Source organism: Schistocerca americana, chromosome 1, assembly GCF_021461395.2.
Source record: "Schistocerca americana isolate TAMUIC-IGC-003095 chromosome 1, iqSchAmer2.1, whole genome shotgun sequence".
Classification (NCBI taxonomy): Eukaryota; Metazoa; Arthropoda; class Insecta; order Orthoptera; family Acrididae; genus Schistocerca; species Schistocerca americana.
Genome location: NC_060119.1, coordinates 330509975 through 330654153, shown reverse-complemented (window position 1 = coordinate 330654153; position 144179 = coordinate 330509975). Strand labels below are relative to the sequence as shown.

General features: G+C 43.7%; 1 protein-coding gene and 1 non-coding gene across 4 annotated transcripts; both read right to left on the bottom strand.

The window, feature by feature from the left end:
- Window positions 1-93129: 93129 nt before the first annotated feature.
- On the bottom strand, window positions 93130-141526 carry LOC124598993. 3 transcript variants are annotated; one of them, XM_047136039.1, is made up of 4 exons: window positions 141395-141526; window positions 114431-114761; window positions 106073-106417; window positions 93130-93526 (listed from the first exon to the last, which is right to left on the bottom strand). In XM_047136039.1, exons 2-3 carry the CDS (start codon window positions 114716-114718, stop codon window positions 106076-106078), a joined length of 630 nt encoding a protein of 209 aa, XP_046991995.1. In that variant the 5' UTR covers window positions 114719-114761; window positions 141395-141526; the 3' UTR covers window positions 93130-93526; window positions 106073-106075. The 3 variants fall into 3 exon arrangements, with proteins under 3 accessions (XP_046991995.1, XP_046991997.1, XP_046991998.1); XM_047136041.1 differs by having other exon boundaries at window positions 141400-141503; XM_047136042.1 differs by having other exon boundaries at window positions 114431-114756; window positions 141395-141441.
- Trnas-gga lies at window positions 133842-133925 on the bottom strand. Its single transcript is given in 2 exon segments — window positions 133842-133876; window positions 133886-133925. It is a non-coding gene; the product is annotated as a tRNA-Ser (tRNA).
- Window positions 141527-144179: the final 2653 nt, after the last annotated feature.

The following is a 144179-nucleotide window of genomic DNA, read 5'->3' as shown; positions in this document are numbered from 1 at the left end:
TACAAGCACCTTCACAGGAGCGTCGTACCGGTATAAAACGAGCACAGGCCCAAATAATTTCAATAACGCGCCGCCGTCTGGAGTGTGTCGCAATCCGCGCAAGGGCCTTTGAACGGGTCCGTGGAGAATCACCGTCGATGTATCACATTATCAGAGAGAAACAACGTAGCCGCAGAACCTTAATACAGACGGTCGTACTGCCAGATGGTCGCCGTATGACAACGCAAGAAGACATTGCCAACGCTTTTGTGGAACACTACGGTCATCTCTAGGACGAAGCGGAACACGATCAGGCAGCCTTTCATGAGGTCCGACGAACGCTCTCCGCGTGTCTCGACGAGACGGCCAACCTGGAGTTAACAGGAGCAGTCACAGTTGACGACGTAATGGAAGCGTTTGATAAGGGAGCGTCGCACAAATCGCCGGGGCCCGACAGGTTTCCGTTGGAGTTTTATCGTACATTTAAAGATCTCATGACTCCACGATGGACTGCCATGTACTGCGAATTGATGTCTCCAAACGTGCCTCTTCCACCCTCCTTCGTGGAAGGAATGATCATCCCCATCAACAAACCATCCGGCGGCACAGGGATACAGGCCTACCGGCCACTGACCCTTCTTAATTGCGACTACAAGATCTACACCAGGATACTTGCAGCACGCTTTATCGCGTAATACGCCAAGTGATATCACTCGACCAAACCCAGCTAGGAGGAGATGGCAATATACAAACGGCACTCAGTGACTAGCGCGATGTTATCGCACTGGCAGCAACATGTCGTCTTCGGGGTGCATTGGTATCGATAGACTTCGATCGCGCATTTGACAGGCTGAGCCATGCTTATCTCACGGACGTGATGACGCAAATGAAGTTTCCGGAAAGTTTTGTCACCGTCGTCATGAGACTACTCCACGGCGCCGCATCCAAAGTGCTCATCAATGGACGCTTGGTGGGGCCCATCACCATCTCACGATCGGTCAGACAAGGGTGCCCGCTGTCAACGATATTATATGCCATCGCTGTCGAGCCGCTGCTCTGAGGGCTCCGGAATCGACTCCAAGGAATGACCATAAGGCACAACAAGTTTATATGCAGAACATACGCGGATGACCTAGTGTTTTTAGCACGGTCAGGCGACGAGGCAAGAGTGGCCTTGTATTGGATTAATTTGTATTGTATGGCTACGGGAAGTCGCTTGAACATGGGAAAGTCGGGAGCGATGAACATCGGGAGAGGACTCCCGCCAGGAAGTGTAGCACAATTACAACCGATTAACAAGATGAAATGCCTAGGAATTATCTTCACTACAGACGTTCGACGCACGGCGGCACTCAGTTACAGACATCTTCTGCAAACAACTCGTGCGAGTGTCCGAAGTCACAGGTTAGGGGCACTGGATATGATACAACGGGTCACCTTCGCCAACACTTATCTAGCTTCTCGCATCCCCCACCTGGCACAAGTTCTTCCTATGCCGGTGGTGTTGGCCTGCCGAATCCTGGCGGCACTAGGATATTTTGTGAGCACAGGTCTGCTTTTTAAGGTCGGATACGAAACCCTCACGCTTCCTCGTAGTCGTGGAGGTGTTGGACTAGTCCACGTACGCGACCGAGCAGTGGCTATTTATGTAACCACAATGATAAAGATGTGGACACGACACCAGACAAGTCTGACGGACACCTTGATAGACGAACTCGCTCCACCTTCACGTTCGGCTCCTGTAGCGGTGTCTCACATCTCACCATCGCTTGCCCATATGCGAACCTTTTTTTTGTGGAACACAGTTATGTACATACGGAACTACCGACAACCAGGATGGCAACGGCACATGATATATATCACATCTTGACTCGACGACGGCCGAATAATGCCGTAGAGCGCCGCCAACCAACAGTTACGTGGTCAGTGGTATGGCGTACAGTGCAACACCCACACCTTGATACGGGAACGCGCGCACGGTGGTATCAGGTGGTAAATGGGAAATACGTGATTCGTTCCAGGTTGCATACAGTTCATATGGCGGACGAGCCACTGTGTCCGCAGTGCAATGTTATAGACACAGAAGAGCATCGCCTGATATGCGGACCTTCGGCGGACGTACGGTGTTTGGTTAAAAAAATGATCGCCTTCCTCCTTCGGGTGGGGCCGCAAGCAATAGAACCACGGATACTACTTCTCCCAGATAGGACATATTAACCCCGAACAAAGACAAACGCAGTGACCTGGATTCGAGGTTTAACTGTGCGTTATCTTTTCCGGGACGGCAGTGAGAATGTGCTCGACTTTTGGGCCTTATTACAAGAACATCACTCACAGCTTATGAGACATCCGAGATATCGAACATATTACGAAAATTTTTTAGGGAGTGCCTTGCTTAATCCCCCACCCAGTTGGGGTGTCCCGGGTAGGAGAATGTAACTATTGATTATAAGTATCAGAACAAGAAAGGACCAGGACAGTGGAGAGGATCCACAAACACACGTGAAGACGTACCCGACACCAACGAGAGGTATAATGGGATTAGCGAGGTACGCGCCCAAAAGAGGAATGTAGACCGTTATTGTTTCGTACTGACAGAAGCAGGTTATGTTTTTTTTACTATTATGTAAAAAAAAGTCCACTTATTTACGTTTCCCAGAAATATCTTATTTTATAAAAATCATCTTCTTATATATTTAAAAAAATGCTAGAAGCTGTTTATGTTTGTTATTGTTACACTAGACTGCAAAAAAAACTCCACTTATTTACGTTTCCCAGAAATATTTTATTTTCTAAAGGTCATCGTCTTATAAAAAAAAATGCTAGCAGCGGTTTTTGTTTGCTGCTGTTACCCCACTAAAAAAATAAAATAAAAAAAAAGAAAGTCGGTAGAGCACTTGCCCGCGAAAGGTAAAGGTCCCGAGTTCGAGTCTCGGTTGGGCACACAGTTTTAATCTGCCAGGAAGTTTCATATCAGCGCACACTCCGCTGTAGAGTGAAAATTTCATTCTACTTTTGACTTTTATTTATGGGGACATTTGAAAGCTCTTGTCTACGCAACCCCGGTACCAAATGTAGAGACTCTTCGTGCTCGTATTGTGGACGGCTGTGATACAATACGCCATTCTCCAGGACTGCATCAGCGCATCAGGGATTCCATGCGACGGAGGGTGGATGCATGTATCCTCGCTAAGGGAGGACATTTTGAACATTTCCTGTAACAAAGTGTTTGACGTCACGCTGGGACGTTCTGTTGCTGTGTATTTCCTTTCCATGATTAATGTCATTTGAAGAGAAGTAATAAAACGAGCTCTAACATGGAAAGTAAGCGTTTCCGGACACATGTCCACATAAAATATTTTCTTTCTTTGTGTGTGAGGAATGTTTCCTGAAAGTCTGGCCGTACCTTTTTGTAACACCCTGATACATATAGGCTTGAAATGAATGCGAATATGGCGCTTCACAACTCTGTACCGAAAGGAGCCCGTGGTCCAGGGGCAGTCTGGCATTAGCTGCCGTAGCGGTCGCACGCTCCTCAAGTTTGCTCCGTGAACGTTCAGTGTTTACGTCAGTGTTTTCGTGTTTTGTGCTCGTTTATTGACGTTTTGCACGTGAATTAAGCGTTATCAATTGAGCATTTGGTCTTCTTTCGTGTCATCTTTCTACGAAGTGCCGTTGGGATTTCGGCGTTGTCCGAGATTTCTTCGCTGCAGAACACCATGGCAAACTCCGTGAGAAAAAACACCGTGATTTTCACCTTCGACAAGTACACCCGTCGAGTACAGCCCTCTGCACTTGAAATACACGACTGGATTACCGAGGTAATTGGCCTTCATTCTGAATCTGTTCATACCATGCAGCTGGACTCTGATGAATACTGCATTTTTGTAAAGTTTAACGATTCCGCGAGTGTAGACCGCTTTCTGGCAAAATTTGGTTATGAAACGGAATTTATACACCGTGATGGTACTAAAAGTACTGTCAAACTCCGGAATTCCGAGTCTGTAATTAGGAATGTTAGGGTTTTGAATATTCCCATAGAAGTAGACAATTCGAAAATTAAAGATGTCCTTTCAAAGTATGGGGTTGTCAGGCAAATAGTCAACGAAAGGTGGGCTTCGCATTTCAAGCTGCAGTGCTTTAACGGCATTCGCTCCGTGGAGATGGAAGTGAAAGCAAACATTCCCTCCCACATCTTTGTTGACGGGCACAAGGCGCATGTTATGTACTCAGGACAAACCCCTACATGTCATGTATGTAACGAGTCTGGTCACCTCCGTCAGGACTGCCCTCGCCGTGTATTTGTGCTTACAAATAACCTTACGCAACGCCGGAAATTGACACTCAACGATTTGTTGCCAGCCAGTAATACAACAGAGCCAGCGGCGGTCGTGGATCCTGTTACTACCTCTGAAAATGTTGCACTTAATGTTAATGACTTTCCGTCTTTAAAACCTGCATTAACTGCTGAAATTCCGTCCCGTGACAGCGAGATTCCCACAAAAAAGCGTCCTCTAGAGGACACTGAAAGAAATGTTGATGAGGACTCTTCCTGTGAAACACCCGTTGCCAGGAGGCCGAAGCCCAGTCCTGAAGATCTGTTGGAAGTGGAAAAAGGAGATGGAATGAAGGTCGATGTGGCTCCCACTTCCGCACAAGGACTTACACCGCCACGAACAGATAGTGACGCAGCGGGTAGTGATTTTTCACGGAAATGTGACCCTGAGCCTGAGGTCACGGCTGAAATAACCGCATCAAGTGCACAACCCATACAGTGCGAACCGTACGAGGAAGTACCAGGTAAAGAACCTGCTGACTCCGAAGCGCAACGCCGCGCCGAAGGAGGAAATACACAAGCATCACCGCCTCGCCAGCAAAACAACACAACAGACACCACGCCGGAACCAAACATTGACGACTCGCAAGCCACGGCCGTTGCCCCATTTAGCCACCGCCGGCGGCTGCGACAGACACCGGGCCTTGCTGTCACGCGTCATCAAGCGAAAGTCACACCAGAGAAGAAAGACATCAAGAAAAAGAATATCAAATATGAAGTCATCAGGTCCAACACTGACGAGGAGAAAGAGAATGGCCACAGTGACTTATAGCAATGCATTGTCAGGATTTCAGGATACTTTTCTTCTCAAGCTATTTGTTTAAAAGCAGTGCAAATTTTCTAGGCAGTTAGTACATGTAATGGGCACACAGCTTGTAAAGATCGTGCCTTGTAGGGAAGCACGTTTTGCTGCTATAATCATACCGAACCTCATCCCAAATAGCTTCTTCCGGTATGTCTGTGCTGCAAGCTTATAGCATTACTACTATTAACATTAATAAAATACAGTCACCCTTGAAATTGGCAGCACTAAAGGAATTCTTGTACCAGTCCGGAACAGATATCGCGTTGCTACAAGAAGTTGCGATAACGGAATTTCGGATCCCAGGCTTTTTTGAAATTGTTAATGTTTCTACGGAAGCCAATATCGGTACAGCCATTCTTATAAGGGAAGGCATTCCGGTGACTGAAATCGAACGACTAGAATCAGGAAGAGCCATAGGCATAAAACTTTTCGATGTGACAGTGATTAACCTTTACGCCCCATCAGGAACTTCCCACAAATTGGATCGTGCGAAGTTTTTTCAAGATGAACTGATTTATTTATTGAGGAAAAATCCGTGTTCTCTTATATTAGGTGGAGATTTTAACTGTGTTTTAAACCAGAAAGATCAACAACCCAACTTCAACTACTCGCCACAGTTAAAAAAATTAGTAAGTGATCTACACCTTAAGGATGTGTGGGAACTTCAGCACCCGACGTCAGTCGGGTTCACGTATATAACCAGCCACTCCCGCAGCAGACTAGATAGAATTTACGTGTCACCAAATTTGCAAAATTATTTATTAAACGTTGAGACTATTCCAGTGTATTTTAGCGATCACAGTACACTTTTAACTTGCTTTAATCTAAGTGTACAACCAACCCGTCGATTCAGAGGCCAATGGAACTTAAATATCTCTGTTTTAACTGACGAAGAACTGGAACAGGAAATAAGGTTTGCGTGGACTATGTGCCTCCGCACAGTAGACAAGCACCCAACAGTCATAGACTGGTGGACAAGGAGGGCTAAACCAAGGCTGCGGAAAGTTGTCATGCAGTATAGTGCAGCCAGGCACAGGGAGTTGAGGAATACAATGGAGTTTTATTATAAAGTTTTAAGAGATTTATATCAACAGGCCCATGATGACGTAATTCGTCTAAATGATATCAAAAAAATAAAAGCCAAGTTATTAAGCATTAAACGGCAACAGATGGAGGGACTCAAAATTAAATCGAAAGCCACATCAGTCGTAGCAGATGAAACAGCTTCTCTGTATCACTTGGTGCGGCATGCTAAAAACAGACGTCAAACTTTAATTGATGAAGTCCAGACGCATACTGGTACGAGGCTCACATGCCAGAAACAAATACTGGACGAAGTCCATAGGTACTATGAAACCTTATATGCCCCTACCACAGTGGAAGATGCAGCTCTCGAGGACTTTCTCACTATTTTAGGTCCACAATTGTCGGGAACAGACAACGCTGACATCCTGTCACCTATTACTAAAGATGAAGCGCATGAGGCAGTGCGTAACTCACCTCTCAACAAATCTCCGGGACTTGATGGCCTCCCTGTGGAGTTTTATGCCCGCTACTGGTCTATAATTCGGGACAAGATCACTTCCATGGCAAATGAGGTCCTGAACGGAAAACCGGTCCCTGCAGAGTTTAAGGAAAGTAAAATAGTACTGATTCCTAAGAGTAAAGGCAAAACCAACTTAAACAATTTTCGGCCTCTTTCGCTACTAAATTCTGATTACAAAATAATTTCGCGTATTATCAACAAAAGACTCTCTGCCTTTTCCAACAAAATATTGAGTCATCACCAATCTTGCTCTCCGACCAGAACGATATTCGAAAGTCTATCTGCATACAGAGACGTCATTGCAATTACCTCAGTGACAAGTATAAAATGTGCTTTAATCTTCATAGATTTCAACAAAGCTTTTGACCGCGTTAGTCATAGATACCTCTTTGCGACGCTGTCAAGAATGGCTTTCCACCCCCAGATTGTGAACATGCTAAGGAATATTGCAACAGGTGTAAATGCGAAAATAGCAATCAATGGCCAAACATCTAAACCCATACAGATAAGGCGAGGGGTTCCACAGGGCAGTCCCTTATCAATGTTTTTATTTTCAGTATCTTTAGAGCCCTTCCTCCGCACTGTCCACGAAAGATTAACAGGCATAACATTGAGTGGTGAGAAAACTGTCATACGAGCTTATGCTGATGACGTGGGCGTTGTAATAAGGAATAAGGAGGAGACAGTTACACTGGAAAGAGAAATCCAAAGATATTGTCTAGCGTCGGGAGCGACAGTAAATGAAAACAAAAGTCAAATATTGAATCTACGGGGCCTAGATCACCTTCGACTGGCATGGGCAAAACAAGACAACAAACATAAAACTTTGGGAATCACCTTAATGGCATGTCCGTTGCGGATGGCTGCTTTTAACTGGACGGAAACTAGGAGGAAAGTTCATGGTGCTGTAATGGAGAACATCCATCGAACTATGGACCTGGTGCAAAAAGTCAGATTCATCAACTCCTGCGTTTTGTCTAAAGCGTATTTCACTGCGCAGGTATTTCCAATCCCTAAACTAGTAGCGAAAGGGATCATGTCCACTGTTACCAATTATTTATGGAGAGGAGACATATTCAGGGTTGGTGCGACTACGGTTATACTGGATGTCAGAAACGGGGGCCTCGGTTTGGTGCATATTGGCAATAAAGCGTCTGCTCTGTTCCTCAAACGGACTTTCCATATACTCAGAGAACTTCCACAATGTATAACCGCAAAGCTCTTTGAGGCTGTGACACCCCATAGCCTGCAAGCACCGATTGATGTGCGAAGGATTAATGCCCGTCTGCAGTATGTGAGGAACTTTTTCCTCGAAGCAAGTTATCTTAGTGACGAAATCAGAAGCAACACACGTATCACAGCGCGCGACATCATACTTGAAAGGAAGATAAATGAGGGTAGAAACAAAATTGAAACGAAATTCCCAAATTGTGACTGGAAAGCTGTATGGCGGAACATCAACTATGCCGGGCTATCTACAGACGCTATTTCCGCATGGTACAAAACAGTTAATAATGTCATCAGCACCAACGAGAGACTATATGGGATCGGTTTAAACCAGACACACCTTTGTGGAAAATGCAATCTGGTGGATACACTCAGCCACAGATTCACCTGTGGTGGCAATGTGCATAACTGGAATTGGATCAGGCAACAAATCGCCTTTCTCACCAGATCCTCTACGCAATATATAACGCCGTCGCTCCTCCTGAGACCGGACATGACATACTTTCCGAAATTAAAAACCAACGCCATTAGCTGGTTACTGGGAAAATATGTTAGTTATGTCATCCACACACTTGGGTCGGACAACGAGATAGAATTCCGCGTTTACATGAAGTGTGAATATGCAAAAATCAGCACGTATCGCAACCACAAGAAGCACTATGGCAACATGCTGAAGATCATTTTTGAAAGAATGGGTGTTGGTTAAATATGTGAAACCACTACAACACCTTGAACGAGAACGAACAGAAGAAAAATAAAAGTCACTTGGTTCCTTATTATTATTTACTTTAACCTTGCTTCCGGAACTTTTTTTTTTTTTTTTTTTTTGTATGTGTTTAATTGGATTGTATTTAAACTGGTTCATAGTCAAGAAAACTGGTATTAAATATGCTATTATTTTTTATTCAATGGACAGTTTACAAATTAAACAGTGAATTCAACTTTGTAGACAAACCCACTGATTGGGTGACAATAATTTGCACCTAGAATAATCTCAGTTATCTTGAGCAAAGTTTATACTGTAACCACTTTTAAAGTTTGTTTTACCATTATTACTGTATTAGACATATTTAGCATATAAATAGTTTAAAACTGGTTCTTTTTTTAATGTTGCAAATGGTTTAATCATTAATTGTACTGTTGAATACTTGAAATGTATGTTTTAGTAAAATACAAAAAAAAAAAAAAAAAAAAAAAAAAAAAAAAAAAAAAAAGGGGTAGAGTCTTTGATTCATAATCAAAACGTATTAGGTCCCGGGTTCGATCCCCGCCATTGCCTAATTTTTGATAAATAATCAGCATTGGCGGCCGAAGACTTCCGGAATAAGAAGTCAGCCTCATTCTGCCAACGGCCTAGTCAAAGGGGGCGGAGGAGCGGATAGAGGTTCAGGGCACTCTCTTGTCCTAGGGGTGGGAAATTGCCCCTAAAGGCGGAAGAATCAGCAATGATCAACGACATGAGGATGCAGAAGGCAATGGAAACCACTGCATTAAAGACACGTAACGTGTATCCACAGGACATGTGACCTGTAATTGAAGAAGTGTCATGATGATCTCTCCATTGGCAAAAGATTCCGGAATAGTCCCCCATTCGATTCTCCGGGAGGGGACTGCTAAGGGGGAGGATACCATGAGAAAAAGATTGAATAATCTACGAAAGGATAACGTTCTACGAGTCGGGGCGTGGAATGTCAGAAGCTTGAACGTGGTAGGGAAACTAGAAAATCTGAAAAGGGAAATGCAAAGGCTCAATCTAAATATAGTTGGGGTCAGTGAAGTGAAGTGGAAGGAAGACAAGGATTTCTGGTCAGATGAGTATCGGGTAATATCAACAGCAGCAGAAAATGGTATAACAGGTGTAGTATTCGTTATGAATAGGAAGATAGGGCAGAGGGTGTGTTACTGTGAACAGTTCAGTGACCGGGTTGTTCTAATCAGAATCGACAGCAGACCAACACCGACAACGATAGTTCAGGTATACATGCCGACGTCGCAAGCTGAAGATGAACAGATAGAGAAAGTGTATGAGGATATTGAAAGGGTAATGCAGTATGTAAAGGGGGACGAAAATCTAATAGTCATGGGCGACTGGAATGCAGTTGTAGGGGAAGGAGTAGAAGAAAAGGTTACAGGAGAATATGGGCTTGGGACGAGGAATGAAAGAGGAGAAAGACTGATTGAGTTCTGTAACAAGTATCAGCTAGTAATAGCGAATACCCTGTTCAAGAATCACAAGAGGAGGAGGTATACTTAGAAAAGGCCGGGAGATACGGGAAGATTTCAATTAGATTACATCATGGTCAGACAGAGGTTCCGAAATCAGATACTGGATTGTAAGGCGCACCCAGGAGCAGATATAGACTCAGATCACAATATAGTAGTGATGAAGAGTAGGCAGAAGTTCAAGACATTAGTCAGGAAGAATCAATACGCAAAGAAGTGGGATGCGGAAGTACTAAGGAATGACGAGATACGTTTGAAGTTCTCTAACGCTATAGATACAGCAATAAGGAATAGCGCAGTAGGCAGTACAGTTGAAGAGGAATGGACAGCTCTAAAAAGGGCCATCACAGAAGTTGGGAAGGAAAACATAGGTACAAAGAAGGTAGCTGCGAAGAAACCATGGGTAACAGAAGAAATACTTCAGTTGGCCGATGAAAGGAGGAAGCACAAACATGTTCCGGGAAAATCAGGAATACAGAAATACAAGACGCTGAGGAATGAAATAAATAGGAAGTGCAGGGAAGCTAAGACGAAATGGCTGCAGGAAAAATGTGAAGACATCGAAAAAGATATGATAGTCGGAAGGACAGACTCAGCATACAGGAAAGTCAAAACAAACTTTGGTGACGTTAAAAGCAACAGTGGTAACATTAAGAGGGCAACGGGAATTCCACTGTTAAATGCAGAGGAGAGAGCAGATAGGTGGAAAGAATACATTGAAAGCCTCTTTGTGGGTGAAGATTTGTCTGATGTGATAGAAGAAGAAACCGGAGTCGATTTAGAAGGGATAGGGGATCCAGTATTAGAATCGGAATTTAAAAGAGCTTTGGAGGACTTACGGTCAAATAAGGCAGAAGGGATAGATAACATTCCATCAGAATTTCTAAAATCATTGGGGTAAGTGGCTACAAAACGACTATTCACGTTGGTGTGTAGAATATATGAGTCTGGCGATATACCTTCTGACTTTCGGAAAAGCATTATCCACACAATTCCGAAGACGGCAAGAGCTGACAAGTGAGAGAATTATCGCACAATCAGCTTAACAGCTCATGCATCGAAGCTGCTTACAAGAATAATATACAGAAGAATGGAAAAAAATTGAGAATGCGCTAGATGACGATCAGTTTGGCTTTAGGAAAAGTAAAGGGACGAGAGAGGCAATTCTGACGTTACGGCTAATAATGGAAGCAAGGCTAAAGAAAAATCAAGACACTTTCATAGGACCTGGGAAAAGCGTTCGACAATATAAAATGGTGCAAGCTGTTGGAGATTCTGAAAAAAGTAGGGGTAAGCTATAGGGAGAGACGGATCATATACAATATGTACAACAACAAAGAGGGAATAATAAGAGTGGACGATCAAGAACGAAGTGCTCGTAGTAAGAAGGGTGTAAGACAAGGCTGTCGCCTTTCGCCCCTAGTCTTCAATCTGTACATCGAGGAAGCAATGATGGAAATAAAAGAAATGTTCAGGAGTGGAATTAAAATACAAGGTGAAAGGATATCAATGATACGATTCGCTGATGACATTGCTATCCTGAGTGAAAGTGAAGAAGAATTAAATGATCTGATGAACGGAATGAACAGTCTAATGAGTACACTGTATGGCTTCAGAGTAAATCGGAGAAAGGCGAAGGTAATGAGAAGTAGTAGAAATGAGAACAGCGAGAAACTTAACATCAGGATTGATGGTCACGAAGTCAATGAAGTTAAGGAATTCTGCTACCTAGGCAGTAAAATAACCAACAACGGACGGAGTAAGGAGGACATCAAAAGCACACTCGCTATGGCAAAAAAGGCATTTCTGGCCAAGAGAAGTCTACTAATATCAAATACCGGCCTTAATTTGAGGAAGAAATTTCTGAGGATGTGCGTCTGTAGTACAGCATTGTATGGTAGTGAAACATGGACTGTGGGTAAACCGGAACAGAAGAGAATCGAAGCATTTGAGATGTGGTGCTATAGACGAATGTTGAAAATTAGGTGGACTGATAAGGTAAGGAATGAGGAGGTTCAACGCAGAATCGGAGAGGAAAGGAATATGTGGAAAACACTGATAAGGAGAAGGGACGGGATGATAGGACATCTGCTAAGACATGAGGGAATGACTTCCATGGTACTAGAGGGAGCTGTAGAGGGCAAAAACTGTAGAGGAAGACTGAGATTGGAATACGTCAAGCAAATAATTGAGGACGTAGGTTGCAAGTGCTACTCTGAGATAAAGAGGTTAGCACATTAAAGGAATTCGTGGCGGGCCGCATCAAACCAGTCAGTAGACTGATGACCAAAAAAAAAAAAAAAAAAAAAATAGACTCATGCTCAGAATATCTGACATGCCAGATATTGCTCTGCGCGTTCGGAAAGACTCCCGAGCGTGCAGTTCCATGCTGTAACGTCAGAAACTCGACACGCTCAACGCTCAACGTTCGGATGCACGGTTCGTGTGCCGACGGCTTTAGGTTAGTTAGTTTTAAGTATTTCTGAGTTCTAGGGGATTGTTGACCTCAGATGTTAAGTCCCATAGTGCTCAGAGCCATTTGAGACATTTTTTTTGATAAATATACACTAACGGAAGTAAGGTCGTAACACCAAAAATAATTAATGTTGAGTAATCAAATTTTGCGAATAGATTCGTCTAGGTAACTTATTTAAGCGACTAACGTCGCAAGATCACAGGTTAATGTATGTGCGACATAAGCCACTTAAAATGTGAAGTTCTGGTACAGTAATAAAAGCATGAAAACGTGAATGTGTTGTCATACAAATGCTGCACGTCAGCTTGCGGGTTGGAGTCCCATGCCTGTTGCTCTTAGTTGGTCAATACAGGGACAATTACTGTTGTTCGTTGATGACGTTGAAGCTGTCGAGCGATGATGTTGTTTGAGTGCATGTGTGATTGAACAAGCCAAGGAAACATGTCGACACTGTAGCCGGCAGGAGTGGCTGAGTGGTTCTAGGCGCTGCAGTCTGGAACCACGAGACCGTTACGATCGCACGTTCGAATCCTGCCTCGGGCATGGATGTGTGTGATGTCCTTAGGTTAGTTAGGTTTAAGTAGTTCTAAGTTCTAGGGAACTGATGACCTCAGAAGTTAAGTCCCATAGTGCTCAGAGCCATTTGAACCATGTCGACACTGTAGACCATGTTGGCTAACAACAGCGGCATGTGTTCGAGCGTTATCCTATTGGAAAACATCCCCTGGGGAAGCTGTTCGCGAATGGCAGCACAACAGGTCGAATCACCAGAATGACGCACAATTTTTGCAATCGAGGTGCGTGGGATAATCACGAGAGTGCTCCTGCTGTTGTACGAAATCGCATTGCAGATCATAACTCCAGGTGTATGTCCAGAGTGTCTAGCATGCTGACAGGTTGTTTGCTGGCCTTCAGCTGGCCACTTTCTAACCAACACACAGCCATCACTGGCACTGAAACAGAACAAAGTTTCATCAGAAAAACAGACCCCCACCCTACCAGCCAATGAGTTCTTGCTCGACACCACGGAAGTCGCAAATGGCGGTCGTTTGGAATCAGTGGAATACACCCTACAGGGCGTCTGGCTCGGAACTGTCCTTGAAGTACCCGATTTGTAACGGTTGTAAGGTGGCTATAATTTCGCACTTTACAAGCACTCATCCACATACTTTGCCGTGATCTACAAACACAATTAGGTATCATGTGATAGGTTGTACATCGTATATATGAATATATAAAGGAGACTGACATTGTCACATACGTCTTGTAAATAATCGTTAACGCTTATTGCATGAAAAGTGACAGAGTGTTTTTATTATAAAAACGGCGTAATGAATGATTGCCTATACTACTAGAGGTTGAACGCCAGTGGAAATGAAACGGCTGGCGGATCTGAATTCTTGGGTGGAAGGCCCACACAGATGTGTTGGTCCTGCTTAAACACAGGAAGTAGCAAGACAAACGTCGTAGCACCTAAGTGCTGGAGCACAATAGAGTCGCGACCGGCCGGTTTGTAGCCAAACTGGAAGGATTATACTTCGGAAATGCTTAAAATCTCGGACGCAGGTGAGAGGAACGAAGAAGCGGCACCTTGGAAATCACGCAGGCTGGGTTATTTCCAAGGATTTTTACTCAGAAGCGTACCATTGTTCGAGTATAGGTTTTTCCTCGCAAACTTCCCGCGCTGGACGACAAAAGACTAAAATATGGTTCGTCGGCGTTCAGAAGAATCTATAGAGAGGGAGAATATTCCATGGTTTCGGGAATATGATTCGTTTTCGGAATTATGATGGTGGGGAGCCAAGCTTTGCTGGGAAGCCAGTGATGGAGAGAATCGGTCTTCCGTTTTAAGCTCCCGTGTGTGACGGTCGCTCAGTATCAGCTTCTTGTTGGTACGGACGGACTTGCTTTCTTTGATTTCATGAGATTTTATAGTTAGAACGGTTAGGCACTGTACTGTTGTCAACGTACACGATTCTGGACTTCGCCCCAGGGTTGGAAGTCGTCGTTGAGAACGCAGCGTGAGAGATGGCAGAAGCCCCCTCTCATACTTCTATCTTACTCTGAGAAATTCGATTTTCCTCTCTAATTGCATGCGGTGACTAGTTGCTATTCCTTCACACGCGGACTTCCCACGCAGCGTCTCTCGTCACCCGGGTGGTCCGGTGACAGGCGGGCACTGCTGATCTTGAAAGGGTTAAGCCGACGGGTGTGAGGGAGTCGAGTGAATGCTTTCCAGACGCCGACATTGTCATAATAGCGACGGAGACACGCCTGCACGGGCCTGAAGAAGCGGCTGGGCTAGAGATTCCGTTACTTCGCAGAAACTTAGCGAAAACACTTTCTGGCGGGCTACCAGCGAGGCGTGAGAATGACTTGTGTTGCCAGGCAGTCTTGGTGAGAAAATTCCCAGGTTTTCTGCAAAATTGTAACTGTGATTGGCTTGCTCAGGGCATAGCTCCGTGACGTAGCAAAATCAGCGCAGAAATTGGCGCCAAGGATCTCCATTGGTGGAATGGTAGTGCTTCGGCGAGAACCATCACTCTGACACTATAAGGCTAACCAGCTGTGATCACATAGGATTTATTTCCACTAACGTTGCACTCCATTGTAGATCATCTTTACAAGTATTGTCTTCTTCTGTTTAGGTACATAGATGATGTCAGTCATTTCGTGTTATTCATATTAGATCACACAGTCATAAGGATAGAGCAGGGTTGTTCAATAGATCAGTAATTTTAGATAGGAAATATAAACATTTGTAATAAAGATTGCTTTTAATATACAATAAATGTATAAGCACCAACAACGTTTATCATTTAGTAGTATTAGTTGCCTTCATCATTCATTTAAGTTTAAATTGTAATTTGTGAAATTAAGAGATCCTAAGATCTGCTTCAGGGGGTACTCAGACAGGGTCAAATCCTCATTTTAGCGTTTATTATTTTCCATTGCGCACATTCATTTTACACCCGCCTGGAGTAGCATCTTGGACGGTTCGTTGTGTCACCGTGTGGCCAATTGCTACTCAAGTTGCTGGTGCAGACACAGTACAAAAAGCCAAAGCCATACGCCGAACACTGTGGTTTTCCTCATCTGAATGTGAAGTGACCGTCCAGAACCCGGTCTTCTAGCGACTGTACATTCTCCTGATCACCGCTGCCAGCAACTACGAACAGTTTCTACTTTTCTGCCATGTCTTTCTGCAGTATGGCAAAGGGAGCAACCAGCTTCTCGTAGCCCTGTTACACGACGAATTTCACTCTCGGTGAGTTATTAATAATGGTGTGTTTGTCGCCTTAAAGGCGTTCTTGACTAGCATCAATTCATCACGTCTAATCTCAAAGGTAACTAACGACCACTATAGCGTATATTTAAAGGAAACCTGATACACATTCTCGAAGTATCGTTGCTAGCGTCTCTCTTATGTGACTGGTGCGAAATTTGAATATACATCATCTTTCAGATTGGGAGTTAGTAGGTTCGGTGGAGCATTTTATTACTCTGAGATTTATTTCAGCCGATTACCATTATGGCTGAACCGAATACTGGAATGTGATATAATATGAGTTTCATACTGTTATTAATGTATCGGGGCCACTGGTTAGTCACTTGAGAGCCTTGGTGCCACATAGATTGTATTAAATCAGACATGCAGCGGGCCAACGTGTACCTAATGTGCTGTTACGTGTCATAAGAACCACAAACCACGACCTTTATATTTCTCGAAGGTGTTTGGCTCTCAGAGGTAATCCTGCTCTCCTGCTCTCGATACTACTCACTGCAAGCAGTTTTGGGAAGCAACAAATCAATCAAGTAATATTGTAATAAAAAATGTTGTTGCAGCAAATAAGAACACGGACCTAGCGTGATAAATGAAATATAATTCAGAGGCGCAATGTCCTCCCATAAAGCACATGTCGCAACTGCAAGGGATTGCTATTACAGTAATGTTTGGCGCCTATAGTTAATCCGAGAGCACACAAATGACAGAGTATACGGCTAACGTCTCCCTTTACGCGCTTTATGATGACACATCTCTCATTTATGTTCGTAAATTATCTTCACAATGAATCAGGCTCTTTCCTACAGAACAATGTTCAAATGTGTGTGAAATCTTATGGCACTTAACTGCTATGGTCATCAGTCCCTAAGTTTACACACTACTTAACCTAAATTATCCTAAGGGCAAACACACACACCCATGCCCGAGGAAGGACTCGAAGCTCCGCCGGGACCAGCGGCACATTCCATAACTGGAGCGCCTTAGACCGCTCGGCTAATCCCGCGCGGCTACAGAACAATGCAATACACATTAGCCTCTTCTAGAAAAATCTGTCTTCTCTTTACGTAAATAGAATTTAGACATCGGTTTCAATCCATCAATTAATTCTGCACTACCACGCGGGACTTCTAATGATGCAACTACAACAAACACCCGCTCGCCTGAATATTACCACATTACGCAATGAATTTAGATTCGTTTTACTGCATTCGACTCTACGGCCCTCTTGCGTGCAATAAAACCTTTAAGACTTACCGGAAATTCACACCAGCGCCGAGCCATGCAAGAAGTCACTTACCCATGACGATGAGATTACATCTTGATTGCGATACGCGGTTCTAAAGTTGTTCCAAAGTTCCCCACAGTTCCAATGAGGCTTTGTATCACATAATCAAAATCACTGCCTCGCGTACGCTTTTACTGGCGTATTAAATTGCGGAATAACCTGTCACTACTCAATTGCTGTTCCCAAGACCGCCTGCTGAGCTGGGTGGTAGTCCGCCCCCGGTAACTGAGTGGTCAGCGCGACAGAATGTCAAACCTCTGGACCCGGGTTCTATTCCCGGCTGGGTAGGAGATTTTCTCCGCTCAGGGGCTGAGTGTTGTGTTGTCCTAATCATCCCCATCGACGCGCAAGTCGCCGAAGTAGCGTCAAATCGAAAGACTTGCACCCGGCGGACAGTCTACCCGACGGGAGGCCCTAGTCACACGAAAAGCCGGCACGGTAGCTCCGCGTGTTCGGTCAGACAGCTGGCTGGTCTCTGTAACAAAAAACTGAGTGAAAGGATCAACAACGAACTACAACGGATGTCATGTGACGTCCTCTACCACCAAATACAACGGAAAATACCGAAAAAAGTGCCAAAAGAAAAAAAAAAGAAAAAAATGTGGTAACGTTGTTGCGTCCCATGCAAGCGGTCCCGGGTTCGAATCCTGGCCATGCTGGAGATTTTCTCCGCTCGTGGACTGGATGTTGTGTTGTCCTCAGCATCATTTCATCCTCATCAACGGCGCGCAAGTCGCCCAATGTGGCGTCGAATGAAATAAGACTTGCACTTGGCGGCCGAACTTCCCCGAATGGGTCTCCCGGCCAACGATGCAATACACTCATTTCTATTTTTTTGATGTTCCCAAGACTCAAAGCAGTGCCTGGAAAGCCATTTGTACTGTGGAAGTACTTACTAAGCGAATAAAGTTAGCATTTCACCTGAGCAGTGAGATATGGGTCTGTCCATCGTGAAGGGTTGAGAGCGGCTCTCCAGAGCAAGAGCGCCAGCGCCAAAACTAGCGCACCCCCCCCCCCCCCCACTTTATTCGTGCCTCTGCGCCAATGAGTAATCACATCGTCACTCATTTTATAAACTAATGAAAGAAAATAGCATGTAAGAGAGGAGATCGTTTTCTTAAGTCCGCTCCTCAATTGTGTGTGTTAGATTACATTTAAAATATATTTTTCTTCGCTTGAGGGGTTGAGAACATGGGACTATTTTCTGTCGACGCCGATATCACGCCATATAGCCATCGAAGTTCTACAGGGGAGGAGGGGGGTGGGGGTTCCTCTCAGCATTTACAATCCTGCGCGCTTTATGATACCGGAACGATATTACTACGCTGAAATCATTCTATAAGGTAGGCCTACTAGAAACCTATCATTTTCCCACACAACTAGCACTCTTATCTACATCCAGCCACATCAACCAGTGTACCTTCCCTTTCGAGGTGACTCAGAGCCTTCTATACCGAACGTTCGACATATGACTGCCCACTGCCTTCCACATTCTCTCATTTACATTTACTTTGATTAGTAACGAACATATGTTAATTCACGTCGTCTTATGGGTGGTACCTCCCCACTGCCTTCCACATTCTCTCATTTACATTTACTTTGATTAATAACGAACCTATGTTAGTTCACGTCGTCTTACGGGTAGCGTGGATTACTTTGGTTTAAAGTTGGGTGAAGCCATTATGTTATTATTATTAGTAAAATTATTATTGAAGCCTTTAAATAAAATTGCAAAATAGAGTGGATATATTTATAGAGAACTACATAACGTAGTTGCAACGTACAAGCTGCAGAAACACCCCTACAAACTTTCGTTTATGTCGAACAAGTCGTTCTTGGTGTTGCGATTCTATTTTCCGTCAGTGTACGTAGATGTAGTAGTAATACTATGGATGGGGACGGTGGTAGTGACTTGCTAAAATTAGCAATAATAATAGTTACTAGAGGTGGGCAAACTGAAACACGTAACTGTTTCGAAACAAATGAAACAGTACAATGTAATGTTTCGATACGCTGTTTCGAAACAGTGAAACAGTTTGTGTTTTGTAATCTAATAAACCTACCCTTTTTATCATCTTGAATGTCTACTGTATAAGTATGTCCATATAAACACAAATGTCGCAGAAAGTATGAAACTATCACTTAGGCGTCTTGGCAGTTTCGTATTTCCTGCAGCAAATGCGCTGCTTTCGTGTCGTGTGACTTTCATACTTTTCAATTGGCTGAGGACAGACATAGATGAAGACAGAAGAACCCCCACGAACGGAACTGGAGGTGGGAGCAAACTGCAGAAACAACGGATATGCTACTGGGATTCCAACATTCCGTTAGTATGGGTAATATACCCATCCTGCTAATTTCCATGCACACAAAGGGAATCATTGTGGATAATAGGCACAGTGACTATAGACTCACAAATAACGCCAAACAATGCGAATAAATAACAAAATATAACAGAAAAAAATTTTGTCTTTCAAGTTGTTTCGAACCGTTACAATAAATTCACCATGCTTCCCAGCCCTTCCTGTTCACCATTTTACTATCAGTGATATGTCAAACAGATTGCTTGCAATTATACCTACATCAAATTTATGTATATGTCACTCTACGCCTTTTTTTATTCAAAATGTTGTAGGCTTACTAGCGTTTCTTAATATGATTACTGTACATGAACAGAGAAGCGTATGTTATAAAAAAGTGTAATTTAACTGAATGATTTTCACATATTTATTATTTTGAATGTGAATAGTATGCGTTGTTTTATTGTTTGCTTAGTGTTTATAAAGCAGATGTTACGCCATTTCGGAATAGGACAGTAACCTAGAAACGAAGCTTTATTTTCGGATATCTTAAGCTTCATGCTATTGCTTGTCAAAAAGACTTCGACACCCTTGAAAGTGTTTCATCAAGTGGTATGTTGTGTTTCAGTACCTGTGCCGAGCCCGAATCTCGTCCGTCACAGAGCGGAATGAAACATCACTATTTCGAAACAATTAGTCCGTTCCAAGCACAGGTGGACTGAAACAGCCTTATTTTGAAACAACGATACAGTTTCTGTGTCTGGCTCGAGATCGAATCTGGTCCGGTTATCCGAGACAGGGGCGGAATGAAACACCACTGTTTCGAAACAGGGAACCACAGCCGTTCCGAAACACTGAAACAGTTCCACGTATCGATACACTGTATCGAAACATAGAAACAGTGGCCATGTCTAATAGTTACATTTTGCTTCATTCTTGGCTTTATCTAAGCCTGACTGATTCCGAAGAGACAATCTCCACTTCTTCCGATCTGACTATGTAAGCGTAGACCAGATATGATTTAAATTCAAAAAAGTAGTATCGACGGCGATTGATATATATATATATATATATATATATATATATATATATATATATATATATATATTAAATTAGTAAGAGATGCTACTGATCCACCATAGTACATAAAATGGGTCAGAAAACTATTGCGGAAGTATGCCGAATTTAAAAGAACGCAAAATGTCCAAGATCAGCAAAGTTTTACAGAACTTCGAAATTTTGCGCGAAATTCAATGCGAGATGCATTAAATAATTTCCACAACGAAATTCTGTTTCTAAACCTGGCAGAAAGCCCAAAGAGATTCTGGTCGTATGTAAATTACACCAGTGCCAAGATGTAATCAGTACTTGGTGATGTTATTGAGGACAGTGCCACTAAAGCGGAGTTACTAAACACTGTTTTCCGAAATTCCTTCACAAAAGAAGACCAAGCAAATATCCAGAATTCGAACTGAGAATAACAGCCAACAAGGGTAACTTGGAAGTAGGTATCCTTGGTGTATCGAAGCAGCTTGAAACACTTAAGACAAAACTTTCGATCCATATTATACATCAGTCAGGTTCCTTTCAGATTATGCTGGTACAATAACTCCATACCTCGCAGTCATGTAAAACAGCATGCTAGTAAAAAGACCCGTACTCAAAGACTGGGAAGTTGCACAAATCACACCAATATCCAAGAAGGGAAACACGAGTAATCTGATGAAGCCCAGACCCATATCATCAATGTCGATTTGCAGTAGGAATTTGGTGCGTATAGGACTGCTGTGCTCATACAATACGATTTATTCACAAACAAGCCAGACGTATTCAGAAAATATGGTTCTTGTGAAACAGAACTAGCTCTTTATTCTACTGAAGTAATCAGTGCTATTGACATGGGACTGTAAATTGATTCCATACTGTTAGATTTATAGAAGGCTTTTGGCACTGTTCCTCACAAGCGACTTAATTAAATTGCCTGCCTACGCAATATCGATTCAGTTGTGTGACTGGAAAGGCATCCTGATCTACACGAACGATTTGGGAGCAGTTCTCTTAGACTGTTTGTAGATGATACTGTCATTTACTGTCATGTAAACTCATCAGATGAGCAAAACGGATTGCAAAATGATTTAGACAAGATATCTGTATAGTACAAAAAGTGGTAATTGAATATAAAGCATAAAAAGTGTCAGTTATCCACCGGAGTACTAAAAGGATTCCTATAAATTCCAGTTAGACGATAAATTACACAAAGCTAAAGGCTGGAAACTTAGCTACGGGGCCTCCCGGCCAACGATGCCATACGCTCATTTCATTTCATTTCAGCTAAATACTTATGGACTACAAATACAAATAAATTGGAATGGTCATATAGATAATGTTGTGAGGAAAGCAAACTAGAGACTGCAATTTATCGGCAGAACACTAAGTTAATGTAACAGACCTAGTAAAGAATCCGCTTACACTACATTTGTCCGCCGTCTTCTAGAGTATTGTTGTGCTATGTGGGATCCCCATCAGACAGGACTGACGGAGGACATCGAGAAAGTTCAAAGCAAGGCAGCTCGTTTTGTATTATCGTGAAATAAGGGAGAGAGCGAAGCGTGTATGATAGACGATTTGGGGTAGCAGTCATTAAAAGAGAAGCGTTTTTCACTGCGGCAAGACCTTCCATGAAACTTCAATCACCAGCTTCCTCCTTAGAGTGCGTAAATATTTTGTTGCCGCCCACCCACGTAGGGATAAATGTTCCTCATAATAAAATAAGAAAAATCAGAGCTAGCACGGATAGATTTAAGAGTTCGTTTTTCCCGCGAGCTGTTCAAGAGTCGAACGGTGGAGGAGTACCTCAAAGGTGGTTCGATAAATCTTTTGCCAGGCACTTAATTCCGATGTAGTGTAATGACGTAGAATACTGTATGGCGTGGCGAGTTAACCACAACTTGTACATAAACTACACAGCAGTTAAGAGTCGAGGACCTGTGAAGCAACCGGTGTCTGAGAAGGGAACGAGAAAGGAGAAGGAGGAGGAGGAGGAGGAGGAGAGTGTTTAAGGTCCCGCTGACAATGAGGTCATAAGAGACGGAGTGCGTGGCAGGACAAAAGCTTTTTATAAATCTACAAGTGCTATAAATCTAAAGCGCGAAAGAGAGGCCATAATTTTGAATGTGGCAAGATATGGTTGGATCCTATCACTCAAGTTTTTCATAGAGTAGACAGTAATGGAATTGAAGGAGAAATTTGGATAAGACATTGAAGTTGAAGAAGACTGAGACTGCAAAGAGCTTGGAAGAATTGTTGAACGGAAGGATAGTGACTTGAAGAGGAAGAAGGAAAAAAAAAGGTTGTCGAATTAAAAGAGGTGGTGTACCTTATCATATTTTAAGAGGAACAAAAAGCATCTACCTTTTCTCTTTGGTCACTATGCACATTTAAACGTTTTCAATAAAATTTTTAAAAAAAGGAGGTAATTGACGTCTACGGATCCTAAGGTCTCGGGTTCGACCTCCATAAAGTTCTACGATTTTTATCTGTCATCACTTCCTACACTTCTGATAAAGTTTGTTAGTGTGAAAAATGTCAAGTTTTATCTTGTTCGGACTTCTCATTAAACTGTAAGCCCCTCTGGCTAAGTAAGTCAACTGAATGATCAGAGGAGAGGAACGGCATACCAGCTCGGATACAACCGCGGCTAAAAAACACACAGAGAAATTCAAACCAGTTCGAAGGTTCTTCTTTTTACAATCTGATTTCAAGGCACTATCCTTTCCAATCTTTCACACTGAAGAGATGGCATTAGGAAATGAGACAATAAGTTGGTAAATGAGTTCGTGATTTGGATAGGAAAACAACTGATGATGGCAGACTAGCAAAAGCAAGGGGAACTTTCCATCAAAGAGGAATGTGTTAGCATTAAATACAAGTTTAAGTCTTAGAAAACTTTCGTGAAAGTAATTGTCTGAAGTGCAGTCTTACGTGGAAGTGAAACGTTGACGAGTAACAGTATAGACAAGCACCGAATAATAGCTTCTTAAGTGTGGTGTTGTACGTAGGAGAAAGCTGAAGATTTGGTAGGTGGATCGAGTGACTGCTGAAGAACTAGTCGATAGAAATGGTGAAAAAGGGCTTCATGGCACAATTTGACTAAATTAAGGGACAGATTGTTAGGAGACATCACCAACGATGTTCAGTATTGGAGCTCACTGTTTAAATAAAAGGCAGATTACGTGATGTTGACTAAATAGATTCAAGGGAAAGATTTGGAATTGGTGAAGTGACATGTGTTGAAAATATTAGTGGAATATCAAAATCGCAAGAACACATTTGTCACAATTTTGCACGAATACTTTTCGATTTTCACACATTAACTGGTCATTTTTCACTTTAGTAATTATTTGAACTGCCATATTTCACACAATAATAACACTTTAGATGTTAATAACCACGCATAAGCCATTAAGTCACAATATCCAAGGCATTTACATTGGAGTATAGAAGTTATGGTCATGTAACTTAGATGTAAGAAGTACAGAGATGTTACCCACACAGAAGCATGGGACATATTACAACTTAGGAAAATTTAAATAGTTACGAGATTGTGGAACCACACTGTCATTTATAATATATAGAACGGCAAATTATGTTAGGTTAAATAGTTATTGCCAAATTATTTATGGGAAATGAGTGTAAAATGATCTATTTTCATATGTTGGAATTTCATAGGATTTATGCAGATCAAGCAGTTAGATGAAATTGTTTTGTGTTGTAAGGCGTTTAATAATATACATTTTTTTATTCTTAGTTGTAAGAGAGCAATGAGTTACAGTCTTTCGTGAAATATGTGTAAGAGATGACTTTTGTTTCGTCAGTTTCTCCCGGTGTATTTGTTGATTGAAGAGTCCACTGGTGGCAGTTCATAGTGTCCAATGGCACTATATATCGATGATCAGACATTTCACCATCGTCGGGTGCAGTGACGGACTGAGCTCCTGAGGGCGGGCAGCCGCCTTATATCCCCTCTCACCACAGGCCGTTCCCTCCGCGGTCCGCACCCGCGGGCGAGCGTCGGCAGTCGCGGAGACTCAAGGGTCGGCGTCTGTGGTAGTGTCGGTGTAGTTGCTACGTCCGCCCAGCTCGCCAGATCATTTCCGGTGCTGGGTGTCTTCTTAATTATACTCCGCGACTGTCGACGCGCGCCTGCCCACCACGGACCACGGACGGAACTGCCCGTGGGGAGAGGGGATATAAGGCGGTTGCCTACCCTCAGGAGCTCAGTTCGTCAGCGCACCTTTATGGAGAGCAGTTGTATCGCAGCATAAAGAGATCTGACAAGCTGCGCCACGGAATGTGCCTTTTGCTGAGTGGTCTTGCATTTCTGAAGAGATGTCATGCCGAGTAAATTGTCCCGAACTTTGCTAAGGTCACGCATCACATCGATTCTGCATCAACCAAGAGAATTTAGAAGCGGGCCAGCCATGCCTTGGTAATTCACATGGTGCGATTCACCCGCCGCAGCCTCTGACACGAACTAATCCTACGAAGTCGAACATTACCAGCAGAGAGAAGACGGCCATTTGGGATCTGAGATAGTTCCCTGAGATTGTTGCCTTACCGGCAGACGAAGGTAATGCTACTGTTGTTTTTTCTCCATAAGGACTACATTGAGAAGATGGAGCGCCTGACAGGTGTCGACGCCTACAGAAAAATCAACGATGATTCCACTAATAACATAAAGCACAAGACAAGGTCTCTTCTCAAGGACGCGGATTTACCAGATTGGGTCGCCAAGAAATTGTTACCTCAAGGTCCTGTACCGCCCAAACTTTTTGTGGATTCCCTGCAGTCCATAAAGAGAGCTTGCCGTTACGCCCGATTGTCAGCAATATTAGGGTATCTACATATTTAGTGGTAAAATACCTGGCGGAAATACTAAGCCCTAATGTAGATAAATGCCCTCATCACATCCGGAAATTTGCACCCGCGCTCTAGGGGTAGCATCTTTGATTCATAATCAAAACCCCAGGTTCAAATCCCGCTGCTGCTCAAATTTTGATTAATAATCAGCTTTGGCAGCCGAAGACTTCCGGCATAAGAAGCCATCCCTCATTCTGCCAAAGGCCTTGTCAAAGAGGGCGGAGGAGCAGACAAAGGTCCAGGTCACTCTCTTGTCCTAGGGGTTGGAAACGGCCCTAAAGGCGAAAGAATCAGCAATGATCAACGGCATGAGCATGTAGAAGGCAATGGAAAGCACTGCATTAAAGACACGCAACGTGTATCCACAGAACACGTGGCCTGTTATTGAAGAAGTGTCATGATGATCTCTCTGTTGGCAAAAGATTCCGGAATAGTCCCCCATTCGGATCTCTGGGAGGGGACTGCCAAGGGGTAGGTGACCATAAGAAAAAGATTGAATAATACTCGGAAGGATAACTGAGCCGTGGCTGGCTCATGTTATGCGTTGAATTAAATCTTGGTTGCTATTCTGTATCTAGTCTCCCGTGGTTATCGCGATTATGCTGTTATCCTCTTTCTCCGCAAGTGGCAGCAGCGATGTGTATCGCTGTTCGCACCTTGTACTATCTTTGGCCTGGCGCTTAGAGTTTCCGGCTGTGCTGTGTGCTATCAGTTGGTCGGTTGGTGTGGAGCAGGCAGGAAATCTCCACGGCGCGTAGTTTTATCCGGGGCCGCTGGCGGCGTCTACGTGCAGTCAGAGTGTGTGGTGCTGTTCCCACTGCTACGGGGTCCATGGCTCACCGATCCTGGACACGAAAGCTGCGTTTTGACTTAATCTACCAGGAAGCCACGACTGTTCACATTGTGTCTTTTGGATTTCGTTGTCGGCTGTTGGGACATTCCTGCGAGCAACATCGTGTGTTTTCAAGTTGACAAAATTTAACCACCCTCCGGTGGAGGTTAACTGTACTTGGTTATTTTGAACTGAAGTGCACCAGCGCAATCTTCTGCTTTTGGCCGTTAACGTTCCGGTTACCTGCCCTGGCCGTTGACGTAAATTCAGGCAGTGTATTTTCCTCATCGTGTTGTCGCTGTCGAGCACGGTGTGTAGTTTGACAGCTCAATGTGAAATTGGTTGTGGGCGCCAATACCTTCTACGTTGTTCCATTGAACTACCTGTTGTGTGCTGGTCGGATGGAGCGGAAGTTTTCTTGTCGGTGGGTCCGTTGACTGTCTGTCGGTTGTGTTGTCGTCGGATCGAGAATGGTTGGGCCGACTGCCTGTCTGACCTAAGCGAGCGTTAGTGTTTGAATTCCAGGCCGACCCTCGGAAACTTCTGAGTGCCGTTGAGTTTGCTGCCTTTTCTTATTTGTTCTTGTTGTTTATATTTGTATGGCTTCTAGCCGATTTTTAAAGTAAGGTTGTTTTGCCCTTAAGGGGTAAGATTGTTTGGGCCTTCAGCCTAATTTAAAGAAGTGTTTTAAGTAAGGTCTTTGGCTTTTTTAAAAATTTAATTTTGTTGAGTCTTAAGTGATGGGACTTCAGCCGATTTTGAATTAAAGTTGTTTTGCTCTTAAGGTGTCAGATTGTTTGAGCCTTCATCCTAATTAAAGAACTGTTTTGAGATAAGGCCTTCTGCCTTTAAATATTTTAAATTTGGTTTGAGTCTTAAGAGATGGGCCTTCAGTCTTTTTTCTTTCTTTTTTTTTAAATTAAAGTTGTCTTGCCCTTATGGCATTGAGATATTATGGCGTATTCAGCCGGTTATAAAGTTCTAAAAATTAATGATGTGTGTTTTCTCAAATTTTATTGCCCCTTGTAATGCTTGCTACAATAAATAAAGTTGTATGTTCGAGTGTAACTGACAGCCGCTTGTTTTGGCCCCTTTCCACACTTTAAACTACCTGTCCTGTCCTGCGGGTTTAGCAGGGCGTCTCAATAACGTTCTACGAGTCGGGACGTTGAACGTCAGAAGCTTTAACGTGATAGGGAAACTAGGAAATCTGAAAAGGGAAATGCAAAGGCTCAATCTAGATATAGCAGGGGTCAGCAAAGTGAAGTGGAAAGAAGACAAGGATTTCTGGTCAGATGAGTATAAGGAAATATCAACAGCAGGAGAAAATGACATAATTTGAGTATGATTTGTCATGAATAGAAAGGTAGGGCAGAGAGTGTCTTACTGGGTACAGTTCAGTGATAGGGTTGTTCTTATCATAATCGACAGCAAACCACCACCAACAACGATAGTTCAGGTATTCATGTCGACCTCGCAAGCTGGAGATGAAGACATACAGAAAGTGTATGAGGATATTGAAAGTTCAAATGGCTCTGAGCACTATGGGACTTAACATCTGAGGTCATCAGTCCCCTAGAACTAAGAACTACTTAAACCTAACTAACCTAAGATCATCACACACATCCATGCCCGAGGCAGGATTCGAACCTGCGACCGTAGCGGTCTCGCGGCTCCAGACTGTAGCGCATAGAACCGCACGGCCACTCCGGCCGGCTATACGCGAAGAAGTGGGATACGGAAGTACTAAGGAATGACGAGATACGGATGAAGTTCTCTAAGGCTATAGATGCTGCAGTAAGGGATAGCTCAGTACGCAGTACAGTTGAAGAGGAATGGACGTCTCTAGAAAGGGCCATCACAGAAGGTGGGAAGGAAAACATAGGTACAAAGAAGGTAACTGAGAAGAAACCGTGGGTAACAGAAGAAATACTTCAATTGATCGATGAAACGAGAAAGTACAAAAATGTTCCGGGAAAATCAGGCATAGAGAAATATGAGTCTCAGAGTAATGAAATAAATAGCAAGTTCAGGGAAGCTAAGACGAAATGGTCGCAGGAAAAATTTATAGATATTTAAAAAGAAACGATTGTCGGAAGGACAGACTCACCATACAGGAAAGTCAAAACAACCTTCGGAGACATTAAAATCAAGTGTGATAACATTGAGAACGCAACAGCAATTCCACTGTTAAATGCAGTGGAGAGAGCGGATATGTGGAAAGAATACATCGAAAGCCTCTATGAGGGTGAAGATTTGTCTGTTATGATAGAAGAAGAAACAGGAGTCGATTTAGAAGAGATAGGGGATCCAGTATTAGAATCAGAATTCAAAAGAGCTTTGGAGGACTTAAGATCAAATAAGGCAGATGGAATAGATAACATTCCATAATAATTTCTGAAATCATTCGGGGAAGAGGGAACAGAACGACTATTCACATTGGTGTGTAAAATGTATCTGTCTGACGATATACCATCTGACTTTAGGAAAAGCATCATTCACACAATTCCGGAGATGGCAAGAGCTGACATGTGTGAGAATTATCGCACAATCAGCTTAACAGCTCATGCATCCAAGTTGCTTACAAGAATAATATACAAAAGAGTGGAAAAGAAAATTGAGGATGCGCTATATGACGATCATTTTGGCTTTAGGAAAATTAAACGCGTGAGAGAGGCAATTCTGGCTTTGCGGTTAATAATGAAGCAAGACTAAAGAAAAATCAAGACACGTTCATAGGATATGTCGACCTGGAAAAAGCGTTCGACAATGTAAAATGGTGGAAGACGAAATTCTAAGAAAAGTCGGGGTAAGCTGTAGGGAGAGACGGGTCATATACAATATGTACAAGAGCGAAGAGGGAATAATAAGAATGGACGACCAAGAACAAAGTGCTCGAATTAAAAAGGGTGTAAGACAAGGACGTAGCCTTTCGACCCTACTGTTCAATCTGTAAACCGAGGAAACAATGATGGAAATAAAGAAAGGTTCAGGAATGGAATTAAAATTCGAGGTGAAATGATATCAGTCATATGATTCGTTGATGGCATTGCTATCGTGAGTGAAAGTGAAGAAGAATTATATGATCTTCTCAACGGAATGAACAGTCTAATGAGTACAGAATATGGATTGAGAGTAAATCGAGGAAAGAAAGAGGTAATGAGAAGTAGTAGAGATACGAACAGCGGGAATCTTATCAGGAGTGATGGTTACGAAGTAGATGAAATTAAGGAATTCTGCTACCTAGGCAGTAAAATAACCAATGACGGACGGTGCAAGGACATCAAAAGCAGACTAGGAATGGGAAAAAGGGCATTCCTGGCCAAGAGAGGTCCACTAATATCAAATATCAGCCTCAATTTGAGGAAGAAATTTGTGTGAATGTGCATCTGGAGTTCTTCGTTGTATGGTAGTGAAACATGGACTGTGAGACAATCGGAACAGAAGAGAATTGAAGCATCTGAGATGTGGTTCTACAGACGAGTGTTGAAAATTTGGTTGACTGGTAACGTAAGGAATGAGGAGGTCCTGCGCACAATCGGAAAGAATATGTGTAGCAGGACCTCCACTGTTAGGGAAAAGGGACAGGATGATAGGATATCTATTAAGACATGAGGGAATGACTTCCATGGTACTTGAGGGAGCTGTAGAGGGCAAAAACTGTAGAGGAAGACAGAGATTGGAATACATCCAGCAAATAATTGAGGACGTAGGCTGCAAGTGCTCTTCTAAGATGAAGAGGTTAGCACAGGAGAGGAATTAGTGGCGGGCCGCATCAAACTAGTCAGAAGACTGTTGACCCCCTCCCCCCCCCCCCCACCCCAACAAAAAATCTGTGGATTTTGTATAACGACTTGACTATTTCAGGGTGCAAGACTCAGATATCCGGGTGAGCTTTGACATTGCTTCGTTATTCATCAGGGTGTCTCTACGAGAGTCAGTCGAGCTTATTGGGCAGAAATTTGACGAGAAGACCACCAACCCTTTTAAGAATGTCCTGACCCCTCATATTTTCTGTTTAACGGATAACACTGTGAAAAAACTGAAGGTGTCGCAATGGGCAGCCCACTTTCACCTGTGGTCACGAATGTGTATAAGGAGTACTTCGAGAACGAAGCCTTGTCGTCATCCAAATGGAAACCCACTTGTTTTTTTTCTCGTTATGTGGATGACCTGTTCGTCATCTGGCCCAATAGTAGGGTTAAGTTCCTGGACTTCCTTCCACATCTGAACATGCATCCCAACATCCAATTCACAATTGAGACCGAAGCAGAAGGAAGATTACCTTTCCTGGACGTCATGGTCAAGAGAAGAGCTGATGACACGTTCGGTCGCGGTGTGTACATGAAGAAAACGCACACTGAACTATATTCGCGTGCGGACTGCTGTCACCACCCTTGTCAGAGAAATGAGGTTCTCAAAACACTGATACACAGACCGCGCAGCATCTCAGACGCAGAGAGCCTGCCCCAGGAGCTGGAACACTTCAGAGCCGTATCCGAAAAAACAGGTACTCGAAATGGCATATTACACGCGATATCCCCGCCACCACTACAGTACAACCTTTGGAGACGGAAGAACTCACGGAGGAAGACGTAGCTACTGAATTTATTCCATCCACTGTCGCAGTATCGTGGAAAATCGAACACATATTAAAGAAACACCGAGTAAAAACTGTCTTTTATCCGCCCAATAAAACACCAGCGTTATTGGGAAGTGTGAAAGATGATCTCGGCTTGTGGAAGGCCGGCGTATACCAGATTCCCTGTCAATGTGGTAAGACTTATATCGGACAGACAGTGCGCACCATTGAAGATCGTTGCCGAGAATATCAGAGGCACACACGACTGAAGTATCCTAACAAGTCGGCGATCGCAGAACACTGTTTGTCCAAAAAACGAGAGATGGATCACGAGCGTACCAAGATCTTTGTTCAGACTTTTAAATACTGGGACAGGTCAGTTAGAGACGCCATCGAAATTCGCACCAGGGACGAACTCATCAACCGATATAGCGCTTATAATCTTAGCAAGGTGTGGGAACCAGCACTGAGTATAATTAACAAGACACTCAGCAACGGAAACGATCTGGCGAGCCGGGCGGACGTAGCATCTACATCGACGCCGCTATAGACGCCAACTATAGACGCGACTGCCGACGCGCGCGGGCGCTGACCGCGGACCGCGGAGGGAACGGCTCTTGAGGGGAGAGTATGTAAAGCGGCGGTCCGCCCTCAGGACCACGAAAACGGGCCACTTGAGCAGGAAACAAGATCTTTCGTAAACGCTGGCAGGCTTACAGGAATCCCATTGACAGGAGAATTGCCTATAGCCTTGCTCAGGAACTCAGGATCCACCTAGCAAAGTACAGAAGTGCCTGCTGGGAACAAACACTCCAAGCCACCCAGAACAACTCACAGAAGCTCTGTGGAATCATCAAGGCGCGAAGGGAACCTGCCAGGTCCGTAAGGCCGCAGCACAGGGAAAACGGCCTAGCACAAGATCTCATATACAAGGCTGAGGCCATGGCAAATTCCCTACAACTTCAGTTCAGAGACAACAACATCGTCGATGACGATGCCGACGACCAAGAAGAAATCGTAGAGAGATCCATCCCAAGACCACCGAGAAGAGCCTCCAGATCTCGTTCCAGCCTGTCTCTGGCCAAACAGTCAGCTCAACCATCAAAGTGTTCGGCCCACATGCATATCACTACAACTCAAAAATCTCCCACCCACAGCTATTCACTACCTCACATCCATCTATAATTGTTGTCTTGTTCACAATCACTTCCCCACCCAATGGAAAACCATAAAGGTAATCACCATTCTCAAACCCAACAAAAACTCCTTATTCCCGCAGGCCTATATCACTCCTAAGCTTCCTAGGAAAAATCTTGGAACGCTTAATCCTTATCTCACTGCATACCTTCCTCAACGACGAACAGATTATTATCCGAGATCAATTCGGCTTTCTTGCTGGGAATGACACCACAACCCAGGCCACTTGTGTGGTTGAGCAGGTCAGCAATGCCAGGGCAGAGGGGCACAGCACCGGTGCAGTATTTTTGGAAATTGAAAAACCCTTTTACTGTGTCTGGCACGACGGCATGCTATTCAAGTTCCACCAGTATTAATGCTTCCTCTACATCATTAAGATGATAGCTTCATTTTTAGTTAATAGAAATTTCTTTCTTAGACTATATAATAGAGGCAGGGGTCCCTCAAGGCTAAGTATTGGGGCCCATACTCTATAATATCTGCACTAATGATATACCAAAGCGTGACAACACTTATCTTGCTCACTTTGCAGTTGACACTGCTGTCTACTCTAGCCACCCAAACCCCAATTACATCGTCATGTGACTCCGACGGCACCATGAGGAAATTACTCAAGGGTGCGACATTTGGAAGATAAAAATTAACTGTGGAAAATGCAATGCAATTATGTACACTACCAAAAGGAGACCTCCCAACCGCCAACTCTCTACAGACGGGCAAGACCTCCCCTGGTGTGACACGGTAACATATTTAGGCCTCAATTTTGATCATAAGTTACTCTGGCCACATCACATTAACGACGTGTATAATCGGGGTTCAACTAGGATATTTCAGTTTGTTCAAGGGTAGTGGTCTAACCACCAAAGCAAACTTAGTCTGGAAGATGGTAGTACTTCCGGCAATACTTTATGGAAGTGAATTATGGGGCATGACCGCAGACACTCACAAAGCACAAGTCCTGCAAAACAAGGGCTTGAGGATCATTACTAACGAACCTTGGTTCGTCCCCAACATACAAATATACACAACGACACAAATATGCCAACTACCACCACCATCATACACAACAGATCCCAATCATTTTATGACAAAACAGAAAACTCACCATTCCACCTCATCTCGTCGCTCGAATCGGATCCTATTCATGTAAATTACAAACACCCAAGAAACATAACCACTTGTCATTTCAGGGCAAAAAACACCACGCTAAATATCACACTAAACACAGAAAACTACGCACTAACAGAAACACATACACATGTAGGTAAACCCCTCACTTTACCCCCCCCCCCCTCTCCCCTTATCTTACACAGAAGGCATTAGGAAAAGTCCACCGGTCCGTCAGTAAATAAATGGGCGCAAACCCAATCATGCAAACACGCAATCATGCAAATACTCAGGAGCTCAGTTCGTCAACGCTCCTGACGATGGCGACATGTCTGATCACCGAAATATTGTGCCCATTGGACACTATGAACAACCAGTACACCCGTGGACACTTCGATCAAGAAATGACTTGCTTGCAGAGTCTATCTGCTCACCGAGTATGGGGTGTTGTTAGCTGGAGCTGTGGATGTAAATTCCGAGCTGTTCAGGGACATTCATTTTCTTTTCTTTGCTGTCAGTGTGTAATATCCACTAACTGTCTTCTGTGGCAGTGGCTGCTTGGTAATGTTCTTTCAGGTCTGTTCCAAAAGTGGATTAATCAAAGTTATTTAGTCATAAGGCATCAATGTGTTCCCAGTATCTTATAGTGATGCCCCTTTCTGTATGGCCTATGTAAAAATGTGGGCAGTTGTCACTTAAGAGCTTGTAAAGACCTGATTTGCCCTGAAAATGGCTACTTGTGTTGTTCTAGTGATCGATATGCTATTGTAGCTTATTGATAGAGCTGACAGATATTTGAACCAGGCACATTTGCGCCTAATCAAGATTTAGGGTGCAAAAGGTTTAAGAAACAGTTAATCTCCTTTTCATAATTAGCAAATGTATACTCTACCTGCGTTTTGGCGGTAATACAGTTTTTATACCAAGACGTTCCCATTTCCAAAACTGTGTCATTATCTTTGACTGAGTAAATCAAATCAATTTGTTTCTTAACAGAACTGAATTGTTTTTGAATCTCACTTAAATTGTTTTTAAGTACAAGCTTAGCGTTATTTGTTGAAACTAAAATCGCTGATCATGGTTCAAACAAAACGCTTCTTCTCTGTTGTACTATTACTACAGCATTTATGTAACACATTCTCATAGTGAAAATTAGAATTACGGTAAACATGATAAATTAGTCCTAAACGCTAGAGCTAAATAATGAATATAATACCAATGTGTGTCTTGCGGAATAAAATTTAGTCACACTTGCGCACTGCATTCTATATTTCCACAGCAGATTTATATACTCACATTGATGAGGAATAAATACACAATTTACACTCAATCACGCTACATATGTCCGAAGATTGAAGGGGTATCTGGGAATGGACTCGAAGCCTGGACCGCGGCCTCGCGTTGCTTGTGTCCTGGATTTCGGAACAGCTGGTCGGTCCTCGTCGTCGTTTCGCGATGCTATAGGAAGTGTACCCAGAAATGACTTTACATGATTAACATGGACAACAATCGAACAAAAAGGCAGTTGGAGCTTAAGAGTGACTGGGAACAGCACCTCCAAGATCAGATACGATCCTTTCCAACACTTCTTAAGCTTTTTGACGTGACTCTTCGTTAACACCACGTTGCTCACGTAGACACGATCTCTGACTAGGTACTGTGGCGTGACTGCTTGGCGATTGTGTTGTTTCGGTTGGTGCAGAAAAGATTGATGATCCCCCATTTCGCTCTCTTCTATACCTGCTTTAGCTTGCGTGCTAATTCCTTTACACGTTCATTGCTGATTCCAGCGGTCGATTGTGCAAAGTCCTAGGGTGGGACCGAGCGAGGTGGCGCAGTGGTTAGCACACTGGACTCGCATTCGGGAGGACGACGGTTCAATCCCGCGTCCGGCCATACTGATTTAGGTTTTCCGAGATTTCCCTGAATCGCTCCAGGCAACTGCCGGGATGGTTCCTTTGAAAGGGCACGGCCGACTGCCCTCCCCGTCCTTTCCTAATCCGATGAGACCGATGACCTCGCTGTTTGGTCTCTTCCCCCAAACAATCCAGTCCAATCCAAAATCCAAGGGTGGATGCATCCTTCTACCATCTACAATTTCGTACGAGCATAGGCCAATTGATGTGTGCATATTTGCATTGTAAGTGCTCACAACGTACAGAAGACACACATCCCAATTGTCATATTTGCTACCTATATGATGGCTAAACATAGTAGAGTGAACTCGCTCAACACATCCATTTACTTCTGGGTGTGCTGGTGTAGTTCTTAGTTACGTTATTTGAATTAGCTTACATGTCTGTTTAAAGAATTCACTCATGAAATTTGATCCTCGGTCACTGATTATGCTTACTGGTGGTCCAAACTTCAGAATTCACTATTTTTAAAAAATCTTAGCCACAGTCTCGTTGCTCTGATCATGAGAAGATTTCTGGGTAAATGATCTAACATGGTCAATATGTACTTATTCCCACTGTTAGTCTCAGGCAAAGGTCCAACGACATCAAGTCCAACTCTTTCGAATGATTCCCTAGTCTCTCGCAGTTCTTGTAATGGTCCCTTAGTATTTCCGGAATTACTTCGTCTGGAAACACATTGTGAAACAAACTCAGAAACGTGAGATTTACGTTTTGGCCACCAATATATCTCAGATATTGTTATGTTTGTTGCTTTCTTACTGCAGTGTCCAGATAATAAAGAATCATGCTCTTCCATCACGATTTTTGCTCTCATGCTTTCTGGAATAACAAGGCGGCTTCCTTTATTGTTGATCAAGTACAGCAATCAATCTAGTCGACAAGACGTTGATCGTTTTTCCATATTTTGCATTGTGGATCTTCCTCCTGAGCTGCTTTTGATTCTTCCTTGGTACTTGATGAATAACTTTAAACTGAAACTCACTCAGTCTCAAAGCCCACCTCGTTAGTCTGGAACTTGGGTCCTTTAAGCTCAATAGCCATTTAAGTGTGGCATGGTCTGTAATCACTGTGAATTATCTTACTGTCAAAAAAACATCTGCTATGCGTCATACCAAAAACAAAAGTACAAAGCTTTTTTCTGTTGTAGTATAGCTATATTCTGCTTTGTTTAATTGTCTGGAAGGAAATTGTATTGGGTGTTCATGGCCGTCAATTTCTCGAGACAAAGCAGCATAACAGCAAAATTTGGAGCATGTGTTGAAAGAATGAAGGGCATGCTGAAATCTGGATAGGCTAACACTGGACCTGGTGTTAGGGCAGTTTTAAGTTCTTCCATTGCCTTCGTGCATTCTGTTCACCAATTGTACGTAGTTCCCTTTTCCAGCAGTTGTGTCATTGGATGTGCTATATGTGCATAACTGGCTATGAAAAGCCTATAGAAATTTGTTAATCCCAAGAATGATTTTAATTCCTTTAAAGTCTGTGATTTCCAAAAATTCTTGACAGCCTCAATTAATTTTGGATGGGGGCAGATGCCTCCACTGTTTATAACTTGTCCAAGGTAGTTCACTTGATTTTGTGCAAAGTGACATTTATCTATTGACAAAAACAGATTTGCGTTTGTTATGTACTCAAAAAGTGCTTGACGTCTCTCAGTATGCTGCTTCATGTTTTCACCGAAAATTATTGTCATCGAGGTATACAAGAGCTTGTGTTGGTGTGAGCCCTCGTGAAACGGAATTCATCAGGGGTTGAAAGGTGGCTGGCAAATTGCAAAGTTCAAATAGCATACCAAGTATTTATATACTCCTGTAGCTGTAACAAACGAAATTTTCGCTCGATCATCTAGATGCACTGTCGGCTGATGATATCCGCGTATTAGATCTCAAACTGAAAAAAATCGACATCTAACCAAGTAATCCATGGTTTCTACCAGGTTTGATAAGGGATAAATGTCTGGCATGGTTACCGCATTCAGAGCATGATAATCCGAGCAAAACCGGAACTGTGGTCCTCTTGAAATAGATTTCTTCTTCACGCCATGATGGATCTGCAGGGATCTACAGTTCCGACTTCCATTTGTTCTTTAACCATTTCTTCTACCAGCTCTCCCTGATTCAGTAGTATTGTTAATGCCTCTGAGTGATCGGTGCTGCATTTACAGAATGCATACATTGTTGAACCAGATGAGTGACAGGTAAATTTGAACGTTCTCAGAAAAGATGTGCATACTCCAATAAAATAGGGGCCAAAATCTTCGGCTCTTCAACGGTCAAACGTTCTGTCTTCTGCTAAATCTTACTCTTTATTTCATCATTAATTTCGTTTCCTGACTGCAATTTTTCGTTACCACTAGAAAAATCTGTCTTTGTAAGTGCGACATTTGAAACTTCATTTGGAATCTGTATGACATCACTTTTACTTATTGTTGACACTTCAGAAACTTTCGTTTCTCGTTGCAATACAACGTCTTCGTTGCTCATATTCGTTATTGTTATTGGGACTCTAGTTACATTCTGTCTCACCATTGTAGCTACTCCAACGCTTCTGGCAACATAACAATGCATTTTATCCAGTAACTCATATGTATCTGACCACTCAGTCAGTAACAAAATTCCTTCTTTACATTGGGGTGACTTGACTTCGACGAAGATTGTTTCTCCTTTTCGTAGGGAATTTGTTGAGGCTGACCAATCTTTACTTCGACTCATAGAGTTTTGACTGATGCGTCGGTCGTGTTGATCGATCCCATGACGTCAGTATTGGTGCCCCTTTAAGCAAAATATGGAGAATGATTTCCTAGGTTGTAGTTTATGTGGCCTAGTCTGATCCTTCTAACTGCAATAAATTTCCCTGATCTGTCAGTGGACAAGAAATCAAATCCAAGTACACTGTCATAGCGTGTTTTATTATTTGTAACTACTTGCACACTTGCAGTGTATTTTTCTTGGCCTAAACATAATACTACGTCGACCTCTCCGCGGTTACCTAAATTTGCGCCGTTTAACCCGAGTATCTTTAGCTGCGGTGGTCTTAACTTACCATTTTGTCAATGTAACACCACAGCAGTCAGGTCTGCGCTCCGGTTTCAATAAGTAGCTTGATCTGTCATGCACGATTTAAAGCACTTATCTCAAAGTCATTGTTGATCTGATTTTCTGTGGAGCTAGCAGCAATCACTTTCTCGGGCAGGGGCAGGAAAATGTGGTGGCCAGCACGGCCCTGTACTGATTTAACGATCTGCCGAGTTGTCTGTTGCTCGCATTACTCTTTCTTTTATTGAAGCAGTCTTTCGATATGCGGCTCTGTATCTCACAGTTGTAGCAAAGTTGTTTTTCCTTACAGTCTTTACGTTTATGACCAGGCTTGTTACATCTGTAATATTCTGCATTTGTGTTGAACATGCGATACTCTTCATTAGCTAACAGCTGCTTCTACTGCTTCTTGAAAGGTCTTACATCGTACCAATCGCCGGCCGGCGTGGCCGAGCGGTTCTGGGCGCTACAGTCTGGAACCGCGCGACCGCTACGGTCGCAGGTTCGAATCCTGCCTCGGGCATGGATGTGTGTGATGTCCTTAGGTTAGTTAGGTTTAATTAGTTCTACGTTCTAGGGGACTGATAACCTCAGAAGTTAAGTCCCATACTGCTCAGAGCCATTTTTTTTCGTACCAATCTGACTGCTTTCCTTATTTCCTCGCCATTCAACCCTTGAATGACTGTGTCTTAAGCTCTCTGATTGGCTTTGAACAACTGAATGCGGTTTCACTCTCATCTTCGAGAAGCTTGTATGTCTGAGCACTAATGTTTCGGATTCTGTGAGAAAACTGATCAACAGATTCGTCACGTCGCATTTGTGTCTATGGAGTTGCTCTCTGTAGAGTCTGATAGCATTTCTGCATTTGAATCTTTGAACAACTGTCGCTTTGAATTTATTGTAATCTTCCGATTTCACACAAGTGGGATCTGCACTGATGAAATCTTGTGTGGCTCCCTGAATTTTTAATTTAGAGACTGCTAAATTATTCTAATTCTTATTCTTATTATTATGAAAGAATACTTTTACATCTTCCTCGGGTTTACTGCTAAACACTGGTATTGGTGGTTATAATAAAAAATTATTTATCGAGCCAGTACTGAAGAGCTATCATTGGGTAAGTAATGTAACAGGCTGGACTCATTTCTGTGTGATTTTAACCATTAAATCTCTTTCCGAAAATCGTTTGTAATGGTCTGGAGATCGGCCGTGTCACCCCGATTAGATTCTGCCATACTGATTTATGCACACCAGCAAAATCACTCTATTACAGCAAAAGTTTTATGAATCCCATCACGTTTTGTGTTTGTGTTGTAGCCAAATTTGAGCAGAATAACCTGAATTCCAGCGTTGGATGACCACATGTTGGCGGATGATGTCTGCACTGCTGCTGCTGGTGTTGATTCACCATGGGGATATGCAAAGAACTCGAAAATTCTCTGATGTTCACACACTGCTGTACCTCCTCAGGCCTGAAGGATTTCCTTAATTGATCCCCACAATTACACCACTTCTATCAGACATTTATGAGGTTTTTATCCTCAGCTGAGGGTTTTCCTTGGTGTTTGTCAGAATTATTGCAGGCATTGGATCCATCAGGTACAGAAGTACACAGACTACAGGTTATTAGCCATGATCACTTTATTTCTATGAAGGTATTTATTATAACGTGGTCGCTACGTCGACCTGTCATATCTGTATGTGATGTCATACCAATGAACAAATACGGATTTGTCAATACTCCATTGTGAGTCAAAAATACTATTCTGCTTGTGCAGGCGGCCAACTACATGATGTGACTACTTTGTGTATGACACACTCTGCAGCTGGTGTATACTGACACCATAGTTTATCAGTGTTCCATAATAATAGCAGCTCATACCTGCACTTGGCAGCTGAGCCTGTGACCCTCACAGATGGGTGGATAATCCATAGGGGGTCTAAAATCAGTTGACAGAACACTAGGTTTGCCCCTGAATGTATGCTTGCCCCGGAATGTATGTAACTTGCACTAACAAAATGCAGCAGTACTTCCATGACCCTATTGCTGTTATTGACGTAGCATAGTGGCTAATTATTCCCTTTCTCACCTCTGCATGTTTGTCAAAAATGGTTCAAATGGCTCTGAGCACTATGGGACTTAACATCTGTGGTCATAAGTCCCCTAGAACTGAGAACTACTTAAACCTAACTAACCTAAGGACATCACACACATCCATGCCCGAGGCAGGATTCGAACCTGCGACCGTAGCAGCCGCGCGGTTCCGGACTGCGCGCCTAGAACCGCTAGACCACCGCGGCCGGCCATGTTTGTCACATTCGTTGACTTGCTTAAGCATGCAACACAAGCATGTTCTGCAGTATTCGATATTACACACATATAAGAGCGCACTCTCTCAGGAATGAGTTTCCCTGATTTTGTGACTTCTGTTGCATTAGAAAACGAGGGTGTGATTAGGTAGGAACCTAAGAAGTTTAAATTGCTGTGTGTGAAATATTTAGCTGTTGTGTCTGCGAATTCTGAGAGTCACTCACAGGAGAAGCTGGTGTCAGTGTCACGATTGGCTTACTCGATATGTGCTCCTGGACACATTCACCTCATTTTGACGTCATGTGGGAGTGTATTGAACATGTGTACAGTTTCTCCTGCACTGTGTCATTCAAATGGGGCTCACACAGAGATCACACAGCAATAGAGGCCTACCATTGGTCCCTTTACTCCATGAAGTATCTTTTGGCAGACATGGCTTTAGTCTTTACTTTAGCTCTTGTTTCAGAGCCTTAAAATATTTCTTTCCTATCCTGATTTTAGATGTCACAAAAATACATCTCTCTTTACTAAAATATATTTAGCCCTGTAAGATAGTGAAACAGGGACTGTGGAAAAATTAACTTCAGTAATAAATCACTTGCTACAGTACATTCTTGCAATATGCTTGTGATTTAGAATTCTTGGTTTAGTAAACGATACGGAAAGAAATCAGCTGTGTCTCTGCAAATAAATCATCCGTGCACTGGCCTCAAACGATTTGGGGTGATTAGGGGAAACCTATTTCTGGATGGCACGGTGGGGATCTGAATCACCATCTTCCGAATATTAGTCCAGTGTGGCCAAGGCGTCACCTCACGCATCGGTGATTTAGGCTATGTGCCTCCACCAGGTTTCACCCTCTATCTTCTCTCACCATCATATACAACCTGACGCAATATTGTTCACCTGAACTCAATACAATTAGATCACAGCACTGACACATCGCAGGAAAAGGAGTCACTTAGTGCGAAGAAAGAAAACTTTTCGGTTAGGTGGTGACCCTTCGTTTCCTACTAAAAAAAAGAGATGAGTGAGAATATAACTGTCTTAATAATATAAGTGTTTGTGACATAGAACTTTTCGTACAGTTTAAAGTAGAGTGTACTATATTTTCTGGACCTGGATCTACTCCGCATTTCAGATTAACGGCTCTTGGTCTGGTAAACCAAATAACCAGACTGTGGTTTATAGAAAATTTTCCATTCTCGTTTGCGAAAATACTGAGCTAGTTCATGATCTCTGTTACGCAAAATAAAACACATAAACAGTTAAAATACCATAACACGCAGAGCAAGTTATTCGTTGTTTGTTTTTGACTCTGTAGAAGTAGCCATGTCTCAGGCAAATATAAACCTAGGCTTCTGCGGCCATTGTCAATCAATAAATTTTTTTCTGGATTTGTGACCGCATTCTCAATATGTAAAACTACCGACGTTTCGGTCACTGTTGCAAGTGACATTCTTCAGGGTTTTTCCGTCTTAAAAAAAAAATCCTGAAGAAAGTCGCTTGCAACAGTGACCGAAACGGCGGTAGTTTTACATACTGACAACGCGGTCACAAACGCTGCAGGCAAAGTTTACACAACTTCCCTTTGTAGGCCGAGCGACGTCTTTGGTGGCAAGAAAGGTATCTGGCCACAAAGCTAAGATAAAAATAAAAGACAAAAGAGAAATCATAGAAACAGTTGGTCCTACGTTTTTTGCGACATTTGGCTTCTCATTGGCCTGATGCGACCCGCCACAAATCACTCTTGTTCCGACCTTTTAATTTCAGATCACCAACTGCTACCCATGTGGTCAATTATTTGCTGGATGTATTCCAGTCTCTGTCTCGCTGTACAGATTTTATCCCCTGCAGCTCCCTCTAGTACCACGGGCTATGTACCCTGATATCATAACAGATGTCCTATCATCCTGTTCCTACTTCTTGTCAGTGTTTTCCACATATTCCTTTCCTCGCTGATTCTGCGGAGAACTTCTTTATTCTTTACTTTATCAGTCCACTCAAATTTCAACATTCGCCTGTAGCACCACATCTCAAATGCTTCGATTGTCTTCTGTTCCGGTTCTCCCACAGTCCCTGTTTCTCTAGCTCATAGAGCGAAATATACGCTAGAAGAGAGAGATGTATTTTTGTGATATCTGAAATCAGGACAGGAAAGAAATATTCTAAGGCTCTGAAACAACCCATGACAATAGGAGTAAAAATAAATACGCCGCGACGTTAAGAGGAAAACAGTGAAAGAGTAATGGTATGGTTAGTGGCATTCGGTACGACATTGTAACGAGTGACAAGAGTAGTAGTTCACTACGAAAGCAGAGTTGCTAATGGCCCTTATGCGGACCGAAAGCATGACATCATAAGGCTAAAAGCAGTTATGACAAGTGAGTGTGACTGGCACCAAGAAAACCTAGTGACTCGCATAAAGCAATATCCGCTTCGTGTAATAAGCAGAAGCAGCGTTATTCATGAGACGTGGATGAAGTTTATTATTACGAAATACTTGTAGAACAAAAAGAAAGACATGTTTAACGCTATAAAGACATGCTGGCTCCAAGCTAAGTAAACGTATACCAACTTGATGATTCGTGCTTAATGTTAGAGTGCTCTGATTCTCTAGCCCGACTGGAATTGTTCGTTCTGTGTGACAGTTATACAATGTTAAAGTCACTTCTTAAATAGGAAATCTTTAATAAAATTAATGATTGAACTTTAATTGTTTTGGTTGTCGTTCCATAGAAGAGGTTAATCTTTGCAAGTAAAGTTTGTGTACCATTTCAAAAACTTTAAAAATATCCGTTTCTCTTAAAAATAAAAGCGGCATTGCTTAACTTCAACGTCAGTATAACATGGTTAGTAAAAATAATTATATGCCCCTGTGAACGTTTAAGTATAACTTTGCTGAATTCAGGAACCTGGATTTATTAGCGCTATTTTTGTTCATCTGTTGTAGCTGTCCATTCTATTGCTCGCTGGCAGACTGTAGCAGTTGCTCGAATCGAACAAACTGTGTAATCGACCTGGCAATTGTATATCGAACAAGTATGACATTGGGATTCAAGTAGAGTTATTCTGTTCAGATCGTTTTTGTAATACTTGTGGAGAATTTTATTTAAGAGTTTCCAAGAATTTTATTAAGATTTATGTATAGTTTAAAAGATACTGATTTTAAGCATCACTGTATTACCAACTACAGACTACAAAGCAGTTCTGGCAATGGTTACGCACGTTACGCAGCGTGTTTGGAGGCGAGCGAAAGGGTAGACGGAGTCGCTCACAAATGTTGGCAGCAGGTATAATAAAACGTATTCCTGTCTAGGAGCGCTCCCTTTGGTGGATAAACCTACGGCCCAAAATGAAAGTGGAAACTCCCTCCTCTCTCATCCAACCATCTCGTCTACAGGTTTCTGCTGTAGGCAGAAATACGTTTACTTTCCGAGAACGACTGCCGTAGAAAGAAACGTAAGGGGAACAGCTAGTGCTACGAGCAACGTCTGAGGTAAGTAAGAACTACCCTCTTAGTCATCACGTACACAACAAAGACACATTCTTGACAAGTTGTGGGTTTTATACTGGAGATGTTGCAGAAAATTCACGATTCAAACTTTAACATACTGCTGTAATTTGACATATAAGTATCGTATTAGTTAGTGCAGTAAGCGAATTACTCCACATAATACATTTGCAGCGATCTGTAGAAGTGGTAATATAACGAAATGACGTGCTTAAAATATCTCTCTCCCTACTTCTGCCTCTCAAGTGTGTCAATTGATGCGAAAACTGTGTGATCGACCTCGACCACCACAGCTGCCTAGGAAAATTATGCACTACATAAGCGAAAAAATTCTCTCTCAACCTACCTATTCCGCGGTATAAGGTCTTCTTGGAAGGAAAAAAAAAAATTATGATTTTAATTTCTATGTTGGGGCACATACGCATAGAAATTTCAAGTAGGTGAGCAGTAACTGTGGAGAAATTTAGTTAATAGTATTTTAGCGTTTTCATAAACATTACTTAAGTGCATGATACATAAATGTGAAAAACAGGACACTAACATTGTAAGCTGCTGTCCATCATAGCACAATTAACGTAAAACTACCAGTATGATAAATTATTATTAGTAAATCCTACACTGATGGTGCGAAACAGTTTAATAGCGCGTTGGTCCACCTTTGGAAGACAGTATAGCAGTGATTTTACTTGTCATGGTTTCGACAAATCTTTGGGAGATTGCCAGAGGAACCAGATGTTAACGCAAAATATATGCAGTTTCCATAAATTAGTGTCTGGTGGTATGTAGATGTAGAGCTGGCGCTGGATAGTGTCTTACGAGTGTTCAGTCAGGTTCGGCAGAGGTGAATTTGGTGTGCTAGACATGAACGTGATTTCATTATCATGCTCCTGAGACTGCTGTAGTACGATTTTAGCGTTTTGACGTAGATCGTTATCCTGCAGGAAGACGCCACCGCTGTCGGGGACGAAACTATACTTGACAGTCTGCAGGTAGTCTACAGTGATGTTCACATACTTCACAACTGTAATGGTGCCTTCGATTTCTACAAGTCTCATGAAGACCCAGGCGAATGTCCCTCATAGCATAAAACTGTCCCCACTGTTTTGGATCCATGACGCAGTCAGTGTTCGAATCAGATGATGGATGATGGAATATCCCGACAAGAATTGTGATTCAACAAACCAGTCGACAAATTTCCAGTCCAGATGATCTTATTCCCACTAAAATCGTATCTCGGTGGCTGAATACAGTAATAAGTTGGGGCCATCTGCTGTAGTCACAAGTTCAAAAATGTGCACTGAACGGTCTTCTCTGGAACAAGTGCCTGCACCAGCATTGTACTCCGTCGCCTGATCTGCCACATATCGTCTGCCATGCAGATACGTGGACTGAGCAAGTCTCGGGACCTGGACTTTCTGTAATGGTGCATGGACATCCAACACCTTGTCGCTTATTTGTGGCTTCACCGTCCTTCAACCATTTTCCCTAGATGTACACAACAGTCGCAGGGCCATAGCACCCTTCCGTTTGTCAAAGTCACTTTTGTTAGTTTGGTTCGTCATTTGCAGTCCGTATCTCCTTGAGAGTAATTTCCAGTTCGTCTCTGCTATGCGTATGCACTCAGGTGACTATAGCCGTGGGATAGCGATGTGTCCATATACAGAGGGCGTAGGATCGCGACACTCTGTATAAAAGGGAAGTACATTGTCGAAGCTATCATTTATACACAGGTGATTCACGGGAAACGGTTTCCGATTGATTATGGCTACAGGAAGAGAATTAACGGAGTCTGAATATGGAATGGGAGTTGGAACTGGACGCATGGACATTCTATTTCGGAAATCGTTAGGTAATTAAATATTCCACGATCCACAGTGTCAAGAGAGGATACGAAATTTCAGGCACTAACTCTCTCCACGGACAACGTAGTGGCCGTCGGCCTTCACTTAATGACCGAGAGAAGCGGCGTTTGAATAGATTTCTCAGTACTAACAGCCTGCTTGAAACAACCACAGAAATCAATGTGGAACGTACTACGAACGTACCCTTTACGAAAGTGCGGCGAAATTTTGCTTTAATGAACTATGGCAGGAGGCGACCGATGTGGATACCCTTGATAACTGTACAACATCGCCCGTAGCGTCTCTCCTGAGCTCGTTACCATATCGTTAGGATCCTAGACGACTGGCATCATTAGATGAATCCCGATTTCATGTTATAAGAGCTGATGATAGGGTTCGGGCGTAGGACAGACCCCACTAAGCCATGGACCCAAGTTGTAACAAGGCCCTATGGAAGCTGGTGGTTGCTGCATAATGCTGTGGGCTGTGTTTCCGTGGAATGGAAGGGTCCTGTGGACCAGTTGAACTGATCATTGACTGGAAATGTTCATTTTCGGCTTGGAGGTCATTTGTAGACCATCATGGACTTCTTGTTCGCAGTCAACGACGAATTTTTATGAATAACAATGTGTCAACTCACCGTGCCACAGCTGTTCAAGACTGGTTTGAAGAACGTTCAGGAGACTGTAGGCTTTCCCGGCGTAAACTATCGATGAAGGTTTCTCGGGTCTCCAGCCGGGTGGTAGCGTTGATATCTCACTACGTTTCGGGAAGTGTCATACTTCCCATCTTCTGGCGAAATGTCGAGATTCGCGGAGAGCGGGCTATTTATATGCCCGATGTGTGCGACTAGTTCACACAAAAAAATCAGACATAGCAGAACACAGCATAAATGAAGTACACACCTTCAACTTCGAAAACACGAACGTACTGTGCCGAGCATCTGGCTTCTGGGAAAGCTTTATCAAAGTATCCACAGAAATAAGGATTCACGACAATCTGGTCAACAGAGATGAGGGAGATACCAACTCAGCGCAGCATGGAACCCTGCGGCAATCCGTCGGGAGCGTGCCCGTGAACGTCCTCCGCCGCGGACGCAGACAAAATGCTTACACCGAGAACCGAACGCGGCCGCTGGGATCGAGCGCCATCCCCGCCACCGCGCGCACACCGCTAGTCCACCGCATCAACCCGAGGTCTAGTGGAGGGGGTGACCGCGCATATAAATAGCCCGCTCTCCGCGAATCTCGACACTTCGCCAGAAGATGGGTAGTATGACATTTCCCGAAACATCGCTACTACCCGGCTGGAGACCCGAGAAACCTTCAACATTCAGGAGAGTTCGAGTGAATGATTTGACCATCCAGATCACCCGACATGGATCTCAACGACATAATCTAGACCTCAGTCCGTGCACGAAATCCTTCACCGGCAATATTTTTGCAATTATGGACAGCTGTAGAGGCAGCATGGCTCAATAGTTCTGCAGGAGTTTACCAAAGACTTGTTGAGTCCATGCTACTTCGAGTGGCTGGACTACGCAAAGGAACTCCGACACGATATTAGGAGGTATCTCATGATTTCTGTCACCTCAGTGTATACTTACCGTACAACGTGATGAGCCTTCAAGTTGAACAGCTTGACAGCATCATATTGTTTTAGCTCAATATATGTGTCAGTTCGAACTAAAAGATCACGGCTGGCTAAGGGCTACCTTTAAGTATTTCTTATAAGATTAGGGTTTAAGACCGCGTGAACGACGGAGCACAAGCTAAGATAGGATAAGGGTATGGAAGGAAATAGGCCATGCTCTTTCATAGGAATCGTTCGGCTTAAGAGATACAAGGAAGTCACGGAAACTGTGGATGGTCAGCTGGTGCCTTCCGGCGTACGAATCCCATGTCTTATCACTGTGCGATTTCGCTCGGCCGGTCTTGGAGTGATGAGCGACAGTGTCGTAGCGAGACTGGTGACAAACGGTCACTCTTCCCAGCGGGGAAAGCCTGTTGTGAATCACTGTTCGAGGTAAAGTCGCGAAATGCCCTAGAGCAACATAAGCGCCGCAAAGGTCATGACGGAGGCCAGCACTGCAGGCAGAGACCCAGGAGGTAGCATCCTACCACAATACAGGACTTCCCGGGACATCTTTCAGCAACCAGACGATGGAAGGTTGCAGTAACAGGACAGCGCATAGCGTTCGCTATAGCTACGGAGTTCACTTTCAAAGGACACGATATTCGTTTCTAATGATCAGTAAACTTGTTGTAGTGGATATACTTTATAGTTTAATACCTACAAAGTCAAGCAGTCTGAGACACTCTCTCCATCTGAGAAAGGAAATAATGACAGCAAGGAAACATTCCCACATCTGGAAACACATTGCTTGGCAGCAAGATCGTAATGTGTTTACACTGACCGGGATCTTATTGATGATGCAGGAAAGACGTGAAAACTGAACTTTATAATCATCACATAATATATCTAGGTAAATAGCTGGTTCCGGTAATTTGATAAGAAAAAAATGTACTTACACAGTATAAAAACTGCAGCGACAAAGCGATGGTAGAGTGTAGGTGAGAGATTTACGTTAATTTGACTGGTTTGGCTAAAACAAGGTTCAAATGGTTCAAATGGCTCTGAGCACTAAGCGACTTAACTTCTGAGGTCATCAGTCGCCTAGATGTTAGAACTAATTAAACCTAACTAACCTAAGGACATCACACACATCCATGCCCGAGGCAGGATTCGAACCTGCGACCGTAGCGGTTGCCCGGCTCTAGACTGTAGCGCCTAGAACCGCACGGCCACTCCGTCCGGCGCTAAAACAAGGAATAAGGCTGATTCTGGTATAAAGAAATTGAAATATCTAACACTTTCATCATAAAATCCAGAAAAATAGCAGTTCAATATTAGTTCCTGATTCTAATACCAGGAAAAAAACAATACCGATTATGTTTAGTATTCCACGGATAAATGCGATTCTCTCTCCTATCGCAATACTTACAATATATAATATAGCTCCCTTCTATACTCCAGTTCCACCAACACTTTACTGGAAAGACGTTCTCCCTCTAGATTACCTGACCTAACGGAGGCTGGCTCTGAGCACTATGGGACTCAACATCTTAGGTCATAAGTCCCCTAGAACTTAGAACTACTTAAACCTAACTAACCTAAGGACACCACACACACCCATGCCCGAGGCAGGATTCGAACCTGCGACCGTAGCAGTCCCGCGGTTCCGGACTGCAGCGCCAGAACCGTTAGACCACCGCGGCTGACCACCTAACGGAGGGGAGAATCTACTGATTCCCAACTCTCCTACAGAAATAGTTATTACATGCAACATCTTTTCCTTAGTTTTGAGATCGAGACAGGTGTATACGTAATATTTGTTTCTGTGTCTAATATCGTAAGGTGGCTTCATCATCATCGTCATCATCACATCATCTCATCATCATCATTTTAATTATAGTCACCTGTTCCGATTTTTATCATCCATTCATCTCCTATGAAGTCTCTCCACTACTTTGTTTCCTGTTGCTGATATTTAATTTAGTTTTTGGTGAAGTGTTTTCTTCATTCTATCAACGTGACGCTTCCGTTTTATTCTATTCTGTTCTGCCTTATCATTAACTGAAAATATTTTAAAAACTGAATTTATTGTTTCATTTCTTATTTTATACATTTTATAAGAGTCTCTTAGATATTTCATGACTTTCATCTCTGCTGCCTGTATTTGTGAGGTTTTTTTTTTTTTTTTTTTTTTTGGTAGGTCTATAATTTGGCACCATAGGCAAGAGTAGGTACAACCATAACTTCATAGAATTTCATTAGTATTTCCTTTTTATGTTTTTCTTTCCAAAGTTCTTCCAGTTGTTCCGCAGACAGCTTCAAATTTATTAACGTTCTCCTCAGTATCATTGTCATAGTTGAAACTAATATCACGTTCTAGGTAACTGAAGAGGGATACACTACTGGCCATTAAAGTGCAGAAGATAAATGCAGATGATAAACGGGTATTCACTGGACAAATATATTATACTAGAACTGACATGTGATTACATTTTCACGCAATTTGGGTGCATAGATCCTGAGAAATCAGTACCCAGAACAACCACCTCTGGCCGTAATAACGGCCTTGATACGCCTGGGCATTGAGTGGCGTGTACAGGTACAGCTGCCCATGCAGCTTCAACACGATACCACAGTTCATCAAGAGTAGTGACTGGCGTATTGTGACGAGCCAGTTGCTTGACCAGACGTTTTCAATTGGTGAGAGATTTGGAGAATGTGCTGGCCACGGCAGCAGTCGAACATTTTCTGTATCCAGAAAGGCCCGTACAGGACCTGCAACATGCGGTCGTGCATTATCCTGCTGAAATGTAGGGTTTCGCAGGGATCGAATGAAGGGAGAGCCATGGGTCGTGAGACATCTGAAATGTAACGTCCACTGTTCAAAGTGCCGTCAATGCGAACTAGAGGTGACCGAGACGTGTAACCAATGGCACCCCATACCATCACGCCGGGTAATACGCCAGTATGGCGATGACGAATACACGCTTCCAATGTGAGTTCACCGCGATGTCGCCAAACACGGATGCGACCAACACGATGCTGTAAACAGAACCTGGATTCATCCGAAAAAATGTTTTGCCATTCGTGCACCCAGGTTCGTCGTTGAGTACACCATCGCAGGCGCTCCTGTCTGTGATGCAGCGTCGAGGGTAACCGCAATCATTCGTTTCCGAGCTAACAGTTCATGCTGCTGCAAACGTCGTCGATCTGTTCGTGCAGATGGTTGTTGTCTTGCAAACGTCCCCATCTGTTGACTCCGGGATCGAGACGTGGCTGCACGATGCGTTACAGCCATGCGGATAAGATACCTGTCATCTTGACTGCTAGTGATACGAGGCCGCTGGGATCCAGCATGGCGTTCTGTATTACCCTCCTGAACCCACCGATTGTGTATTCAGCTAACAATCATTGGAATTCGTCCAACGCGAGCAGTAATGTTGCGATACGATAAACCGCAAACGCGATCGGCTACAATCCGACCTTTATTAAAGTCCGAAACGTGATGGTACGCATTTCTCCTCGTTACACGAGGCATCACAACAACGCTTCACCAGGCAACGCCAGTCAACTGCTGTTTGTGTGTACGAAATCGGTTGGAAACTTTCCTCAAGTCAGCACGTTGTAGGTGTCGCCACCGGCGCCAACCTTGTGTGAATGCTCTGAAAAGCTAATCATTTGCATATCACAGCATCTTCTTCCTGTCGGTTAAATTTCGCCTCTGTAGCACGTCATCTTCGTGGTGTAGCATTTTTAATGGGCAGTAGTGTAATTATTATAAAATTTTCTCATTTACTGTTTTGCATCTGTCTGGATTCTTTCCTTTGAAAGCCGTTATTTTTATGTTATTCGCATATACTACCTTAAACTCTAGTATACTGCATTTTGGCTCAAACTGTATACTCCTCTTTGTAAATTACTTTCTGTTTACTGGCCAAGTATCTGGTCATCAACATGTAATAGAGTATTTAATGGTATGATCTTATTTTGATTCGTGACTATAATTCATCCTTCCACTTTATAACTACGTCATCAGCACACCTTACATTTTTGAGCCTGAACGTATAAATAAAGTGTATAGAAAGAAACACTTATTTCTAATATTTTCCAGAAAATGGCTCATTTTATGTTATCAAAGTCTTTCTCATACACACTAAATGCCAGTTGTGAGTCTAAACCGAAATCCTGGTGTTTTTAACAATTTTTCTTATTGTAAATATAATTACACAAAAATCCCTTCCTGACATCTGACTGTTCTTCTGAACTTATTGCATCAGTGATAGTTTAGTATACTTGATTCAGAATTTCTCCATATCTTTTAAATCTTGGGTTTAGTATATGTATTCTTCATGAATTTTCTGTGTCTTTCCTATTACGTTTTTTAAATGTAGAAATAACGTACGCTTTCTTCAATTTTTAAGGTACAGAAGAGTTCTTCCAATATATTTAAAAGATGGAGAAAGAAAAATCCTAAAATTATCCATCTATACTTGTTTAACTCAGCTTTAATTCCATCTAGACCAGTAGTTTTTCTATTTTTTGTTTCTTTTATGGCTGCTTTGAATTATTTCTATTTTATCTACTAAGGTATTATCAGTTTTTGTACAATAATTTTCATTATTGTTTTCATCATATCATAAATTCCTGTAATGTTGTATTCATTATTTCCTGTTATTATCTTAATTTTTGCAGAATATTTCTCAGTTTTATTAATATGTTTCATAAATTTAAACCATATACTCTGTCTTCCATGAATGTCGTGTTCAACATTAGCAATGAATATTTCCAGTATTCTGTTTTGTATCTTGTTACTAATTTTTTTTATTTCTTTTCTGTTTCTGTATTTCTCAGGCTTCATTCATCTATATTTATAAATAGCCATTATAAGCATTTTTTTCTCTTTAATGTTGTTGGCTATTTCTGTGTTCCATATTTTCAATTGGCTTTCACAGTTTGATGTTTCGCTTTTGCCTAGTATCGATGTAACTATTTTCAACATTGCTGTTTTTAGTCTTTTTATTCTTCTACAATATTGTCTCTAGTTTCAGCCCTTTGTCGTTTGTGTGTGAGTCTGTTTTTATATAAATTTTCTAAGATTCTTTCTTGTGTGGGACGAATATAAAATTTCAATGTCTGGCTATGGGTCTTCTTTACATTTGTTTGCTTCGTCCGGCGATCATAGCCTTTATTATTAGCTCTAAATACAAATGTATCAAAATTTTGAGTATTTTGTTAGCTAGTACATAATCTACTGCTGAGTATGGACATTTTGTGTTTGAGGTGTATTTATTTATGTCTTCCTTTCTAAAAAAAGGTACTTTAGTATTTAACTGATGAAACGTAGCAAACTTACTCAATTTCATAAAATTTTCATTGAAAATTATTTCACCAAATGTGGCTATTGCATTTACTATTGTTCCTTTTCCTATTCCCGCATTTAAGTTTCCTAATATTAAGAATGGCTCATTTTTGTTATATTTCTTTACTTGTTTTTTCAGTTGTTCGTAAAATATTTCAGAATCTTAGCCTTTTCCTTCATGTGCGTAGATGCCCTATATCAGTTCTAAAGCTAGCATTCTTTCATTTACTTAGTCATAAAAAGTCATTGTTTTCCTTTTTTACCTGTAGAATATCTATTCCACTCACTGCTCATTGCAGTCGCCAGACTCCACTCTAAACTGATGTGAAATTTCTTTAATCCTTTGTTTCTCTTAGTTTTTTCTTTGTTTCTGTTATTATATTTGTACTTTTCGTTTCAAATTTTCTACAGCCTTCCTCTTCATTACAAACTTCCGTTATATTACAAGTTCCTGTACATAAAATGTTTTTAATACAAACTCATTTTCCTTTATCATAGCCTTGTCGTCATCCTTGATATATATATACACAGGGTGGTCCATTCATAGAGAGCAGGCCAAATATCTCACGAAATAAGCATCAAACGAAAAAAACTACAAAGAACGAAACTTGTCTAGCTTGAAGGGGGAAGCCTTATGGCGCTATGGGTGGCCCGCTAAATGGCGCTGCCATAGGTCAAACGGATATCAACTGCGTTTTTTTAAAATAGGAACCCCCATTTTTTATTACATATTCGAGTAGTACGTAAAGAAATATGAATGTTTTAGTTGGACCACTTTTTTCGCTTTGTGAAAGAAGGCGTTGTAACAGTCACAAACTTATAAGTACGTGGTATCACGTAACATTCCGCCACTGCGGACCGTATTTACTTTGTGATACATCACGCGTGTGAAAATGGACCGTTTACCAATTGCGGAAAAGGTCGATACCGTGTTGATGTATGGCTGTTGTGATCAAAATGTCCAACGGGCGTGTGCTATGTATGCTGCTCGGTATCCTGGACAACATCATCCAAGTGTCCGGACCGTTCGCCGGATAGTTACGTTATTTACGGAAACAGGAAGTGTTCAGGCACATGTGAAATGTCACGCACGACCTGCAACAAATGATGATGCCCCAGTAGGTGTTTTAGCTGCTGTCACTGCTAATACGCACATCAGTAGCAGGCAATCTCAAAAACGTCGGTGTTGAGAATGCTACATCAACATCGATTGCACCTGTACCATATTTCTATGCACCAGGAATTGCGTGGCGACGACTTTGAACGTCGTGTACAGTTCTGCCACTGGGCACAAGAGAAATTACGGGACGATGGCAGATTTTTTGCACGCGTTCTATTTAGCAACGAAGCGTCATTCACCGACAGCGGTAACGTAAACCGGCATAATATGCACTTTGCAAAAACAGACATAATGTCTTATGGGATAACAGCAATCAGTGATTTTATAATGTTACTTAAAATCCGTCTTGATTGCAATTTTATTTTTTTTTATTATTCATATGACCGGTTTCGGTTCATTCAGAACCATCTTCAGATCTGATATTACAGTCACAGAAGTAACTGTGACGTAGCATGTGAAAGTTGCTGGATTTGGACTGGTTACTTCTGTAACTGTAATATCAGATCTGAAGATGGTTCTGAATGAACCGAAACCGGTCATATGAATAATAAAAAAAAAAATTAGCAAACAAGACGGATTTTAAGTAACGTAATATGCACTATTGGGCGAACGAAAAATCCACGATGGCTGCGACAAGTGAGAAATCAGCGACCTTGGAGGGTTAATGTATGGTGCGGCATTATGGGAGGAAGGATAACTGGCCTCCATTTTATCGATTGCAATCTAAATGGTGCAATGTATGCTGATTTCCTACGTAATGTTCTACCGATGTTACTACAAGATGTTACAATGCATGACAGAATGGCGATGTACTTCCAACATGATGAATGTCCGGCAAATAGCGCGCCTGAGGTTGAAGGGGTATTGAATAGCATATTTCATGACAGGTGGATTGGTCCTCGAAGCACCATACCATGGCCGCACGTTCACCAGATCTGACGTCCCCGGATTTCTTTCTGTGGGGAAAGTTGAAGGATATTTGCTATCGTGATCCACCGACAACGCCTGACACCATGCGTCAGCGCATTGTCAATGCATGTGCGAACAATACGGAAGGCGAACTACTCGCTGTTGAGAGGAATGTCGTTACACGTATTGCCAAATGCATTGAGGTTGACGGACATCATTTTGAGCATTTATTGCATTAATGTGGTATTTACAGGTAATCATGCGGTAACTGCATGCGTTCTCAGAATTGATAAGTTCACAATGGTACTTGTATCAGATCGTAACATCCGAAATAAAATTTTCAAACGTACCTACGTTCTGTATTTTAATTTTAAAAAACCTACCTGTTACCATCTGTTCGTCTAAAATTGTAAGCCATACGTTTGTAACTATTACAGTGCCATCTGTCACAAAGCGAAAAAAGCGCTCCAACTAAAACATTCATATTTCTTTACGTACTAGACGAATATGTAATAAAAAATTGGGGTTCCTATTTAAAAAAACGCAGTTGATATCCGTTTGACCTATGGCAGCGCCATCTAGCTGGGTAACCATAGCGCCATGTGGTTGCCCCCTTCAAGCTAGACAAGTTTCGTTCTTTGTAGTTTTTTCGTTTGATGCTTATTTCGTGAGATATTTGGCCAGGTCACGATCAATGGACCACCCTGTGTATTTCTCTCTCTCTATATATAGTACCAGCCTATCGCACAGCCCGCACCTTGTGAGACTGAATTTTAAATGGGAGTACCTTCTCCTTGTTAGGTTGCCTTTCATTGCTTAAGAGATCTACCTCGCCTTTTGATATGCTTTCTGCTAGACTTCTGTCTCCTTTGGGAAGCTTCCTCCACCACGCCTCTAGTACCCTCCTTCTCCTGTGTTGTAGGACACACTTTGGTTCCCCTGACGAGACCACTCCGGTTTGAGTGACGATTCTGGTTGCTACACTACCACAGATACAGCCCACGGTTTTATTAAAACTTGCAAATGCTCCCGCCCAGCACTGAAAGTGCCTTCGATGCGATGGTCTCACCTGGGAGGGTGTAATGTGACTTGCAGAGTAAGAATATTTTGCATTGACAGTTGAACTACTTGAGCGTTACAACAAATAATTCCAAATGAAGAGACCTTATGTTTTTGTTAAGAAAAGAGCACGGAACGGTAATTAGAGTAGTAATAAAGTAAAATGTGTGAAACGGAAATACATATCACCACAGTAGTGATGGCCTTGGTTTCTGCGGAAGGTGAAAGGAGGTCTTCGATTGGCGTGTGGAAGTAGTCGTTATAAGCACACCTGAGAATGTCATAGAAGATCACGTGACGTGAACTGTCACACGATTCTCCACAGAAAGTTGATGCGCGCTCGGACTGTGCGACTGAACTGTTGGGTCCTGAAACAGCACTGGAACGTGTATATTAATAACCTCATGTTAACAACGCCGAATCAGTTCTGTGGCGTACTTCGTACTGGTGATGCATGAACCACATGATAGTCTGAAATTCAGAATAGCATTTTACCTTAAAAACAAAGTTTGCCACCATTCTTTATTGGTTATCGTCTATTTTGTGGGCTACTTGTTAGCGAGCTTTACTAATCTAATTACCACAGTAAGATATCAACCACCGATTATTTTGCGAATGATAACACAAGAAGACTTGTGGTTAAGAAGTCTTCCTCTTTCAAGCGGTTGCCTTGTCAAAAAGAGGGTAGAGATAAATTTCTTCTAAGTGGGTAGGAATTAGCTCTGGTTAACGGCAGAGGACTTGAGATGGTACAGGAAATGACCGAATTAAAGAAACAAAATGTGTATCACAGAGTCTGGACTTCTCATGATGACCTAGTCTTTCGAAAACAACGGTGTCAACTCACGATAGAGTTGGTGGTAAAACGGTTAAACGTAACATACCAGCACTAGATTTTTGAAACGTTTGGAATAGAAATCTTGCCAGTAAAGATCTTGTGAGTGAGCTTAACATACTCCACCTTTGAAATTATTCTTACTAGTGATTAGTGATATGACTTGGAAATAAGTCACAGGCTTATTGTGAGATGATTATAGGATACCAAAACTTAATCGGTGAATTGGACAATGAGCGTTGGAAATATTGTATATTGTGATATGGACAATAAAGCGTATGATCTTGAAAAAGTGTCTGCACAATATTTTTCCTAAATGAAAGTAAGGAAAATATTAACTTGTTCACGGCTCAATTCATTGTTGCTGTAGAGAATGAATGGAATGCGTGAGGAAAATGACGAAATTCTACAAAATATGTAGGATGTTGAAAAAGTGATGATCCAGACCACTGAAAAGTTGTATAGTGTTATGAAAAGACAGGGAAAGAAGAAGAAAGAAGCTTTTAGTTCTGAGGTAAGTTTCAACGAGCTATATTCACCAACCTCTTCCAAACTCATAATGAAAGATGGTACATCTACGCTAACTTTGGAGAGATACATAAGGATGCTGAATTCCGAAGAATAACAAAACGCTAGACAAAAACCAGTTCTGTAATCGTGTAGAAAAATTTATATTTGATGACATAATAACAAAGAAAAGCGAGAACGCTACCTCGAGACCACGAGCTGTGGACTTCTCCATCACGCTAATATGCACTTATGTCTGGTTCTCCCTCCCCCACACATAGAAAAACTCCAACATCATTCCTTCGTAACTCTTACAAAGTATATAAATACACAACAATATAATCAAATTGAAAAGCTCACATAAAATTAACTAAAAGAAGAAAGTAATGGTCAAAGACAAATAAGTGCAATGTTTCGTTGGTAGCGCTACAAAACACGATACACACTTAGTATAAAAAATAAAAAATAACGGCGGTATACAAAAAAGTGTGCTGTGCAAAACGTAGTAAATGCATAGTTCTAGTTTAATTTCAAACACATACCCGACTCATACAATTATAGTTAGTGGTGACTTTAATTTAACCTCGACATTTTGTAGAAAATGCTTGTTTAAATGCGGTGATACGCATAAAACATGATTCGAAATCATACTAAATGCATTCTCTGACATACATTTCGAGCAATTAATTTACAGGCCCACTCGAATAGTAAAGGGTTGTGGAAACACATTAAGCAAATAATCCTTAACTAATAACGAGCACCAAAACAGATATAGCGATTAGCGAACTCAGGGTCGTCGTTGCGGGACTGAATATCGTAACTCCAAAATCCACCAAAATAAACGACAACTATAACTGTTCAAAAAATCAGATAAAAATGCGCTTGTCCGCTTCCTGAGAGACAATTTCCGCTCCTTCCCAAGTAAAAATGTAAGTGCAGACCAGATGGTCTTGAATTAAAAGAAATAGTATCGACAGCAATTGAGAGACTTATACCAAATAAATTAACAAACAAAGGGGTTGCAGAAACAATGGAAAAGCATGCCAAATTTAAAAAACACGAAATCCCCCAAGACTGTCGGTCTTTTACGGACGCTCGAAATTTAGTGCGGAATTCAATGTGTGATACTTATATCTGCCACAACGAAACTTTGTCTCGAAGCCTGGAAGAAAATCTAAAGAGATTCTTGTCGTGTCTATAGTATGCTAATGGGTATAACCAATCAGTGTATTCTCTGTTCGATAGCAATGGAAATACTATTGATGACAGAGCTGCTAAAGCAGAGTTACTAAACACAGGTTTCCGAAATTTCTTCACCAAAGAAGTCGAAGTAAATATTTCAGAATTCGAATCAAGAACAACTGCCCACGTGAGTAAGTCAGAAGTAGAGTAAAGAAACAACTTAAAGCACGTAATAAAAGCAAGTCTTCCTTTCCAGATTGTATATCTATTAGTATCCTTTCAGGATATGCTGATGCAATAGTTCCATTCTTAACAATCATATACAACCTTTTGCACCCAAAGACTGAAAAGCTGCACGGGACTCACCAACGTTCAAGAAAAGTAGTAGGACTAGTCCACTACATTACAGGCCCATGTCATTAACGTGTGTTCGAACATTATGAATTACCTCGAAGAGAACGGTATATTGACACATACCAAGGAGCCAGAAAATTTCATTCTTCTGAAGCACGTCTTCTTATTCTCATGAAGAAGTGAGTTTTATCGAGAGGGTATCTCAAACTGATTCTGTATTTCTGGATTTCCAAACGGCTTTTAACAGAGTACGTCATAAGCGGTTTGTAATCAAATTTCGTTCTTGTGGAATATCGTCTCAGATATGCAACGGGGTTCGTGATTTCCTGTCAGAGAGGTCACAGTTTGTAGTAACTGATGCAAAGTCATCAAATAAAACTGAAGAGATTTCTAGCTTTCCTCAAGGTAGTGTTATAGGTCCTCTATTGTTCCTTATCTGTAAAAGCGATTTAGGAGACAATCTGAACAGCTGTCTTAGGTTATTTGCAGATAACGCTGTTGTTTATCGTCCAGGAAAATCATCAGATGATCAAAACCAACTGTAAAAGGATTTAGATAAGATATCGGATAGGTGCGAAATATTGCAATTGGTCTTAAATAATGAAAAGTGTGTGAGGTTCCCCATACGAGTGCTAAAAGGAATCCGTTAAAATTCGGTTGTACGACAAATCAATCAAAGCCAAAGGCCGTAAGTAAATTCAGCTAAATGCCTAGGAATTACAAAATGGTTCAAATGGCTCTGAGCACTATGGGACTTAACATCTGAGGTCATCAGTCCCCTAGAACTCAGAACTACTTAAACCGAACTAACCTAAGGACCTCACACACATCCACGCCCGAAGCAGGATTCGAACCTGCGACCGTAGTGGTCGCGCGGTTCCAGACTGAAGCGCCTAGAACCGCTGCCTGCACCAGCACACGCCGCTGGTATTGAAGTCAGAATTACTCGTGTAAGACAACGCAACATCTTTTGTGGTTTCGTACAGAACAGTCTATAATTTATTACATTTCTATGCCATAACTGCTGTACGCAGCCACACTTAGCTGTGGCTCGGTCTGCTTCAATGGGAAATAAGGAAAAAAGAAAATACCGTTTCCAATACGTATGGGAATTGGATACACGTCCTAATCTCCTTGTCTCCACTGCCTCTGTCCATCTCCCCCTCCCCATTTCTGTGTCCATCTCCTCCTCTTTCCCCCCTCTCTTTGTTCATCACCTGCCCCTCTTTCTCAATCGTCTTCTCCCACCCCCCCCCCCCCCTCTGTCTCTCAATCTCCTCCTGCCACCTCTCTCCTCCCCTCTTAGTCACCTCTTCTGCCCTTGTGTGACCACTTTCTACTCCCTCTCCTTCTCTGTCCTCTCCTCCTTCCCGTTTTCCGTGCCCGTTTCCTACGACCCCTCTGTCCACCTTCCCTTCTGCTCGTCTCAGACCTTGAACCTTGTTTATTTTTACGGGAAATTCTGATTGTAGTATTTAAATCATAAAGCAATGATCCGTAAGTACAACTTCCCTGTTTGGTAACAACGTTTCACTTTGTATATTTTGTATACATATTTATTTATTACAAGTATTAGTCCCTATGTGTCTAAACGTTTTAAAGTGTGAAAAGCTTCAGTAAATCAGAAACGTACACCTTGAGATTTTTGGTAATAACACTTTCACTTTAGGTACCTAAGAACATAATTTAGGTTAAGTAGTGTGCAAGCTTAGGGACTGATGACCTTAGCAGTTAAGTCCCATGGGATTTCACACACATTTTTTGTACTTAAAAACATGCCTGTGTTACGATTCAACATTGCATCAAAATTTCAAGGCAGTCGGTCATGAACTTATGGAGATTTACGTTTTGAACAAACCTGCATTTACACTTTTATAATGTTTCTCCTTTCATTACAGATATATATTACATACATATCAGATGGAGTTCCAGTAGGTATACAAAAACGCTTGAGTATTCGAATGGAACGTTCTGTTAAAATTTCAAAGCAGTTCGTGAAGAACGTACGGAGGTTTGAGATTTTGAAGAAACGAACATCTACATTTGTGTTTGTATAGAAACGCAGATGTACCTAATCGCAAGTATCCGAAAGTTTTTGATGGACTGTTTTTAAATTTTGACACAAGTTCTGCTGGTATACGAGCGTGTCTCCTTTATCTATTGATAAGTATATATAATACAAAAATGGACATCAATCGTTACAAAAATTCTCGAAAAGTTACGTGTACGTAATATATCATATATTAAAGAATAAGGTATCTCAGCTGCACGGGGTTAGCCGACGGTCTAAGGCGCTGCAGTCATAGTCATGGACTGAGCGGCTGGTCCCGGCGGAGGTTCCAGCCCTCCCTCGGGTATGAGTGTATGTGTTTGTCCTTAGGATAATTTAGGTTAAGTAGTGTGTAAGCGCAGGGACTGATGACCTTAACAGTTAAGTCCCATACGATCTCACACACATTTGAACATTTTTAAGGTATCTAAGAACACATCCGAATTAGAATTCAATTTTGTGCCAAATTTCAAAGCAATCGTTCAAGAACTTTCGAAGATATACCATTTTGAACAAACGAACACTTACATTTTTATTTATATAGATGTAGTGCGCCGTAATCTCGCTTCTTCTCGCAATCAGCTAGCGCAACATTTCGCCACTATGCCCTTCACGGTACACTGGCACAACCGGTTGGTCAATGACCAACGACATTTCCGAAATCCGAACACTGCGCCAGCATCATGGCAAGTGGACGATGTGGGGCGTTGGCTCTTCAACAAACCGGCCCTGATGCGTATAAATTCTGGCCGTCTAGCCGGCAAGTGGCGCCGAATCGGCGACCTCCTGAGCATCTACATCGATAGGCTGAGGGACGATCTGAGCAGCTTCCAGCCGACGATCCATTGGGTGACTGCTTACGCCACACATCGCTGTGTAGTCTTGACACTCGGTTTTCAACTCAGGTGTCGCCACTGCAGACATACGACACAGCAGACGCGAGAGGACTGTGAATTTCTTGCCTACCTCTCATCCTTTGGGAGTGGGCCAAGAAACAAATTCCACACTCCCTGGATCACTGTTTTTAGTAATGGCTATGCTACAGCTTGTGTAAGTTAATAGTGAAATGTGCATGTGTCACTTTTTCGATAAACCATACCATCTTAAGCTTTTATATAACAAATACACTATGTGATCAAAAGTATCCGTATACCTGGCTCAAAATGACTTACAAGTTAATGGCGCCTCCGTCGGTAAAACTAGAATTCAATATGGTGTTGGCCCACCCTTAGCCTTGATGACAGCTTCCACTATCCCATGCATACGTTCAATCAGGTGCTGGAAGGTTTCTTTGGGAATGGCAGACCATTCTTCACGGAGTGGTGCACTGAGGAGAGGTGTCGGATGTCGGTCGGTGAGGCCTGGCATGAAATCACCGTTCCAAAACATCCGAAAGGTGTTCTATAGGATTCAGGTCAGGCCTCTGGGCAACCACTCAGCCACAGTCCGTGCATTATGAACAGGTGCTCGATCGTGTTGAAAGATGCAGTCGCCATCCCCGAATTACTCTTCAACTATGTGAAGCGAGAAGGTGCTTAAAACATCAATGTAGGCCTGTGCTGTGATAGTTCAACGCAAAAAAACAAGCGGTGCAAGCCTCCTCCATGAAAACACGACCACACCATAACACCACTGCCTCCAAATTTTACAGTTGGCATTACACACGCTCGCACATGACGTTCACCGCATTCGCCATACCCAGAGCCTGCCACCGGGTCGCCACATTGTGTACCGTGATTCGTCACTCCACACAACGTTTTTCCACTGTTAAATCGTCCAACGTTTACGCTTCTCCCACCAAGCGAGGCGTCGTTTGGCATTTACCGGCGTGATGCATGGCTTATGAGCACCCGTTCGATCATGAAATCCAAGTTTTCTCACCTCCCGATTAACTGTCATAGCACTTGCAGTGGATCCTGATGCAGTTTGGAATTCCTGTCTGATGGTCTGGATAGATGTCTGCCTATTACACATTACGACCCTCTTCAACTGTGGGCGGTCTCTGCCAGTCAACAGATGAGGTCGGTCTGTACGCTTTTGTGCTGTTCAAATGGCTCTGAGCACCATGGGACTTAACTTCTGAGGTCATTAGTCCTCTAGGATTTAGAACTACTTAAACCCAACTAACCTAAGGACATCACACACATCCATGCCCGAGGTAGTATTCGAACCTGCGACCGTAGCGGTCGCGCGGTTCCAGACTGTAGCGCCTAGAACCGCTCGGCCACCCCGGTCTGCTTTTGTGCTGTACATGTCCCTTCACGTTTCCACTTCACTATCACATTGGAAACAGTGGAACTAGGGATGTTTGGGAATGTAAAGTCTCGTGTACAGACGGATGACACAAGTGACACCCAATCATCTGACAAAAGTTCGAAGCCCTTGAGGACTGCGGAGCACCCCATTCTGCTCTCTCACAATGTCTATTGACTACTGAGGTCGCTGATATGGGTAATAGTCGACGAAGTGATATGTTGGGATCTGTTACTGCTACGAACTCACGTGGCACACATATCACTTGACATAACATATAGCGTAGGTACAAGTTGAAATTGTCTGATCCTTTGTAGCTAATATGGAGGTTTGGAAAATCAGCAGCAAGAAAGTGATTTTGTCGTGATTTGCGCAGTTTCCAGTGAATCGTATGCTCAGCTCCAAAGATAATATCCACTGTCCCGCGTACTCTATAGTCGCATCATTGTCTCGTTAAGTGGAGTCTCAGCTGTGGGAATGGGTCTGAGTTTCATTTGACTTATTACTGTTTGTACACTCATGTGTGACAACAGCTAATCAGATTACGCTCAGTGACAATAGGATGAGACTGGTCACCTTGGGACAAATTTGACCTTTACGAACATACAGCTGCAGCAGTCAATGATCTTTGACTTTGAGCTTGAGTTCGAATTCTACTCATTATGTAAGTATGCCCCTCCTCTCCCTCTCCCTGTCCCCGCTTTACCCCCCACCCCTGCCACCAAGCAATAACAGCATAGTGTGAAAAATGAAACAGCCAGTCAAAAAATCCAAGGTGCTATAATTAACCCAGTTGTGCTAGTGGAAAATTAAAAACCTTCCCCCCCTTATTTCTACCTAATCAAAAAATTAAAGATGCAGAAATACCTCAACTGTATCTTATGTCCCACCCCCTTTTACAATCAATCTCAGCGATGTATTAAAATGATGCATCAGATCAGAATTTATTTTAGCAAATAAATTCTACAAAAACAACTAGCTCAATTGTGTTTTATACTCCCAAGCCCCCTCCCCGTCCCTTCCAGCCAATAAGAATGTATTATTAAAAGATGCGTAAAAACAGCACTAAGTCGCACTATTTTCGTGATTATTACGTAAAACTGGATAAAGACGCATTGCACAATGTACCACCTCTGTTTTCCTCTCCTCCATCATTAATATGGAAGAGCCAATTACGTAAAGTCTGCAAGTACTTCGGACTGGATGTTCCCTTATCTAAATTTTCTGTATTACTTGTCAAAAGACAGTTTGCTTATTGGCACTACTTAAATTAATTATAGTTTAATACACAACAGCAGTCTGATATAAGTAACACACATTAAATTCATTTAAAAACGTAAACATTGGTTACATATTCGCACTGTGTAACAACACCACGAGTATATTTAACAATATTGACAACGACATACAAATGTGTCAGCTTACATTACGTTGACATGACTTAAAGCCATAATATCAGCACTTGATAATGGCCTAAGGCCTAAATTGCATAGTGTAATAAAAACTTATAACAGTCACTGCCGGAAAGATGATGTCCTTCAAAAAATTCTTTATGACTGTGAATCCCAGCTACAACAAGTTTATGTATTAGTTATGTAATCTTGGATTTTTTAATCTATTTATTGAAACTAGTTTCTGATCATATTTAATAGCTCACTGTGTTTGATTGAAAAGAGGAGGGGAGAGGTGTTTTAAATTTCCGCCATCATGAATTTTTTGATAAGCTGTTTGATTTTTAATAGTTGGGAATGATTGGTTGGAGATAAGGAGTGAAGTGTAGGGCGGAAGCGTTTTCAGTTTTCCATTAGTCAATTGAGCTATTTCTGTAAACTTGCATTTTTTATTGGCTGTTTCATTCTTATATTGCACTATGAACGGTTAGAAGTAGAGGGTATGGAGGAGAGGGGTGGGGTAGAGGTTTTAATTTCCCACTAATAAAATTGGATAGTTCTGCCATCTTGGAGTTTTTAACTGGTTTTTGTAGTTTTAACACAACACTGTGATTGGTTTGAGATGGTGAGGAGGTGGGGAGGGGAGGGGGAATGAGGAGAGAAGGTGCAGCATGACATAACGTTTTGAAAGTCAGTGTCAAGGTATATTTCAGAGGTCATTGATTCCTGCTCTGGATGTAGGCAACACAAAGCCGAAGGTTAAATTTGTCCCAGAGACACCACTATATCCTATCCTGACATAGTGAAACACTCAGAAAAACTGGTTAAATATAAAAGTAACTTCGTATACACACACAAACATCACTGGCGAGTGTTTAAATCAATAGAGTTATAATTCCCTGCGACAGGTAGCATGGCCACCAGAGTGCATTAGTGTTGTTGATATTTAGAGTTCTTACCACGCCTGGCAAGATATATTAGCAGCGTGAACAGCAGCATATGTTAAATGGCCACTGTGAAGGACATGGAAATGCAATATGAACATGTGAGATACTATTATCAGCACCTCAACGAGATTGAAATGGACCTTATTGTGCGTCTCCATTTGACCGATTGGTAAATTTGTAGGGCATTTGAGTGTGACTGACCCGATGGTGGACTGTATGGCAACTTGTGGCATAATATGGTCAACCAGGTCTGAGCACCACAGGACAAGAATGCCATACTGTGCTCCAAATACAATGCGCCCACTTCACATGTGCACCTGCCATCTGAGAACATGTGATGGACTCCCTGCAAAGTTCTGTGTCCTCACACAACATTAGAGAGAGTTTAGCAACAGCCAAACTGGATAAAGTCTGTCTTATACGTAGGCTGCTATCAACACCACAAGCCCACATGGCTACATTTGTAGTGATGCTACGATTGGGATAAATGGTCTGCTGATGGATGACATTGCACTGTGTTCAGTCTTGAAACATGGTTCTTCACTAACCCATACGACCATCATTGGTGAGGTTGGCGTCGAACTGGTGAAACAACCAATTTTTCCAAGGTTCTGGAGAGCGACAGTGGTAATACTCTTGTCTTCATGGTGTCGAGAGCCATCATGTATAACTTGACCATCACAGCTTATATTGATGGAGGGAACTATAAGGACACAACGATACATCACAGTTAACCTGCACCTGCATGCGTTATGCCTCATGCAACAGTATCATTATGCCATATTTCAGCAGGACAGTAGTCATCCACAGATGGCACGTGTGTTAATGCACTGTATGTGTAATGTTGGGGTACTCCTGCGGTCGGCAAGATCCTCAGATGTCCTCCTGTTGGAACGTGTGTGGGACCAGCTCAGGACGTTAACTCTAACCCAGTGCCAATGTGCAAGATATCAAGTACTAGTGAAACGTCCCCTTTAAACAATTATACAAGACTGTGCTTAAACTGACACACAATATTTTGTTAGCGCAACACAATCTGACTTTCAAAATTCCCTACAAAAGAATGGCCCTGACTAACATTAAACTATACCTTTCACAAATCACTTACCTCACAAAAATCTTCGCTGCTCAAGCTACTGCAATACAGCGAGCGCCACTACTGCCAGCTAAATAAAAGATTGAAACTATGGAAGGCACTAACTACTGACAGGGATGGTTAGCAAATGAAAGATATTAATAGAGAACAAACAATGTATTTACCTTGATATCATCATATATAAATATAGCAGTTCATGACAAATTTCAAAACTCCGCCATGTCTCTCCCCACATCCACCACTGCTGGCGGCTCACCTCCAACTGCGCAACGCTACGCGCTGTTCACATCCAGCTGCCGCTGCCCAACACTACAATGGCAGACAACAATGCAAACTAGCCACAGACTGCACACAGCACAGCCAGTGATTTTCATATTGAGCGCTACGTAACGTTGCCAATAAGAAAACATAAACAGCCTACTTACATAGAGAAAACATAAACAGCCTACTTACGCTAGTTACTATAGTTTTAGGCCAACTTGCCTCAGAGGCGGTCAAAACTGTTTTACGAGATTGAAATAACATTACAAAGCCCTCAAACGGTGAAGTTTCATTTTGTTTTCTTTTCTCTTTATGGACGCTTAAGCTTTCTTGTCAAGATGCGTATACGTAAAGTCCATGTGTTACGTGCAGCTAGGTAGATGAGACATTCAAAATGAATCAGCGTATGATGAACAGACACGGCGAATGGGCGGCAGCAAGTCACACTTGAGTGATTTGAAATATTTATGAGCATTTAGTCGTGAATTATGATATTCCTGTGTGGCAATAGTGTACACTCTGAGATATGGGGACTTAGAATACTTCGCATCAGGTGAACAGGTTGACTCGTAGACATGTGACATACACATATGTCGCTGGTGAATATAATATTTTCAAATTGCGGACTTTGAATGTTGCACATTAGGCCATATAGTCTGAATTTTAAAACTTTACTGTGGGAAGAGTCACCTGCACTTGGAATTTGGATACTTTGAGGTTGTGGCACTTTAACTTCAGAGTTACACCAAACAAACCACAATTATTTTTTCGTGATTTGTCCAGTAGTTTAGCCGAGCGTGAGTTATTGTTCTGTTTCATTTAAGCCCTCACTGAGAGTGTTATTATTTAGTGATGAACGATTATTAACTATGATAAATGGTACTTTATTTGAAATAAACTCACGTTTGTTAAAATTTAGAGCGCTGTGAGTAACGAACATTATTTTCACCCTAAATTCCTGCCGGCATTTATCTGAAATTGTGACTCAATTTATTTAGGGTTAACGCAACAGATGCGTTGTTTGGCCCTTAGATTGCAGTTTATACGACAGATAAAAACCATACCACGCATTTCAGAAGCACTGTGATTTGCAATTGTTATTCGTACACTAGCATGTTGATGCTCACAAGCTGTTGACCTAACAATTATTTGTGGAAGCAACAATTTGTAGCTTCTCCATTCAACATTTATTATTCGTATTTTCACACATGATTGGTCTCGTATGAGAACAATGTCTCATAACATTATCCATGGTAGTCGCAACTCACATCCACCATCCCACAGGAAACTGGAGCACTTCCTCTGCATGTGATAGTGTAAAATAGAAAAATAGCAGAAACGTTCCTACATTTGTAGTTCAAACTTTGTCGCAGGATGTTTATATTAACTGCTACAATCACCACGCATCAAGAAGTCACACTGTTTCTGTACCACATTAGAAAGATAGGTAAAGGAAGACTATTTTGTTGCTCAAGACGCTGACCTCAAACTACTTCCAAACAGCCACGAATGACAGTCTTGTTAGCTGCGAAATATACGTATACACTCCACAGATCACCCCACAGTGCTTGGCAGTAAGTACGTACTTCCCACCAGTACGACAGATTTCTGTACTGTTCTATTCTCACGATGAGTGTGGGAAAAATTGTTGTCTGTACGTGTGGAGACTAATCTCCCTTATTCTCAGGGTTTCGAAGCGATATGTATCATTGTTGCAGCAGAACTGCCGCACAGTATTTCACAAATACTGGTTCTTTAAATTTATTCAATTGCAGTTTATGAAAACAATCTCAACTTTCTCCAAAGATTCATATTTTAGTTCCTGGACCGTCGCTGTTACACGTTCTTGTTACGATTCTAGCAGGGAACCTCTAAATTAGATTTCCACTACCACGTCTTTTGCGTGAGGACTCCAAACGCTCTAGCAAAACTCTAGTATTATATACCATTTTATTTATACGTGCACCACATTTTTCTAGAATCCCTAGAACAAGACTAAGACTCCCTTTTGTGTTCCTCACTACCGATTTTACGTGGTCATCGATTTTCATATCATTTCTCAATATTACACTTGCAACATGCCGTGACGTTCGCCACCAACGTTGTAATGAGCTGCTAGTTTTGTAAGAGCTCGGTATAGCCAACACGAAACAGCGATGCTGGGGGAAGTAAAACTGGAACCGTCTGGAAAAAGACGCAATTATCGCGGAACCGCGATGGGAAATTTTAGCGAAAATGTATTCTAAGAAGAGCTAGGATGCTACCTACATAAGGCGCAAGCTGGGATCATGAGAATAAGAGGAATTAGGACACGCACAGAGACATGTAGTTGAAAAATCCGTTTTATACATTGTAGTTGTTTCCCACATCCTAGCTTCGAAAGTCTCTTATCTTTCCAATAGTCCGCTTGCAAATTCTCTCTCCTATAGCTCTTCTGACTTCCTCTTTCCACGTTGTTTACGGGCTTTCTCTTTTTCTTCTGTTAGCTGGAACCCATTCCATCATCTTCTTACATCATCTTTCCTCATCCAAACGGATACATATTCCTACCGTCTCAACCATTGTGCTTCCATTTTGTTCATTACTGAAGTGCCCAGTTCCATTCTTTTACTTATGTCTTCAAGTTTAATTTTATCCAGTAACGTCAAGATATGAAATTCATTCCTTTGTGCACGTCTATATTTTTAATTTTATCCCGTAGCGTCAGGATATAAAATCCTGATATAAGATTAGAGAAAGGATCGTCCCGGTGCAAATGAAATTATTTTGCCACTCAGTTGGGATCACGGCCCAGTTAACAACGCCGAGAGAGAGGAAAAGAAAGAATGAGGAACTGACGGGATCACTGGAGGAGTTAAGTGATCGAAAAGAAATTTTGCTTATTGGGGATCTGTGTGCACGTATTGGGTGGACAACTAATTACCCCGTTCTTGGTCAGCATAGGAAAATGTATTAAACACCAATGCGGGTAGGCTGATAGACTTTTGTGAGCAAAATGCTTTGAAAATAATGAATGTATGGCTTAGACATAATATATCAACACATAAATACGTATGAGAACGACCGAATCGTAAGTTCAGGTCAACAATTAAGTCTGTGGTAACACGGCAGAAATCAAGGGGCATAAGAGTTTTACGGAGCCCCGAATGTAGATCAACCGATAACTTATTGGTTTCAAGAATCTAATTTCCCCTTTGATGAAAAGGAGTAGTAGGTGAAGAGTTCGGAAGTGTTAAGTCTTCGAAGATCTGGTATTAAATATTAAGTTTGCGAGAGACACACTTTCTCTGTCAACCTAGACTGGCAGCAAAGGCATCACGTATCATGGATAGAGTATTGTAAAGAATATGTATCAGTCAGCTGAAGCAATGACACATGAAGCCCTGAGGGAGAAAACAAAATTGGAAAAAGAAAGGAGAAATCCTTGGCGGATAGAGGAAGGATTCATGAAAGTGAAAAAGGAGGGCTTCTTTCAACGTTCGAGCACTCGGTTTGATGAGGGCCATGAAGCATGTGAGGGTAGAGGAAAGAAAAGGGCCAGTACTAAGGCTAAAAATAAGGCGATGCAGAAAGTTGCAGAGGTTATAGAAGACAACTTTGGTATTATTTGACCAAACACAGTGTGGAAAAACTAAAAACGATGAGAGTTGAAAACAAAGATAGCACTGTGATTACTCTACTAAGCACGGAAGAGTGAGCTTGCTCATGGAGAAGAGAAAGACATTCAGGCGAGGAATGCTAAGTTTGGCGGAGGAAGACGAACATTCATCTACACAACAAATAACCTCGTAAGACATTTGTAAAGCTATGAAGCACATGCGAAATGGGAAATCACTTGATCTGGGGGAATTAAGATAGCGTTAATGAAACAGCTCTTAAGGTTGTGTATGATATCTTGCCCCAGTTATATATTTGGATGAAGATCAGGTACCCACAGTGCGTCATTACTTCAATCTATAACAAGGGGAGTAGACAGGACTTCGTAAATTACAGAGACGTAAGTGTCACGCCGTCACTAGCCCGATTACACGGGGGAATCAGATAAGAAAGAACAGAGACGGGGGTCTAAACATCTGAAGAACAGAACTGATTTAGATCAAGATTCTCACGTACTGATGGAATACATGCATTATGGAATATATTAGAGAAGCGTGGATTCGCAGTAGCCCAACGCCACGGTACCATGACAGTATTTGTGGAAAAGTACGAAGTATTATGGCGTGTCATCCATTTACATCTAAACAGCACGAATGATGTCAAAGTACGAAATTCTCTGTCATCGGAGTTTTCTGTTACAACAAGTTTGCATCTTGTGTGTGCTATAGCATCGACACTATTTAAAATCTAAGCGGCGGAAGTGCTTAAAGCCTGGATGAGCAAATGTGAACTCATGGGACTCCCTGTGGAGGACGAAATCTTGTACACACTTCTCTTTACTGATGACTAGGTCATCGTAGCAGGAGACCAGGATAAAGCTGGCACTTTTCGGAAGCTAAAAGAGGAATATGGAACAAAGAGGCCTCACAATCAACTTGAAAAAAATACAAACAAACAAACAAACAGAAAAGGGAATGTGTGAAGGTTGGTGACAGCACTATAGGGGATCTGGAAATTGGACCAGATGGATGAGGGGATGTAAACATTTTTGGTATCTGGGGATTATGACATCATCAAACAAAAAATGAATAAATAGTATAACGGGAGGGCAAAAGGGCCGTGCAGCAAGTGAACTCGGCCTTTGGAATAACAAAAGCATCCAACACTTGACACATCGCTCAACTGTTCAAAATATTCCTATGTGTAGTGCAAGAAATGAGTAGCAAGCAACCGTCAAATAAACGAACTGCTTGTGCTGGACCGTGTACTGAATTCCAACATTTGAGTTGCAATGGGTGTCGGTGAATCACAACAAACACCAGAAGGATGAAATATCTGAAACAAAATGAACATCTACAATGGATGGTTGATAGCCGACGACCAAAGAAAGTGTAGTAGTGCACCCAGCGGAAATGAGAATACCTGGACGATCAAGGATGAGCTGGGTCGGGATGTCCGGGTGTCGATTGATGCCAGAGCACAACAAGAAGAATACTGGCACGAATGGAGGATGTGGAAACGACGCCAGCCGTAGCATACTCCCAATACGGTGATGATGAGCGTCAACCTACAGCAAAACCTCCAAAATCCCATCTTCATTGACAATAAATTCCTCTTAATTCTTTCAGTTATTTCCCATGTTTCTACGGTAGTTTTAAGTATCCTAATTTTCTTTTCCTAATATGTGAGCTCCAGAAACCTCCATTTCGTTCTTCCTTAGTCAGTGCGGTTCTCGGTTCCGCTTTTACTAGATCCATCTTCGTCAATTGAAACTCCCAAATATTTCTAAGAGCCCAGATACCTTACTAACTCGAAATGTAACTTCAGGTCTTGATTACTCCTCCAGTAACACGGAGAGCATGTACTGAGATGACAAAAGTAATGAGAGGACTCTTAGTATTGTGTCAGACCTTCTTTTTCCTGGTGCAGTGCAGCAACTCCACTTGACATAGCCTCACGTTGTTGGAAGTTCGCTGCCAAAATACTGGCCTATGCGTCCTCTGTAGCTGTCCATAATAGCGAAAGTGTTGCCGGTGCAGGACTCTGTGCACCAACTGACCTCTCGTTTACACCCCATAAGTGATCGAAGGTATTCGTGTCGGCCTATCCGGGTAGTCATAAGAATCGCTCTAGTTGTCCAGAATGTTCTTTAAACCAGCCGCAAACAGTTGTGACAAGGTGACATGGCGCATTGTCATCCGTAGCATGAAGACCATGAGTCGCTGAAAACGCTCCCCAACTGATCGAAAATTACAATTTCCAGTGAATGACCGGCTTAGTTAGACCAGAAGGCCCAGTCCATTCCACGTAAGCCGGCCTCTGCGGCCGAGGGGCTCTAGGCGCTTCAGACTGGAACCGCGCGACCGCTACGGTCCTAGGTTCGGATCCTGCCTCGGGCATGGATGTGTGCAATGTGCTTAGGTTAGTCAGGTTGAAGTAGTTCTAAAGTGTAGGGGACTGGTGACCTCAGATGTTAAGTCCCATAGTGCTCAGAGCCTTTTGAGCCTTCCACATAAACACAGCCCGCACCTTTCTGAAATCACCACCAACTTGCACTGTGACCTTTTGCAGCCTGGGCCCATGGCTTCGTGGAGTGTGCGCCGCACTCGCATCCTACCGTCGGCTTTTGCCAATTGAAATCAGGACTCATCTCATCAGGCCATTGTTTGCCAGTCGTCTAGGGTCCAACTGCTATGGTCACGAGACGAGTAGAGGCGCTGCAGGCTGCGTCGTGTTGTTAGCAAAGGTCGTTTGCTACCATAGCCTGTTAACGCCAAATTTCGCATGACTTATCTAACGTATACGTTCGTCGTATGTTCCACATTCATTGCTGCGATTATTCCAAGCAAGGTTGCTTGTCTGTTAGCACTGAGAACTCTACGCAAACGCCGCTGCTCTCAGTCGTTAAGTGAAGGTTCAAAATGGTTCAAATGGCTCTGAGCACAATGGGACTTAACATCTGAGGTCATCAGTCCTCTAGAACTTAGAACTACTTAAACCTAACCAACCTAAGGACAGCACACACATCCATGACCGAGGCAGGATTCGAACCTGCGACCGTAGCGGCCGCGCGGTTCCAGACTGAAGCCCCTGGAACCGCTCGGCCACTTCGGCCGGCATTAAGTGAAGGCCGTCGGCCACTGCATTGTCGTTGGTGAGAAGTAATGCCCGAAATTTGGTTTTCTCGGTACGCCCTTGACACTGTTGATCTCGGAATACTGAATTCCCAAACGATTTACGAAATGGAATGTCCTACTTGAGCCGTGGCTGACTCGTGTTATGCGCTGGATGGAACCTGCATTGCGATTCTATGTTTAGTCTCCCGCGGTTATCGCGATTATGTTGTTTTCCTCTCCTTCCGCGGGTGGCAGCAGCGGTGTGTATCGATATTCGCACCTTGGACTACCTTCGACCAGGCGCTTATAGTTTCCGGCTGGTGTGCGACCAGTCGGTCAGTTGGCAATGAGGAATTCTTGGCGGGGCGTAGTTTGGCCAGAGCCCGTTGGCGGTCTCTACTCGGTTTCGAAGAGTGTCGCGCTGTTCTCATTGCTACGAGGCCCGTGGCTCACCGACCCTGGACACGAAAGTTGAGTTTTGATTTAACCTACCAGCAAGTCAACTGTTCACATTGTGTCGTTTGGAGTTCGATGTGGGCTGTTGGGATATTCCCGCGAGCAACAGCCTAGTTTTCAAGTTGGAAAATTCTAGCTACCCTCCAGTGGAGTTTCACTGTATTTGGTTATTTGAATTGAAGTGCACCAGCGGAATCTTCTGCCTTGTGGCCCTTAACTTTCCGGTTACCTGCCCTAGGCGTTGACGTGAAATTCAGGCAGTGTGGTTTCCTCATTGTGCTGTTGCCATCCAGCGCGGTGTGTACTTTGACAACTCCGTGTATGATTGGTTGTGGGCGCCAATATCTTCTACGTTGTTCCGTTGAACTCCCTGTTGTACAATGGTCGGGTGAAGTGGACGTTATTTTGTCGGTGGGTCCGCTGACTGTTGGTCGGTTGGGCTGTCGTCGGGCCGTGAATGGTTGGCCCGTCCGCCTGTCTCACCAAAGCGAGCGTTAGTGTTTGAATTACAGGCCGACCCTTGAACATCTGGGCTCCCTTGTGTGTACTGCCTTATTTTTTTAAAATTGTGCTTGTTGTTGGTACATGACCTCTACCCGGTTTTGTGTTTTAAATTAGAGTTGTTTTACTCTTAAGGCCTACAGCCTAGTTTAAAGCACTGTTTCACGTAAGACCTTTGGCATTTTTACAAATTTTGAATTTTTAAGTCTTCGGCCTTCAGCCGATTTCAATTTAACTTGCTTACTTCAGCCTGACGAAATAACTGTTTTAAGATAAGGCTTGCCTTTTAAGTTTCTGATTATGCTTGCATTTTAAGTTATTGGCCTTCAGCCGTTTTTAAATTAAAGTGGGTTTCAGCCGGTAATTAAGTCCCAAAGATTAAAGCTGTGTGTGTAAGTTTTTTGTTGTGTTGGCTGAAGAGCCAACACCGCGTTACTAGAGGAGGCCGAAATGCACGCGTCTTAGCTCACGCAGGCTGGCTTGAGGAGGGAAGAACTATACTGACGTGAGGTCTGGAAGATGACAAGGAATTAGAATTAAGAAAGCGGACGTAATTAGTTTGATACTTAACATCAATCCATTAATGATAAACGTCGCTCTTGACGGTACATGATTCACAATATTATCTGTTCAGAAGACATAGTAACTGAATATGGCGCCTTGCTAGGTAATAGCAAATGACGTAGCTGAAGGCTATTCTAAACTGTCGTCTCTGCAAATGAGAGCGTTTGTAGTCAGTGAACCATAGCTAGCAAAGTCGGCTGTACAACTGGGACGAGTGCTAGGAAGTTTCTCTAGACTAGACCTGCCGTGTGGCGGCGCTCGGTCTGCAATCACTGATAGTGGCTGCGTTCACACTGCCGGCCGGGCCGGGCCGGGCCGACGCGTACTGGCTCGGCTCGTGCCTATCCTGCTCAGGCCGACGAGTAGTGCATTCACACTGCGCGCCGCGCCGAGCCGGGTCGGCGAAATGGGGGAAAATCCACTTCTCCGATTTTCATGTTCTAAAAATTCTTAGCGGCATATAAGACTGCGCCACATCGTTTTATGAACTCATTTTTTCCTTAAAAGCGTTACTTACGTCGTGAAAAAAGAAAAAGTCTACTTTTCGTTTCGCGTGATTTCTTAGTTTCGTAACGCTTCCCAACCAATTTTGAAGAAAGTATGCGGCTAAAAAATCTGATTTTTGTACACGTGCTAGTGTAACATCTTAGCTTCGTATTGAATCATTTATCTTTTCATATTTCATAACAGTCATTGTGAAATGATGCTATTTGTCAACGTTGTGCACTTGATTTACAAATCTTGTAGTGAAAAAGTTATGTAGCGGGTAGCTTACTGTTAGATGCGTTTTACACCATACATTGTTGCGAATGAAATGTAGCTAAAAGTACCAAAAAGTTTTTGAAATGATAATGACACTGATATCTGTCTCTGGTCACAAGGAATGCGAGATATTCAGTGGCGTCAGTGCCGCGTCCGCAAGCCACGGAGTTCGAGCGGTTACAGCTTGGTTTAATGTAGTCATATAATGCAGGACAGAAAAAAACTAATTACTAGTGATCAGTGGTGTAAAACTAATCACAAAAACAAACTGGAGATTTGTGATACGTTTACTGCAGAAACTGAAGCGCAATTCTGTAGTCTCGTTGTCTACTTTGACAGAAAAACTACTGTACATCGACACAGATGTGCGTTTCATTGTTCTTCGTTGTTTTTTTTTTCTTCCTTGGCGGGCTGCGCTGCACTGTCAAGGTAATACCCACTCTTTGGCTAAATGGATGTCAGCTGCCGGAGGCCAAATAAATAAATTTTAAAAGATCCCCACCCTTCGACAGCTGACAAGCAAGTCAGTAGAAAACGCAGCTGCAGCCAACAGCTGCTCGCCTTTACCTAGTCTGTGCTGTGTAGAACAATGTCTTCACTCTTTTATTGGTATTGTTTTGACTCTGCATTTAGGAGAGTTTTTCTCTTTATATGAAGAACTTAAAAACTATCCTGAAAAATTTTATTCAAATTACAGAATGAATCATCATACATTTCAGTATGTGCTGCAGAACATTCAAGACAAAATTTCTAAACAGAACACAAATTTTCGCAGAAGTATAACAGCAGAAGAAAAATTGTGTATAACGATAAGGTAAGATTCGTTAGTACACACTTTTTGGTTTGCAGTAGAACTTTGTACAGCATTCGCTACCTCCAGTTAATTGTAGTCATGCTTTTGTATTTTAAATTTCACAAACACTAACCTCTGAGGGGAAGAGAGTTTATGGGACTCCTGAGAATCATTAGGAAGTAATTAGCTTCGTCATTTTGGGTAATGTCTTGCTGTGCCTTCAACGAAGAATCGCAGAAATACTCCTTCAGAATTTTCCAAGTTTTTTCTTCTTTTTTCTTCATGATGCAGCGCTTGGCAGTGGTGATGGTTCATCATGTGGAGCCACTGATGACCTCACAGAATTCTTTTCATTACCTTGTAAGATAGACAGATTGATAGGCGAAGAGTTTTGAGATAATGCCCTTTGACTCAGTGGTTCTATCTCCACCGATAAGGAACTGCCACAGCATGACTTTACAATGCATTATCATCTGGTAGGGACACCTTTCCGTCCCTCAGTGACACTCATATCTGTCTCCGTTTACAAGTAAATGCGAACTATTCAGTGGCGGCAATGCCGCGATCGCTGGCAAGCTATTGTTGTAAATGCATGCAAATACGGTAGATTAAATAAATGAAATAAAAGTAATTTCGCATGTATCATCATAATAAACGTAATTTTTCCTCACTGATTGTGAAATGTGAGGTAACATCTTAAAATAAGACGTGTGCAGTCACACTTGTGAAGAAAGCAGAAGGGAGACGTGTGATGCGTGTACTGCAGAAGCTGTAGTGCTGCTCCACAGGCTCGCGCCTGCGGTCGGCTCGCGCCGGCAATATTAAACACTCCGAATGTCGTCGGCTCGGCTCCGGGAGGCTCACGCCGTGTCGGCGCGGCCCGGCCGCCGGTGTGAACACCGCAATTCAAAACCATGTGTTTGATATCGAAGCGGGCGGCGGCCCGGCCAGGCTCGGCTCGGCCCGGCCGGCAGTGTGAACGCAGCCTAAACTAATGGACCGCGGCCGATTTAAGGGTTGCCACCTAGCAAGTGTGGTGTCTGGCGGTGACACCACATTTTTTTGGGCTCTTGTAATGTTTGATCAAATAATGAAGTTGTATGTTCGAGTGTAACTGACAACCTCTTACTTTGGCCCCTTTCCATAATTTATTCTATCTGTCCTATCCTGCGGGTTAAGCAGGACATTTCACTGCTCGCCTAGCTCGAACTACCATTCCGCGTTCAAAGCCTGTTAATTCCTGTCGTGCGGTCGTATTAATGTCGGGAAGCTGTCCACATGTATCACCTGAGTACAAATGATCGGCTATGCACTGCCCTTTTACACCTTGAGTGCGCTATACTAGCGCCATCTGTACGTATACATGTCGCAGTCCCATGACTCCTTAGGGTATATTGTCCCAATGGACAACTAGACGTGAAAGTTTGTAGTAAATCCGTGACCCGGATTTCGTGGCCTGCCTTCGTATGTTGTAGCGAGATGTGGCCAGTTGACGCACGCTGTACGGACTTAGCTCACGAAATGAGATGGCTGGTACCGAAAAGAGGGGACTTTTCACACCTGCGTCATAGCATCACGGCGGACAGGCAGCAAGTCTGTGAGAGGAGGAACCACGGGGGTTGTCACGCTGTATGGGTACCCGCGCGCGCCGCGTCCCCGCACAGGACGGAAAATAGGAGGGGGAAAAAAGAAGCCGTCAGCTGTAAAAGATGATAATTCCGCCACATTCAACAACGTCTTCTACACGAGACACGTGACTAAATCCCGTTTCCCTCGAGAGAGAGAGATTTCCCACCGCGATGAAATAGAGAAAGGGAAAGGCATAGACGGAGAGAGGAGGTGAGGGAGCGAGAAGACTGAAAGAGCGAGGTGACGTACGGGACGCGACAGGAAAGGACCGCAGCGACAGTGGCTGCTCTACGGGAAGACGGCAAAGAAAGAAAGGGAAAGAGGAAGGAAAGGGAGCCGGGAGCTGTGTAAGGGAGGCGCTATTCATCAGGGCGCGCGCGACCTCGGCGACTCGCCCGGCTAAACAACTTGTTACGCCAGAGCGGCTGTGACGCCGCGCCGCCAGGGACCGTTTATGAATTTTACATACGGCGGCGCTGCAGTCGGCGTCTTCTGAGAGCGGCTCGCGCCCTCCGCCCGCCACGGGCCCTCTAACGAAGGCGCGCGCCTGACGCGAATGCCAATGGCGGAAGGAGGCGGCGGAGGTGGCGGCTGGCGGCTCATTAAGACGGAGGCGGCAGCCCTCGGGGGGCGGCCGGGCTAAATCCTGCGTTAACACCGGCTCTCCCGAATACTCTTCTGGACGCACAGATAGCCCTCGCCAGGCCTGTCGAGGGGGAAACAGGACCGCGAGGAACGCAGGCGAAATAAACGGCGAGAGATGTGCGTGCCGCGCAGAGGAGGCGGGGAGGGGAGTCCGTACAGGAAAAAAAGAAAAAAGGAGAAAGAGAGGGAGAACTTCGGGTAGGACGGGGGAAGAAGACAGAGTAAAGCGCCCCCGAGCGAGAAAATATTTTTCTTTTTTGCTTAGCGCCCGCACTGTCGCTTCTCTTTCTTCCTTCACCACGAGCCGGGCCCCCCGAAGCGCCGCCCACCCTCACTCACGCTCCAGACACCTCGTCGCGCCCCGCGGCTGGAGGGAAAATTCCGGCGGCGTTAGCAGTGCAGCCGAGGCGGGCCGCAGTCACTCAATATTTGCGCGCGGCGTGCTGATTAGCCGTGTATACGGCCCGCAGGCTTCCGGAATACCCGATGAGCGGTGTGGGCCTCTCAATTATTACGGCATCGTCAGGGACCGAGCGTGATAGACATTTTAAATTGAGTTAATTCTCTACTAGCACACGAAGACAGTTTTCCATAATAGGAGTGCGAGGGAAGTGCTAGCAAACTAACTTGAGCGCGCCAGGTGGCGTAGAGACGGCAGGTTACTGGCAGAATTTGCTCTTACGCACAGAACTTGGCAGAAGGGTAACGTTGTGCTCATGTACAACCGTACTGGATGCTCTCCGGGCAGGTACGATTTGTGCCGTTGACTCCCCCTTAGCTGCAAAAAATTGAGAGGAATGTGGGAACTCTTGTGTGCAATACCTGAAACGTTCCCGTAGCTTTATAGTGAATCTTTTACCAAAAAAGCCAATAAAGAAAGTGCCTGTATTAATGACTTGCTAAACTAGCTCAAATGGAAATACAGTACAGCCCAATTAACCGAACTCGGGCCAACCGAAACCCGGGTTATCCGAAACGCCTCCGAAAACCACATACCCAAAAACTAATATCGTACTGAACAGAAATAATTTCAGGGCGAGAGTGTTCTGTGGTATAGCTAGTGGGGGCAGGTGGGCGCCCAACCTTGTTTCTGCAGCCATCGTCTCACCAGTATACTGCCACCGAAAGTTCACAGAAAAAAACCACACTCACCGAAAAGGAAACAATCACCTGTGATTGTTTCCTTTTCTGCGAGTGTGGTTTCTTCTGTGCAATAGCGTAAGTGTGTTGCGATTATTTTCACTGACAAATTAGAAACTGAAAGAGGAAATTTATTGAAAATTATTGCGGCTAATTACCGTTTCGGAACCGGTTAAGTCTAATATTCTAGAGCAACCTCCGTAAAGTCGTCGCAGAATCGCGCTTAAAACATGCGACTTTGAAAAAGTAGGCACAACAGCAAGAAAAATGCATGCCTTGCTCTGGCTTTATAATGGAAGGAAGAGCTAAAATGGTAACTGAGTTTTTAGATGGGGAATGAGACGATTCTGTTTTCAATCTCTGAGTGGTTAAGTTTAAAAACAAATATAGCATTCGGCAATTTAATGTCGGAGGAGAAAAGGTATCTGCAGACCCAGATGCACTTGATGTTTTGAGACCAAATTTGAAGATTACAGGCGAGGCTACGCTAAGGAACAATATTTACAGTGCCGATGAAACGAGTGTTGCCAACAAGATCCTTAGCTTCCTTCACGGTACACATAGATTATTCCCAATACGCATCAAGAAGTTGCAAAGTCTCGAGCATTGAAGAATGGTCCCGAAATACACTACCAGTTTTTTGTAGAGACCAAAAATCTTCTTGCAGGGCTTTTCAATTCTTTACTGAACGTTTTAGTGGTCAGTTGTACCGAAAGTTCAAAACTAAAAATGTCTCCCTAAAGAAAGCTCACTTACTAAATGGCAGTGGACCTACGCATCCTTGCGAGTTACAAAAAGTCGATTTGTTGTGTGTTTTCTCCCGGCAAACGTTACCAGTATAATTCAGCTACTGAATCAGGGCGTAATAGAAACATTTAGAAGGAACGACTGTGGGCTATTTTTGAGAACCGTGCTGCAAGATAGTGACATGCAGAACAAAAACTTGAGTAAAGCACTCAAGGCAATAAATATGAAACTAGTAATTTACTGGTTTGACTAATCCTGATAATGGAAGGAAGAGCTAAAATGGTAAATGAGTTGTTAGATGGGGAACGAGAAGATTCTGTTTTCTGTCAGAGACAGCAAAGGCCTTGGAAGAGCAGTTGAATGGAATGGACAGTGTCTTGAAAGAAGGATATAAGATGCACATCAACAAAAGCAAAACGAGGATAATGTAATGTAGTCGAATTAAGTCGGGTGATGCTGAGGGAATTAGATTAGGAAATGAGACACTTAAAGTAGTAAAGGAGTTTTGTTATTTGGGGAGTAAAATAACTGATGATGGTCGAAGTAGGGAGGATATAAAATGTAGACTGGCAATGGCAAGAAAAGTGTTTCTGAAGAAGAGAGATTTGTTAACATCGAGTATAGATTTAAGTGTCAGGAAGTCGTTTCTGAAAGCATTTGTTTGGAGTGTAGCCATGTATGGAAGTGAAACATGGACGATAAATAGTTTGGACAAGAAGAGAATAGAAGCTTTCGAAATGTGGTGCTACAGAAGAATGCTGAAGATTAGATGGGTAGATCACATAACTAATGAGGAGGTATTGAACAGAATTGGGCAGAAGAGGAGTTTGTGGCACAACTTGATCAGAAGAAGGGACCGGTTGGTAGGACATGTTCTGAGGCATCAAGGGATCACAAATTTAGCATTGGAGGGCAGTGTGGAGGGTAAAAATCATAGAGGGAGACCTAGAGATGAATACACTAAGCAGATTCAGAAGGACGTAGGTTGCAGTAGGTACTGGGAGATGAAGAAGCTTGCACAGGATAGAGTAGCATGGAGAGCTGCATCAAACCAGTCTCAGGACTGAAGACCACAACAACAACAACTGGAATTATGTGAAAATAGGAACTCTTCAAAGGTGATAGAAAAAAAACTGTATGATGGTCTTGGAGGAGACGACTTGGAAAATTTTGAAATCTCAACAGAAATGGTAAAAAGAATTTTGGGAGGCGAAGACCCTGATATGTTCAAGGTGTATGAATAGGTCGTCTCAGCTATTTACAAGAAATCACGTACCAAGAAAGTAGAAAAAACCTTTCAAAGCTACGCAGTGTAATTACGAAAGGAAATAGTGTAGCACTTATTAGCTGCTGTTCATGGCTTAACAGAAAAAAAAAATTGTTATCCAAAACGGCTCCTCCCCCCCCCCCCCCCCCCTCCCCAATAGTTCGGTTATTCGACACTGTATTGTATCTCGATCTATTGCCCCCACATATGAGTCGAAAAAGTAACATACTACAGTGCACCTTACACTGTCTCAGCCACTTATCAGCTCAAGGAACGATTATCGATAGAGGCTTTCCCTTTATGCGGTCTTTGGACGTCATTACCTAGCAACCAGTACTGTGGCATCCCACTAGAGAGAGCAACAGGCTCCGCCTGTCCAAGTTGCGAGCTCTGTGTTTAAAATCTCGGGTACACAGTGTTTTTCCTCGTAGCGGCTTCAGTCTACTACCCGCAGGGAGTCTAGTGGTGCCATTCACACAGATTAGTATGTGCGTTGTTTGATACCAAGGACTGGTGTTCTGTTTGTTTTCTGTGAACATGAGGCACCACTGAGGAAGACGTACTCAGGTCACTGCAAGTGAGGAGACTGCAACCCCAAAAACGTCGTTGTCGATCCATATAGTCACAGACCACACAACACTAGCTCTGGCTTCCTTCGTTCACTGCACCACGAATAGAACACTGATGAAGAAATGAACCGGTGAGGGACATTTTGATGGGAACGTTCTGAACTTCCTGTTTACCACTCTAACTTGTGGACTTTAATTGTGTGCATTCTTTAGCTTGCGTGCTTCATAAGAGTGTTTCAAATGTTGCAGCAAACCTGTACAATCAGTGTAATGTGCTCAAGACATGGTGACCAAGGCCAGCTGCTTATTGTACTTCGTGTGCATCAATGTACATTTTGATATTATTTTAGTACCGCTGATGCTCTTGAGTATTGTCTGTATTTGTGACGAGAAAAATACTGCATGGATTTTATGTTTTTAGTGCAGCACTGGTCTCAAATAGAAATATTTTTTTGAGAATGTTTTTTGACAATTAATGCTTCCAGCTCCTCACTCTCTAGTCTTTCATTACCCTCTGGTAAAATAACTTTCGTTAGTAATTTTTTATTGTTACCAAGACAGGTTTTCGGTTACACAACAAGAAAAAAACTGAATAAAAATAACTCATTCCGATTATGTGCACAAAACATATAAACACAAAGCCAGAAGATACAATTACTGAAGAACTTTTATTATAAGCAACGTTTTATGAGCATCAGTGTTTGCAACCCTCTCACAACGTCGATTCAAGCACAGCACAGCGATATATCAGCAAAAGAAAGGTTTCAGTGAGGACTAAAGTCAGAAATAGTTACATTCATTCATTCACTCGCATCAGCACAGATATACTTCAGTCATACGCTATGTACGCATACATCATTTAAGAGTCGGCTACCCTTTCTGGCTAGCTATGTCTCGCACTTAGGTGGAAATACAACTCATGAAGATGCTAGTGACAGGATATACACTCCTGGAAATGGAAAAAAGAACACATTGACACCGGTGTGTCAGACCCACCATACTTGCTCCGGACACTGCGAGAGGGCTGTACAAGCAATGATCACACGCACGGCACAGCGGACACACCAGGAACCGCGGTGTTGGCCGTCGAATGGCGCTAGCTGCGCAGCATTTGTGCACCGCCGCCGTCAGTGTCAGCCAGTTTGCCGTGGCATACGGAGCTCCATCGCAGTCTTTAACACTGGTAGCATGCCGCGACAGCGTGGACGTGAACCGTATGTGCAGTTGACGGACTTTGAGCGAGGGCGTATAGTGGGCATGCGGGAGGCCGGGTGGACGTACCGCCGAATTGCTCAATACGTGGGGCGTGAGGTCTCCACAGTACATCAATGTTGTCGCCAGTGGTCGGCGGAAGGTGCACGTGCCCGTCGACCTGGGACCGGACCGCAGCGACGCACGGATGCACGCCAAGACCGTAGGATCCTACGCAGTGCCGTAGGGGACCGCACCGCCACTTCCCAGCAAATTAGGGACACTGTTGCTCCTGGGGTATCGGCGAGGACCATTCGCAACCGTCTCCATGAAGCTGGGCTACGGTCCCGCACACCGTTAGGCAGTCTTCCGCTCACGCCCCAACATCGTGCAGCCCGCCTCCAGTGGTGTCGCGACAGGCGTGAGTGGAGGGACGAATGGAGACGTGTCGTCTTCAGCGATGAGAGTCGCTTCTGCCTTGGTGCCAATGATGGTCGTATGCGTGTTTGGCGCCGTGCAGGTGAGCGCCACAATCAGGACTGCATACGACCGAGGCACACAGGGCCAACACCCGGCATCATGGTGTGGGGAGCGATCTCCTACACTGGCCGTACACCACTGGTGATCGTCGAGGGGACACTGAATAGTGCACGGTACATCCAAACCGTCATCGAACCCATCGTTCTACCATTCCTAGACCGGCAAGGGAACTTGCTGTTCCAACAGGACAATGCACGTCCGCATGTATCCCGTGCCACCCAACGTGCTCTAGAAGGTGTAAGTCAACTACCCTGGCCAGCAAGATCTCCGGATCTGTCCCCCATTGAGCATGTTTGGGACTGGATAAAGCGTCGTCTCACGCGGTCTGCACGTCCAGCACGAACGCTGGTCCAACTGAGGCGCCAGGTGGAAATGGCATGGCGAGCCGTTCCACAGGACTACATCCAGCATCTCTACGATCGTCTCCATGGGAGAATAGCAGCCTGCATTGCTGCGAAAGGTGGATATACACTGTACTAGTGCCGACATTGTGCATGCTCTGTTGCCTGTGTCTATGTGCCTGTGGTTCTGTCAGTGTGATCATGTGATGTATCTGACCCCAGGAATGTGTCAATAAAGTTTCCCCTTCCTGGGACAATGAATTCACGGTGTTCTTATTTCAATTTCCAGGAGTGTACAACTCATGAAGATGCTAGTGACAGACAGGATATATCAATCGCACTTTGAATCATAAGGCTGGATGTGGCAGTGATTGCAAACTTGTTACTAATTGTATACGCTTGCTCTTTCCTCATTGAGATCCTATAACTAGAGGTGTAAAAGACAATCACTGGGCCATTTGGCCCAAACGAGAATAAGACAGCGAAGGGATGCTGCAACGGCCACTCCGTTGTAACGCACCCAGGGTTGTCTTTTCATGAGCTGGGCCGTGAACTCTTGTATTTTGTGTGGGTGGACGGCCAGCATAGGACAAGACGTTTGGAAGGAACTATGGCGCGACTCTCCACAGCCCGTCTGCAGGCAGCAGAGACCATCTACAGGTGGACGACAAAAACACATTAGCAGCGTGAGGAAATTTGGATAGATTCGTGGCATACAGGAATATAGGTCCCAGATTATTGTAACATATGTAGAAAGCTGACCGAAAAGCACCCGCAATCTGTGTCGCTGTACCGGTGCAGCTTGACATATCACATATAGATATCACCACACTGGCGACTCACAGCTGGCAACACAATTGCGTGTTCCCGCCTGACGACGACAGGAGTAATGCAGGATCTGGCAGAGTCGGTGACGCACGCCCGCTGATCCACGCCTTTGGCGCCTCCGCCGCCACGATATAGGACGGCGGGCGGCAGCCAGAAGCACACTCGGGCATGGAGCCTCTTCGCTATGTGATGCTGCGCAGACGCCGCTTAGTCGCGGCTCCGACCCAATCGCGCATACTTAGCACTTAGGATCTCATCCTCAGTGACGTCGATAGCTAGACTTATGTCTTTGCTGTTGTATTTGTAATGAGTCTTCGTATGCTTGGAGAAATAAAAGTTAAGTAAATCTTCTGTTTAATGTGTTAACTTGTTCACTAATCATTTCTGCTTCTGTCCAGTTTTCCTTCAACGACTGTCGCCACACTATTCTGAAGCCCACCGCTCCTTACCATTGTGTACGAAATCGTACGCAACACTGGTGACTCTCCCAGCCAACAGGCAATTTCCTATGTTTAAAATATGGTTCGGGTTGTTATTATTCTGAGCGATTATAATATTCAAGCAGCATTTACGGTAAACATTCTCACAAAAGGTCAGTTATTTTTATGTAACTAAAGCTTAACAATCATTCAAGTTTTGGTCACGTGATCGAAAACGCTCTGTGATTGGCCGAAGCTCTGGTGATGTCACGGACTAGGAGTAAGACGAAGCTATTCATCTGTTATAGGAGTGTTAGCCGAAGACTAGGTGTTTACGCACTTTTTCTGCCAACAGCTTTGGTATTTAGTCTTAGATAGCGCAGTTACTTGTTTTAAGTAACAATAGCAACGATTTTATGAACGCTGATAGTGGAAAACTTCCGAAAGGTAATGCGTTTATGCTCCATTCATTTAGAGCTGTGAGATATGCAACGACGGACATTCTTTTCCTTGCTACCTGCAAAATCAATAAACTCGCTCAAAACTAAAGAATTGTAAAACTTTTGCAAATGAATACGTATCTTATAACTAGACTGTCGACTATTAGTCGTGAACTACGACCCGAAACACAACAAAATTTCTGTTGGCAAATCTTCGCGCCAATTTCCTACATATAAGACTCTCGGTGGGGAGACAGCTCTCACCAGGCATTCTGTGGCGCGACGTATAGCGCATGTGATTCCAGGTCAAGAGGACCAAGGCTCCAATCTTGGAGCAATAGTATATTTTCAAAAGTTTTACAAGACATAAGAAAATACCGTTAGCAAGAACTCATTGCAGCAGTTGTTTAAATGGTAGGACGTGTAAAATATAGATTCAAATTAATCAATGTACAGCTGAGGGTCAATGCATTTATTTTGTGTATAAACAATTCACTTTGTTGAAAAGCATTTCTAGTAGTGAAGATATTACCACACGCCCACAGTGCAACGAGGTGTAGGATGATGAGGTTTTGTATGAGGAGAGATGTAAACATGAAGGTCACACAGACGTAAGTGTTGTGATTTTCGTGAGTGTAAACTAACATTTGTGTCTAGAGCAGACTTACTTCATCTTTATGTAAGATGATGAAATTTCAAACGTTTAAACAATAAGGATACTAGCTGGACAGTACGAAGATAAAAAGACTTTATTTCTAACTTAGTGAAAAGTGTGGCTACATTAACTAGCAAATATCTTTTTGAATGTGAAGTGTGTGAACAGCGATTGCAAATGTAAGGCACATAAACGGAAAGGAAAACAAAATAATACTCTTTTTTCTGATTGGTGTGGTGAAGCTTTGTAATTGTGATTTGGTTTTCATATGAGAGGACTTCCGAGTCATTTAACAAATGACTTTGAATGTTCTTCCGGGCTGCATTGAACCTGCGCTCTTTGTATATTGTTTGGTATAATTCGACGGTCCGCAGCACGTGGTCGTGCGGTAGCGTTCTTGCTTCCCGCGCCCGGGTTCCAGGGTTCGATTCCCGGTGGGATCAGGGATTTTCTCTGCCTCGTGATAACTGGGTGTTGTGTGCTGTCCTTAGGTTAGTCAGGTTTAAGTAGTTCTAAGTTCTAGGGGACTGATGACCATAGATGTTAAGTCCCATAGTGTTCAGAGCCATTTTTTGTATAATTCGACGATCTAACAACTGAGCTACCGAACAATGTACGTGAAATACGGTAAAAGTAGAATTTTCACTAAGAGTTTAATTTCGTTGAACGACGCTATCCTTTCTTATAACAGTGGGAAAAGCGTATCCTGGAGGTACATTAATGTTAACTTCAGAGTGCTAGACAATTTTAATTAAGTCAGGTAACTTGTGCGTCGTCTTGGTGCACTTTTGCCGCTAGAGTGCAACCACATTTTACTCATTTTTCATTTTTTCCAGCCTCATACCTTCTTCGTAAAAGTTGTAGAACTGATACTGTAATTATTTTCAGCTTTCTATAGTTTCAGTACCACATTCAGACTTCTGGCATTGCACACTGTGACTCGTAGAAATTTACTCTTTCATTAGGTATTCGATTTTTTTTTCATGGTGTAAGCCAGCCGTTCTTTTGTCTATTGATCTAAGTATCACGCCGAATTTAAAAGAACTCAAAACTTACAAGACTGTCGATGTTTTTCAGAAGCTCGAAATAAACGCGAACTTTAACGCGAGAAGCTTTTAATACTTTCCATAATGAAACTATCTCTCGAAATCTGACAGAAAATGCAGATACCAGTGAGTGATATTACAATTTGTTTGCTCATTTTTGTTCAAAGTTACTGACAGGACGCTGGCCGCGGTGGCCGTGCGGTTCTAGCGCTGCAGTCCGGAACCGCGGGGCTGCTACGGTCGCAGGTTCGAATCCTGCCTCGGGCATGGTTGTGTGTGATGTCCTTAGGTTAGTTAGGTTTAAGTAGCTCTAAGTTCTAGGGGACTGATGACCTAAGATGTTAAGTCCCATAGTGCTCAGAGCCATTTGAACCATTTTTACTGACAGGACGCTTTTGGTTTTGTTTACTAAATTATTAATTGATCATTACAATGACTGTGGTAGTAAAACGAGTTGTTCTGGGTCCGAAATCATTAAATTTTACGTAATCACCTTTTAGAGTTAACTATTTAGACATATCATTACTGCACAGAATAGTAAGGGGTAGAAATTAGAAAAGAAAAATTATTAAAATATTTAAAGTAGACCAGCGGAAAGACACAATCAGTACCTTTCCCGCGCGGTAACAGTTGTCACGCTATTGGTGACAGTGCCGCGAAAGCAGAGGTACTCAACATGGTTTTTCCAATTTCCATCACCAAAGAAGACGAAGTAAATATACCACATTTCGAACCAAGAATAACTGCCAACATGAGTAACTTAGAAGTAGATATCTTTTACGTAGCAAAGCAGCTTTAATCACTTAATAAAGGCAAGATCAGGATCCTCCCAGTGTATGCTGATGTAATTGCTCCATATTAAGCAATCGTATGTAACCGATCGTTCGTTGAAAGATCCGTACCTAAAGATTGGAGAGTTGCACAAGTCACACCAATACCCAAAATAGGAAATAGGGAGTAATCCGCTGAATTACGGATCCGTACTGCTAACGTCGATTTGCAAGAGGATTTTGGAAAATATTGAAATATTGCTCTCTGAATAATTAGTAGAATATACTCCAAACGTTTAATTACGGCTAAAATACATTAAGAATAAATTTTCGCTGTGTAAATAAATCTGTAAAGTGAGGAGGAAAGGTCATCATTTAATATAGGGGATGCATTTTTAGAATTTAATTATAATATCCGCGTTTGCATAAAGAAACCTACTTTCCTCTTAGATTAATGCTACATATCAATTTACTATGTTGTATTTTAGAACCTTTTCAGGCTGCATCGAAGGAAAGTTGCCGACGAACTGTTTGGTGGCCACAACTGAAGGCTACTCGTGTACAATTAGCATTTACTTTATCAAAATTTTATTTCAGCGTCCCTGAGAGCCCTTTTAGCGTTCTTTCCTATCAGTACACGGTTAATGTAATTTCTCAAACAATGCCGTCGGTCAACGTTCTCTTCGGTCTGAAGGGAATCTGATGCTGGATAGCGGAATGAAATTTCATTATTAACAAGAAAAAATTTCCGTGCACCATTCTACAATTTCACAAGCTTTGCCTCCAGCAGAAGTGATTAAAAAGTTTTATAATACTATTTTTTTCAAAATATCAGTAATATTATGATACACTGTATTCGAACATTATGACTTATCTAAATTCTCACGAAGTAATGAGTGATATTGACAGGGGATGTGAAATCGATTCCAAATTTTTAGGTTTCCAGAAGGCTGTTGACACGGTTCCTCACAACCGACTTCTAACCAAACTGCGCGCGTATGGAGTACCTTCTCGATTGTGTGACTGGATTCGTGATTTCCTGTCAGAAGGGTCACAGACCGTAGTAATTGATGGAAAGTCATCGCGTAAAACAGAAACAATATCTGGCGGTCCCAAGGAAGTGTTATAGGCCCTCAGTGTTCCTGATCTACTTAAACTATTCAGGAGACAATCTGAGTAGCACTCTTAGACTGTTTGCAGATGATGCTATCAGTTACAGTCTTATAAAGTCTTCAGATAACTAAAACAAACTGCAAAACGATTTAGACAAGACGTCTGTATGGTGCGAAAAGTGACAGCTGGTACTAAATAATGAAAACTGTGAAGTCATTCGAAGTCATCCACATGAGTACCAAAAGGAATCCGCTAAATTTCGCTTACAAGATAAATTACACAAGTTTAAAGGCTGTAAATTCAACTAAATACTTAGGAACTACATCTATGAATAATTTAATTTGCAACGATCGCATATATAATGTTGTGGCTGAAGCAATCCAAAGACTACAACTTAGTGGCAGAAGACGAGAGATTCAACAGGTCTATTAAAGAATTTGCCTGCACTACGGTTATACGTCTTCCTCTGGAATATTACTGTTGATTGGTCGGTTGATTTGGGAGAGGGGACTAAACAGCGAGGTCATCGGTCCCATCGGATTGGGGAAGGATGGGGAAGGAAGTCGGCAGTGCTCTTTCAAAGGAACCATCCCGGAATTTGCTTGAAGCGATTTAGAGAAATCACGGAAAACCTAAATCAGGATGGCCGGACGAGGGTTTGAACAGTCGTCCTCCCAAAAGCGTGTCCAGTGTGCTAACCACTGCGCCACTTCGCACGGTAGTATTACTGTGCGGTGTGGGATTCTCATCGTATTGGATCGACGAGGGACATGGAAAAAGTTCAAAGAAGGGCAGCTCATTTTCTACTGTCGCGAAATCGGTAACAGAGCGCCACGGATATTATACGTGAATTGGGATGGCAGTCTCTAAAACGAAGACGTTGATCGCTGAGGTAGGATCTTGTTATGAAGTTTCGAACTTTCTCCTCAGAGTGTGAAAATATTTTGTTGAGGCCCACTTGCAAAAGTAGCAATGATGATCTTAACAAAATAAGAGAAATCAGAACTCGCACAGAAAGATGTATGTATTGGTTTTCTCACGCGCTGTTCGAGAGTGGAACGGTAGAGAAATAGTTTGAAGGTGGCTCGATCAACTCTCTGCCAGGCACTTAATTATGAAATGCAGAGTAATAATGTACGTGTAGCGTCAGATACTTGAATGTACGTCTTCACAAACATGCTCTGGATAAGTGGCCCTCTTTTATACGAATTTTTGATCCAGGAAATGATTTATAACGCGATCTGAGCATATTTTAACGGCAGGTTAAAGAGTAGGTGCTGCTTACTTTGTACAACGGAAAGAATTAGGGGCCTACAATGAGTAAATTTATAGGAGCCAATCTCATTGCCTGATTCTAAGAAGACATATATGGTCCACGCTGTAGGTGAAGCATTTGAAATGAGGATGTGCGGCTTCGTCTGATGACACCTTTCCGTACAAAACCTGAAATATAAAGACTCAAAACAATCACGTCGAACATGAAACGACCAGCAGCTAGCAGTCTCGGAATCCCAACACTGTCACTTACTATCCTACCTGAGTAGCAATAAGATATCTAACGGTTTCTGATGACTGCTGTTCTGAATAAAGTTTATCCTGATTGCAGTTTCACCCAACATTAGCATTCCTGCTGAAGGCAGAGTATAGTTTAGAGTTTATACTCATAGTTAAGTGAAGTGTGTAAAATATATAAAATGCTGCACAAATAATAGTACCATTTACCATTAATTTATCAGTTATGTGGGAATGTAAATAAATCAAGGAAGCTTCAATGCAGTGTATAATTTCTACGAATGAAAACCTAATCTTGGATGCAAGCAAGAATGAAATTGTCCGTACTTGCTCCACGTGGCATACAAGGCCACCACCTAAGAAGGAACTGAAGAAGTCCACACATATTAGGAAATCCTGAAATAATTTATTCATATGTAAACGAAATGTGGTGTTTTCAACATGCCTACTAATATATTAATGAAAACCTGATTCTGGATCAAATGCATTGCTCATTGAACAACGATTATTAAACTTGAACGCAGCTAAAGTCACAGTAATTAACTGAAAATGTTGACAGGAAACATTACGCCAATTTTCCAAAATGCTAAACACAGTCTAAAACGCAACTCCAAGTGCCTTGGAAATTCCCTGTGGGAGGTCCAAATGCTGAACTAATTCGTAATTATTTTCCATGCAGCGAGAAAGAAATTTTTCAATCACAGTCCATAAGTCTGTAGGCACACATTAAGTGCACTTAATGTAATGTTCCGCATTACCTTCTACGTCCTTAGACCACTGGTCATTAGTGCTTCTTTCACCTTTTAGGAACGGTTTTCCAACCCAAGGGTAGGAGCGTGACCCGAACCTCTGACCGCTTCTCTGGGCTCTTCGACAAGGCCTTTGGCAGAACGTGGGTGACTCATCAGGCCAGAATATTTCGGGCTCTGGTGATGTTTTATATTCAAAATTTATGAAGAGTTTATGATCCAGCCCAGGACCGACGATCAACTGTCAACGACGCTACGGGTGGACCACTTCTTTGTTTGTAGTGGTGCGCTTCCTCACTGGGATTGTAAGATGGCGGATTTGCTTTGAGCCGCTCCGACCAGGGTACGATTGCTTGTGATAGTACGGTAAGAGGTAAAACAGATCTTTTGACAAAAATATTTTAACGAAATGAGATAATACTTACATAATTTCTGTACTGCCTTCTGTTGTGAAACGTATTTATTAACTATCTCATGTCAGACAACAATGTGGAAGAAACTTAATCTCAGATATATAAAGTTACATTGGTGACCCCCACCCCCAACCCATTTTCTGAATATTATGCTGAAGTATCCAGAAAATGATAGTTACTAGGGAACTGGTTTTGGCACCTGACGCTTAGCAGTTGTGTCGATTATCTACTGCTCATCTTGCAACGTTGCCTCCTCTGTGTTTTAGCAGAGTAACGGCTCCATAAATTAGGATTTTTTGTACACCAATCGGAATCTCACTGAAAGTAATATTTCTAGATCGGACGCAGAAAATCGTATTCCGATCATGGTAGCCATATTACAAGGAAGAAGCTACAAGACAAGGCAACGTGGAAGTGTTCCTTCGGAATCAATGATACTGTTTCAATCAACTATAACAAGAAGAAACTGTGGAACTACTTGATTTTCGCTTGACATAACTTTGGATTCTGATTTACAATTGACTAAGAGCCTAGAGCCAGTCCTGAGTTTTTCGTGGTTTTCCTAAACTGCTCCAGAGGTTCCCGTGGTGAAGCTGCAGATGACTGCTTGTCTGCTCGTAGCGTCCTCCTCCAGCTGCCCTGGGACGTCGATGTCGAGGCCGTCTGGTCTTCCCTTTTAATGCTACCAGATAATGAATAAAACAGCTCCACAAGAGAGGAGAGCATATATATTGTACAAAATAGATACATTCAGATTATTATATATTTTCATGTTTCATCGTATCTCCCCTCTTATTAATGTTTATATACATTATCAATACATTAAAGAACATTAGACATTCTGCACTGTCCTTGCGCGATGCAAAACGTCAGAAAATAGTCTTTTCGTGTCACATTTGAAAGTCAGTACTGTTATTTCGCTGACAGACACTATTACATCTTTCCTGGATGACAGGAAGCACTTTCCCGAAGTTGTGGTCGTCAGCCGTCGAAACTTCGCGTAAGCTTGCGACCAACAGCCCGGCCTGCGTGTTGCCAGTGACGGCGTCCCTCCACCTCCATTATCCCGCTTTCATCCAGGCCGAGAGAAGTTTCTGTAGGATGCCTGCAACAAAACAAATATTTCCTCCATAATTCTGGAGACTGACACAGAACGGATAGGGTCGAATGGTAGAACGTTCTGATCTAATAAGAAAAAAGAGGGTTAAAAGAAGATAAACAAATACCATTAAAGAAAATTATAAATATCAGCAGCATTGACTGTGTAGGAAAATGTGTCCATTATTTTTTCCAGTCCTTTGCCTCCTATTTTATCTTCGCGAAGCCTTATTTTATGTAGAGGTTCTTCGTGCTAAATTGTAACCAGTGACTGTATCTCACAGTTTATTTCTTTGAAATGAAAATATCACCTCCATAAATCATGTGTTCTGTATCAATGAAAACAAAACAAAACAAAAAAATTCCCCCACACGGCTTCGCCAGTTTTCATGTTCACCCGTTCAATCGATTTGAGATATGAGAGTGCCAGAAATACGATTCACTAGTGTCTGTAATCATTCAAGGACTTTTCTTGATTCCAAATCATAGACGTGATTTTCACCAGAAAGCATAGCACTAGAGATCTGAAAAGCTAGTGAACATTTCTTACGATCTCAATCAGCACACCATTTACTGTTTGTGATCCTTCTCAATCAACCATTGCCTATAAACCAGTCGATATATAATCGAACCTCTGATGTGGCTTCGAGAAAGAATGCGTTACAAATACTGGAGAAATGTCTAGCGGCGGCGTGAGGGGGTTGCAAATACCAGCTTCATACCACGTTTCTTAGCCTAATCACTTTCTCAGTTGGGTGATTTTATCATGAGGTTGCACTGTCAGCGACGTGTAACTGCACTGTTGGTCTGGCCATTAAAGCTGCTACACCAAGAAGAAATGCAGATGATAAACGGGTATTCATTGGACAAATATACTAGAACCAACATGTGATTACATTATCACGCAATTAGGGTGCATATATCCTGAGAATTCAGTACCCAGAACAACCACCTCTGGCCTTAATAAGGGCCTTGATACACCTCGGCAGTGAGTCAAACAGAGCTTGGATGGCGTGTACAGCTGCCCATGCAGCTTCAACACGATACCACAGTTCATCAAGAGTAGTGACTGTGAAACGTCCCCTTTGAACAATTATACATGACTGTGCTTAAACTGACACACAATATTTTGTTAGCGCAACGCAATCTGACTTTCAAAATTCCCTACAAAAGAATGGCCCTGACTAACATTAAACTATACCTTTCACAAATCACTTACCTCACAAAAATCTTCGCTGCTCAAGCTACTGCAATACAGCGAGCGCCACTACTGCCAGCTAAATAAAAGATTCAAACTATGGAAGGCACTAACTACTGATAGGGATAGTTAGCAAATGAAAGATATTAATAGAGAACAAACAATGTATTTACCTTGATATCATCATATATAAATATAGCAGTTCATGACAAATTACAAAACTCCGCCATCTCTCTATGAAACGTCCCCTTTCAACAATTATACATGACCGTGCTTAAACTGACACACAATATTTTGTTAGCGCAACGCAATCTGACTTTCAAAATTCCCTACAAAAGAATGGCCCTGACTAACATTAAACTATACCTTTCACAAATCACTTACCTCACAAAAATCTTCGCTGCTCAAGCTACTGCAATACAGCGAGCGCCACTACTGCCAGCTAAATAAAAGATTCAAATTACTGATAGGGATAGTTTAATGTTAGTCAGGGCCATTCTTTTGTAGGGAATTTTGAAAGTCAGATTGCGTTGCGCTAACAAAATATTGTGTGTCAGTTTAAGCACAGTCATGTATAATTGTTGAAAGGGGACGTTTCAACTGGCGTATTGTGACGAGCCAGTTGCTCGGCCACCATTGACCAGACATTTTCAGTTGGTGAGAGATATGGAGAATGTGCTGGCCAGGGCAGCAGTCGAACATTTTCTGTATACAGAAAGGCCCGTATAGGACCTGCAACATGCGGTCGTGCATTATCCTACTGAAATGTAGGGTTTCACAGGGATCGAATGAAGGGTAGAGCCACTGGTCGTAACACATCTGAAATGTTACGTCCACTGTTCACAGTGCCGTCAATGCGAACAAAAGGTGACCGAGACGTGTAACCAACGGCACCCCATACCATCACGCCGTGTGATACGCCAGTATGGCGATGACGAATACACGCTTCCAATGTGCGTTCGCCGCAATGTCACCAAACAGGGATGCGACCATCATGATGCTGTAAACAGAACCCGGATTCATTCGAAAGAATGACGTTTTGCCATTCGTGCACCCAGATTCGTCGTTGAGTACACCATCGCAGACGCTCCTGTCCATGATGCAGCGTCTAGGGTAACTGCAGCCATGGTCTCCGAGTTGCTGCAAACGTCTTCCAACTGTTCGTGCAGATGGTTGTTGTCTTGCAAACGTCCCCATCTGTTGACGTGGCTGCACGATCCGTTACACCCATGCGGATAAGATATCTGTCATCTCGACTGCTAGTAATACGACGCCGTTGGGATCCAGCACGGCGTTCCGTATTACCCTCCTGAACTCACCGATATCATATTCTGCTAAAGGTTATTGGATCTCAACCAACGCGAGCAGCAAGTCGCGATACGATAAACAGCAGTCGCGATAGGCTAAAATCCGACCGTTATCAAAGTCGGAAACGTGATGGTACGCATGTGCCCTCCTTACACGAGGCATCACAACAACGTTTCACCAGGCAGCGCCGGTCAACTGCTGTTTGTGTATGAGAAATCGGTTGGAAACTTTCCTCATGGCAGCACGTTGTAGGTGTCGCCATCGGCGCCAACCTTGTGTGAATGATCTGAAAAGCTAATCATTTGCATATCACAGCATCTTCTTCCTTTCGGTTAAATTTCGCGTCTTTAGCACGTCATCTTCGTGGTGTAGCAGTTTTAATGGCCAGTAGTGTATATACTCCGACGATCACCGTCTATATTCAGTGTCGCGGTATTTGCATGGAAAAATCACTTCCTTCGGAGGTAGTGCCATACCTCGATTTATAAAGCCGGTATAGCTTATAACATGTATACTTGTGTGCACCTGTAGAAGCAAGACCGATTGTGATAGTAACATGGTCGTTGCGATCGTGTTTTTCTAATATTTGGTCGTTTGTAAGACGATTACGCCTCTCTTTCTAAGATACAGTGGTATCACTCGCAAGAAAAACTTATGAGATATGTCCACCCATCGCTGATTTTCTGTCAGTATTCTTTCGTATCTTCAGCAATCGGTTATTGGCGAGGTATTATACTTAGTAGAAGGGGGGTGCGTGATAGATTCGCCATGATCATCAGCTTATAAAAAGTATGTGTGTGTGTTCCGACATGTACAAAGGAAATGTCTATGTCCAGCCGTAAGGAAGTTATGGATTTGATGTGGAATACTGTGATAGCAAAGGGAAGAGTAGGTCAAGTCTTAAGAATGTTACAGATATTTCTATTTCCAGGGACACCGCCGTCAGCAGGTGTATTTCCGATAATTGGCTCATTGTTGAATGTCATCCAATTGGGACTGTGAACGTAACATTTCATTGTAAGAATAGCAATCAAATATGTATGTGACTGATTTCCTAGGACAATTGCCGGCCGAAGTGGCCGCGCGGTTCTGGCGCTGCAGTCTGGAACCGCGAGACCGCTACGGCTCAGGTTCGAATCCTGCCTCGGGCATGGATGAGTGTGATGTCCTTAGGTTAGTTAGGTATAACTAGTTCTAAGTTCTAGGGGAGTAATGACCTCAGCAGTTGAGTCCCATAGTGCTCAGAGCCATTTGAAGCATTTTGAACCTAGGATAATTCTGTCTAGGGGTGTGTGGCGCGCCGGCAGTGGCCTGTAGCGGGAATGATTCATGGAGCTGTCAGAATGGAGAGGCCTGTTGAGATGCAGGAATGTAGCTGACTTAATCGTGTCGTCCTCTAGACGCCCGAATAGCGAACTACTAGTTAGTATGTGTTGTACAGCTTTCGTGATAGCGTGGAAATTTGAGAAGATTCAGTATGGACAAGTGTTTGCACTGGACCAATATTCCCTCCTATGTAAATTGTCCGATTGACTAATCTTCACATTTCCTGTCTTTATTTATTTGAGAGAACATCGATTGAGGTGTGTGCATCTAGCAAGTGAAAGAAAGGGTGGAAGACACGTTTACTGGTTCTCTAGACATGAGGAACACCTTAGCTGACTTTGTAAATTATAGGGTTGATTTGTAATCTGTTACATCACCGACATCAGTATTCGCGAGTGGATATATCGGTTTCCTCTATTTTTTTCGAGTTTTCACATAAAGGTCTTCGCAGGCGGGATAAGTTTCTAGTTACTCAGTGGTTTACAGCACGCTCCACCTCGCTAAAGTTTCGGGTTTCTATGGAAATAATTTCCAGTCTATATCTTCGGAATTATGTTGCGAGAGCGATACTGCTATGCAAGCGATATTGCTACACTCCTGGAAATGGAAAAAAGAACACATTGACACCGGTGTGTCAGACCCACCATACTTGCTCCGGACACTGCGAGAGGGCTGTACAAGCAATGATCACACGCACGGCACAGCGGACACACCAGGAACCGCGGTGTTGGCCGTCGAATGGCGCTAGCTGCGCAGCATTTGTGCACAGCCGCCGTCAGTGTCAGCCAGTTTGCCGTGGCATACGGAGCTCCATCGCAGTCTTTAACACTGGTAGCATGCCGCGACAGCGTGGACGTGAACCGTATGTGCAGTTGACGGACTTTGAGCGAGGGCGTATAGTGGGCATGCGGGAGGCTGGGTGGACGTACCGCCGAATTGCTCAACACGTGGGGCGTGAGGTCTCCACAGTACATCGATGTTGTCGCCAGTGGTCGGCGGAAGGTGCACGTGCCCGTCGACCTGGGACCGGACCGCAGCGACGCACGGATGCACGCCAAGACCGTAGGATCCTACGCAGTGCCGTAGGGGACCGCACCGCCACTTCCCAGCAAATTAGGGACACTGTTGCTCCTGGGGTATCGGCGAAGACCATTCGCAACCGTCTCCATGAAGCTGGGCTACGGTCCCGCACACCGTTAGGCCGTCTTCCGCTCACGCCCCAACATCGTGCATCCCGCCTCCAGTGGTGTCGCGATAGGCGTGAATGGAGGGACGAACGGAGACGTGTCGTCTTCAGCGATGAGAGTCGCTTCTGCCTTGGTGCCAATGATGATCGTATGCGTGTTTGGCGCCGTGCAGGTGAGCGCCACAATCAGGACTGCATACGACCGAGGCACACAGGGCCAACACCCGGCATCATGGTGTGGGGAGCGATCTCCTACACTGGCCGTACACCACTGGTGATCGTCGAGGGGACACTGAATAGTGCACGGTACATCCAAACCGTCATCGGACCCATCGTTCTACCATTCCTAGACCGGCAAGGGAACTTGCTGTTCCAACAGGACAATGCACGTCCGCATGTATCCCGTGCCACCCAACGTGCTCTAGAAGGTATAAGTCAACTACCCTGGCCAGCAAGATCTCCGGATCTGTCGCCCATTGAGCATGTTTGGGACTGGATGAAGCGTCGTCTCACGCGGTCTGCACGTCCAGCACGAACGCTGGTCCAACTGAGGCGCCAGGTGGAAATGGCATGGCAAGCCGTTCCACAGGACTACATCCAGCATCTCTACGATCGTCTCCATGGGAGAATAGCAGCCTGCATTGCTGCGAAAGGTGGATATACACTGTACTAGTGCCGACATTGTGCATGCTCTGTTGCCTGTGTCTATGTGCCTGTGGTTCTGTCAGTGTGATCATGTGATGTATCTGACCCCAGGAATGTGTCAATAAAGTTTCCCCTTCCTGGGACAATGAATTCACGGTGTTCTTATTTCAATTTCCAGGAGTGTATGTGCTTGATAAAGAGAAGTATCGTATAAATGGTATGATATTCTGGCAAACCGTGTGAAAATACATGTGTTCTTGTAATCCCAGAGTACGGAGTTTGGTATAGAAAACAAGTAAGCAAGCACGTCCGGACCAGAATCGGTGATGCCTTTGTGTTGAGGAGAACCGATTCGGCCTTTGTACAACAGTATTCGCGGTATATGTACGAGTGTCTCACGAAAATGGCATGATATTCTGGCAAACCATGTGAAATTACATATGTTATTGTAATCCCAGAGTCTGGAGATGGGTGTTGAAAGTAGGCAAGCAAGCAGGTCAGGACCAGAAACAGTAACGCCTTTGTGCTGTGGGGAACCGACCTCAGCTTTGTACAACAGTTCTGAGAATGACTTCGGTCCACTGAGCGTGCTCTGGTCATGCGTCAGGGGCCATCATTGGCGACGATGAGTCGTAGACAATAACGAAATTCTGCATGACCCACTGAAGTGTCGGAACATCAATGCTGTCGATGATCTCCTGAATGACTGTTGTCAGTTCAGCAATAGTTTTGGGGTTATTGCTGTACACCTTGTCTTTAATACAGCCCCACAAACAGCAGTCGCATGTGTTTGGATTCGGAGAATATGGCCCCCAATCGAGGCCCATGCCAGTGGCCTCTCGGTTCCCCAGAGCCAGAACTCTGTCCCCAAAGTGCTCCTCCAGGAGATGAAACACTCTCTTGCTTTGATGGGGTCGAACTCCGTCTTGCATGAACCATGTCCGGTCGAAATTAGGGTCACATCGGATAATGAGGATGAAATAATCTTCCAAAACCTTCACGTAACGTTCGGCAGTCACAATGCTAGCAAGGAATATCGCACTGATTATTTCGTGACTGAACATTGGGCACCATACAGTCATCCGTTGAGGGCGAAGAGACTTCTCGATCGCGAAATGCGAATTCTCAGTCCGCTAAATGCGCCAATTTCGCTTACTGTCAGCCCATCAAAATGAAAGTGGGCTTCGTCGATAAACCATGCGTACTAATTCCCATCACGCCCCGCAGCCAACCATACAGTTTGAACGTCCTAACGTAAACCGTTCAGAAGTTATGACGATTTTATTTCATATCCTGTAGATCGAACTAAGCAATCGGTTTGTTTTCAGTGGTCAGTGCGACGACATATGGAGCACCGTCGATCATCCTAGCTCGACAACGGATGCACGCCGACGTCGGTCCACCCTGTGACAGCAATTCACGCATGAGTGATGCCATGTTGTCTTATCGTCCATCTTCTCATGAGCCCTGCAACTGGCGTGGCAGTATGAAGAGCCCTTGAGGGCACAACGACAACTGATTCGCGAAGTCGAATATGAACAGTAACCAATACAAGCTGGTGGCTGCGCCGCGCTACTCCGACGTTCTTCTGCACAAACTGTTTCCGACAATGCTGCCCTGGTCAAAAATTTCTCCAGATTACACATCCACTGAAAACATGTGATCGTGAGTTGCCAAGAGACTGGCACATCAACATTGGCCAGCCACCATGACTGATGAATGGTACAGAGGTGAAACAACTTGGAGTGACATGCCTTATCCGTCAGCTTAGTTGTATTTGACGCCATGCTCAACATGGTTGGTTGGTTGGTTGGTTTGGGGAAGGAGACCAGACAGCGTGGTCATCGGTCTCATCGGATTAGGGAAGGATGGGGAAGGAAGTCGGCCGTGCCCTTTCAGAGGAACCATCCCGGCATTTGCCTGGAGTGATTTAGGGAAATCACGGAAAACCTAAATCAGGATGGCCGGACGCGGGATTGAACCGTCGTCCTCCCGAATGCGAGGCCAGTGTCTAACCACTACGCCACCTCACTCGGTCATGCTCAACATGGTTAGAGCCATTGCTGTGGACATAGGTACGAACTTTTGCATCCTATACACCCATCCCTAAATGACCTACAACTTCAATGTTGAACTCCCCCTAGTAAAGTGTACAAATACAATGGTAGACATTTTAATGACCAGAAATGCTGATATTCTGTGTAATCAAAAAATCCCGACACCTGTTAGTAGACACCACCATCGTGGGTGTGTCGACCCTTCGCCTTTATGACGGCTTGAGCTCTCTTCGGGAAATTTTCAATGTCTCTGGAGGAAAGGCAGCTGATTCTCCTTTTAGCGTGAAACCAGAGAAATTAGTGACGGTGGACACTGGGATCTGGAGCGAAATGGACGATCTTAAACAAAAAGAGTTCCATTGGGCTGAGATCTCGGACTCTTGGCCGAAACGTCCATACCAGGAATGTTATTGGCTTACAGTTGCCGCTTTAAACAGGTGCGCTGTTATGCTGATACTATCATCATTACCGATTTGTGCCTCTACTGTTCGCAGTGCACAATACTGTAAAATGTATTCATATTCTTCTGTACTTAGTGTCTTTTGGAGTTCAGCCATACGCTAACCACGAAAAACATCCCCATACTGTAACAGTGACTACTCTGTATTCCACTATGGGTTCTACACATGATGGTAGATACGTTGTCCAGAGATTCGCCAAACAGAAACCCTTCCACAAGATTGCCACAAGGTGTAAGTTGGTTCATGTAAGTTGGTTCACCCCTCCAAATCACTCGGTCCAGTCTTCCTCTGTCCAAAGGCGATACCCTTTACGCTACCTCAAGGATCGCTTAACGTTGGCCATAGAAATGTGTGACGTACTAGGATCTGTTCGATCATCTCACTGTCTTTAACTCTCTGCCCACAGTCATTGCGCTAGATGGACTGCTGGCAGTAGTTCAGAAATCACTCCATCCGCTGGTTCTTACAACCAGCCCCTGAAATGCTCCACTGTCGCTATTCGTTTGTACGCAGGGTCTGTCTGGTTTTCGTTTGGATGTTGTTGTTCCTTCGACTCCACATTTACATCAAACTGTCGGTTTGGGTTGTTTTAAAAGTGTTGAAATGTCACTCCTGTACGATCCATTCTGCTGCTACTGCTCATCTCCGTTTATACTTGTGCACCCACCTTCCGTGACACCTATTGGTCAATTCCTCATTACATAGGCTACCTGGATACTTTTCGACAGCCAGCTGCTGGCGAAATGCTTCACTGTACAGTAGTGTGAAAATCTGTTGGCTCACAGATTGTTGGACGGGTGAGATGCACTGTGGCCATCCTCGCGTTTTTTTTCTCCTTTTTACCCAACACACTTAATCCATTGATAAGATAGGTCTGCTTAATCAGTAAATTCCGATGCATATACAAAAGAGCGGTATTATTCTCGAGAGTGGGTGATGACTGTAAAGGATTTTCTTTAATTTTTCTCAATTATAAAGTGCATCTTTAATTGATTGTGGTAGTTAGTGGAGAGTGAAAATAATGACCCTTAGAATTTCTGCTCGACTTGGTCTGCCTTCAGTAGACGAGGTGCCTGACTGGATGCACGCTGGGGGGCGGGGGAGGGGGGGGGTAGCGCCATCTACCTGAGCCGGTAGCTGTTGCACTCACCGTAGCAGAGAACGGCGTGCTTCTTTGACAGAATTAGTTACGCTCGGGAAAGAATGTATTTTCGTGCTGAGTTCAGTGAAATCGACTTGTCATCGTCAGGTGGCGAATATGAATACAGAGGTTTCTCCGAACGACAGATGACCCACGCAAATGGCGTGTACCTTGCGATAACATCGCAATATTGTGCTTTAATCATGGGACGCCCCCATATGCGAGTCATTTGTCTAGCGCCGACGGGCCACTAACTTCCTGAGCGTTAACAATGAGAAGAGAAAGTTACGGGAAGTTTCTGGCGGGTCGCCGTTTGATGGAGCGGAATTCAGAATGTTTGCCATATGGCGGCACCGGCAAGATGCTGGAAATAGGAGTTCGGGTAGGTCGGCGTTCGGAATCTTCCAAAAGAATCGATGCCGAACGTTCCAGAACAAAGTTTGTGGGAGGTTTTGGATTGACCAAATGGCTGTCTTGCCGGCCTACGCCGAGAAAGAGCTTGTGTTTGGTGTTTTATGTATGTGTTATTGGTCCCTAAAAAGGTGTGTAAGGGTTAATTTCGTGCGTTTGTGAGAAGCTTCTGATGGTTCGTTTCCTAAATTTCGAAAAAGGAAATCGGGTGAAGTTTTTTTGTAAGGTAAAATTTTGTGAATTTGTCTTGAATTAGTGTGTATATGGTGAGATGGCCTAGGAAGTCTCCTCTTACGTGTGTGCTGGGAAACGTATCTGCCAGCGCTTGAGACGACACGATAAACTTTTTTCTAGAAACGCTGCAGTCAGGTAGTGCTGTGCCTGACACCATGGACAACACCTTCGATCCATACAGCAAGACTGGAAGTATGAGCTGGTGCCAGAGGAGAAGTTTGCATTGAACGGTTATTTCGTCGCCTTTCAGCAGGAGATATAACCTTCAGAAGAGGGCTCAGTCTTTGTTTTTTGCTATGGTGAGGTGCCTGTTCCATGTTAGGCGTCGACCTATTTCGAGGCCCAGGTGAGTAAAATTCTCTAAGTTAACTCACTGCCGTCAGGGAGCTTGATTTTAGGGATGAAATAAGCATTGGTAGGACTGATCTTTATCTTCCAGCGGTTGCACCACTGAGTTATCTTATCGATATGTTGCAGGAGGTGGCGGTGTATAAGGAGAAGGCTGCGACCACTTCTGTATATGGCGGTGTCATCTGCATAGAGCAATTTCTCCGCCAATCTGCCTAGGGATGTCATTCCTATACATGGTATAAAGGACAGGACCTAAAACCGAAGTCTAGAGACGCAGAGAATGGTGTTTTTCAACGTGAGGTGAAAAGGCAATTCACGAACAGACTAGCAGCGCCGCGCTAGCGTCCGACTCCCGCATGCGGCCTCACAGCACCTCGTCTCCCGAAAATGATGTAAATGTTGCAGAAAAGAAGTACGAAATTCATACGTGCGTTAGTTCAGATCGATCGATCAGTCACTGTGTGGTAACAAATTTAGTCATGATTTTACTCTTTGCGGTTCTGTTTCTCTTTACTCACTAACCTTCCGATGCAATCATCATCTACAACTCACTTCCACGATTAGCAGTGAGTTAAGAAAATTCTATTTCATGAACAGTTTTCCAGTGCTTTCTCTTTGAACATCCACAGTTGTGACACTTTCATATGTGTATACGCACTCATTCTCCCATGAAGAGTATTCGAACCTTCTGCTGAGCAGTCACTGAAGTCATAATAATAAATCAAAGTAATTTTTAGCACTTGTTTTATTATAGTAACTGATAGTTCCCATGCCTAACCCGCCAGGGTAGCGGAGCGGGATAACGCACTGCTTCCTGGACTCGGGTAGGCGCTCGGCCCCGGATAGAATCCGCCCGCCGGATTAACGACGAGGGCCGGTGTGCCGGCCAGCCTTGATGTGTTTTTAGGCGGATTTCCACATCCCGCTAGGTGAATACCGGGCTGGTCACCACGTTCCGTCTCAGTTACACGCGTCGCAGACATTTGAAACACGTCCGCACTATTTCCCGATTTACACTAGACGCAGACGGTTGGGGTACACTGATTCCGTCCTGGGGGGGGGGGGGGGGTGCGGGGTGGCGGCAGGAAGGGCATCCGGCCATTCCTAACACTAACACTGCCAAATCCTTTGTAACCACGCCCACACTGCGATAGGTGCGGGACTATGGCGTAAGCGAAAGAAAGAAAGAATAAAATGAGATTTTCACTCTGCATTGTGCGCTGATATGAAACTTCCTGGCAGATTAAAACTGTGTGCCGGACCGAGACTAGAACTTCTGCCTTTCGCGGGCAAGTGCTCTACCAACTGAGCTACCTTAGCACGACTCACGTGGCATCCTCACAGCACTCCACTGCAGAGTGAAAATCACATTCTGGAAGCCATGTCTCCACAATATCCTTTATTTCAGGACTGCTAATTCTGCAAGGTTCGCAGGAAAGCTTCTGTAAAGTTTGGAAGGTAGGAGACGAGGTACTGGCAGAAGTAAAGCTGTGAGGACGGGGCGTGAGTCATGCTTGGGTAGCTCAGCTGGTAGAGCTTTTGCTCGCGAAAGGCAAAGGTCCCGAGTTCGAGTCTCGGTCCGGCATACAGTTTTAATCTGCCAAGGAGTTTCAAAGGAAGAATAGTTCCCAAGCCTAGTTAGTAAGATTGTTAACGTTTAATCAGGGCACACAACTACAGTTAACGTGTTAGGGCCAAGCCTTTTCTTCCATTTCCGTGCACACAATTACTTTACGCATACGGCCGGCCGAAGTAGCCGTGCGGTTAAAGGCGCTGCAGTCTGGAAGCGCAAGACCGCTACGGTCGCAGGTTCGAATCCTGCCTCGGGCATGGATGTTTGTGATGTCCTTAGGTTAGTTAGGTTTAACTCGTTCTAAGTTCTAGGGGACTAATGACCTCAGCAGTTGAGTCCCATAGTGCTCAGAGCCATTTGAACCATTTTACGCATACGTGGACCATAGTGGGATATTTAGTGCATATGTGTGGCAAAACAGGTCGACTAGAGGAGGAGGAGGAGATTAGTGTTTAACGTCCCGTCGACAACGAGGTCATTAGAGACGGAGCGCAAGCTCGGGTGAGGGAAGGATGGGGAAGGAAATCGGCCGTGCCCTTTCAAAGGAACCATCCCGGAATTTGCCTGAAGCGATTTAGGGAAATCACGGAAAACCTAAATCAGGATGGCCGGAGACGGGCAGGTCGACTAGACCCTTACCCTAGTGGCGCTTTGCAGCATACCTGTTAGAGGTCCAGCGCGTAGACGTGGACGTGCGTGTGCGGCTCCTGGGGCAGGTGGGCGAGGCCGGCCTGGTGGTAGGGCAGGCTGTGCAGGCAGCGCATGCCCAGCTTGTGGGCGAGGCGCGCCGAGTAGGCGCTGGTGCAGACCACGGTGAGCAGCGGGGCGCCGGCCTCGCGGCCCACGTCGGCGGCGCGCCGCAGCAACTCCAGGCCCAGCCCGGCGCCCCTCAACGAGGGGTCCACGGCCAGCAGCGACACGTCCAGCGCGCGCCGCCCCTCCAGCCCGGCCGCCGCGTGCGCGACGCCCACGACGCGCCAGATCTCCGCCATGCGCTCGTCCCCAAACTGCGGGCGAGTGCCGTCCGTGTTCCAGTTCGTCACAGTACAGCGTGTCGAACGTACGGGGCATTCCACGGGAACTAGTTCTGGGGAGGCAGAATCCTATCACTGCGTACACCCTGTCCCGTCCCTCAGACTCTGTCAGGTGGTCAGATGGTGTATCGTCCACTTTCTAGCCAATCTTGTGTGCTAGCTTTGTTAGTGTTTGTTGTCGTCTCACCAAGTTTCTGGCTGGATGGGAAGGGTTTTTCTTGTTTTGTTTATTTATTTGCAACGTGCCCCATGACAATATTTCTAACATTACATGTATGTATTGTGTGTGTGCGTGTGTGTGTGTGTGTGTGTGTGTGTGTGTGTGTGTGTGTGTGTGTTTTCGTGTGTGTGTGTGTGTGTGTGTATGTGTGTGTGTGTGGGGGTGGGTGGGTGGGTGTCCTTTTGTGTGGAATGTAGTGTATTATTTATGTTGTATGATGATGAAGAGCCGACCGTGGTGGCTCAGCGGTTCTAGGCACTTCAGTCTGGAACCGCGCGACCCCTACGGTCGCAGGTTCGAATCCTGCCTCGGGCATGGATGTGTGTGATGTCTTTAGGTTGGTTAGGTTTAAGCAGTTCTAAGTTCTAGGGGACTGATGACCTTAGAAGTTAAGTCCCATAGTGCTCAGAGCCATTTTTATGATGATGATGAGGATGAAGATTATGATGAGAAAAGAGTGAGGGTGACTCCCAGCGCCGGAACATACCCTACTCCTCGCGAACTGCACCTAGAGGACAGCCAAGTTTAACGTCCCCATCTGCGGACGGATCACCGTCAATAGTGTCTTATGGCCTCACTTAATTAGACACTGCAGAGAAGTCTGGTATTTAAACCAGGACATTGGTGTAAAGTCTACCAATCAGGAACTTAACTCCACCATGTCTACTCCCCTTGACGACCAAACAGTTCCAGTGAGAACTTTTGCCACCACCAGGATTCTAACCGGCTTACTCCAGATCGAATGTCACAGCACATGCGTGCCTTAGCGACCCTGGCTACGGAAGTGTGCGCGGAAATGGTTTCCCTTACAATCAATGGTTGGTCGTCGGAGATGACTAGGCATTTTGAAAGGGCGAGTATTTTCTCAGTTCTCTCGGTGTCCCCACCATCCACTGCAGCTGCAGGAAATGGCCAGTGAGATCGTCTACGTTATGCTTCTGGTTCCGACTGGATGTAACGTGAAACAGTTTCGTGGAGCGGTATCGACTTCTCGAAATCGTGGAGTCGACAGGCAACCGTCGTGGTGATGCTCTGGTGCTTTAAAATAATGTTCAAATTGGGGTTCTGGAATTAGTGATGTTCCGTGATCAGCGAAATTATTTTTCCAGTATGGTAAGTTTGCAAAGCATTCAAAATCTCGTTCTGAGGGCGTCGAATTCTGCTTAGATACGGTACTTTCTTTTCTCAGCTAATCTTGTGGATTAGTGAGCATGGATTAGTTCGGTCAAAATGGATCTCAAAGCAGATCGTGGAGCCATTATCTAGTTGAGATATTGTTGAGTAAAAGTGACGGCCAGGGTAAATTCTTCCCAATAAATTTCATTTGTTGCCATGCAAAACTGAGTGTGGTGTCTCTGTGAGACTTTTTTATTTATTGACATTGCAATGGTCTTCTGTTTTCTGCTGAGGTCTTTATCTGCAAGAGTTGTTAGGGACTAGTTAGGGACTGTGTTCGAGCTGTTGGCGTGAACGTAAATATTTCCAGTTTAGTGGTGGGATCTTAGAATCTTTGGCTATGGGGTTTTTAATTATTGACTTTGAAGTAGTGACAAATTTAATCCTGTCTCACAGGCGAAAAACGAGGCTGAGGTCAGCTGAGTGTCTGTACAGATTTCAGAACCATCTGTTAGTTCACTTCCCGATCAGTCATAGGTCTCAACTCTCGTAATACCTGGGGGAGGTGCTGGGGTACGGGATTTATGCCCACCTTCAGAAAATATTGTAATATAGTTATTTTGTATTTTAAAATTTGTTGTGGTATATAAAAAGCGAAGGAGACAAAGACCGTATGTACGTGTGTGAGAAACCGGGGGACTAGAACCTAGCTGACATTGGCAGCACAGTGCTAGGAAAAGAAAGAAGGAGACGGTGCCAATGAGAGTGGAATAATGAGAGACAGAGTCTACGACAATGACCACGAGATGAGGGAGATAATGACAGTGAGAAGATACAGCAGCAGTGGGAAGGTGTGAAGGAGATAGTAGCATTAAGAGGGAGACAGTGACAGAGTGACAGTGAGAGGAGGCAGTAGTAGGACAGAACCAAGGGGACTGTGGCTGTGAGACAGGAGGCAGTGACAGTTAGACACAATGGGATAATGACGGTGAGTTGAGCTGAATGAGTGAGTGAGAATAGGTAAGTGGAAGTGGTGGGTATGAGAGACACAGCGATGGGCTAGTGGGTGTGAGACATTACAGTTAGGGCACCTTATGGGAGTGAGAGGTGAGGGCGGTACCCCCGACGGATTTACGCCACCCACGCTGGAGGTAGTGCTAGAGACCTTCACATGATTTTATTTCACTCTTACAGGTTCATTTTTCGTATTATAATGTAGTATTACCGGTTCCTGTCAGATCACCAAAGTTAAGCGCTGTCGGCCTGGGCTAGCATTTGATCTACCGAGCGGTGTTGGCAAACGGAGTGCATTCAGCCCTTGTGAGGCAAACTGAAGAAGTAGCGGCTCCGGTCTCGTAAACTGACATACGGCCGGGAGATCGGTGTGCTGACCACATGCCCCTCCATATCCGCATCCAGTGACGCCTGTGGACTGTGGATGACACGACGACCGGTCGGTACCGTTGGGCCTTCACGGCCTGTTCGGGGTGAGTTTAGTTTTTAATGTACTGTTATGAATATGAGTATTTAATGGAATATGAGTCCAGGGTATATTAACGTTACGTGGAATAAATTCAGTTTCTGATTGATAAAAACCATGTTAAGCACATTGGCATAGTACAACACATCGTCACTCACATAGTATATAATATAAAGCTTGAAGTAATTGATGTAGATAAATCCTTGATTTTCTGGTGTACTTTCTGTAGACTACCCACACACACACAAACCAGGTTGGCCGGCCCGAGTGGCCGAGTGGTTCTAGGCGCTACAGTCTGAAACCGCGCGACCGCTACCGTCGCAGGTTCGAATCGTGCCTCGGGCATGGATGTCTGCGATGTCCTTAGGTTAGTTAGGTTTAAGTAGTTCCAAGTTCTAGGGGACTGTTGACCTCAGAAGTTAAGTCCCATAATGCTCAGAGCCATTTTTTTTTTTAACAAGCCTGGTTGTATAGTTTCCTTTTTTATGTGTTAGGGATGTCGCACACGTGAGTATTTCCACAAACATCGACAGGCATCGGCTGCGGTTCAGCAGCGAATACAGAAAATGCAGGCTGCACCTATCAGAACGTATTGTTTGGTGGGAAATAATCGGTCCAATAATTAGTGTAGCACTAATTGCACAACATGTTCCTATTTCCTCATCTGTGCGAGGCTCTTAACACAACTTTGTTCTGTAAATTCACGTACATCGATAAATGCAGCCATGACTCATCCAAAAGCCTCTCCATCGTGAACAGATTTCAACAGTCAGCTGTAACAATATCTAAAATGGTCCATTCACTACCATTTCAGTTCGAGTGTGTTTAGTACTGCCAGCAGATGCTACTGACACGCTAGTTTGGGTTACTGAATGCCACAAAATTTTTCTCGGGTTAATTCCCACGGCTTTACGCATGGATAAATCGATACGCCACCTTGCAAAGTTTAAGGAATTATTCATCATTTGGATTTGCAGCTGCTTGCGTTGACCATGTTTGCAGTTAAAATTGTAGGATGTGAGGTCCGCCAGTTATGCAAAACACCGTTTATTCTCAGTACCCAAACATGTTTCAGCACCACTGTGCCATCATCAGTTTTATGTATTCTGTAATGTGAACATTATTTTATTAAACGATTACAAAATTATGTGGATGTTTAGTTCAAACAATAGTTCGTTTCTTTTTGTTAATACCTTTACACTTGGTGTGTATGATTTTTTCGGAGCACTTGTGTATTATTTACTAAAGGTAGCTAGTCATCTGCAACCAAACGATGTAGATGAGATATTTTTCTGGGAATTAACCTATCATCTAGTTAGTCGCCATATTTCGCACCTACGTTCGTTTTTACTTACATTTTCGTGTGGCAAGCCCTTTTATTCTCTGCATCATGGTGAGGCGTCGTGATGCACACGTAAATATAACACGTATACCCCACAAATAAGGTCGTAAAAGCACTTTTCACTTCACTTGGCCGGCCGAAGTGGCCGTGCGGTTCTAGGCGCTGCAGTCTGGAACCGCGAGACCGCTACGGTCGCAGGTTCGAAAATGGTTCAAATGGCTCTGAGCACTATGGGACTCAACTGCTGTGGTCATAAGTCCCCTAGAACTTAGAACTACTTAAACCTGACTAACCTAAGGACATCACACACATCCATGCCCGAGGCAGGATTCGAACCTGCGACCGTAGCGGTCGTGCGGTTCCAGAATGTAGCGCCTTTAACCGCTCGGCCACTCCGGCCGGTCGCAGGTTCGAATCCTGCCTCGGGCATGGATGTGTGTGATGTCCTTAGGTTAGTTAGGTTTAACTAGTTCTAAGTTGTAGGGGACTAATGACCTCAGGAGTTGGGTCCCATAGTGCTCAGAGCCATTTGAACCATTTTTTTGTGGTTGTTGTGTGTCCTCTCCCAGTCAGTGTTCATTTGTTCACCAGAGAGTTCGGCGCCAAATTTGAATTTTGTTTACGTTTTATCTTTGTGTGTGTGTGTGTGTGTGTGTGTGTGTGTGTGTGTGTGTGTGTGTGTGTCTATGTGTGTGGCCAGACTTTATCTGCTTGTGTTGTCTTTTTTGTAAAGTTCCTTTAATGTGTTAAATAGTGTGCCATTGCAGAGTGTAGTGTATTCATTTAAGACCTGTTTTCCTTCTGCTATTGCCTTCTGTATGTGGAAGTTTTCCTCAATAGTCAGTTTACTGTATACGCTGCGGTTGGGTTTTAGTATTCTTAAGTCTCTTTCTATTGTAGTTGGGTGGTGACTGTTGGCTACAAGGTGGTCAGTAAATGTGCTATGGGAGCTGTGGTTTTTAGAGCTCTGAGATGTTCTGAATATCTAGTTTTGAAGTTTCTATATGTTTGTCCTATATACACTGACTGGCAAGTGTTGCATGTGATTTCATATATTCCTGATCTGTTAAATTTATCCATGGGTGTTTCTTGTGTTCTGATCTTTTTCTGTGTTATGTTCTCCGTCCTGTATCCTATTTGCAGTCTCTGTTTCTTTGCACGCATTAACACAAACATATCCTGTTGTAACACTCGGCTAAAATACTTCTGAACTGTACTCATTACAATACAACGGAAGTGTACAGAATAAACTGCTACATAGCGTAGCACTGAGTAGTCTACTTGGGTTGAGCGTAGCTTCGCTTGGAGGGAAGGAAAACAGCGTGCTGGTTCGGCCTGTAATGTGGGGGAGATTGCCTGCCTGGCTAACAGTCAAGCGAGATTTGTACACCTTTAGTACTAGTCCATGATGTAATGCCTACCACAAATCATTACTCGGAAACTGAGTCAGAGAAATAAATTTCCACAAAAAATTGAAGTAATACACTAATGAAACGATGTAAACATACAACTCACTTTGGGAACACTCTGAAATAAACGCTTCTTTCTGTACGTGGTTGAATTATGATACATTACCTCACTGGCACACCAGAAAATAGTACTCATCACACTTCAAATTACTGTAATGTACACGAAACTGTAACACAGCTGGTGACGGTAGTACGCTGCCGAAATTTTCGTACTAATAAATATTAGTAGAATGTTTCATCTACTTTTCGTCTATGGTCACAAACTTTTTGTCGAGAGATTACCGGTTTCGGTCTATAATGACCATCTTCAGATCTGCAGCAAAATATGGGAAAACATAAATACACTCGCAGATGGTCTACAGCTTAAAACAATAAAATAGACCACAATGAAAAGGAAGTATGACAAATTCATTGGCTCTGGAGTATACTGGATTGACTGCAGTAACTGTGACAAATATTATATCGTTCAAACCGGCCGCTCTTTTAACTTAATGTTTAAAGAACAATCACAGGAACGGAACAAAACTGCTTTGGGACAGCATTTACCTGAAACTTGACTTTCTACATGTAGCACTGAGAATTGTACACGTATTGTCCACACACTAGAAAAAGCCAAGCTCTCGATTTGTTATACGAGCTTCAAATTAATAAGGCAAAAGAAAAAGAACGAACAAAACTACTTTACTGGCAGAGCAACTTCGTGTCGAATGCTTACTTTGCTTTGTTTGACAACTGAAGGCTCTGTTATAAATAGTTCGTTGACAGTTTCACCTAGTATAGAGTGCCTTACATATTTACTTCGTTTTCGTACGTTGTACGCATAACTCTAGTATTTTCTTGTTCCTTCCCTGTTTATATAATATACTGCATGAACTAGATAATGTTGTTCATGCCCTGGTACGGAACTGTTATCATTCTTTTCTGGCAGCGGCGTGCCACAGGATACGAAGGACCCCCTGGCGATCACGTTCCTATAACCACTACTCGCCTATGCGTAATTCTGGGGTTAGTGCTAATAGAGGGCGCTGATTACGTGCAGCAGTATGTTTTCTTTCATTGTGGCTTCTTTAGTTTTTTCATAGTTTTTATACTATTCTGGGCACTACGAAAGCTGTTTATTATTTATGTCATTGTCTGTAATATTGGCGCTTGAAGATATGTCAATTACTGTGTCTTAACTCTTCCTCTTTTTAGCAATCTAACTTTTGTCGTGTTTTATTTCATTGCTTTTTATTACACTACAGTCATTACCGATTGTATCTCCCCTTTATTTTACGTTGTTCAATTAATCATTGAAGACTTGTGTATGCCTACAGAAGCGACATTTGGTGAACTTACACCACAAATATCTTGAGGCTACTGTACACAGTTTGTTTTGAACAGTAGTGATGCTTACATGATGACACTTGAATATACTGTTATTTATATACATTTGACGATGCTGGTGTTGATTTTGCATTTAACATTTGACGATGCCACTATGGTTGCAGTACATTAGGATATTGTTCTTATAAAACAGGTATGCCTCTTCATACTTAAAGCGCACAAATGTATATGTATGCCAGTAGTACTTTTCATTATGGTCTATTTTATTGTTTTAAGATGTAGACAATCTGCTAGTATATTTATGTTTCCCCATATTTTGCTGCTGATCTGAAGATGGTCGTTATAGACCGAAACCGGTAATCTGTTGACAAGAAGTTTGCGACCATAGACTTGAAGTGAAGGAAATTTATTGTGTATTCGGGTCACTGTTTTATTCGCGACGATGTAGCAGCTTCTGATTTCGTAGAAAGTGACTGAAGCGGTAGAAATTATTTCATAAATTTAAAGTACAGTCACAGACATGAAACAATACTCCATTCTTTCTTTCTTTTCTTTCTTTTGCTAGTGCGGTGTCGCAGGATCGGCACGGTTAGAAAGGGATTTGGCAAGGTTAGTTTTTAGGGGGTGGCCAGATGCCCTTCCTGCCGCCACCTCGTACCCCCCAGGACGGAATTAGTGTACCCCAGCTGTCTGCGTCTAGTGTAATCCGTGAAATAGTGCGAACGTGTTCAAATGTCTGCAAGTCGTGTAACTGAGGCGGAACGTGGGGACCAACCCGGTTTTCACCTCGCGGGATGTGGAAAATCGCCTAAAAACCACATCCAGGCTGGTCGACACACCGGCCGCCGTCGGTAATCCGCCGGGCTGATTTGATCTGGGGCCGGCGCGCCTACCCGAGTCCAGGAAGCAGCGCATTAGCGCTCTCGGTTAACCTGGCGGTTCTCAAACAATACTCCATATACACTGATAAAGTTATGTGAAACTCCACGACTACGCCTGGTAAGTGGCTAGTGAGGACAGAGCGCGGAGTAACCTGTCGGTGGTGTCCGGCGGCGCCGCCGTCCTCGGCCGGCTGCAGCAGCGCGCAGATGCAGGCGGCGACGAGCGCGCCGTCGTGCCGGCGCTCGGCGAGCAGCGACCAGCCGGCGCGCAGGTCGTCCAGCGTGGGCATGTCCGCCGCGTCCGCCGGGCCCGCCGTGAAGCCCAGCGCGGCGCACAGCGGCTCGCACGGGTAGAACACGCGCCGCAGGAAGCTCTCCACGCGCGAGCAGTCGGCCGCGCTGCCGCGCACCACGCGGTACTCCAGCCCGGGGCCCACCATCTCCTCCTGCAACCCGGGCCTCCGTCGCTAAGCACCGGCTGAGCTGGAACGGTACGTCAGAAAGCGCCCTCTCAGGGACAAACATTTGGTCGTTGCGGAGGCGATTAGACACGAAAACAACATGGATTACGAAAAGACGAAAAAACAAAGTTCAATATATTCAGCATTACGTCCATAAGCCATCGGGGCGCGCTTGTATCGGTCCGTGTGGACGGCGCCCGTGGCCGGTACCGGCGCAGCTTTTGCAGACGCTGCAATACACTACTGGCCATTAAAATTGCTATAGCAAGAAGAAATGCAGATGATAAACGGGTATTCATTGGACAAATATATTAAACTAGAACTGACGTGATTACATATTCACGCAATTTGGGTGCATAGATCCTCAGAAATCAGTACCCAGAACAGCCACCTCTGGCCGTAATAATGGCCTTGATACGCCTGGGCATTGAGTCAAACAGAGCTTGGAACGCGTGTACAGGTACAGCTGCACACGCAGCTTAATCATCATACCACAGTTCATCAAGAGTAGTGACTGGCGTATTGTGACGGTCCAGTTGCTCGGCCACCGTTGACCAGACGTTTTCAATTGGTGAGAGATCTGGAGAATGTGATGGCCAGGGCAGCAGTCCAACATTTTCTGTATCCAGAAAGGCCCGTACAGGACCTGCAACATGCGGTCGTGCATTATCCTGCTGAAATGTAGGGTTTCGCAGGGATCGAATGAAGGGTAGAGCCACGGGTCGTAACAAATCTGAAATGTAACGTCCACTGTTCAGTGCCGTCAGTGCGAACAAGAGGTGACCGAGACATGTAACCAATGGCACCCCATACCATCACGCCGGGTGATACGCCAGTATGGCGATGACGAATACACGCTTCCAATGTGCGTTCACCGCGATGTCGCCAAACACGGATGTGACCATCATGATGCTATAAACAGAACCTGGATTCATCCGAAAAAAATGAAGTTTTGCCATTAGTGCACCTAGGTTCGTCGTTGAGTACACCATCGCAGGCGCTCCTGTCTGTCATGCAGCGTCAAGGGTAACCGCAGCCATGGTCTCCGAGCTGATAGTCCATGCTGCTGCAAACGTCGTCGAACTGTTCGTGCAGATGGTTGTTGTCTTGAAAACGTCCCCATCTGTTGACTCATGGATCGAGACGTGGCTGCACGATCTGTTACAGCCATGCGGATAAGATGCTAGTGAAACGAGGCCGTTGGGATCCAGCACGGCGTTCCGTATTACCCTTCTGAACCCACCGATTCCATATTCTGCTAACACTCATTGGATCTCGACCAACGCGAGCAGCAATGTCGCGATACGATAACCCGCAGTCGCGATAGGCTACAATCCAAACTTTATCAAAGTCGGAAACGTAATGGTACGCAATTCTCCTCCTTACACGAGGCATCACAACAACGTTTCACCAGGCAACGCCGGTCAACTGCTGTTTGTGTATGAGAAATCGGTTGGAAACTTTCCTCATGTCAGCACGTTGTAGGTGTCACCACCGGCGCCAACCTTACGTGAATGCTCTGAAAAGCTAATCATTTGCATATCACAGCATCTTCTTCCTGTAGGTTAAATTTCGCGTTTGTAGCACGACATCTTCGTGGTGTAGCAATTTTAATGGCCAGTAGTGTATGTTTCCCGGCACGCTACACGACTGACGACCGTGTGATAGCCGTAGTAGGTCAGAAATTGCCCATTAGATGCAGCAGGAGCAATTGTGACTTTGTTAAATACACTGAAGAGCCAAAGAAACTGGTACACCTGCCAAATATCGTGTAGGGTTCCTGCGAGCAACACGACGTGGCAAGGGCTAGACTAACGTCTGAAGTAGTGCTGGAGGGAATTGACACCATGAATCCTGGAGGGCTGTCCATAAATCCGTAAGAGTACCAGCGGGGAGAGATTTCTTCTGAACGCACGTAGCAGAGCATACCAGATATGCTCAATAACGTTTATGTCTGGGGAATTTGGTGCCCAGCGGAAGTGTGTAAAGTCAGAAGAGTGTTCCTGGAGGCGCTCTGTAGCAATTCAGGAGGTGTGGGGTGTCGCATTGTCCTGCTGGAATTACCGAAGTCCGCTGGAATGCACAATGGACATGAATGGATGCAGGTGATCAGACAGGATGCCTACGTACCTGTCACCTGTCAGGGGTCCCATATCTCTGCAGCTGCACACGCCCCACATCATTGGAAAGCCCCCATCACCTCGAATAGCCCTCTGCTGACATGGAGGGTCCATGGATTCATGAGGTTGTCACCATACACGTACTGGTCCACCCGCTAGATACAATTTGAAACGAAACCAAGCAACATGTTTCCAATCAGCAACAGTCCAACGTCGGTGTTGACTGGCTCAGGCGAGGCGTAAAGCTTTGTGTTCTCCAGTCGCCAAAGGTACACGAAGGGCCTTCGGCTCCGAAGGCCCATATCGATCGCACACTGACACTTGTTGACAGCATAGCACTGAAATCTGCAACAATTTGTGGAAGCGTTGCATTTCTGTTACGTTGAACGATTCTCTTCAGTCGTCGTTGGCTCTGCTCTTACGGGATCTTTTTCCGGCCGCAGCGATGTCGGAGATTTGATGTTTTACCGGATTCCTGATATTCACAGTGCACCCGTGAAATGGTCGTACGGTAAAATCTCCATTTCATGGCTACTTTGGAGATGCTGTGTCCCTCAGCTCGTGCGCCGACGATAACACCACATTCAGACTCAATTAAATGTTGACAACCTGCCATTGTAGCAACAGTAACCGATCTAACAACTGTGCCAGACATTGTTGTCTTATATAGGCCTTGCTGACTGCAGCGCTGTATTCTGTTTACATATAACAAACTGTCGAGCGCCGGCCGGAGTGGTCGTGCGGTTCTAGGCGCTACAGTCTGGAACCGTGCGACCGCTACGGTCGCAGGTTCGAATCCTACCTCAGATGTTAAGTCCCATAGTGCTCAGAGCCATTTGAACCATTTGAAGCTGCCGAGCAGATGAAGAAAGGAAAAAGAGGCGGTACAAAAATTTCAGTGTTGCACTTCATGTAGCACAATGTTTTCAAGAAAGTAAATTATTATATAAATTATATGTAATCATCTTTTGTCATAAAATATGAAAAATATGCAGTTTTGAAGTTTTGTTTTATTTGAAATCTTTTTGAGCAAATGCAAAACTTTTTCTCTGCGGAGTTATTTAATGTTTGCGACAATGCATATACACTAGCACTGATGTGAACATATGCTCTTATATACCGATACATGGTCTTATTTACCGATCTATTAAGTCTGGGATTTAAAATGATGCTACATGTGTACCTCCAAGAAGCTTGACTATTGTGTAATTATTCTTTAAATTAGCTAAAAAATTAGAAGTTCACCTATGCAGTTGAAGAGGAGAAAGACTAATGTTGAGTGTGTTAATAATTTATAAATTTCATGCATAATATTTAAGAACTCTAGCTATGAAGTCGAGCTAGCCAGTTTTACAATGATAGTGTAGTCAGTTTGAAACATGCCGTTATTTTTGTAACTCCATCATAATTTTGTCTTTTTCTATGATATTCTACTGTTTTGTTCAATATTTCTGTCAGGTAAATTTCTGTTTGTCACATGCTGAAGCTTGGAGCAGGATTTTCTACTGAAAATTTCAGTTTACCTTACCTTCCATTTGGTCATGAGGCTCAACAGCCTCATTCCTTTCCATGTGCGAAATTCCAGTGTAGCCGCTTGCCTGAGATGTGTACATGGTGACATACCAGTCACTTTCATTCTATCTTTGGGTGTGGAACCACGGGGGCAACGGAACTGGAAGTTTGGTCAGAAGCTGATAGTGGTCTTGCAGAATCCAGCGGACGCAAGTGAGCACACCTGCTGAGCCACACCTCCAGCAGCTCTGCACCACTAGCGCCTAAGCCACCACAATATAAGTTATGTGATCAAAAGTATCCGGACTACCCCAAAAAAATACGTTTCTCATATTAGGCGCATTGTGTTGCCACTTACTGCCCGGTACTCCATATCAGCGACCTCAGTAGTCATTAGACATCGTGAGAGAGCAGAATGGGGCACTCCGTGGAACTCATGGACTTCGAAAGTGGTCAGGTGATTGGGTGTCACTTGTGTCATACGTCTGTACGTGAGATTTCCATACTCCTAAACATCCCTAGGTCCACTGTCTCCGATGTGATAGTAAAGTGGAAACGTGAACGGACACGTACACCACAAAACCGTACAGGCCGAACAGTTGAAGAGGGTCATAATGTGTGGTAGCCAGACATGTATCCAGGTCATCACACAGGAATTCCAAACTACATCTGGACCCACTACGAGTACCAAGACAATTATGCGGGAGGTGAGAAAACTTGGATTTCATGGTTGAGCGGCTGCTCATAAGCCACACATTACGCCAGTAAATGCAAAACAACGCCTCGCTTGGTGTAATGAGCGTAAACATTGGCTTATGAACAGTGGAAAAAAGTTGTGTCGAGTGACGAATCACGGTACACAATGTGGCGATCCGATTGCGGGGTCAGGGTATGACGAGCGACCGGTGAACGTCATCTGCCAACGTATGTAGTGCCAACGGTAAAATTCGGAGGCGGTGGTGTAATGGTGTGTTCGTGTTTCTCATGGAGAGGGCTTGCACCCATTGTTTTTTTGCTTGGCATTATCACAGCACAGGCCTACATCGATGTTTTAAGCACCTTCTTGCTTCCCACTGTTGAAGAGCAATTCGGGGACGACGATTCACCTTTCAGCATGATCGAGCACCTGTTCATAATGCACGGCCTGTGGCGGAGTGGTTACACGACAATAACATCCCTGTAATGGACTGGCCTGCACAGAGTCCTGACCAGAATCCTATAGGACACCTTTGAGATGTTTTGGAAGGCCGACTTCGTGCCAGGCCTCACCGACCAACATAGATACCTCTCCTCAGTGCAGAACTCCTTGAAGAATGGGCTGCCATTCCCCAAGAAACCTTCCTGTGCGTATGCCTGCGAGAGTAGAAGCTGTCATCGAGGCTAATGGTGGGTCAACACCTTACTGAATTCCAGCATTACCGATGGAGGGCGCCACGAACTTTTCATCTAAGTGTCCGGATACTTTTGATCAAATAGTATAGGATAGCCAACGGTAGACGCCCTCATGCAGTTCGTGCCTCCTCGCTATGTGTTGCTACTCAGACGCCATCTAGTCGTGGCTCTGAAATCATCATTCGTGAATTTGTTCAGAGAGCCTCTTCCTTGTTAACATTGTGGTAGTTTGTTTCTTGCTGCATTATTCGTTATGAATCTTCATATGCTTGGAGAGATACAAGTTCAGTAAAACTTCTGTGTTAACTAGTTCGTTAATCATTTCTGCCTCTGTCCAGCTATCCTACGACGACAATTGCTACACCACTCTGTAGCCCACCTCTCCTTACTGTTGTGTTAGAAGTTGTACAACACTGGAAGCCGTGGGAGAGTTTGTTGGCTCTCTTTACCCCTGACTGGCGGTAACAACGACAGAAGCGAGCCCTTCCGTAGTTTTTAAACTCGAGCCCTTTGACTGGCCCAGTAGAATCGCATGCAGAAGTTTGTGGAACATTTCTCTGTTCAGAAAGAACTAGGGAAAATTGCCGTCCACACTTTTCCAGCCTCTCTGGTATGTTCAGGGGGTCCATGCACATTAACAGGGGCCTAGGATTAACAGTCACCGCCCCCCCCCTCCCCCCACGCAGAACTGATTGCGCACGGCGTCCAGGGGGACGCTGGTAAATTTTCGTGAGGGATTTTGACCCGAGGAGCCAGTGAGTATATATGTTCTGATGGAGCGTGGAGTTAGATATTAAGTCATGTAGAGATTCTATTAGGTCACTTTCAATATTGCTGGTTTCAGCACCATCAGTAGTAGAATGTGATTCGCTTCACCTTTGTGTGTGTGTGTGTGTGTGTGTGTGTGTGTGTGTGTGTGCGTGTGTGTGAAGTTTAATGTCTTCACTTATAATGTAAAATCATGAAGTCAAGGTTTTGCATTGGCTTGTACTAATCCCATGGTCGCGCTAGGAAATCGGTGATTAATTTTGCAGTAGTCACGATCCTCAGATGCAACTATGTGGCCGAAGCGTTAATACCGTTTGTTCTTAATTCAGCACTGAGCGAGTCTTATGATTGTTCGTACCATGGTGTTGACGTCGGCCATTCCAGCTTTGATTGTAACCTCCTTAGCTGGAGGGAACTCAAGTCTGCGAGTCTATCGAGTATCAATAGTCATCGTATCAAACGAATATTCCAAAGCTCTTTCTAATTTGTTTCCCTGGATTCTCTATGTGAGTGGGTGTCTGTAAATTCATTCTAGAGGAATTTTCTGCTCTGAATTACCCTGCTAAATTAACAAAAGCGCCCTATTTTGTAGGCTAGTAAGGCATTAACGTAATGTAAGATTTCCTAAGTTTTACATAATTTTGTCTAATCTTGGTAGCGAACTTTGTAATAAATAGCAGTATTTATGAACGTAGGTTAACTGCCATTTAAGATTAGTCCACCTCACTTTTCCTTCAGAGAGTTCTGGTATGATATTAGCAATCTGTCAAACAAAACTCAAGCTGAATTAAAGTATACAGCTTCTTCACTGCAAGGTCGTGCTGGATCGTAGCGTATCCATTGCATTTGTTTGTTGTCTTTCCTTTTGTCGTATCAGTCAGAAATTGTAGGGCTTAGAGATTTTGTCGTAGCATGTCAGGATGCTGTTCTATCCTTGCACATACAGTGGATTGTTTATCCTCCCACGACGTGAGATACGGAAGTGAAACTTTGCCCAGTCTGCCAACTTAATTAGATTTCCTCCTATTATCGTGATAAAAAAACTCAAAATTGACCAATTAGGCGTACTTTATTATCAGTCGTAACTAAGGACAAAATTAAGATGCCCCTTTTTGTGTAGCGAGTCTGCTTCAATCAGCAACGAGAAATGCCGAGCCATACCTTAGGTCAAATTAATATACCCCATTTCAACATTTTGGATGTCATCACGCTTCTTACTTTCCATGCATGTTAAGAGAAACTTAAGAAAAAATTTGCAAGACACCTTTTGATTAGTTTTATCTAAATTCATTTCTGTATTTTGTGTGCTATCTCATGTTGGTTTTCTTTATTACCCTTTCTACAAATTACTATGACATGATAGCATCTTGTGTTGATTATATGACTTTCGGTTTAGAGTTGTTTGCATGTAAAAAGGAGCGATAATTAGGTGTTCAGTTTCACCTTAGTTTACACACACACAGTTAAAGAGACATGTCTCACAGACATGGAAGGGAAATATAAATATGTAATCGGATTTGCCTGAACTGATTTGGCCCACCTGTTGAAGTCTAGAGATCGATTACACACTGCTGCAAAACAATTCCTGTCTTAAAAAATGCACATTTTTAAGTTATTTACAGACTTTTTAACAGAAATATAAGTAAATGAACCTAGCTAGAGTTATGTGGATGTGCTGTGTCTGTTCTTTCGGAAATGGACGCAGCGCTGACGAAGGAGGAAGACACCCACAGTTACTTCCAGCAGCATGGAGTAACTGCCCATACAGCTGGCCGAACCTTGGAACACATTCACACAACTTTCACGTCTGTCAGAGTTTTTAGCAGAGATCAGTCTGGTCGCGGCCCTAGCTGGCCACACATGTCGCCTGATCTGTTAACGTGCGATTACTTTGTGTGGGCAGCCTCCAAGTCTAAGGTGAATCGCAACAGCCCTCATAGTCTTCAAGAACTGCAAAAGAACGTTTCGGATGAAATTGCAGCAATTCCAACAGTTGAGCTTTCTGACCAGGTCCCAAAAGTGCCAAGAGATGAATCGTGATCACTGTCAGTATCTGCTGTAGTCAGTTCAGTACTGTACATCCTTTCCTCTGCTCTGTTTCTTTGTGCCATGGACTTCTGTTCTCCGGGCCACTTTTATTTACCCCATCCATTATATAGTGGATATTGAAGGTGGAAAGAGGAGGAAGGAAAGTAAAGGGAAGGGATTATAGATGTTAACTGCATCGGAACATTTTTCGGAATAGCGGTGACGAGTGAAAATAATGTATCAAAGCCCATACTGTAGGGGCAGAACCAATTTTTAAGATGAAATAACTGTACTCAAGAGAAACAGCAAGAAGTTATTTTTCACTGAAATACAAGAAAAATCGTTCATTGTTGATTATATTTCTTCTCGTATTGCTGCTGTGTTAGTTAGTGATTCGACTATCACATCATTAGTATGCGAAGTGGGGCCTTTATGGTTTTGCGATGCTCCAAAACTACATGAGGCGAAGCTGGGAGGTTTCCTCCCAAAATTCCGATCCGTTTCTTTTTCTCGTTCATATTGTGGTGTCTGTAGATTATTCAGTTATGAAACACGCACGAACCTAATTCTCAGTAGCCTTGAATTTTCTGTGTCACATACCACAGTGACAGGTAATTTATTTTTTTCCTTGTAATCGTAATTACCACTAATATTAACATACTGATTCATTAATATTAACATACTGATTAAGTGTTCCTGTAAGACGGTGCATGATCGTCCAGCTGTCTCAAACTGTTTAAGTGAAAGAATCAAGCTAATGAACAGTTCTGAAGAAATAATGGAGCACAAATACGTCACTCAAGCGATTTAGGCAACTATTCGTATTACTCATTTTGTGTATTGTCTAGAATGTTGTATTTTTGAAGAAGTATTGCTTGTCTGTATTGCAGGCAGGAAATAAATGATATGCAAGTTGCAGGAAAGGCAAGCGGAAGCAAAACAAGCTCTCTCGTGACTTCAATTAAGGCTCATTACGCAGTTCTTGTGCCCTCATAACTGAGACCTTCAAGAGACTGGCCCACGAGAGCAGTGCACAAGTGATCTCCATGCAAGCCTCAGACAAGGCTGCCGAACACACACACACACACACACACACACACACACACACACACGGATGATCTTTGCTTGCTTAAGTACGTGTGTGCGTACTCTGTATGCAGCATTACAAGCGAAACAGCACGTGCCTGGTATCATATCATGTGATTTCACGAAACAATTCGTCTCCTTATCGTGCCCAACAACTTATCAGGCCGATAATGATGCTGTGTATTTAACGACCTGCCTGTTGGCAATATGTTTTGAGAAAAAAGTTGAGTAAGAGGTCACTGCGACTCCCCCATTTTGTAGTATCATCTTCATTTTTTGCTAGTTTCGATTCTTGATACTTCTAATAGCTCTTCGACTACTTAATTTCCTTTCCCAACATTTTCCTTCAGATATGTCTGTCAAAACTTACGAGTTTCAATAAACACCCAAAAAGGTTTATGGCCTTTTTTAGCAGTTGTTATGACCATTCTTTGCTCATTGACCTCTTTGGACATCTTCACTGGCTTTTTTTTCTCTCTCGCTAGTCCTTGTTATCTTTCTCCAAAGCCACATTTCCAATGCTTCCAAGTGCTTTCTACTTTCAACAGTGTCCATCTTTCGCAGGCACATGGAAGCACACTACAGATAAAGGTCTTGATAAATCTCCGTCTTTTTTTTTCCTTTTCATTTCGACAGGAAACGATTGTTCAGTAGCAACACAGAAAGCGCATTTAGCTATTGCAGTTATTTTTCTGGCTTCCACGCTGCATCTACTGTCTTCTTTAACTAAGCTGCCTAAATAACTTCATATTTCTCTGCTGCTTCCAGTTTTCCAATACTTCTTCATCCTCTGCTCCTGTTGCCTTTCACTCTCCTGAGTTCATATTGTTCCAGATGTCTTTTTTTTTTTTACTGTCCTGAAAACCTTCTAAATTTAATATTATATTCTTTAAAAAGTTTTCGTCTATTATTTACGATTTTCTGATATTATTTCTTTTCTGTAACCCATCTTGTTTTTAATTTCTTTTTCCAGACACACAAGAATATTTTTTTCGGTAACCTGTTGTCTTTTGTTCGCTATTATTTTTTATATTTCATTGGTAGATCTCCTCATTACTTTCATTTTCTAACCAATTGTAATTTTTATTGCAGTAGTTAATTTTCTAATGTCAGTATTTAAAGTATTTGATATGTCTGGCCAGCTTATAGTTCAATGCTGAGCACTCACATATAAAATTCTGTCTAACGACTGTGTTATGGTGTTTTAGTTTCGTATTTCTAGCGACGCATTTCTTGTAGCTAGTCGATTATTTTAGTTAAACAATACGCTGTTTCCATAACATTGACTCTCACATCTCTTGCAATTGTTTCTAGTTCAATTTATTTACCTGTTATACGCTGGGCATAAATTCAATGAAGCACCTTGTAGTAGACCATGTATGAGCATGAACGGATATCAGAAAGAGACTACGGCATCATATTTTGTAGGTGACAACATGTGGGCTACGTAGAAAAGGTATGGCTAAAACAAATGAGACAACTTTTCTTATGCTGTGTCCTTTATTTACCTTACATATGGGAGTTTTCTCGGTTGCCTGATAAACATACCAACGGCTTTGGGGTGAACAATTGGAGGCAGGGGGATCGGAAGTGTCGAGAAAAGGGTACAAGATATTCCCACAAAAAGTGAGATTCTGTCCGTGCATAAAGCTATGTTATCCCCTGAGTAACTCCCCAGAAGCTAAAAAGAAGCGCTGTGTGCAGGAACTGGGGATCTTATACTGCTGACCGGATGAAACGTCGTCTGAGGCCATGTGAGCTTTGTCTGCTGTGGGCAGCTCCATGACGAGTTGCCGATGCCCCACTGTAGTGTACACGTTACTTGGTAAACTTTGCGAAGTTACCGAACAGTTGTTGGAACGGTAATTAATATTCTCATCACAAAGCCAGAACGACTGCGTGTCAGACGAAATTCAAGTCAGGACGATGAACTCAATCGGCAGCTTCTTTAAATTGTTCATTTATTAGATAGTTGATTCGCGTCGATGGACAATGAGTCCGCCAGTTTCAGTGCAGATGCACAGTTGCGTTCGACTTCATATGGGAATCTCAAAGTGGAGGACATGGACGGGGACGGCGGGTAGGTGTCGCTGGGTGGGCAAGTGCGTCGGCCAGAGGCCAGTCGGGATAGTCCGCGCAGGTGGGATAAACACTTTCTCTGGATGGCGGAATGGTTAACGCAACTTTTTTTAAAGAAATTTCCACCATTTAACTGTTACTTGTTCACTTACTTTACACATTCATGGTTTCGGCTTAGTAGCCATTCTCAAGTGCACATTGAAATGTTAAAATATGTCTAACTGGTATGTGGCGATGACATACGTAGGTTGGAACTTAAATAGTGGCAACACTGCTGTGGAGACACTATGATATCGAATCTGCTATTGTCGCTGATAGCACACGTTTTTGACATACCTACCTTACCTCCGAGCAAATGGACTCGGCCGTCCCACGTCATAGGCGTGCGCACAGTCGAGGGAAACACAGTCACTTGTGAGTGAGCGGTCTATCGTACCGGTGTCACTATGTTTTCGAAACAGGACAATGGAATTGGATCAAGATTGAATGTGCCAGAGGTTGTACAGCACGACAGGTCTTCAAGAGGTGTGCGGGGAATCGGCATTGCCGCACAGAACCTTCAACAAAGGTCGGAAAACTGTGACAGACATGCATCAGGCAGGTCGTCCTAGAGTCTCTGAAGAAGAAGTGCATACTGTTGCTGCGTTAGTGGTCAGTGATCGCCCACGAAACCGAATTAGCTAATACGACTGTACTTCGCATCCTGAAAGGACGCCTGGATGGGTTCCGCATGGCTAGACGGAAATGCAGAAATGGATGCGTTACGACGCTGCTCCGACTGACCTGGAGCGCTATCAGCGCGAAGGCCTTATCGTAACGCTGGATGAGATATGGGCGACATCGTACGAGCCAAAACTGAAGCACCAATCCAAGGAATGGCGTCATTATGGGTCGCCGCGAAAGTCGAAAGTGAGTCAGAGCCCCACTATAGTGAAAGTTATGGTGATTCTCGTGTACGACTGTGATGGTGTTAACCTAACGCATTACGTCGCTCCACGGCAGACCGTCAGTGCACAGTATTACTGTTCGTAGTCCACCCCCGGTAGCTGAGTGGTCAGCGCGACAGAATGTCAATCCAAAGGGCCCGTGTTAGTTTGCCGGCTGGGTCGGAGATTTTCTCCGCTCAGGGATTGGGTGTTGTGTTGTTCTAATCATCATCACTTCATCCCCATCGACGCGCAAGTCGCCGAAGTAGCGTCAAATCGTAAGACTTGCACCCGGCGAACGGTCTACCTGACGGGAGGCCCTAGTCACACGGCATTTTTTTTATTACTTTTCGTTTTTGGAGCATCACCTGCGAGCGGCTTTGCGAAAGAAGCGGCGACACTTTCTGCGCATACAGCGCCAGCTGTGGCTGCTCTGTTCCGTCGATGGGACTGGGAAGTGCTGTACTACCCACCATAGTTCCCGGACTTAAGTCCTTGCGATTCTGATTCGATTCCGAAGATGAAGGAACCACTTCGTGGCATTCGCTTCAGAATTGTTCCAGAGTTTCGACTGGCAGTAGACCGCTCCATTAGCACCATCAACAGAACGGTGTACTATGCCTTCCGCATCGCTGGCAACGGGTTCTACACAACGCTGGTGACTGCTTTGAATGACAGTTACATGTGCAAACAGGTAACTCTGTTGTATCGGTGTGAATAAAAAGTTGCCACTATTTAAGTTTTAACCCTCGTATTATAACATTTGAATATGCACTTGAGAATGGCTACTAAGCCGAAATCATGGATGTAAAAAGTAAATGAGCAATTAACAGTCAAACGATGGAAATTTCTTTCAAAAACTTCTACATGACTGTAGTCCCCAACGAAGGAAAGATCGCTAACGGAACTGGCTGGTAAACAGGAGATCCTGGGTTCGAATACCGGTCCGGCAAACATTTTCACTGGTTAGCGCTGATTTTGCATACAGTCCCGATGCAACTGACATCAAGAGTTGCTTCCCTTCCCTGTCTTTTCTCTCTCCTCTCCCTCCAATTTACATAATACATTCTTTTATTGTTCATTAAAGATAATTCTTTCACAGTTGTCTCTGGCACTCAGTTAAATAAGCTATGCATCTAAATTTTGGTTAGCAAATCTTTTTATGTCAGTTTTCTGCGACGATACTGAATAACTTTAATTGAAATAAAATAAGTAGTCATAAGTAGTACCAGTTGCCTGAAAACATTTTGAAAGTGTTACGGAACACAACAGAGTAAGTTTCATTTAGAATTAGCCATCTTCTGTTTTTCTTGCTACAGTTTGATTGAAGCATTACAGTAAAGTTTATCTCATTCTGGATTGAAACGTTTATCACCGATACAAAAGGTACGTGATCGGCTATGTATTGTCATTCGGATTTTAAGATGATTATGTACCTGGGAGCCATTATGCAGATCTACTTTACGAGGTAAACCACAGTGAACTACGCTGAGATTCAGTCAGTGCGTTTTCTTCAGAAATGAATGGTTCGCTTTAAAAAAGAAGCAAAGTTGATGTACTTGTGTCGTTGGTGAAAACAGATCACAAAAAAAAAATGTTCAAATGTGTTTGAAATCGTATGGGACTTAACTTCTAAGGTCATCAGTCCCTAAGCTTACACACTACTTAACTTAAATTATCCTAAGGACAAACGCACACCCCCATGTCCGCGGGAGGACTCGAACCTCCGCCGAAACCAGCCGCACAGACAGATCAAAAATATCCTGAAACTGTCAAAAAGATGTTTTGAATGAAAGTGCCCCATCCATTATGACAACATTTCTTGGCTTCTTGTGACAATATTCTGTAAATATGCACCATAATATTCCCCACTCTATTCTGAAAATATACACCAGCCGTCAACCTGGTTCAAATGGCTCTGAGCACTATGGGACTCAACTGCTGAGGTCATTAGTCCCCTAGAACTTAGAACTAGTTAAACCTAACTAACCTAAGGACATCACAAACGTCCATGCCCGAGGCAGGATTCGAACCTGCGACCGTAGCGGTCTGGCGGTTCCAGACTGCAGCACCTTTAACCGCACGGCCACTTCGGCCGGCCTGGGCTTTAGAAGATCCAGCAGAGAAGACTGTGCAGTTCTAAGGAAATTACGCGTAAGTCCTAAGGACGCAAGAGGGCAAGTAGCCTTGCACCCATGTAGGATTGCGAATCACGTTGTGACTTCTTCAAGAACCCCACGGGACAAAGCACACACAACAAAAAGCACACGCTACCCATATCAAACATGAATTCACTACTCTGAAGACATCTAGGCCTGACCAGACCGTATTTTCGTAGCCATTTAGTGTCGAGGAAATAACAATGACCCTCCAAGAAGTTAAAGCGGAAGAGGCACGAAGATCTAGTAGAATTCATCCGAGTTCCTCCCAATAACCATTCTGAGCTCAATATCAAGCTTCTTGAAAGAGCCACCTAAAAAAGAATACCGGCTATAATACATGAGAAAATTCCGATTGAAGGAGATAGTTTTCGCCCAGAAAGAAGCTGTACAGACCAGATAATGTCACTTACGACGTACATAGGAGCAGGTTTCAAAAGACTTTAGAGAAGTTAACTCCATTTATATTATGGAGACGTGGTCTTCTCTACAAATTGATTCATACAATCCCTCGAAGATAAAGTGTCCAACTTATTAATAGGATGCTTGCAAGAAGGTCATTATAGGTCATACTGAGCAATAGGATAAACTCTTCAAAGATGCTAAATGATGGAATTTTTCAGGGGTTTTTCTCAGGGATTTGTCCTCGCTCCGCTCTTGTTTAATTTGTACATCTACGATGTACCTAAAACTAAATCTCGTAAGTTTTGTGAGTAACCTGTTTGTTTGTTGGCAGCGCTATAGGCTGTATTAATAACGCTGACAGCGCTCTGCGCCCTCGGCAAGAGACTCTGTGGTTGGATGGGCTAGCTGTTAGCGAGTGGACATGTTTTTTCTTAGTGGAGACTCTGTGTTGGTCGGACATGTGTTGTAAAGTGAGACGCAAGGGATTGTAAAATGAGGATGGATGTTGTTAGCAATGTTTAGGGGGTGGAATTATTGACAACTATATAATTTTTGGAACTGGCTGTCACATGAATAAGGTAAAATTTTCTAAATACGTTGTTTGCTCTTCAACAAAATCTTTCTTTTGCTAACCATATGTCTACATCTATACTCCGCGAGCCACCTTACGGTGTGTGGCGGAGGGTACTTATTGTACCACTATCTGATCCCCCCTTCCCTGTTCCATTCACGAATTGTGCGTGGGAAGAACGACTGCTTGTAAGTCTCCGTATTTGCTCTAATTTCTCGGATCTTTTCGTTGTGATCATTACGCGAGATATATGTGGGCGGTAGTAATATGTTGCCCATCTCTTCCCGGAATGTGTTCTCTCGTAATTTGGATAATAAACCTCTCCGTATTGCGTAACGCCTTTCTTGAAGTGTCCGCCACTGGAGCTTGTTCAGCATCTCCGTAACGCTCTCGCGCTGACTAAATGTCCCCATGACGAATCGCGCTGCTTTTCGCTGGATCATGTCTATCTCTTCTATTAATCCAACCTGGTAAGGGTCCCATACTGATGAGCAATACTCGAGAATCGGACGAACCAGCGTTTTGTAAGCTACTTCTTTCGTCGATGAGTCACATTTTCTTAGAATTCTTCCTATGAATCTCAACCTGGCGCCTGCTTTTCCCACTATTTGTTTTATGTGATCATTCCACTTCAGATCGCTCCGGATAGTAACTCCTAAGTATTTTACGGTCGTTACCGCTTCCAATGATTTACCACCTATGGCATAATCGTACTGGAATGGATTTCTGCCCCTATGTATGCGCATTATATTACATTTATCTACGTTTAGGGAAAGCTGCCAGCTGTCGCACCATGCATTAATCCTCTGCAGGTCCTCCTGGAGTACGTACGAGTCTTCTGATGTTGCTACTTTCTTGTAGACAACCGTGTCATCTGCAAATAGCCTCACGGAGCTACCGATGTTGTCAACTAAGTCATTTATGTATATTGTAAACAATAAAGGTCCTATCACGCTTCCCTGCGGTACTCCCGAAATTACCTCTACATCTGCAGATTTTGAACCGTTAAGAATGACATGTTGTGTTCTTTCTTCTAGGAAATCCTGAATCCAATCACAAACCTGGTCCGATATTCCGTAAGCTCGTATTTTTTTCACTAAACGTAAGTGCGGAACCGTATCAAATGCCTTCCTGAAGTCCAGGAATACGGCATCAATCTGCTCGCCAGTGTCTACGGCACTGTGAATTTCTTGGGCAAATAGGGCGAGCTGAGTTTCACATGATCTCTGTTTGCGGAATCCATGTTGGTTATGATGAAGGAGATTTGTATTATCTAAGAACGTCATAATACGAGAACACAAAACATGTTCCATTATTCTACAACAGATTGACGTAAGCGAAATAGGCCTATAACTATTCGCATCTGATTTATGACCCTTCTTGAAAATGGGAACGACCTGCGCTTTCTTCCAGTCGCTAGGTACTTTACGTTCTTCCAGCGATCTACGATAAATTGCTGATAGAAAGGGGGCAAGTTCTTTAGCATAATCACTGTAGAATCTTAAGCGTATCTCGTCTGGTCCGGATGCTTTTCCGCTACTAAGTGATAGCAGTTGTTTTTCAATTCCGATATCGTTTATTTCAATATTTTCCATTTTGGCGTCCGTGCGACGGCTGAAGTCAGGGACCGTGTTACGATTTTCCGCAGTGAAACAGTTTCGGAACACTGAATTCAGTATTTCTGCCTTTCTTCGGTCGTCCTCTGTTTCGGTGCCATCGTGGTCAACGAGTGACTGAATAGGGGATTTAGATCCGCTTACCGATTTTACATATGACCAAAACTTTTTAGGGTTCTTGTTTAGATTGTTTGCCAATGTTTTATGTTCGAATTCGTTGAATGCTTCTCTCATTGCTCTCTTTACGCTCTTTTTCGCTTCGTTCAGCTTTTCCTTATCAGCTATGATTCGACTACTCTTAAACCTATGATGAAGCTTTCTTTGTTTCCGTAGTACCTTTCGTACATGATTGTTATACCACGGTGGATCTTTCCCCTCGCTTTGGACCTTAGTCGGTACGAACTTATCTAAGGCGTACTGGACGATGTTTCTGAATTTTTTCCATTTTTGTTCCACATCTTCTTCCTCAGAAATGAACGTTTGATGGTGGTCACTCAGATATTCTGCGATTTGTGCCCTATCACTCTTGTTAAGCAAATATATTTTCCTTCCTTTCTTGGCATTTCTTATTACACTTGTAGTCATTGATGCAACCACTGACTTATGATCACTGATACCCTCTTCTACATTCACGGAGTCGAAAAGTTCCGGTCTATTTGTTGCTATGAGGTCTAAAACGTTAGCTTCACGAGTTGGTTCTCTAACTGTCTGCTCGAAGTAATTCTCGGACAAGGCAGTCAGGATAATGTCACAAGAGTCTCTGTCCCTGGCTCCAGTTCTGATTGTGTGACTATCCCATTCTATACCTGATAGATTGAAGTCTCCCCCTATTACAATAGTATGATCACGAAACTTCTTCACGACGTTCTGCAGGTTCACTCTGAGGCGCTCAACTACTACGGTTGCTGATGCAGGTGGTCTATAGAAGCATCCGACTATCATATCTGACCCACCTTTGATACTTAACTTAACCCAGATTATATGCCTCCTAGTAGTTAGAGTGTATAGTAGTTACAATCTTTTTATTTAGCTAGATGTAGTAGCTGCTTTCTGTAATTGCTGTAGTTCGTGTTACAAACATATTCTGAGAGGTAAGTGACTTATAAAAAAAATGGTGTTCGCGACTGAAATGAGTTTAGGCAATTAACAGAGTGGGAGATGTTTCATATATCTTTAATTCCATATTTTTTGGATTTTGATTATTGTTAGTATTTCTTGCAATTCAGGGTCATTCTTTTGTGTTAATTCCTGGATGTCATGTTCTCACTGTATAGCAGTCAGACTGCATTGGGCTTGTATATTGTAGGTAATTACATGAATAGGTTAGGCTTGAGTTGAGTTTGTCATGGAAAATTCTCTAGGTCAGTGTTTAAATGATAAAAATAAGTGACTGGGCCTGATAGTGGAACATCGAAATTTTGAAGAAACGGAAGCCATCTTAACATTTGATCTGGCGATAATGGTAAGATGTTTTCGGAGATGGAGAATGAAGCCAAACTCCACTAAGAAACAGAGAGACTTCGTTTCATTTGTGCAATAGAGTGGCGAACTTACAGCTCTAGATTTAGTTTGGCGACAGGCAACTTCACCACAATCAGCACCCAAAACATCTAGGGGTTACATTGGACGTGACACTGTCCTACATGAAGCATGTGAGAAAACCCGTTGCGAAGATACGAACTGGGAACATTATCCTACACAAGCCATGGGGAACAACCTCACTCCCCTAACGAAACTCTGCGTACTTCAGTACTTAGTTAGTCTACTCTGCTGCGAAATGTGGTGCTCCTGTAAGGCTCAATAGCGCATACACACAAACTCTCTACGCTGGAATGAACAACACAAAGGGAATTATGGGCGGAACACTAACAAGAGGAAGGCCACAACGTTGGGATAGTGGGATCGCTCATTTACGTCAAACTTTGTATACCTTTAGTAGGACATTAAAATAACGTAATGTGCAAGTACACACATCATCAAAAGTTTTGCATCACATCGGTTCCGAGTGTTCCGGAACCTGTACAGAAAGTTGGAATAGAGATCAACATAAACATCATTTCTGCCCTTTTTTTTTTGCTCATGAAAACCATACACTGCATGTTGTACCGCCATACAGCGAGACCTTCAGAGGTGGTGGTCCAGACTACTATACAAACCGGTAAATCTAATACCCAGTAGCACTTCCTCTTGCATTGATGCATGCCTGTATTCGCCGCTCATACCAGTTCATCAAGGTACTGTTGGTCCAGATTGTCCCACTCCTAAACTACGATTCGGCGGAGATCCCTCAGAGTGTTTGGTGGGTCACGTCGTCCATAAACAGTCCTTTTCAATATAAAAATGGCTCTGAGCACTATGGGACTCAACTGCTGTGGTCGTAAGTCCCCTAGAACTTAGAACTACTTAAATCTAACTAACCTAAGGACATCACACACATCCATGCCCGAGGCAGGATTCGAACCTGCGACCGCAGTGGTCGTGCGGTTCCAGACTGTAGCGCCTTTAACCGCTCGGCCACTCCGGCCGGCCCTTTTCAATATATCCCAGGCATATTCGATAGGGTTCAATGTCTGGATAACATGCTGGCCACTCTAGTCCAGCGATGTTGTCATGCTGAAGATAGTCATTCACAAGATGTGCACGATGGTGGCGCGAATTGTCGTCAATGAAGACGATTGCCTCGCCAATATGTTGCCGATATGGTTGCACTATCGGTTGGAGGATGGCATTCATGTATCGTACAGCCGTTATGGCGCCTTCCATGACCACAAGCGGCGTACGTCGGCCCCACATAATGTCACCCCAAAACAGCAGGGAACCTCCATCTTGCTCCACTCTCTGGACAGTGTGTCTAAGGCGTTCAGCCTGACTGCGTTGCCTGCAAACACGTCTCCACGATTGTGTGGTCGAAGGCACATATGCCACTCATCGGTGAAGAGAACGTTAGTGATCCATTCGGCAAGTTGTTCGGCCAATCTGTACCGCGCTGCATGGTTTCGTGCTTGCAAAGATGGACCTCGCCATGGACGTCAGGAGTGAAGTTGCGCATCATGCAGCCTATTGCGCAGTTTGAGTGTTAACACGACGTCATGTGGCTGCACAAAAAACATTGTTGAACTTGGTGACGTTGCTGTCAGGTAGGGAGATAGTATGATTGTGGTTCGATGAACCCTCTGCCAAGCACTTAAATGTGAATTGCAGAGCAATCATGTAGGGTTAGATGTAGATGTTGTGACTGGTAGCGGATATTTTTCTTATCATATTTCTGTTGTGATTGTAGAAAAGAAAAAAATTCTGAACGAGAACGATTAAAGCGAGCATCGAACAGCCAGCAAGCAGTGTAAGCAGCTCCAGCACGGTGAGCTGTATCCGCGTTCTTCACCGGACCGCGGCTGCGGGCTGCCGCCACGTGTGAGACGCAGATGAGCGCGACCGTGGTAAGCCCGCGGCCTCGCGCCCAAGGCCGCCACTGCAGCGCCGCTCCGCGGCTCCCAGCGTCCGGTAGAGGTGCCCCAACGAAACCGCACACAGCACTGCGCGGCGCAGCGGTGGCCCGGCTAACAGCCTTGCGTGTACTCACCTGGTCTGAAGAGCAGCAACAGCTCCTCATGTCTTACCGAGCAAACAGACTGATACAGCTGCCCCTACCGTGTCGTTTATGCAAACCGCAATGTTATATCTCGTATCAAAAAAACTACGCGCGATATTTTCATACTCTCTGCTCGCTTTGCGCTAGCTATTAGTCCTACAGGAGAAATGAAAAGGATATTTTTGTAGGAAATTTAAAGTAGTTCAATTTTGTACTGTCATACATTTTCGCTGGAGGCTGTAGTTTTCCAGTTATACGACAAAAACGAACAAAAGTGACCTTTAAATGCACGCCCCGCTCCCACACTTAGTTCCCACCGGTCAGGATAACTAGTATACTGTTGATGGCTGTCGCTCCTACCAACGGCCGCTGTGGCCGAGCGGTTCTAGGCGCTTCAGTCCAGAACCGCGCTGCTGCTACGATCGGAGGTTCGAATCCTGCCTCGGGCATGGATGTGTGTGATGTACTTAGGTTAGGTTTAAGTAGTTCTAAGTCTAGGGGATTGATGACCTCAGATGTTAAGTCCCAGTTAAGTCCCATAGTGCTCAGACTCATTTCAACCATTTTCTCACTTCTACCACTGTGCAAAAAATTACGGCTGCAGGAATTTTGAAAGTGCTGTACTTGTAATGGTTACCTTTGGATCGAATTGTCAACGTCGCTAGGTTTAGCGTTACGGTAACAAAAGTCGTTTCCTTTTATTACCATCGTAGCCACATTTAAATTAATAATGTCAACGAAGTAGGTGACTATGCTGGTGCCGTACAATTCCAATCAATTGAGACCAGAAAAGGCCGAATCGTCTAGTGGGAAAAATTGGTACTTTGGTATGACGGAATGTCACGAACAACATACTACAAATGCTAACTGTTGAGGGATGAATGTGGGGATGTAGGTGCTTTTAAAGGTCACTTTTTTCTTGAATCACTTGAAAACTATGGTCTCTAACAAAAACGCATCCCAGTGCAAATGTTAACTACATTAAATTTCCCACGGAAAGGTCTTGTTCATTTCTCGTATGCAACTAAGAGTTTTCACGTAGCGAGCGAGGGAATATGAAAATCTCGCGCTCTGTTTTTGGAGGCCAGATATAACATTGCAGGTTGCGTAAAACGACATCGGTAGGGATAGCTGAATTACTCTGTATATTCGCACTACAAATAACGGCCGTTGGTGATCTCAGTACTTAAAATACTGTGAGGAAAGTGGCAGCGGAAGTATACTTCTTGCATTTGGTATTATACTGAATCCGTACCAGACACGACTAGCGAAACTGCATAAGCAAAATACCTCAAAGAGAAAGAAGTAATATCAGGATGATGACGATAGCAATGAATCCTATCCTCGGTGCACGGTGAGTTGCAGGGGGTTGGGGAGGGGGGGGGGGGAGTAGAAACAGCTGTAACCTCACTGCATAAACCGTTTTGGTATTCATCAGCAGTAGCCACGAGAAACTTAAACGATGATAGCCAGTCGGGGACTTAAATCTTGTCCCTTCCGAATCGAAATAGGGAGTTTTAAGCCTAGATTCCTAAACCCTCGTAAAATTTACCATCACATTTGAGTATAAAATAGGAACTTTTCTACTTAACCTGGTATGTAACATAAAATTGGAGATTTAATAATTGTATGTAAGTAACGCATAGCCTGTAAATTATGTCTTCCTTTGAATAAAACGTCGAGTAGTAATATTTACTGCTTCTCAGTAGCAGTGTAACATTTCCCCCCTTTTGGAGTTCTAGAGTTAATGAGAGCGCCGCCTCGCTTATTATATCCAAATAAACAATGGTTCAAATGGTTCTGAGCACTATGGGACTTAACATCTGAGGTCATCAGTCCCCTAGAACTTAGAACTACTTAAACCTAACTAACCTAAGGACATCACACTTCCATGCCCGAGGCAGGATTCGAACCTGCGACCGTAGCGGTCGCGCGGTTCCGGACTGAAGCGCCTACAACCGCTCGGCCACACCGGCTGGAAAATATACAATGGTAATACATAATAGCTCAAGGTGTGGTTACTGTAAGTTAAAAGTGAAAGGGAATACAATGGAGAATACAGTTTGGTTTGGAATAGTATATGTGTCAGCAATGTATCCATATATGCAGCCATCACCACTTCACGTTCGGACAGGAAGGATGTTCATTCTGATCCACCGTTTCAGGTAACACAACGAAGCAATTTAGAAAAACCACCTAAAGCAACGAGTATCTTGACAGCTATACTGAATATGTTATTTATGACAAGTTAATGTAGCGCAATCGACGGAGCATCACGTAATTTTTTTTTATAATTTTGACCTAGTGGTTCTGAGCACTATGGGACTTAACATCTTAGGTCATCAGTCCCCTAGAACTTAGACCTACTTAAACCTAACTAACCTAAGGACATAACACACATCCATTCCCGAGGCAGGATTCGAACCTGCGACCGTAGCAGCCCCGCGGTTCCAGACTGCAGCGCTAGAACCGCACGGCCACCGCGGCCGGCTACGTCTCTAGTCTAATACATTAGTCAATTACAAGAATATGCCAATTATTAATCTTGATAAAGGTGGTGAACACTTATAAAGTATCATTACTAATGCGGCTGATCCCGGCGGAGGTTCGAGTCCTCCCTCGGGCATGGGTGTGTGTGTTTGTCTTTAGGATAATTTAGGTTAAGTAGTGCGTAAGCTTAGGGACTGATGACCTTAGCAGTTAAGTCCCATAAGATTTCACACACATTTGAACATTTTTATCATTACTATTTGTAAATGTTTTTGTTGTTGTTTCTGTGGTCGCCTTCATTTCGCAAACTGTTTGGATGCAGTTGCTTATGCAGTTTATCCTGCACCTGTGCACATATACTGCAGCCTACATCGACTTGAACCTATATGGCGGGCAGGGGTGGCCGAGCGGTTCTAGGCGCTACAGTCCGGAACCGCGCGACCGTTACGGTCGCAGGTTCGAATCCTACCTCGGACATGGATGTGTGTGATATCCTTAGGTTAGTTAGGTTTAAGTAGTTCTAAGTTCTAGGGGACTGTTGACCTCAGAAGTTAAGTCCCATAGTGCTCAGAGCCATTTGAACCATTTTTTTGAACCTATATGCTGTGCTCAAGCCTTGTTCCTTCCCTTCAGTTTGTACCATTGAAATTTCCCTCAAATACTAAATTAACTATTCCTTGAAGGTTCAGAATGTATTCTATTATCCTATTACTTATTTTAACTAACTTGTGTCAAAAAGCTGTTTTCTCTTCGATTCGATTTAGCACCTCTTCATTAGTCGATGCAGACCACTAACACCCAGCGTTATTCTGTAATACTGCATTTCTAAATCTTCCATTCTCTTCTTGTTTACAGCGTTTACTGCCCATATTTTACTTCCATACAAGGCTGCACTTCAGACAAATACTTCCAGAAACGAGATTCTAATAAGCCAATTTATATTCGTTGTTAAGAGATGAGTCTTTTACTGAAATGATTTTATATCTATGCACACCTCAGCTTTTATCCTCTATAAATCAACGGTCATCAGTTACTTTTCTGCAAAATAGCAAAATTCGTCTACTATTTTTAGTGCGTAATATCCTAATTTGATGGCCTCAGCAGCGACTGATTAAATGGGGTTCTATTATCTTTGTATCATTTTTGTTGACGTACTTCTTATAATCTCTATCGTGAAAGTGGTCAAAAATTCATATTTCAATGTTAAAGTCACGCTACCATCACATAACATTAAACATCAACGGAAAAAAGTCACAACACCAGCAAAGAGTTGTGCGACATAAACAAAAGTAGGTAGCCGTGTTTCTACATCTGAAAGATGCTGACTATTTAAAATAAATGGGTCTGGGCACTAAGGGACTTAACATCTGAGGTCATCAGTCCCCTAGAACTTAGAACTACTTAAACCTAACTAACCTAAGGACAAAAAAATGGTTCAAATGGCTCTGAGCACTATGGGACTCAACTGCTGAGGTCATTAGTCCCCTAGAACTTAGAACTAGTTAAACCTAACTAACCTAAGGACAGCACAAACATCCATGCCCGAGGCAGGATTCGAACCTGCGACCGTAGCGGTCGTGCGGTTCCAGACTGAAGAGCCTAGAACCGCTCGGCCACACCGGCCGGCTGACTATTAAAATTTCGCGCGAGTCGCATAAGAGTATTGCTAACAGCGCAACTATGAAAGATGCAAATCAGGTTTGCTTTAAATAGATGATGTAACTGTCGTGAGCGTTAATTATCTTTGAGATTGGAGGTGGCGAGTTGACGTCAGTCAAGTTTATAATTGTCTTTGAGACTGGAAGTGCTAAGTTGATGTCGTCAAAATTGCCTGTAAGTCGACAAAAACGCCATTATCAAGGGCTCACTCACTTTGAACGATGTCTTGCAGCAGGGCTAGGAGAAGCTGGATGCTTCGCCTGCGATACTGCAGTAAGGTTTAGCAGGAATGTAGCAATTGTACCTGGTTGCTGTCAGTGGTGGTCACGAGAATGTACAATCCCAAGAAGGCCGCATTTCGGACTGGTTGTGGGATCTATAGCAGCAATTTGAACATTAGTTGGCACCACAGTGACACAACAGACTGTCACTAACGGTTACTTCAAGCACAGCTCCGACTCATACGCCGTTTAGCGTGCATTCCACTGACCCCAAACCACCGTCATTTGGTCTACAGTAGTGTCACGTGACACCTCATTGGAGGGCACGGTAGATGTCTGTAGTAATTCCTGATGAAAGCTGTTTCTGCCTCGGTGGCAGCGATGGCCGTTTGTTGGTTAGAAGGAGGCAAGTTGAGGGCCTGCGAGCAACCTGTCTTAATGCTAGAGCCAGTTGAAGATGATGTTTGGTTTGTGGGGCGCTCAACAGCGCGGTCATCAGCACCCGTACAAAGTCCCAATTGGTTCACAATCCAATTTTTTACACAGTCCAATCTAGTCACTGTGAGGAATAATGGTGACGATAATGATGAAATTATGAGAACAACACAACAACAGGAAGAGGAAATCCTCAACCCGGCCGGGAATGGAACTCAGGACCCCGTGACCAGTGCCAGCATCGCTAGCCACTAGACCACGAGCTGCGGACACTAGAAGCAGTGGGCCTATGCCTGCAGTTATGATCTGTGGTGCAATTTCGTGCCACAGCAGACCAGTGTCGTGGTTATCACTCTCATCCAGACTGCAAAGCTGTACGCCAAACTTGGGACCGGACTTTTTTTGCTGCCATTCATAAACAGCAATTTGAGGGGGTGTTTTCCAACAGGATAACGCTAGCCCACATACCGCTCTTCGAACCCAGCATGCTCTACAGAGCGTCGACATGTTGTCTTGAGGTACTCTGTCGCCAGATCTATGTCTAATCGAGTGCACATTGACGACAAATCCAGAGCCACCCACAACTAGCATTAACCATTCCTGTATTGACCGACAAAGTGCAACAGGCGTGGAAATTCATCCCAGAAACTGACATCCTACACTTGTACAACCAAATGCATTCAAGATTCTGACGGTTACACAGGTTATTAATGTAACCGCATTTCACATTTGTGTGGCTTATCTCCCGTTTACATCAAACTGTTCAAATGGTACAAATGGCTCTGAGCACTATGGGACTTAACATCTGAGGTCATCAGTCCCCTAGAACTTAGAACTACTTAAACCTAACTAACCTAAGGACATCACACACATCCATGCCCGAGGCAGGAATCGAGGCTGCGACCGTAGCGGTCGCGCGGTTCGAGACTGAAGCGCCTAGAACCGCTGAGCCACACTGGCCGGCCCTCAAACTGTGATCGTACAGTGTTAATCACTTTAATACTTTGTCTAGTTAAATGTTTTCCTGAAATTTCATTTGTCTAAGGTAATTATTTTTGCTTAATTTTTTCCTGAGTGTAGTTGCGCACTACAGATATATGAACTACAAATGTAAGTCTGTTAACCTAGCCGATGTTAGTAATTGCAAAATTGTTTCATGCGAGCTACAATGACTTGATTTTACACAATCACCTTCACGCTACTTGGAACAAAGCAACACCACTGCTAAAAACCGGAACATAAAAGAGGGCGGCGTAAACATAAAAACACAAGTCTTATTCGGAATATTCACACATCTTCTTAGTCACAATGTTATCAAGTGTACTGAACATCATATCACACCTGTCAGTTATAGTTTACTTAAAGGCTGTAATCCCAAGCCCCTCTGTATATGCTCGCTGTGTGCAAAACACACAGAGAAAAATGTAGTACAGGGCACGTCCTGTGCACTGTTGGAAACATGGGACGCGATATTGGGACCGGCTGGGAGAGGCATTTGGCGGGCCTTGATAGGCTGCCCAGCGATTACATCAGAGCGATCCAATTCGCGCACCGGACTGGCTTCATCGAAATGCCAGCGGCGGGATGCGTGCCACTCACCTCACCTCGCCTCGCCTCTGCTCAGCTGCAGCTCTGTCGCCGCCTCCACGAACACTGCTGGCCGCTGTGGCCTCGGCGCCTCCGTGGCCCCGCCTCCGATCACTGACGTAACGACCGCCGTCTGCCCTATCAGCAAGCTCGTTTGCGTTCCGCGCTCAACGGCAGTGTTGTTTGTGCGGAACTTCGCGCTTCCGCTATCGCGCACGTTGCGTAACTGATAAAAGCAGTGACTGGCAACGCCAAATGTCGACCAGCTGGTGTGTCAGATACTGTTTATCTGGGCTGCAATAATGCAACTTTGTAATTGTCTACCTGATATACTGCGCAGGCGTAATACCGTATGGGAAGGGCCCGATAAAGAGCTTATCCATTGGACTTCTGAGTGAGGAAACCTTTCCAACCACAAGAACTACCTTCGTGGGGCCCCTGACAGATTTGCGGAGCTGCTATATTACACAGCACCTTATGAAAAGTGCATCACGTCAAGAAGCACGGCCGGCCGGTGTGGCTGAGCGGTTCTAGGCGCTTCAGACTGGAACCGCGCGACTGCTACGGTCGCAGGTTCGAATCCTGCCTCGGGCATGGATGTGTGTGATATGGTCTTCAGTTATATTCATTCATTTATGTTTCCTCATTATACCCATTCACTAGATCTCCACCTCATACATTTGTTGTGCCTTGGAATGCTGTACAGAGCTTTAAGGATCCATTATACCGGCGGGAAGTGTTAGCATACCTGCAAAGACTATTTAGATTTCGAACTCATGATGGCATATGCCACCTGGTGTGTAGTACATGTACTGGTAATGGTTTCAACGTCGTCCGCCAACAGGTACTGAGCTGGCATAGCTACCAGAGCGCCATCTCTATCTACCCTTTAACAGAGAATCCTCACGGCCAGAAGGCTCAGTGTGGTGCAGATGTGTGAAGCAAGCAGTCAACCATCCCACGGCGACGAACTCGTGCTTCCTACAGCCTACTGTGGTCTTCCGATTGGTGGGAAGGTCCTTTCGGAGAGTTGCCACACAAGTCGGACGTGTTTCGCCAGTTGTTCAACAATGCTGGTATCGGCGATCATGTGAACGTTCTCTCAACCGTCGACTTGGTTTGGACGTCCACGCAGCACGGACGTCCGCCAGGATGTCGTGTTGTAAGGGCAGCAGTGGCAGATCGTACAGCCAACACAGCTATTGGTAGTCTCCAGGGCATTGGGTTGTGGTTGAATATTCTGTCGTGTGGAATATTGCAGAACACAGCCAAATAATTAGTAGTAGGTTCACTGTTGCATAGATGCCGTGGCAAACTTCCAGAACGGCTCTTAATCTGGACACATTTAGCTCTCGAGGAATCAGTTTACGTGCCGTGAGTAAAAGTAAAGATGTTATTATTGGCTTGGATCCACTATGTCGAACTAGCGAAGAAAGACAGCGAAAAAATGAGAGTGAACGCTTAGTGGACATTTTTCGTTGCAGCGATCTGCGACATCTAAATTTACTTTGCTAAGGTCCAGAAGCGTGATGGTTTGTTAGAATATAAGGCATACTGTATGTACTTATAAATAAACAGAGCAAATATCTGTAGAATCGTCCGAAATTTACCGATCGACAAGACGTACAGAAAATAAGGTGGCATAACTCTTGCTTTTGCTGGTGCGTCTCCTCGCCATGTAAAGTTATGATGCATTGGTCTTCTTGTCTGTTCACTCGTCGTGCACAGCAAGAAACTTGGAGTATAGTAAATACCTCCCCCTCCTTCCAACCCCCACCCACCCACCCTCGATGACAGTCTGGCCTCCATCTGTGTAAAGAAGAGGCAGGCAATATTTATTACATCAGGAACAGTGTACGGCAGAATATAAAAAGCCTTCTGTGCGTTCACCATCTGCGCGTGTAATGTTAGGAGGGGGCAGAAATATGATAGAGCACTGGCAGAGGCTCTCATACCTCTGACGTAATCGATAACGACATGTGGCGCTAAGAGCTGCTCGTGCTGATGCAGCTAAAACTTCTACAACTCGGCACTAGCTTCCATATACACTGATACTTTTACGACTGCTCTCTTCGAATTATGGCGGATTATTCCGATGGAAAGGAATGCTTACAGTCACTTGTAATCTTAAGAGCTATCTGCAAGCTTGTTGATAAAGTTAATTCACAGTGTATTTATACACCATGCACCTGGCTAAGTCTCAAGCTTTTGCGTTCTTCAAGACGTATCCAAAGACTACTTCTGCTTATTACCCGCAAATTTTCTAATGTTGGGAGAAGGAACCAATAAATAACACGTAACATTCTATATTTGTTTTCCGTGATGGCAATGCTACCAAAACTCTGATCAGCGTTTAATGTGTATTTCCAATTATTATAAAAACAAGCCATGCACCTACTCTTAGGCACAATGAACTACTGACCAAGCACTGCAGTAGTGGCATAGGTAACGTAAGGTGTAACATGTCATTCGTGGTTTCACATTTCCTATTCCATGGCAACGGCTGACCGATCCACTGAGGTAGCGCAGTATACGTGGCACTGCACTCGTATTCGGGAGGACCCGAGATCAAGTGCCGCCGCCACCCCTCCCCCCCCCCCCCCCCCCGCCCCCACCGCGGATTGACGTTTTCATGATTTCGATAAATAACTTCGAACTCGAATAATTCCTTTAACGACTCGTCTAGCAATTTACTCTTCGCTCCTTGTACAAACTGTACTAGTGTTCAATCTCTGTTGGTCCATTACGGCCAGGAGACATTGGCTGGTACGTACTTTTCAATTCAATAAAAATTACC

Coding starts and splice junctions, on each gene's coding strand:
- LOC124598993 (XM_047136039.1), bottom strand. CDS start 114,718: ATGGTGGGCCCCGGGCTGGAGTACCGCGTGGTGCGCGGCAGCGCGGCC. Junction 106,418..114,430: donor CCGCCGGACACCACCGACAG/GTTACTCCGCGC, acceptor ACTCGCCCGCAG/TTTGGGGACGAGCGCATGGC.